Source organism: Diceros bicornis, chromosome 18, assembly GCF_020826845.1.
Source record: "Diceros bicornis minor isolate mBicDic1 chromosome 18, mDicBic1.mat.cur, whole genome shotgun sequence".
Lineage (NCBI taxonomy): Eukaryota > Metazoa > Chordata > Mammalia > Perissodactyla > Rhinocerotidae > Diceros > Diceros bicornis.
In genome coordinates, this window is record NC_080757.1 from 41,786,646 (window position 1) to 41,921,516 (window position 134,871).

The 134,871-nt window shown below is 47.9% G+C and overlaps 11 protein-coding genes across 20 annotated transcripts; 9 read left to right on the forward strand and 2 right to left on the reverse strand.

Moving 5' to 3' along the window:
• Positions 1–1,994: 1,994 nt before the first annotated feature.
• On the forward strand, positions 1,995–4,243 carry RAMP2 (receptor activity modifying protein 2). The gene is made up of 4 exons (XM_058559415.1): positions 1,995–2,564; positions 3,027–3,092; positions 3,561–3,669; positions 3,802–4,243. Exons 1-4 carry the CDS (start codon positions 2,465–2,467, stop codon positions 4,055–4,057), a joined length of 531 nt encoding a protein of 176 aa, XP_058415398.1. The 5' UTR covers positions 1,995–2,464; the 3' UTR covers positions 4,058–4,243.
• Positions 4,244–7,716: 3,473 nt separating this feature from the next.
• Positions 7,717–12,574, forward strand: VPS25 (vacuolar protein sorting 25 homolog). The gene is made up of 6 exons (XM_058561050.1): positions 7,717–7,822; positions 8,026–8,171; positions 9,187–9,240; positions 9,610–9,698; positions 10,477–10,552; positions 11,961–12,574. Exons 1-6 carry the CDS (start codon positions 7,770–7,772, stop codon positions 12,071–12,073), a joined length of 531 nt encoding a protein of 176 aa, XP_058417033.1. The 5' UTR covers positions 7,717–7,769; the 3' UTR covers positions 12,074–12,574.
• Positions 12,575–13,672: 1,098 nt separating this feature from the next.
• WNK4 (WNK lysine deficient protein kinase 4) lies at positions 13,673–28,395 on the forward strand. Of its 2 annotated transcripts, XM_058561061.1 has the most exons (19): positions 13,673–14,349; positions 15,791–15,963; positions 16,996–17,216; positions 17,531–17,688; positions 18,144–18,232; positions 18,316–18,532; positions 20,512–20,776; positions 21,012–21,133; positions 21,360–21,418; positions 21,498–21,615; positions 21,886–22,002; positions 25,226–25,363; positions 25,928–25,982; positions 26,090–26,694; positions 26,774–26,834; positions 26,934–27,342; positions 27,431–27,630; positions 27,798–27,895; positions 28,003–28,395. In XM_058561061.1, exons 1-19 carry the CDS (start codon positions 13,735–13,737, stop codon positions 28,003–28,005), a joined length of 3,723 nt encoding a protein of 1,240 aa, XP_058417044.1. In that variant the 5' UTR covers positions 13,673–13,734; the 3' UTR covers positions 28,006–28,395. The 2 variants fall into 2 exon arrangements, with proteins under 2 accessions (XP_058417044.1, XP_058417043.1); XM_058561060.1 differs by having other exon boundaries at positions 27,798–28,395.
• Positions 28,396–28,934: 539 nt separating this feature from the next.
• Positions 28,935–30,071, reverse strand: LOC131417547 (cytochrome c oxidase assembly factor 3 homolog, mitochondrial). Its single transcript, XM_058561098.1, has 2 exons — positions 29,834–30,071; positions 28,935–29,479 (listed from the first exon to the last, which is right to left on the reverse strand). Exons 1-2 carry the CDS (start codon positions 30,045–30,047, stop codon positions 29,373–29,375), a joined length of 321 nt encoding a protein of 106 aa, XP_058417081.1. The 5' UTR covers positions 30,048–30,071; the 3' UTR covers positions 28,935–29,372.
• A 358-nt stretch (positions 30,072–30,429) lies between these two features.
• Positions 30,430–37,789, forward strand: CNTD1 (cyclin N-terminal domain containing 1). Its single transcript, XM_058561088.1, has 7 exons — positions 30,430–30,589; positions 34,078–34,153; positions 34,404–34,572; positions 35,522–35,684; positions 36,172–36,316; positions 36,955–37,051; positions 37,619–37,789. Exons 1-7 carry the CDS (start codon positions 30,430–30,432, stop codon positions 37,787–37,789), a joined length of 981 nt encoding a protein of 326 aa, XP_058417071.1.
• Positions 37,790–38,401: 612 nt separating this feature from the next.
• BECN1 (beclin 1) lies at positions 38,402–57,707 on the reverse strand. 3 transcript variants are annotated; one of them, XM_058561078.1, is made up of 14 exons: positions 57,652–57,697; positions 50,324–50,407; positions 48,892–49,347; positions 48,492–48,620; positions 46,881–46,948; positions 45,692–45,750; positions 44,673–44,757; positions 44,424–44,566; positions 44,069–44,263; positions 43,072–43,218; positions 41,390–41,539; positions 40,816–40,876; positions 40,238–40,380; positions 38,402–39,203 (listed from the first exon to the last, which is right to left on the reverse strand). In XM_058561078.1, the coding sequence occupies exons 4-14, from the start codon at positions 48,616–48,618 to the stop codon at positions 39,035–39,037; spliced, it is 1,347 nt and encodes a 448-aa protein (XP_058417061.1). In that variant the 5' UTR covers positions 48,619–48,620; positions 48,892–49,347; positions 50,324–50,407; positions 57,652–57,697; the 3' UTR covers positions 38,402–39,034. The 3 variants fall into 3 exon arrangements, with proteins under 3 accessions (XP_058417061.1, XP_058417062.1, XP_058417063.1); XM_058561079.1 differs by lacking the exon at positions 43,072–43,218 and having other exon boundaries at positions 57,652–57,707; XM_058561080.1 differs by lacking the exons at positions 38,402–39,203; positions 40,238–40,380 and adding an exon at positions 40,387–40,497 and having other exon boundaries at positions 57,652–57,703.
• A 96-nt stretch (positions 57,708–57,803) lies between these two features.
• On the forward strand, positions 57,804–64,521 carry PSME3 (proteasome activator subunit 3). Of its 2 annotated transcripts, none has more exons than XM_058561090.1 (11): positions 57,804–58,036; positions 58,705–58,737; positions 58,858–58,920; positions 59,120–59,224; positions 60,139–60,187; positions 61,154–61,266; positions 61,499–61,567; positions 61,705–61,772; positions 61,872–61,926; positions 62,054–62,140; positions 62,784–64,521. In XM_058561090.1, the coding sequence occupies exons 1-11, from the start codon at positions 57,995–57,997 to the stop codon at positions 62,862–62,864; spliced, it is 765 nt and encodes a 254-aa protein (XP_058417073.1). In that variant the 5' UTR covers positions 57,804–57,994; the 3' UTR covers positions 62,865–64,521. The 2 variants fall into 2 exon arrangements, with proteins under 2 accessions (XP_058417073.1, XP_058417074.1); XM_058561091.1 differs by lacking the exon at positions 57,804–58,036 and adding an exon at positions 58,102–58,602.
• Positions 64,522–64,598: 77 nt separating this feature from the next.
• AOC2 (amine oxidase copper containing 2) lies at positions 64,599–71,639 on the forward strand. Of its 2 annotated transcripts, none has more exons than XM_058561074.1 (4): positions 64,599–67,530; positions 69,544–69,829; positions 70,067–70,196; positions 71,583–71,639. In XM_058561074.1, exons 1-4 carry the CDS (start codon positions 65,943–65,945, stop codon positions 71,592–71,594), a joined length of 2,016 nt encoding a protein of 671 aa, XP_058417057.1. In that variant the 5' UTR covers positions 64,599–65,942; the 3' UTR covers positions 71,595–71,639. The 2 variants fall into 2 exon arrangements, with proteins under 2 accessions (XP_058417057.1, XP_058417056.1); XM_058561073.1 differs by lacking the exon at positions 71,583–71,639 and adding an exon at positions 70,540–71,576.
• Positions 71,599–79,594, forward strand: AOC3 (amine oxidase copper containing 3). Of its 4 annotated transcripts, none has more exons than XM_058561070.1 (5): positions 71,599–71,643; positions 72,022–73,481; positions 75,033–75,318; positions 75,707–75,836; positions 77,859–79,594. In XM_058561070.1, exons 2-5 carry the CDS (start codon positions 72,095–72,097, stop codon positions 78,129–78,131), a joined length of 2,076 nt encoding a protein of 691 aa, XP_058417053.1. In that variant the 5' UTR covers positions 71,599–71,643; positions 72,022–72,094; the 3' UTR covers positions 78,132–79,594. The 4 variants fall into 4 exon arrangements, with proteins under 4 accessions (XP_058417053.1, XP_058417055.1, XP_058417052.1 ...); XM_058561072.1 differs by lacking the exon at positions 71,599–71,643 and having other exon boundaries at positions 71,872–73,481; positions 77,859–78,047; positions 78,341–79,594; XM_058561071.1 differs by lacking the exon at positions 71,599–71,643 and having other exon boundaries at positions 72,709–72,770; positions 72,947–73,481.
• A 7,807-nt stretch (positions 79,595–87,401) lies between these two features.
• Positions 87,402–94,007, forward strand: LOC131417535 (membrane primary amine oxidase-like). Its single transcript, XM_058561076.1, has 4 exons — positions 87,402–88,998; positions 92,328–92,613; positions 93,337–93,466; positions 93,709–94,007. The coding sequence occupies exons 1-4, from the start codon at positions 87,402–87,404 to the stop codon at positions 93,982–93,984; spliced, it is 2,289 nt and encodes a 762-aa protein (XP_058417059.1). The 3' UTR covers positions 93,985–94,007.
• Positions 94,008–107,716: 13,709 nt separating this feature from the next.
• G6PC1 (glucose-6-phosphatase catalytic subunit 1) lies at positions 107,717–115,513 on the forward strand. Of its 2 annotated transcripts, none has more exons than XM_058561086.1 (5): positions 107,717–107,946; positions 110,925–111,034; positions 112,933–113,038; positions 113,687–113,802; positions 115,002–115,513. In XM_058561086.1, exons 1-5 carry the CDS (start codon positions 107,717–107,719, stop codon positions 115,511–115,513), a joined length of 1,074 nt encoding a protein of 357 aa, XP_058417069.1. The 2 variants fall into 2 exon arrangements, with proteins under 2 accessions (XP_058417069.1, XP_058417070.1); XM_058561087.1 differs by having other exon boundaries at positions 110,925–111,040; positions 113,016–113,038; positions 115,002–115,017.
• The last annotated feature ends 19,358 nt before the right edge of the window (positions 115,514–134,871 follow it).

Genomic DNA, 134,871 nt, shown 5'->3' on the forward strand with positions numbered 1-134,871 from the left:
CAGGAGGAGAGAAAATGCCCAGATTCTCCTCCAATGAGAGAGTTTGGACTCCCAAGTTCAGGAATGACTACAACAAGCTCTCCTTTGGAGGTCTCCACATCATGATGCAAGCTTAACCACAACTCTAGGCTAAAAATAACACTTTCTATCAAGTCATCTATATTTTCCCGTTTGATTCTTTTTTTTTTTTTTTGTAAGGAAGATCAACCTTGAGCTAACACCCATGCTACTCCTCCTCTTTTTTCTGAGGAAGACCAGCTCTGAGCTAACATCCACTGCCAATCCTCCTCCTTTTTTTCCCCAAAGCCCCAGGAGATAGTTGTATGTCATAGTTGCACATCCTTCTAGATGCTGTATGTGGGACGCCACCTCAGCATGGCCGGAGAAGTGGTGCGTCGGTGCGTGCTCGGGATCCGAACCGCGCACTTAACCGCTAAGCCACGGGGCCAGCCCTTCCCTTTTGATTCTAAGGTCATTTTATACATGAAAATGTTGAGCTCCAAAGACGTGAAATGGCCTGCCCCAGGTTACACAGCAAGACAGAGGCAGAACCTGCCTTCAGAATCCTAACCAATGTTTGTTTTTACCAATGATGTCATACTGTCCTATTTAAAACCCAACATTTGCTTTTGTCACCTTTGATCTTGACCCCACCCCCAGTTCTTCTAACCCACAGTGGGCTCAGGTTCTTCTGGACCCAGCCTAGTGGAAATGGCTGGTTTTGCTTTCTGCCCCTCCTTGCTTCCTTCTCCCATCTTATCACCCAGAAATCTCCCTCTTGACCATGTTTCCTTCTTGGAAAGGGCAATCACAGGTAGGAGGGAAGGAATGAATTTTGTCCCTGGCCTGAAGTGGCTCTGAGGCTGCCTGACTCTTTTCTGCACATTGCAGAAGACAACCCTCACCAGGAGGGCTTTGGGGTTAATGCCAAGTGAGCCATCTCTCTTCTCTCTCTGGGTGCCTTGCTAAAGCAACCTCTTGCCCCTAGCTATGGAGGAGGACAACAGGTTATCAGTCACCATGATGAGAGCCTAAGACCCTGAGACAAAGATTTGAAGAGAGACCATTAAAGATAATTTGTGATGGGCAGGAATTAGTAAACTGGGACAACAGCAGCAGCTGAGTCCAAGGGTCAGTGTCTGGGAGTAATTTAGGAAAGTTTGGTGCTGACAGCTGTGCCTAGAGTTGAACGTCAAGCCAAACCATCTCCTGGGCTCCTCGGCTGCTTCAGTCTAACGAAGCTCTGGCTCAGGACACAGAGACAGCAGTGGTGTGGCAGAAGTGGGGCCCCAGCTCAGGCTTGCTGCTTCCCAGCAGTGTGACCTCAGGCAAGTCCTTAGGAAAGGAGGAAAGGAAACTAGCATCTGCCAAGTGAGTGCAGTGCCCTTTCATGTACATCATCCTCACTACAGTTTAGTGAGGAGGGTAATGTTCCTATTTTACACAGGAGGAAACTGAGAATAAGGTAACTGAAGTCATTCCAGGCTATATAGTTGTGGAGTGGGAAGGCAGAATTAGGACTCAGAGTTTCTGAACTCAAGCTCTGGGCTCTTTCCCTTGAGCTTTGACTTCTTTCTCTGGAGAATGGGCCTAATAATGTACCCACCCCATGAATTAAGTCACACATTGTAGGTTCTAACTCCCTCCTTTCTCACAACCTCTCGGTCCTGAAGAGTGTGGCCACCTTCTTCCTGGGAATGGAGTAATCTTACTTTTGTCCCTCCCTTCGATCCGGTTAGTGGGTCTGTTCCCCAGGAGGTGCCTCGAAGGGAGGGTATTTCGACTTTGATTTCTTCCCTATCCCTTCCCCAGGTCTTCCCCCGATTCTGGAGGGCCGGCTCCCTCTTCTCCGCCTCCCCGGTTTCGGCAGGCGGGGTGACATCAGTGGGTGTTCCCAGGGAAAGGGAACTCGGAGCTCAGCTCCAGGCGCCCCCTCCCCCACGGCCCAGGACAGCCCCAACCCCCAGTCTTAGATACTGCGGCGTTGAGAGGCCCTCTGAGCTCCCAGCCCCCTCCCTCTTCTCCAGGTCCCCTAGAGCAGCCTGCTACCCACTTCCCCACCTCCCACCTCGCGGCGAAAGAGAAGGGGAGACTACAGTCCAGGGAGCGGATGCTCCAAGACCCTGGCGAGTCCTGGGCGCCACGAGGCCGAGCCCAGGAAATGGATCCCGGTTCTGGGGTTACTAAGGGAGCTGTCCAGCCCCGTAGGGTGAGCTAGAAGAAAGGGTGGGCCAACGCCGACGCCGACCCGGCGGACGGAGCGGCGGGCGCCAGGACCGGGTGGGGCAGCGACTCCCCCTCCAGCTCGCCGGCCCCGGGCGTCGCCCCCGCCCCCCACGTGGCCGCAGCCGTCCCAGCCCCTGCGAGGAAACCGCGCGCTTCCTGCGGCTCCGGCCGGGGATATAGGCGCCCCCGCCCGGGCCCGGCTCCGCGCCGCCGCCCCTCCTCGCCTGCTCGCCGCGCGATGGCCTCGCTACGGGCGGAGCGCACCGCCGGCGGCCCGCGGCTGCCTGCGACCCGCGCCGGGCGACCGGCAGCGCTCCGCCTCCTCCTCCTGCTGGGCGGTGAGTGCAGCGCCCTGGGGCCCAGGCGGGAGGCGCGGGAGGCCCTGGAGGGGCGGGGGGCTGGACGGCCGAGGCCGAAATGGGCCCCGGGGTGCGAGTGCAGACGGCTCTGTCCTTCGGACGGTCGTTGGCCCCACAGCAGTGAGGGCGCAGCGCAAGCTGCTTCCCACTTGGGGAAAGCTGGGGTGCCGGGGCCCGCGGAGAGGTCTTGGGAGGTCTGGGGCTGGCGAGAAGGGAGGGGGTTTGGGGTCGGGATGAGAGTGAGAAGGAGCCTATACCAGTTCCTCTCTTCCCTGCACTGAGGCATCCCGTGGGGGCCTGGATTATTCCTCTTTCTCTATCTAGCCCTGACTTCCAAAGATCTCAGCCTCCAACCCACTGCCCCCACCCTCCCACCCCGCGTCCACGCTCCATTGTCCAGATCCCCGCCATCCCACCTCCCTCTCCCATTTCTGCCCACAGCTGTCCTGAAGCCCCAGGAGTCCATGGCTCAGCTTTGTCCCACCAGGGGCAGCTTGGAGTCGGAAGGTGAGTACCCAGCAGCTGTGGGAGGGTGGCCTAGGGCAAGAAGGAGAGCCAGGTCGGTGGGGAGGTCCCTTTCCCACAAGGCAGGCCCCAACCTCAACTGGCACCCCACTAAACCCCCCTCTGTTCTCTCTTGGGGTTCCTTGTGCTCTTTCTCCCTCTCCTCCCACAAAGCCTCCTCCCAGCTCTGGGCTGGCCCACCTCACAGGTGGGTTAGAAGACCCCAGGAAAAGTGTACATGGAAGCTCTTGTCAGGCTGGGAAGAGCTGTGCACATGGAAGGCATTAAAATTTTCCTGAGCTAGGACTCTCTCCTCAGCCATAAGTGTCTTGCTCGGGAAACTTTCTGAGGCTCTCCTCCTAGTTCCCATGTTTGAAGACAGGGACAGTGGTTCCTCAGTGGAAATACCTGGACCAGAGGGCCTGGAGGGAGGGGCGGGGTGTGGCCAATGTGCAGCATCTGTGTCCACAGGGAAAATGGTGGAGAACTATGAGACAAATGTCAAACTTTGCTGGCAGCGTTATAAGATTTATATGGACACTATCGAAAAAGATTGGTGTGACTGGGCCATGATTAGCAGGTAAGAGCAGTGCTGGAGGTGGTTTGGGCCAGCGACGGGGCCTGCTCCTTGTGGGTGTATGTTGAGTGAGTGTGGGTCACCCCTTTCTCTGGACCCAACCTCTCCCTCACTCTAGTCCTCTCCTGCCCCCAGGCCTTATAGCGCCCTGCAACATTGCTTGGAGCAGACTGCAGAAGAGTTTGGCCTGGGCTTCCCCAATCCTTGGGCAGAACAGATCATCTTTGAGACTCATCAGATCCACTTTGCCAACTGCTCCCTAGTGCAGCCCACGTTCTCAGACCCCCCAGAGGATCTGCTCCTGGCCATGATTATAGCCCCCATTTGCCTCATCCCCTTCCTTGTCACCCTTGTGGTGTGGAGAAGTAAAGACAGTGAAGCCCAGGCCTAGGGTGGCATGAACTTCTCAGCAGCCATCTTACTCCTTTCCCCTGCCACCACCAGGTCTCTCTCCTCCCCTCCCTACCTCTTTCTCTCACTCCCACCCCCACCACAGAGCCTTGGATTGGTGGAAATGGAAGCCGGGAGGGGTCATGGCACAAATTCTGTAATCTTCAAAATAAAGCACTTTTTTGTATACTGTCTCCTCCCCATCCCACTGGGGACTGTGTCCTTCCCAGAGTCTCTGCCATTCCCACAGGCCCTCAGCTCTGGGCAGCAGAGCTGGAAGAATCTGGATAGCCCCACTGTTTTGTTCACTAATCTGCACCCCCCCCCAGACTGCCCTCCCCCAAGGCCACACCCCTACACTCTTTCCTCCCAAGGAGGGGGGGCTTTCCTGCTCCTATCCAAACCTAGCTCCAGGAAACATGCAGGAAGAGACTCCCTTCCGGTCTGGACAGCAGCTAGGGAGGTGTGGGGGGAGGAGCAAGGGAGGAACCTCTTGCTGTGACTCCTGCAAGAAGGAAGGGGGCCACCCAGAAGCCCTGAATTTTCCTCTTCTTCACGGCTTAGTTTACTCTCAGGGCCTGGGAATAGGAACCCTGATCTGACCAATAGGAGTCCATCCCTGAGGACCTCAAGATTGAGGGCAAAAGGCAGTGGGGGCTTCCTCTACTAGGTTCACCACAGGACTCCCTCTCCAGGTCCCTGGCCCTCATCCTACATTGTCCTGGACCCTGGGGGTGTGGCCTACAGTCTGGCCACACACTGCCCCCTGGTGTCCACTAAAGCCAACAACCAGAAGATGGACGTTACCTGGAAGAAGCTCAAAGCTGAGGAGACTGGACCCTGGGGTCAGACACCTGTCATCTCCATAGCAACCACTAGTTCTTAGCTGGGCCCTTCTATCAGCTTCCTGAGCCATAGTGATACTGTTTTAAGATACTTTCCCACTTTCTAGTAACATACCTGGCCTCTGCAACTTGCCATTTCTATATACGGACACTCCTATATGTTCCCTGGACAGTGAGGCCCAGTTCTCACCAGGGAACCTTCACCTCCAGTTCTCCCTGGGACAAACCTGCTCGATCATCAAAAATACTAGAGAACAACTTCGTTCTCCATAAAGACACCTGTTCATTCCTTGTGGCACCTGGAGCCTCTTTAGGGACTTTCCTTACCCCCTTGTTGAAATATCTGCCTCCCTGAGTACATGCATATCCATTTCCTGGGACATGTCTATTTCAAAGATATATACCTGTATGCTTCCTGGAATGTATCCATTCATTCTCTGAGACATACTTCTCCTCTCAGGACACATCTGTCTCTCTAGAGACATACCTGTTCCCTAGGACATTTTGAGTTTTTACCTGAGATAAATCTTTTCTCTATTTTCCATGAATGCATCTGTCTTCCCCAATGCTATATCTATCTTCTTCTTGGCCCATATTTGCCTCCATGCATTTTAGTAATATACATCAAGGGCATGCTGGTATAAGACATTGTGTATGGTATATTGTATTGGAAAGATAAGTTAGATAGGGGTTGGTTTCTGCTCTCAATAGCTTTCATCTAGTAAGGGAGCTGACATGTGCACAAACAAACAAAAACAATGGAGTGTGTGATGAGTATCATACAAGGGATACAAGCCAAATATCTGAGTGCAAAGGAAGGAGGGGTCACATCTAGCTGAGGTGTGATCACAGGAGGGTGACTGTGGAGTTGGTACATGACTAGGCCTTATATGGAGTACATTTCCCCAGGGGAAAGAGTAGAAAGGGAAGTGAATTAGGAAATAATTGCAATAATCCAGGCTTCAGAAAATGAGGACGTGGGCCAAAGGAGTGGTGAATGGGGAAATGGAAGATAATTAAAAAGTAGGATAGATGATTGAAAACAGGGAGGGAGTCAGCAGGGCTTTGGAGGTGAAGGAGGTGAAGAAGAGGAGAGGTTAGAGCTGACTCAGGCTTTGAAAGTGAGTTACTAGAACAGTGATGGAAGTAATAATAGAAAACAGCCATTAGAAGGAGGAGCTGGTGTGAAAAAAAGGATGTACAATGTGAGGTAACAATGGAACAAGCTGTTATGTCCCAGAGAAAGTTAGAAATGGGAGTAGTGGTGGTGGTAGTAGAAAGAGGTTGGAGCTGGAAATATAGGTTTAGGAGTCTTCTGCACAGAACTGCTATGTGAAGCCATGAGAGGGATGAGAGTTCTAAGAGTGAAGGTGTTTTGAAAAGAAGGCTGAGGTTAGGTTCTTAGGAAACACCCACATTTAAAAAATGAAAGGGAAAGATCAGAGAGACAGTAGCAGAACAAGGATAAAGCAGTGCCACAGAAGCAAAGGAGGTGGTGCCCTTTGAGAGAACATTATCAATTGAATGGTTCTTCCATTCATTCAACAAATATTTGTTGGGCACTTCTATGGACCAAGAACTGCACAATGAAGGATGGACGTGAGTGGGGAAAAGGTTAGAGATAAGATAGGAAATTGAGAGGGTGGCAGAGTCAAGGAAATTGTGCATATTTTCAAACAGGGATGACCTGAGCATGTTTGTAGACTAGAGGAGAGGAGCCAGAGGAAAGGAAAAGAGAGAAGATGATACACAGAGAAGTCCTGGAGGAAGTTGGAAAAGAGAGGCAAGAAGACCTGCCAAAAGGTTGGCCTTGTAAAGGAAAAGTGATGCTTCTTCCTTTGAGTCCAAAAGAAAGGAGTACAAGTGGAGAGAAATTTTTAAGGGATGAATCAAGTGTGGTGACAGACAGAGAGGGAAAGATTAAGAGGTTCATATGCATGGCCTCAGTCTCATAAAAGTAGAAGGGAAGGACATTCTGCAGAGAGGGGGGAGATGGGGACAGGTGGAATGCCTTGATGAGTGGAAAAGTTTGAAGAGTTACCTTGAGGTACGTGACAGGGAACCAATGAAAGACACTGCTGGGTTGCACTGAGAGCCCAGCAGCGAGGTTAGTCAGAGAATCTGAGGCTCAGCCAGCATGTTCTGTGATTTTCTTCCAGTAATACTCCGCGGCCCAGGAGTGAAAAAGAGGATGGTGGTGGGGGCAGGGAACAACAACCCTGGTTTGGAAACTGACCAGTTGGTAGGCAGGCAAGAGGACAGAATTCAGTAGTCTAAACTGGGTAAGGAGTCACGTAAGACTAAAAGGAGTCTGGAGACTTGAGGCTAGGAAAGTGAGGAGTGAGAGAGGTAAGAGAGAGATGGCAGTGGTCAAAGATGGCAGCTCTGAACCATGGAATCTGAATCAGCCGTTTCCAGTGATAAAAACTACAAATGTGCTCCCATGGTTGGTGCAGGAGAGGGAGGAATGGTGGAGTAGGACATAGGAACTGAGAAGGGGTTTAAGTTAAATGGCAATTGACACGAATGTTAATATTAAAAGAAGCTTAGCATAGTGGAAACAAGCCTAAGCTGGGGTCTGGAGACCTGGGTTCTACTTGCAGTTCTAACAAACTGTGCTGCTTTGGGGAAGTCATTGCTCTTCTCTGGGGTCGAATCAGAAGACTCTTCAGGGCTCTTTCTGCTCTAAATGGTAAGGACTTTTAGGATAATGGCAAGGGAGTGGCTAATGAGGAAGATCCCTCCTGTGGGGCTGCCCCCTGCCCCGAGAGGCGTCCGGAACCTTTCTGCTGTGCTTTCTGCCCGGACGTGCTGAAGCGGAAACCGGAAGTCCTTTGCCGGGAGGTTCTGGGTTTCCTGGTTACTACGATGGCGATGAGTTTCGAGTGGCCGTGGCAGTATCGCTTCCCGCCCTTCTTTACGTGAGGCTCAGACCCCGAGAAGTCCCGCTGTGCCTCCCTCCCCTCCCCCGGACCCGGGCTCAACCCTGATGCTTCAAATGGGGAGGGGGAGAAAGGATCTGGTCGCCACCACCCTCAGTCCCTCACTTTGTCCCCCAAATGCGCCTCCGGCAAGTGCTGCCTCTCACCCTCTAATTCCGCGCCCCACTCCCTTCACCCGGCAGGTTACAGCCGAACGTGGACACTCGGCAGAAGCAGCTGGCCGCTTGGTGCTCGCTGGTCCTGTCCTTCTGCCGCCTGCACAAACAGTCGAGCATGACGGTGATGGAAGCTCAGGAGAGCCCGCTCTTCAACAACGTGAAGCTGCAGCGTATCCTCCCTCAGACTCTTCCACAGCCCACATACATGCGCTTCCACACTGTACCACATGCCCCGGCTTCACACACCCCCTTCACTCACGGTGGGCAGGTTCGCACCCAAACTAGACTTGGGAAAGAGCTAGTATGTGTAGCTGACATCCATTTTACCCCCAACCCAAATGCAGCACCAAACCGTCTTGTCCCAGGCACTGATGAGTACCCACATGTCCTTCAGGTCTTCGAATCTCTGCCCTGAAGCCAAGTCCCAAGCTTTTCAACCTGAGCCCTTTTGACTCTTTGAATCTCCTGTCCTCTTCTGTGTGAGGCTCAAACTCTGTACTACCTTTAGTAATTTTCTCCACCTACTCTCCTCCTCCCGGAAAGTAAAGGTCATTTGTTTTTGCTGTCTGATGCATACCTAAAATATCTGTGGAGAAAGGCTGAAGGAAGGAGAGAGGTCAGAGGGTGAGAAATAGTAGTACTTTTCATTTTCTGAAGCTCCTCTTCTTCTTCTTCTTTTTTTTTTTTTGGTGAGGAAGATCAGCCCTGAGCTAACATCCATGCTAATCTTCCTCTTTTTGCTGAGGAAGACCGGCTCTGAGCTAACATCTATTGCCAATCCTCCTCCTTTTTTTCCCCAAAGCCCCAGTAGATAGTTGTATGTCATAGTTGCACATCCGTCTAGTTGCTGTATGTGGGATGCAGCCTCAGCATGGCTGGAGCAGTGGTGTGTCAGTGCACGCCCGGGATCCAAACTCGGGCCACCAGTAGTGGAGCGTGTGCACTTAACCGCTAAGCCACAGGGCCGGCCCCTGAAGCTCTTCTTTTTGGTTGGACTGGTTCCTCTTTACCTTCCTCCCCTGAATATGCAGGAAATGCCAGCTTATATCCTGCTGGGGAATTGCACATACATGTGTGTGGGAGGAAGAGGAAGGGGGCAGGTGGTTCTCAGCATGAGACTGGCTCTGAGAATTTTTAGCCCACCCAATTCATCCCATTAACACCATGCCCTTAACCTTAAACCAGGGAAGCTTCCTGTGGAATCAATCCAGGTTGTATTAGAGGAACTGAGGAAGAAAGGTGGGTTCGGTTCCCCAGATTCCATATTTTTCCTCCTTGTGGGGTTTTCCTGAGGGCACATTAGCACTAGTCTTTTCTTTTAACAACTTTTTTCTCTCCCCTGGCTTGGAGCCCAGAGTGTTCTGTACAGTAGACAGCCCAATTCTCCAGGTCCTTTCCCCTATTGGTGTACATAATTGAAATCTCTCCATCTGTGCCCTAAGACCTGAAGAAAAGTAGGAGAATGGGTGCCTTGCAGATAGTAATAGTAACACAAATCTTGGATTTATCTTTCTGAAAGCTGAGTCTCTTCCACTCCCTTCCACCTTGGGTTTCTGCCTGTTTGTCCCTTCTTAGAGCATGATGCTTTCATAAGTATCTATTTTGCAGGAAACCTCGAGTGGTTGGATAAGAATAAGTCTAGCTTCCTGATCATGTGGCGGAGGCCAGAAGAATGGGGAAAGCTCATCTATCAGTGGGTGAGACTATTCTGCCGCAGTGACCCATGGTAAAGGAGAATTGTACCTGTGCTCAGCAGATACCTGGTGTTCCCAGATCCAGACTGAGCAAAGTGGGAGGGGACAGAAAGAGGAAGCATAGGTCTTCCAGGCAAGCCTCTTTCAGTGACTCAATTTCCTTGGCTGCATAGAACTTCCCTTTCTTTGCCTGTAGGAGGCCAGAGGCTATGTGAGGCCATGTTTGGAGAATGCAGTACTGGGAACCACTAGTACTATTGTTGGCTGGAGCCTCTGGCCACAGAAGATAAATGGGGAAAGGAAGGGAGGAAAAAAAAAAAGCAAACCTAGGGCCCCTCCCCCACTGCACCCTTATGGGGCTGTCCACAATATGAATGAGACGTTCTGAACCAGTGTGGGTGTGGGGACAGACTTTTTCCCCAAAATTTGCAGCCACCACCAGCCCTAAACATTACCAAAAGAGAGAGGAGGGGAAGAAGCATCAACAACCCAAATATAACAAACACACACCACCCATTTCTGAACAGGAAAACAACCAGAATGAGAAGTCACTCCTCACACACGTGAAGGCCTGAGGTTTAGTGGTTCTGAATGTGTGTGTACACATATAAATATAGCACCTGTAGGGTTTGTGGTTTTTAGGCCACTCCTCTGCAGAGGTGACAGTGAGCCCTGGTTTGGGAATAGGTGCCATTCCTAGGTCAGAGAGGTGGAGCTAGTGAGTTTACCTTCTCTCAGAAGATTCCTGGTCCTTATTCAGTCCCATTTTCTGTGTCCACAGGTTTCCAGGAGTGGCCAGAACAACTCCGTGTTCACCCTGTATGAACTGACCAATGGGGAAGACACAGAGGATGAGGGTAATGCTTTTCCCTTTTCCCTCAGTTTTGTCCTCTGAATCCTCCTCTCTTTAATCCCTGTTTAACTGGCATTCAGACTTCCCATTTCTCTGCCTTTGAATTCCAGATACTACACAATACAAGGCTTCTTAACCCATGTCCAAGGTTTCCCTAAACCACCTGAATTCACATGCAAAAAACCCCCAAATTTTGTTTGTGGGGGTGTGTGTACGTTTTTCTAGGGATAGAGTCCATATAGAGTTTCAAGGGCATCTGTGACCCATGAAAAGTTAAGAATTACTAGCGTAGATGCCGAATGAGGAACCAGGGCGGGAGATTAAGCCTGAAATCTCATTCCTTGCTGACTCAGGCTTTCTTTCACCCTTTATTCTTATAGAGGGCTCAAAATCTGTGGGCGTCAGCTGAAGGGATTGGGCCAACACCCCCATCCCCACCCCCAGCCCTTTTAAATACCTTGGTTTCTGGCCAGGCAAGGATTTGTATACTGTTTGATTTTTATATAGTGTAAATACTCTCTTAGCTCTTTTATCTCTGACTTCATATTTTGATCCCCAGGATCACCAGAAGTTCCAAACTTAGGTGGGGGAAAAGGGGCAACTCCCCTTTCTCCCAGGCCCTGGCTGCCCCAACAGAGTTGACAGTTCTTGGCTATTCCCCCCTGCCCTGCAGGCCTCTGCTTGCTACTCCCACCATCACCCATGACTTCAGTGCTGCAGCCTTGCCCAGCCCACCACTCAGGCTGGGCAAAGCTGGAGGCGTCCTCAGAAAGCAAGCTCCCTGACGCGAGAGCTGGGCCCCCGCAGAGGGTGAGGTGTACAAGCCTGTTAGGGCTTGCCTCCTGCCTCTCACATCTCCCTGCAGTGTCTTGCCATATCTCCAGATACTCAGCTGGCTCTGGGCTCCCAGCCTCGTTCCTTTTAACTTGGAAAGGGCAGATAATCTGTGCTGGACCTTAATAGTTTCCTGGCTTGAGGTATAGTGTACTTCTTTGTGGTAGGACAGGTCCTCCTGATGGGTACAGATGTGCAACTAGGGTCAGTGTGAGTGACAAGGGCCTAGAGCTCCCTAAGCTTGTCAGTTCCCCCTCTTTGTGGCCCACAAGCAAATGGTGTCACTGTGTGCATCAGACACTAATGGGGGGGGAGCACATGAGGGTGGATTTTGACTGAAGAACCAGGAGAGGGGAAGTAAGCATGAATGCACGTTTCATGCTGACTCAGGCTTTCTTCCATCCTTTACTCCTAAGGAGTGCCCAGGAAGGGTGGATGGCAGCTGCAGCAGTATAGACGGTACATGTATACCCTGGCCTCACAAGGTCTCAGCTCCCAGCTAGACTACTGTCCTCAGAGGCTTTGAGCCCCGAGGAGCTGAGTGTCCCTGACTGCCCATATCTCCCTGTCCTGTCCAGAGTTCCATGGGCTGGATGAGGCAACCCTACTGCGGGCTCTGCAGGCCCTACAGCAGGAGCACAAGGCCGAGATCATCACCGTCAGCGATGGCCGAGGCGTCAAGTTCTTCTAGCAGAGACCTATCTCTCTTTACTTCTTACCTCCCACCCTTCCAGGGCTTTCAAAAGGAGACAGACCCAGTGTCCCCACAGACTGGATCTGTGACTCCACCAGACTCAAAGGGCTCCAGTTCAGGCATGGGTTTCCTACTTAGTCCATGTGTCTGTCCCTGGGAAAGGGCAAGGCTGAGCTGCCAGGGAGAAAAGATGTGCTGCTTCTTGCCCCACCTCCTCTCCTGCCCTAGACTGTCCCTGAGCCAGGGTCTGTAAACCTAACACTTCTCATGTGTTCACACACATAAGTACGTACACACACACGCCTGCAGAATATTCTGTTTCTCCCCCCTCCCACCCCCTCTCCTCTCAGGCTGGTCCTGGATCCTTCCTGGGGGATGGGGGAAGCCCTGGCTGCTGGCAGCCTTCCAGGCACTATGAAGATAGGAGGCCCAAGAAGGGGCCTGGCAGTGGGAGGTGGGGCCAGACACTGATTTATGATATTAAAAAGCTCAATCCCACTGCCTGCCTCTGAAGTTACTACTGGAATGGGCATGGGGAGGGCTGTGAAGTGTTACCCCCTGAGTGAATCCCAGCCTAGGAGAGGGGAGAGAAGGCCTGTGGCCTTTGTAAATGAAAAGGTCCTCCAGTGCTGGCAGGCTCCAGGGAGCCTGTGGTTTTACATCTGCTGGGTGGGCTGTGTGGGGGAGTGCTGATGGAACACAGCTTGGGGACAGACTGCTTTCTGTCTCTGAATTGGAGAACTTAATAGCTTCCCCTTCCCTCACCATCTCCCCCATGAAAATCCTGAACTGCTCTGAAGCCCCTCCCTCCATCCATCTGGTCTGGATGGGGTAGTTGAGGCCAAGGGGAGCTGAGGGGGAGTAAACCGGATATGGACTTTGGTTTATTGGAATCTTTGGCAAACAGAAGGGGGAGGAAGGAGAGCCCGCAGAGCAAAAACAGCCACCCTGGCCAGGGCCAGGCTGCGGTGACCGGGTCCTTGGTTTTGGGGAGGGGTTTGTCCTGGAGTGCACACACCCATCACTGTGCAGCCCAGAGGGATGACGGTGGCAGCGGCTGCGGCATTGGAGAAAACCAGGCCTTTTTGTTGACCTGTGTATTGTCGGCCTGAGGCTACTCTGGACGATTAGGAGGCGGTGGCGCTATCTTATCTGGGGTGTGCAGGCGGGTGGTAGCCTCCCTCTAAGCACCCTCCTTTCTAGGGCCCGGGAGCCTGGGTCCTGTTTCCTCTCCCTGTCCCAGCATCGTGTCGTTACCCACCCCGCTACCCCCGAAACAGGTTTGCGCACTCAGTGCGCAGGACACATCGCCACCTCGCACCCGGCTCTTGCCTGGGAATGGGACTGAATACGGGTGCGCCGGGAGGCGAGGGAGAGCAGGGCAAGCGACCGGGGGCGGGGCGGCGGCTGAGGTGAGGGGCGGCGCGTGGGGATCCACAGCGCTCGCAGCTCCGAGGGGCGGCCCTGGGGGGTACGGGCGGGAGCTCGGCCGGGGGCGGGGCAGGGGGCGGGGCGGGGGCGGGGCCGCACGGCAAGCGAGCTGGGGGCTAGAGCCCCAATACCTCAGCTGGAGCACTGCGCACCCAGCCAGTCCGTCTGTCAGGCCGCCTCCTCTCCAGCTGCCCGGCTTACTGCCCTGCCGTGCCCGGCTCTTCCTCATGCTGGCACCTCCGGCCCCAGAGACCGCGGTCCCCATGTCCCAGGCGGAGGCCGACCTGGCCCTGCGGCCCCCGCCGCCTCTCGCCGCCGCGGGGCCGCCCCGCCTCGGGCCCCCTCCTCGCCGGGCGCGCCGCTTCTCCGGCAAGGCTGAGCCCCGGTCGCGCTCGTCTCGTCCCGGCCGCCGCAGCTCAGTCGACTTGGGGCTGCTGAGCTCTTGGTCCCAGCCAGCTTCACAGATTCCGGAGCCCCCTGATCCTCCGGACTCCGCTGGTCCCGGCCCCGCGAGGAGCCCAACGCCTAGCTTCGAAGAGCCCCCCGAGGGCACGTGGACTCGGGGGGCCCAGGTGAAGGCTGCAGACTCCGCCCGTCCGGAGCTCGTGGGCTCCGCAGAGGTCTCGGGGTCCCAGGAACCGCCTCGGGTCCCTGAAGCCGCGGCCCGGGAGTGCCGGCGGGAGCAGGAGGAAAAAGAGGACACGGAGACCCAGGCTGTGGCAACGTCCCCGGACGGCCGATACCTCAAGTTTGACATCGAGATTGGACGTGGCTCGTTCAAGACGGTGTATCGAGGGCTGGACACTGACACCACGGTGGAGGTGGCCTGGTGTGAGCTGCAGGTGCGGCTGGGCGCCCCCTCGGTAGCATCTCGGGATGGGAACCTCTGGAGGTCTTGGTTGGGAGACCCAGGGGACAGCAGCAACGGAGAGATATATTTTTCCTGTCAAATGTCCAGACACTCCTGCCCCCCTTGCTGTGATGATCCATGAATCTGGCTGATTCTGGGCTGCAGAAGGAGAAACAGGCAGGTGGGGTATGGTGGCTCCCCTATGGGTTTGGACATTCTTACTTTAAAAGTGAGAGGTGGAAAATAGGCTGGGAAGTTGGGTAGAGAGCCAGTTCAAATCGGAGGGGTGACTGGCCTTACCACTTTCCTGCACTGGTTACCCACTCTCTCTTCCTCTCTCTTTCCCCTAAGTCCTGAGACCCTCAGTGTGACCCTGGTCTTCCTGCTCCCTGACCCTGGATCTTTGCAGATCAGAAGGCTGAGATGATGGAGGCCAGGAGCTGGGGCAGGGTCCTCGCCACTTCCAGAAGAATTCAGGCTGTTGTGACAGGATGGGGCCCTCCCAGTCCGCTTCTGGAGCAGTCATACTTCTGGACTTCTCCACAGCTGGGGAAGAGGGAGACAGGGAGCTCCAGCCCTGGCCTGAGTCCAGTCCTGCTCCTCATCCCACTGCCTACCTGGGCCTTCCCTTCCCCAACCTAAAGGCCTTGAGCACTGTGGGGAATGTTGTGGGGGATATTTCAGGGGGATGTTCCTTCATAGGACCTTCCTCCCACAGGGGAGGGTTAGCAGCTTCAGACTGGGGGACAGAGCATGGGGAAAGGGTCTTCCCTCCAGCCCTGGCACTGGGCTTGCCCCTTGCTCCTGCCAGTGCCGCCCCCCACGCTCTAGGCCAGGCAAGGAGAGGCCGCCAAACGGGGGGGGGGGGGAGGCGGGGGGGGGGGAGGAGGAGGAGGGAGATGGAGGGGCGGGACAGCCATGGGGCAGGGGGCGGTCTCCTGGCGTCTGGTCCTGGATCCTTTCTCATCTCCCTCTGCAGCCCTCCCGCGTCCTGTCTGGATCTAGCAGTTCCCAGTTTCTGGGGCCAACTCTCTTACCAGCCTCAATTCCCTGCCCGCCGTCCGCTTGCTGCCCGCCTGCCGCCTGCCCGTTGCCAGCCCCGGGCGCCTCCTCCCGTCCCATGGCCTGCCTGGGCAGCCACAAAGGCACTATTGAGCTCGGGGCTCCCGAACCGGGCTGCATAAAGGCGCTTGTGTACTGCGGGGGGTCTGGAGGCGGCCCCAGGCCCGGGATGGGCGTGTCCTTGGAATAGCCTGAGACGGCGGTCGGGAATTCAGGGTCTATAGCCTACTGGGCGAGTGATCCCACCGACCCAGCGCCATCCGTAGGCTCCAACTCTCACCTCTTCCCGAGCCCGCGCCATGTTTCCCATCTCCCTCTCCGTGGGGGTCCTAGGCCTGACTTGACTGTGACCCCCATCCTCTACCCCACAGACTCGGAAACTGTCTCGAGCTGAGCGGCAGCGATTCTCAGAGGAGGTGGAGATGCTCAAGGGGCTGCAGCACCCCAACATAGTCCGCTTCTATGACTCGTGGAAGTCGGTGTTGAGGGGCCAAGTTTGCATCGTGCTGGTCACCGAACTCATGACGTCGGGCACGCTCAAGACGTGAGCTCCCCACCTAGTGGTGGTGGTGGGTCGGTGGGAGGTCTGGTGCTGGGAGGTCGCTACTGCTTCTGGAACTTCTCCCAGGCTTTTCAAACTCTACATCCAGGTCCAAAACCAGGCTCACTATCTCTTACCCACCCCTCCTGTGTCCCTGCCTTGGTGAATGACAAGGTCCACCCATCACTCCAGCCAAAACTTGGGTGTCTCCTCCAGACGCCTCCTCTCTCCACTCTGTTCATCCCCCTTACCCCATCAGTCTCTCTTCAAGTCGCTCTTTATATCTCCCCACTCTGGCTTCCACTGGCCCATCCACACCCCCACCTCACTGCCACCTCCCTGGTCTGAAGCCCTGTAGCAGCCCCCTAAAGGGCTTTCCCCCACTCTGTCCCATTCGTCTCCAAGCTATCCTATCTTTCTGCAGCTGGGGAAATCTCTGGCCATGCAAACCTGGCCTTATCACTCCCCTCCTTAAAACCCCTTCAAGGTTTCCCACTGCTCTCGGGATAAAGTCCGCACTCGCTGACCTGCTCACAAAGTCCTTAAGATCCAGCTTCATCTTCAGCCTAAGTTCCAGACAAACCGATTTCCCAGCACCTCCTCGCACCCTACCCTGCCAATTGCTGTCTCTGTGCCTTCAAGCACCGCGTCCCCTCTGTCTGGAAAGTCTTCATTCCTTCCCCTCTTCACCCTTGAACTCCTACTCATCCTTCAAGATGCAACACAAAAGTTATTTCCTCTGTGAAGCCTTCCCCCACGCCCCGGGCAATTAGTCATCCCTTCTGGCGCTCCCACAGCACCTTGGCTGCGGCCCTATCTGCGAATTGACCGCCCTACCCGTTTTGTAACCTCGTGTCTACCTACCACATCCCCGATTCAGTTTCTCCCTGGAGCCGGGCGCGGACTGAGGCTAGGAGAACGCTGGCAGAAGATGCGTGGGCGGCGGTGCGGGTGGCGAGGGGGAACTTCCCGGTGGAGGCCCCCTCCCGCGCCTATGTGTCCCCGCCGCGACCCTGGCTATGCGACCTCCCCCAGATATCTTAGGCGGTTCCGCGAGATGAAGCCGCGAGTCCTTCAGCGCTGGAGCCGCCAAATCCTGCGGGGGCTTCATTTCCTACACTCTCGGGTACCTCCCATCCTGCACCGGGATCTCAAGTGCGACAATGTCTTTATCACGGGCCCTACGGGCTCCGTCAAGATCGGGGACCTGGGCCTAGCCACGCTCAAGCGCGCCTCCTTTGCCAAGAGCGTCATCGGTGCGTCCCTCCAGGAGAGTCCTTGCCATTCCTACCACCCCCACATCAGAAGAGAGCCTGGGGGCCCCGTCCACCCAGGAGGATCCTTCGAGATCCACGGGGCTAGAAGACCACGGGAAGATGGGGAGACCTATGGCATCCCCTCTGCCTCGCCCTCCCCCGCCCTCCCCCCCACACGGTGGGGAAGCGTCGGTCACTTGCACTCCAGAATTCGTGGGGTTGCCCTCGGGCTGCCTAGCCCATGGTACACCCAAGGGGAGGGACGAAGCCAGAAGAGCGGCTCTGAAGCCTGATGCCTGCTATGGATCCTACAGGGACCCCGGAGTTCATGGCCCCGGAGATGTACGAGGAAAAGTACGATGAGGCCGTGGACGTGTACGCGTTTGGCATGTGCATGCTGGAGATGGCTACCTCGGAGTATCCTTACTCCGAGTGCCAGAATGCTGCGCAAATCTACCGCAAGGTCACTTCGGTGAGAGGGGGCGGGGAGGAGAGGGAATTCCAGGCCCTCTTCCATTTTCCTGCCCCAACCAGTCCGCAGTCAATGCCCTTTCCCTTATGAAAAGAGGCTAGACACAAAGACGCCCTGGTGAGCACTGAAGGATATTGGATGCACACACGACCCCCTTCAGTACAAGCTATTTAGAATAATGATGTCTGTAGCGCCCCCTAGAGTTTACAAACATCTAATCTTGCATCCGATCCTTCCAGCTGCCCCGCGGGGTGAGCAGGGCAAAAAACTGGCTCAGCGGGAGACTTGGTCAAGGTCACACTGTTGATACGTGGGGGGACTGGGATTTGAAATCAAATCTTCTAAGTAGTAGTGGCGGTGCATTTGTGACTGCACGCGCTACTGCCGCGGGCGGGGGGAGAGGTGTCAAGCAGGGTGCTGGGCCGCAGAGGACCTCATGCAACCCGCTTCCCCAGGGCACAAAGCCGAACAGCTTCTACAAGGTGAAGATGCCCGAGGTGAAGGAGATCATTGAAGGCTGCATCCGCACGGATAAGAACGAGAGGTGGGGTGGAGGGGGCAGGTTGGAGGTGGGTTCGGGGGCGGGCGGCGGCGGCGGGCCTCGGCTCACCGCGTCGCCGCCCTCAGGTTCACCATCCAGGACTTGCTGGCTCACGCCTTCTTCCGCGAGGAGCGCGGCGTGCACGTGGAGCTGGCGGAGGAGGACGACGGTGAGAAGCCGGGCCTCAAGCTCTGGCTGCGCATGGAGGACGCGCGGCGCGGGGGGCGCCCACGCGACAACCAGGCCATCGAGTTCTTGTTCCAACTGGGCCGGGACGCGGCCGAGGAGGTGGCCCAGGAGATGGTGAGGGAGGATAGACTGCCCTGCGGCTGGGCATGTGAAGGGGGTGTGGGCCTCAACCCGAGGGGCCAGTACCACGCAGGTGGGGCACTGGGGGTGGTGGGAAAGGCCAACCCACCCATACTCCTGCAAGTGCCTCCCTGCGCTTTCCGCCTTAACGCACTCGCAGGCACGCCCAGTGTTCCCAACACGTTGAAGATTTTCTTTTCCAAAACAAGCCCTGGGTCCTCCGACCTCCCTGCTTTGCTTCCTGCTGATCCGATTTTCCTGGAATGCCCTTCTCTCCAATTTATCTATTTACTTTTCTCTTTTCATTTTCCCCCCTCTCTTGTCTTTTTCTTTCTTCCTCCATGCTCAGAACCATCAGTTTCAGGAAGCCTCTCCCCTCTACAGTCAAAATGAAATGCTTCTTCCACTTCAGCAGGTCCTCCCTTACAGGACCCACCACCATGGGTCTTATTTTATACCAGACAGGAAACATTCCTGTCTTTCTCCTCTACTAGACTATAAGCTCCTTGAGGGCACAGACTGTGTTTCATTGATTTTTCTATCTCTGACAGTGCTTGGCACATATTAGGAGCTCATTTATACCCCACATCTGTACATGGCTTAGAGCACCTTCACATGCATTTGATGGTTGTTACCAATCCTGCATGGAATGATTTTCTTTCTTTTCTTTCTTTTTTTTTTTTTGTGAGGAGATCAGCCCTGTGCTAACATCTGCCAATCCTCCTCTTTTTTTTTGCTGAGGAAGACTGGCCCTGGGCTAACATCCGTGCCCATCTTCCTCCACTTTATATGGGATGCCGCCACAGCATGGCTTGCCAAGCAGTGCGTCACTGCGCGCCCAGGATCTGAACCAGCAAAGCCCTGGCCGCCGCAGCAGAGCGCACACACTTAACCACTTGCACCACCAGGCCGGCCCCAATTTTATTCCTATTTATTGATGAGAAAATGAAAGCTCATAGAGGTTGAATATCTTGTCCAAGTTCCCAAGCAAGTAAGTGGCAGAGCTAGATTTAAACTCAGGTGGTTCAGATTTTAAGTCAGATCACCCTGCCCCACCTCCTTTATATGCCCCAGCAAAGCATGTCCTTGAAATGAATAAGGAGATGATGAACAGAAGTTGGTGGACCAGGAGAAGCTTACATATGAGGTAGAAGATGTTGGGGCAGAAGCTTAGGGGCTGGTTTAGGAAGGCCTGAGGGGGAAAAAGAGAGTATGAGATTCTCCATAGAAAAATGGCAGGTGTAAGGATGGGGATCTTTTGTGGTATGTGTGGGTCAAGGTGTTTGCAATTTGGCATAAAAGCAGGTCTCCGTTGCACAGCCCAGTCCTGACCTGAGATCAAATCTTGATCCATTACTTACAAGGATTCTTGACCTTGACACTACTGACATCTTTGGGGGACTGTCCTGTGCATTGTAGGATTTTGAGAAGAATCTCTGGCATCTCCCTACATGCCAGTAGCACCTACCCTCCACTTTACTTATTTCTAAAATGGAGCTGAGGGGCCGGCCCCATGGCGTAGTGGTTAAGTTCACATGCCACTTCCGTGGCCCAGGGTTCGCAGGTTCAGATCCCGAGCGTGGACCTACACACCACTTTTCAAACCATGCTGTGACTGCATCCCATATAAAGTAGAGGAAGATGGGCATGGATGTTAGCCCAGGGCCAATCTTCCTCAGCAAAAAAAGAGGAGGATTGGCAATAGATGTTAGCTCAGGGCTAGTCTTCCTCACCAAATAAAATAAATAAAATAAAATAATAAAATAAAATAGGGCTGATAAGACCTACCTGAGAAGGTTGTTGGGAGGATTTAATGATGATAATGTAAAGAGTTGCCAGTTAATAGACACAGTGGGTAAGCGGTAAATCTTGGTTCCCTTTTCCCATATCCTGGAGGCCCCAAGAAGGTGTCCTGATGGATCTTTGGGGGAGGTCCTCACCTCAAACTGTGTTCCTCACCCTCCCAACTCTAGGTGGCCCTGGGTCTAGTCTGCGAAGCTGATTACCAGCCAGTGGCCCGTGCAGTACGTGAACGGGTTGCTGCCATCCAGCGAAAGCGCGAGAAGCTGCGCAAAGCTAGGGAGTTGGAGGCCCTCCCCCCTGCACCAGGACCCCTGCCAGCAGCTGTCCCCATGACTCCTGGTCCTCCCAGTGTCTTCCCTCCTGAGCCCGAAGAACCAGAGGCGGACCAGCACCAGCCCTTCCTCTTCCGCCATGCCAGCTACTCATCTACCACCTGTAAGTCACCCCTGACCTTGGGACCTAGATCCCAGAACCCTTGGCCTCTGCCCCCACCCAGAAGTTCAACTCAGCAGCACTGCCACTGACCCTGTCTTCCACATCTAGCCAGAAAGCTCTTTCTGGGGAGGAAATCTCCCACAGCCCCAGCCCCTTCCTTGCTCAGGCAGCCCCCATCCTCTGCCACCACTCCCTTTTATCTCCCCTTTACTGATCCCCTCCCTCCCCCCACCAGCGGATTGCGAGACTGATGGCTACCTCAGCTCCTCCGGCTTCCTGGATGCCTCAGACCCTGCCCTTCAGCCCCCTAGGGGGGTGCCATCCAGCCCCGCTGAGTCCCATCTCCACCTGCCCTCGGTGAGAGGGGGTCACATGGGGGGCTACCAGCCATTCCAAGCCTATGACTTATCTCCCTCCTTGTGAACCCAACCCTGTGACCTGGCCCCATGTCCCTGGAAATCCACCACTCTTGTTCTCATGTTCCTTAATTCCCTCTGCCTAGTACCCTAGCATCCTTGACACCATCTCCCTGGATCCCAGCAATTATCTTCCCCTGACCTCATGAACCCATATCCTATTTCAGGCTTTTGCCCTATCCATTGCACGATCTGGCCCTGGCAGTGACTTTTCCCCTGGAGACAGGTAAGTTCTGGTATAAGTTAGGGTGCTAGGGTGAGACATATGGAGCTCTGGCATCTCATATCTCCTCTCCCTTTTCCAGCTACACCTCAGATGCAGCATCAGGCCTTAGCGATGTGGGAGAAGGGATGGGACGGATGAGGAGACCACCAGGGAGAAATCTCCGGCGCAGACCCCGATCCCGGCTCCGGGTCACTAGTGTAAGGAAGGGGCACAGGAGATGGGCAACAACTTACAGGGCCAGGGGGGAGCTGTCAGGGGGATGGGGGAAGTCAGCCAGAAAAGGGGAGTAGCAGTGTTTGACTGGTACCCAAGAGGTAGCTGGTCTACTTTCTAATACCAGACTTTGGGGGAAGAGTCTGCTTCTCTCCAGTTCCAATCTGGCACTGCCATTTGGTTGGAGTGGGTGGGGACAAGTGATGAGGACAGAGAGCTTGACCTCCTCCCCTCTGCTGACTTTGAACCTGTAGGTCTCAGACCAGAATGACAGAGTGGTTGAGTGCCAGCTACAGACGCACAACAGCAAGATGGTGACCTTCCGATTTGATCTGGATGGGGACAGCCCAGAAGAGATTGCAGCTGCCATGGTGAGGGGAAGAGAGATGAGGACAGAGTCTTTGGGTCCCGGACAAGAGCTTCCCCCTGATGTCCCCTGGTGCTGAACTCCCCCGTCCCCACATCCAACAGCAAGGGTTTTTAAGGCACAGTGACACTGAAGACATCTCTGCCCTTCTTTTGGGGGAGATTTCTGTTTATCCAGTGAGGTTTGGATCATCAACTGGAGCAATTTGAGACTAATGTAGGGTATACACAAGCGCTACGGTGAAGTGCATGTTAGACACGTGATACTGTTGCCGTAAGTAAAGGATGGGCTGGGGGCAGCAGCGGGAAGAAGGAGGACTTGTGCAAGGTCTTGACAGATGGGTAAGAATGGCAGTGAAGAGTGGAAAGGGCATGTCTAGTGGAGGTAGAGCATAAGCAAAGGCATGGAAGTAGGAAGTGACTTGGAATATGGAGCTGGGTGAGCTTCCTGAGGAGACCACTGTCATTGGAATTAAGGGTCCCTATAGGAGAACTGTGGAAGTGAGGTTGGGCATGTAGAGTAGGCCCTGATTATAGACGGTCTTAAGAGTTAGACAGAGTGTAACATGATAAGAATAGGTTTTAAGGAGACCATTCTGCCATAGAAAGTGGGAGGGGGTTGGGGTAGAGAATCCAGTTGGCAGGTGGATACAAGAAGCCTGATGTGGCCTGGAGAGAATGGATTATGGGGAAAGGAGGGAAGAAAAGAGGTGAATCTAAGGGTTATTTCAGGAAAATAAATTACTCTGTAATCCAGTAATTTATTGACATAGTACAATGCACATAGTAGATGCTTAATAAATATTTGCTGAGTTGATATGATAGGAAGTTAGGGAGAGAGGATATCAAGGGTGACTTGTAGCATGGAGGAACTAATGGGAGTAGACCATCAAAGGCGAGAGGAAGTTGGAAATGCAAATAGGTTTTTTTTAGAGGTCATGATGAGCTTAAGTGACAGAGGAATAGGCAAGATACGATCCTCTATAGGAGCAGGATATGGGGCCGGCCAGGCTGGAGAGAGAGGTGGACTTAGGAGTCATCAGTATAGAATTGAGTGAAGGGAGATGGGCCTGCAAAGCCAGAGGCATAGAGGGCCTGAGAATGTGTCTCAGTGGATACCCCCCTGTTCTGGAATGGGAGCGAGGGGGATAGGTCATTGAAGGACACAGAGATGGAGCCAGAGAGGTAGGAGGAGCCCTGGAAGACGTTAGTAAAAACTGAGTGAGGACAGTTTCAAGGAGGTGGCATAGAGTGAAGCCTGAAGCAGGAGAGGGTCTCTGTGGGAGACCAGTTTCAGTGGAGTGGGGGCGGTGGATGCCAGCGTCTGGGGTGAAGGAGGGAAGAGAATGGGAGAAACATCAGGCTTCAGGAACTCTTCTTAAAGCTTCTTCTCCATCGTGTCATTCACCTTGTGTCCAGGAGAAAGACAAAATATCACTTGACGTGCAGGCTTATCTTCTGTCAAGCCACTTGACCCTTCAAGAATCTTTTCTCTAGCTGTACTGGTTTCTGAATGGTCCTCTGAAGAGGCTGGGCGCCTTTCCACTTCCACCTCCATCTGATCAGGGGTGTCTTGCCCTGAGAACCTCCTCTACTGGGCTTTCAAGCCCACTCAGATCACACACCGCCAAACTGACCCCACCCCCTGAACCCAGGATCCATTGCCCTCTTTTCTCTCCTTACTAGTCCACCCTCCATTCCTTTGCAGCAGAATTCTCCTGAGACTTAGAGCTGATTTTGTTGCTTTTTGCCCCCAAATCTGTAGTGGCTACCTGTGGTTACAGGCTAAGGTCCAAATTCTGAAGCATGGCCTTTAAAATTCACAGCACTCTCAGCTACACTCCAGTCTTCCCTATTTTGTGAATGTGCCAGGCCTTTTCATGCCTCGGAGCTGTTACTCATGCTGTTCTCTCTGCCTAGACTGCCTTTCTCTTCCTGAAGAACAAGGTGGAAGAGAGGAAAGGGGAGGCTTTCATGTTAAGACCTACTTCAAATTTTGGCTCTGTTATTTACTAATTCGGTGAACTTGGGCAAGTTTAATCTCTCTGAACCTCAGTTGCTTATCAATAAAATGCAGGTTATAATACTTATTTTGCAAAGATGTTCTGATACAATATATAATTTATGAGACGTGATATAATATGAGAAGTGAAATGATATAATATGATATAACGTATGAGAAGTGTCCACACATGGTAAGCCCTCAATAAAGGGTTACTTTTCTTACTTATCCATCAAGACTCAGCTCTGTGAAGCCACCCCAGCTTCCTCCTGTCCCCTGGAGTAGAATGACCTGCTATCTCTTTGGAACAGCATTTTTAAAAATTGTGGTAAAAACTACGTAACAAATGTTAATTTGCCATCTTAACCATCTTTAAGTGTACAGTTCAGTAATATTAAGTATATTCACTTTGTTGTGAAACAGATCTCCAGAACCTCTTCATCTTGCAAATCTGAAACTCTATCCCCATTAAACAACAACTCTCACTTTTCCCCTCCTGGAATAGCATTTTTATCTATACGTCAATCATAAATGCCTCACCTACCATGGGCTGACTTGCAGTAGATTGAGTTATGTATATATGTGTCTCTTCCACTAGATTTCGGGCTTCTTCAGGACCAGGACCTTGTTTTATGCTTCCCTGTATTCCTCACAGTACTTAGCACAATGCCTCAATAAGTGTTTGTGGAATCTAATGTTATATTTACCATTTATTGCCTTATTTTTACTTAACTCTGTGGGTGTGTGTGTACGTGAGCCTGTGCGGTGTACTTTATAAGCCCTAAGAGAGCAGGAAATTGTGTCCAAAAGCATGGGAGGCAACAGCGGAAAGAACTCAGGCTCTGGCTTTAGATAGATCTGGGTGCAAATCCTGTGATCTTGGGCAGACTGAACTTAACCTCTTTGAGCAGTGGTTATCTTAACTCTAAAATTGTGATGTTAACAGAGACCCCAGAAAGCTGTTGTTGGTGTTAAACGTGATAAGAGATGTAAAGCATCTGGTATCTACATGCATCCTATGAATGTCGGCTTCTTTCCTTTAAGCTGTATTCCTTCTTCTACCACACAGTGCCTGGCACACAGTGGATACTTAACTAAATGTTTGTTTTAGGTTGGTGGTTGGCAGAAGCAGTGGGGTGAAGGGTTGGTTTTTAAAGATCTGGCAGGGGGAGAAGGGCGAATGGGGTAACTGAGCCCTCCCTCCCCTTGCTGCTGACCCTTGCCAGGTGTATAATGAGTTCATTCTGCCCTCGGAGCGAGCTGGATTCCTGAGCCGGATTCGGGAGATTATCCAGCGAGTGGAGACCCTGTTGAAGAGAGATACTGGCCCTGTGGAGGCTGCTGAAGACCCCCTGAGCCCCCAGGTCAGACCCCTCTGGGCACCTCCAGAGAGAACAGACTCTGCTCCAGGCTTCATTACTTTCTGCCTTCACCAGTCCCCTCGGATCTAACTCCTCTTCATCTCTGGGAACCTAAAACAGTGCCTTTTACTCCATTTGAGAATCTGATGAAAGCCATGGACCCTTGTTCTAGAAAAATGTGTTCAGTGCATTTTCTTTTAACTCATTATTTTGAAATAATTTCAGACTTACAGAGAGAACTTGCAAGAATTGTATAAAGAACTACTAGATACTCTTTGCCTGGATTTGCCAATTGTGTTTGCCACATTAGCTTTAAAATCATTCTCTCTTCCTCTCTCCCCTCTCTATATGTGTGTGCACATATTTTTTCTGAACCACTTGAGAAGGTTGCAGACCTCATGCCCCTTTACTGCTAAATATTTCAGCACATACACTTTTGAATCCCTTGAAACTCATCTATGGACTCATAGAGGTTCATGAGTCCCAGCTTAAGAACTCCAGTCTGAACCTTCCATCTAAGACTCAGCTCTTCCCCACTGTGACTGTGGGCCCCTTTCTCTTCCTCAGGAGGAGCCAGCACCATTGCCTGCCCTCCCAGGCCCCCTCCCAGACCCACTGGGTGGTATGTACTGAGTTCTGTCCCTTCTCATCCCAACCCTTGGGGTTGCACCCTGGGAAGGGTGTAAGGAATGGAAGACTGGAATCTCAACACACCCTCCTCCCCAGCAGAGCTTCAGAGCGGCACCTTCCTGGAGCAGAGGAGCTGGGCAGCCTTCTCCACCTCCTTATCTTCTCCTGGAACCCCTGTGTCTCCTGGAAACCCATTTTCTCCTGGAAGCCCTGTTTTCCCAAGTCCCATCTTCCCCATCTCTTCTCCCCCATGTCATCCCAGCCCCTCCTCATTCTCCCCAGTTTCCTCCCAAGTCTCTTCAAATCTCTTTTCATACCCCACCAGCTCTCCACTTCCATTGTCCCCCAGTGCATCCCAGTTTCCCATCCCATCCTCTCAGTTTCCACGGAGTTCTCTCCTCCCCAGTTCTCCACCTACCTTCTCTCCCAGTTGTTCCCAGGTCACTCTTACTCCTTCCTCTCCTCCATGCCCCTCTTCTTCTCCCCTCCCCTCTACCACAGCAGCCCCTCTCCTCTCTCTGGCTAGTGCCTTCTCACTGGCTGTGATGACTGTGGCCCAGTCCCTGCTGTCCCCCTCACCTGGGCTCCTTTCCCAGTCTCCTCCAGCCCCTCCTGGTCCCCTACCTAGCCTGCCCCCTCCCCCTCCCTTTGCTTCTTGTGGCCAGGAGAGGCCTTCAACCCTGACAGCTGAGGTGGAGAGTGAGGTGAGTAGGAAACCAAGAGGGATGATTAGGGGGGCTCCATTCTGGATCATTTCTCTGCTCATGGACCCACACTTTGTAGGCCTTCTCAAATCCTGCTCAGCCACTCCTGGGTGAAGCTAGACTGGCGCCCATCTCTGAAGGTAAAGCCTCTGCCCACTGAACTTCCCCTGCCCATTATCCTCAATCCACTTTGTCCTGCCACTGATTTCTCTCCCTTCTTCCTCCATGTCTCTCTACAGAGGGGAAGCCTCAGCTTGTTGGGCGTTTCCAAGTGACTTCATCCAAGGAACCAGCTGAGCCTCTTCCCCTGCAAACAATATCCCCAACTCTCTCCGATTCCCTGAAGCCTCCAACCCCTCAGATGACCTCGGAGAGCTCGGACACAGAGGACAGTGCTGGAGGCGGGCCAGAGGCCAGGGAGGCTCTGGCCGAGAGTGACCGTGCAGCCCGGTGCCTGGGGGCTGGAGTTGAGCAGGAAGGGGATGATGGGAAGGAACGCCAAGTGGGGGGCAGCCCCCCACCCCTGAGCCATCCCAGCCCAGTGTGGATGAACTACTCCTACAGCAGCCTGTGTCTGAGCAGTGAGGAATCAGAGAGCAGTGGGGAGGATGAGGAATTCTGGGCTGAGCTGCAGAGCCTTCGGCAAAAGTGAGTCTGGGGAGGATAGAGGACAAGAGGTGGACTTGGGAGAGCCAAGTGTGTGGCTAGCCCTCTCATGCTCCTGGTGTGTCCTCAGGCACTTGTCAGAGGTGGAGGCACTACAGACACTACAGAAAAAGGAAATTGAGGACTTGTACAGCCGGCTGGGAAAGCAGCCCCCGCCGGGTATAGTGGCCCCCGCTGCTATGTTGTCCAGCCGCCAGCGCCGCCTCTCCAAGGGCAGTTTCCCCACCTCTAGGCGCAACAGCCTGCAGCGCTCTGAGCCCCCAGGCCTTGGTGAGACTGCAGTCACCCAGCTCCCATGTTTCCTCAGTCCCCTTCCCTAGTGATCTGGCTTTCTTCCAGGCCCTGGGGGTCTGCCTCTTGGTTTGGGGGGACTAGCCCCCTTCTCCCCCCCGGCCCCTTCCCTCACTCAGTGCTCTCCCTCCCCATCCTGCACCCAGGCATCATGCGAAGGAACTCCCTGAGTGGCAGCAGCACCGGCTCCCAGGAGCAGCGGGCAAGCAAGGGGGTGACATTCGCCGGGGATGTTGGCAGGATGGTGAGGGCGGGCCCAAGGGAGGGAGAGCCCAGGGAATGGTAACTGGCTGCAGCTTCACCCTCGTCTCACCTTGGAGGTTTCTACAGTGCTTTTTCTTTTCCCTCCAGTGAATTGGGAACAGAAGCCATGTGTCTCCCCCACACCAGGGCCCCCCATGGAGCTTGTGCTCCCGGACTCTACTGACCAACACAACTCTGCAAGGAAGACCTTAGGCCTGAGGGAGTAGAAGGCCAGTAGGGCATGAAGAGTGCTGCTTCATTATAGGGAAGAGCCAAATGTGGGAACTATTTGCTGTGTGTAGAAGGTGTCAATTCTGCAGCCTACCATCCTCATCCCTGCCACCTCTCCAGCCAAGTCAACCACTAAGCAAACCCACCCAAGCCCAGAGGCTTCTAGAGGGCACACTCCCAGCTGGGCAAGTGAAGGGAGTGTTCTCACACCAGGAATTAGCAGCAGCCAATAAATATGCTGGAAACTAGGATTCTGTGAATTTCTATCTGCCAGGCCTTAAGAACTGGGGGCAAAGCCTTGTGGGGTAAGGCGGGAGGATTTAGAAGGGACTCTCCCCTCACAATGGCAGGCACGGGTAGAAGCTGCCCAGACTTCTGGCGTCCTGCCAGCAGTTCATGAGGAAACTGCAAGGTTAATGATCCACTTGACCAAGCTAAGATCCCATCCAGACCCCACCTTTGGCCTACACAAACAGGCCTCTGTGGAAGTTAAAAAAAGCTGCTTGTCCATCACCCTTCATCTGCCTCTCTCTCTCTGTCTCGGGATGGGAAAAGGCAGTAAAGTTGGAGTAGTGTGTTGCTCTTGAGGGTAGAGGACAGAAGAGTGACCTTCCTTCCCCCAAAACATGGTTCAGTTGCAAACAGTCCAGTGACCCACCATGATGTTGCCCTTAAATCAGGTGGAAAGATCTCATGGAAAAAGTAATTCTGGTTAAACATTTACGGCTACCTGGGGCAATACCACTGCTGCAGCTACTGCTTACGGAGCTTTCCAGTATGAAGTGTCAGCCCCAACACACTCATTTGACTCCAAGAGAGATGACTCAGTTTTTATTCTCAACCTGACCCCATTCTTCCCACTTTAGGCTCCAACACTGCACAGAGCTGCCACACCTATCCCCCATTAACAGCCCACCTCTGATCCTCCATCCTCCCAGTCCCTGGTAGGTGAAAGGGATAAACCACAAAGTCAGAAAACCTGGGAAAAGCTAAGGTCAGATACCTCTCAAACAAGGAAAGGAACTACAAGAAGGGCTCAGTCGCCACACACAGTGAGTGTGAGGTGGGCAATGTTCTCTTGACGATGGCCAAATGCATAAATCCCTGGCTTCTTGGGCTCAGTCATCATCCAACGTTAGTTAGGGCAGCGATGCTATCAGAAGGCTTCCATTTCTACAGGGTCAAGGAGCAACATCCATCACATGAAGGGGCTCCAGCAGGTTGGAGATGTGCGATGTCCATCTGGATTAGGGTCCTGATGTCCTTTCCAGAGCCCGGGCTCGAGCAGCTTTGACCTCATCCTCCAGCTCATCTAGAAAACGCTCCTGGGACACCGAGTAGAAGGTGTAACCATCTGGGGAGGTGGGTTCAGGAAGCCACTTAAAATATGTATGCACATTCCCTTTTCCTAGATTTGCTCCACCGCCCTTGTTAATCTCTCATCCTCCCAAATGAGTGATTCGACCTCCTGCCCTCTGCTCTTCTGAGCCCTGACCCCGACTCTGTTATTATTAACAAATTATACTAAAAGAGCACCTTAAAATGACAAAGTAAGGCACATTAAACGCTTGGCTCTACGTTAGAAGTAGCCAAGACTTTCACAGCTCAGGTTCTCTCTGCCACCCCCACACCGCCCTCCTCCATGCTTCAGCTCCCCTTCCCCTGCCCCCATTTGCGGTCTCCCTGAGTCTACAGTGCGGACGGATACAAATAGCTAACACCAGGGCCCCGATGCCCAAGCCGGTGATGATGTTCCGGGTCCGCCGCTGTGGCAGCGTCTTCTGCCACTGGGCGAGCTGCACCTGCCGCATGAATTGCAGTTGCGCGGGAGTCAGCTTCTCCCGAGTCGGGTCGATGCGCCGAGCCGGAGGGGCCTCTCCACTCTTAGCATCGAGAGGGCCACCAGGTCCCGACGCCGCCATGTTGCCGCTCCACCCTTCCCAGTCCCAGGACGCGAGGACTGCTGGGAAGCAGTCCTTGGCTGCCGCAGGGAAAGCTGGGAGTTGTAGTTCGCCTTTCTTTTACCGACAGAGTGCGGCTCTCCGCGCTTAGGGAAAGGGCGGGGGAGACGGGTAGAGGCCGTGCTTTCTGATTGGCTGAGGGGTCCGCGGCCGTTGGGGCGGGAAAAGGCTGTTGAGGGCTCGAGGCTGTGGTGGGAATTGGGTTTTCCTCAGACTTGAGGCGAGGACAAGCACACAGACGGGGACGAGGAATCCAGCGTGTGGCAGAAGACTCTAGAGAGAAACTAAGGGGGTCAGTTTAAGATCCAGTGAGCTATCCGGGTGCCCGAAAAGGCTTCTGAAAATGGACGGACCAAGATTGGCCTCCCTCGGTGACTTTCAGTTTGGAGCCGTGACCACCGAGACGATCGAAGACGCTCTGCTCCACTTGGCCCAGCAGAATGAGCAAGCGGTGCGGGAGGCTGCCGGCTGGACGGGCAGCTTCAGGGAGACCCGGATCGTGGGTGTGGATGCAGGGCAGGGAGCCGGGGTTATGGGAGTCTGGGCATCTGTCTTTGAGGCGCCGGCCTTGACATTCAGTTTACTTTATTCATTCAAATAAGTCTTGTTAGTCCCTACTCTGTTCCAGGTGCTGGGGATATAGTGATGAACAAGACACCCCAGCACCCTGCCCTTGATTTCAGCATGCATACCTGTTATCCACACTGCCTGAGATAGAAAGATGAAATAGAGATCTAGTCCCTGCTCTCAAACCATGTATGATCTTTGGAGGATATTAGGACAAATCTGCAAGTGAATAGGTACAAGTATGGTTAGATACCTGACATACCAGATAAAACAAGCTTTTACCTGAAAAAGCTTTTATCTGGATTGAGAGGAGTGATGGAGTGAGGTGGGGGCAAGAAGAATTAAAGGAGTCCTCCAGGCCTCATGGCTTTTGAGGTAGGCTTTGAAGGAAGGATGACATTTTGGTTGGAGAAGGTGCAGAAGGGGGATAGCGTTTCTACCAGAAGGGGATAGCATGAGTAAAGCCATGGAAATAGGGAAGTACGATAGGAAGTCCAATACGGTGAGTACAATGCCGCAGGTTGGCCAGAGCATGTGGAATAGTGGAAATTAAGACTAGAGAGGTAGTTTGGAGACACTCCATGTGGAACTCTGAATGCTATACTTGGCTTAGTAGGAAAACAAGAAGGCATTGAAGGTTTTTAAATATGGGAGTGATATGACTATAACCTTTTCCTTAGAAAAAATTATTTTGGCTGTGAGGTAAAGGATGGATTGGAGTAGAGAGAGAGGGGAGGTAGGTAGACCAGTGGAGTCAGTATTAGTAGTTTAGGTGATAGGGCAGAGAGAATGACAAGGGAGGATGGATTAGAAACATTTCAGAGGTGAAGTCTAGGGTTCTGCAATGGATGAATTTAAGAAGTGAAGAAGGCAAAGATTACTATGCCAAAGGGTCGATCCTAGGAGACTGGGAGTATAGTGGTGCCATTAAGAGAAACATACACATTCTTTTTTTTTTTTTTTTTGGTGAGGGAGAGTGTCCCTGAGCTAACATCTGTGCCAATCTTCCTCCATTTTGTATATGGGATACCGCCAGAGCATGGCTTGATGAGCGGCAAGTAGGTCCGTGCCCAGGCTCCAAACCGGCAAACCCTGGGCCGCAGAAGCTGAGTGCGTGAACTTTACCGCTACGCCACCGGGCGGCCCCTACATGTACATTAAAAAAATAAAACAGGAGGAAATGTGACTTTTGTTTGAGAAAGACCATAGCTTTGGTTTTGGATCAACTCAGTTTCAGGTGCTTGTAGAACATCTAGAGGAAGGCTTCATTAACCCCCCCCCCCGCCGCTTTTTTTTTTTTTTGTGAGGAAGATCACCCCTTGAGCTAACATCTATTCCCAATCCTCCTCGTTTTTTTCCCCAAAGCCCCAGTAGATAGCTGTATGTCACAGTTGCACATCCTTCTAGTTGCCGTATGTGGGACGCGGCCTCAGCATGGCCAGAGAAGCGGTGCGTCGGTGCGTGCCCGGGATCCGAACCTGGGCCACCAGTAGCGGAGCGCGCGCACTTAACCACTAAGCCACGGGGCCGGCCCTAAAGGAAGGTTTCTTTGGGCTGTTTAACAACTGTCAGAAGAGAGGTCAGAACTAGAGATAAAGGTTTGGGAGTTATCTCCATAAGGATACTGTTGAAACTGTGGCAGAGGATGAGCTCCTAGAGAGAGAAGAGAGAAGCAGGTCAAGGACAGTTCCTTGGGAAACATTTTGTGTTCAGGGAATTGGATTAGGAAGAAGAGCCATGAAGGAAATAAAAGGAGTGGTTGGGGAGATAGGAACAGAATCAAGGGACCTTTGGAAGCCAAGAGGAGAGTTTCAAGAAGGATGATGGTCAGCAGTTTCAGACGCTTCGGCGATATGAACAACGGGAATGAGGATTGCAAAAGGGCCATGAAATTGAACAATTTGGATATATTTGCTGACCTTTGAGATAATCATTTCAGCAAGTTGGGAAAACTAGAAGTCAAATTGCAGAACATTAGGGGGTGAATGATGAAGTATAAGCAGCAGGTGTAAGCAAGGCTTTCAAGAAATTTAACAGTGATGGAAACTAGTGAGATAGAGCCCTAGCTTAAGACGATAGAAGGGGGGCCTTTCAGTTAATAGCAGATCTGAGTATGTTTATAAGTGCAGGAGGTGGAGCCAGCACTGAGGGAGACGTGTAACCCTCATCCATTCCCCCTAATTCAAGCTCAGTTTTCTTGGCAAATTAAAATGGAAAATAGAAACAACTGCCCGGATAATTCAGACAAAAACCAAAACAAAACCAAACAACTACATGCACATAAAAAAACAAGACAAAGAAATAAGGGCTAAACTCCAGCAAATAAAAGGACTGGCTGATAACACACAATTATGTGTTCTAGGGTATTTTGCTTAATTGCTTAACTAATTCTCTTCTGCACTGGACACTGCTAGCAGAGCTTTAATGTCTGTAATGATAAGGTTTTGTACATTTATCCATGTGTAACGTGTCGAGTAGATTGTTAAAGTGTCTTGTGCTAACTTGACTTTTATAATTTTCTTTTTTCGTAAGTCAAATTTTCTCTGAAGACATATGGTAATCTGACTGTGTAATTCTTTGCTTATCAGAGCTAAAAGTTCCTAGTTCTGTAGGAGCTTTCTTTGTTAAGAACTAACATTTACTCTTGTTTCCACCCTCTAATGATATTGCAAACTAAATAGAATACTATCTGGGGCTGTTCTTTCAAAGAGAAACAGGCAGCCCAAATCTTGCCAAGGTATCTTCCCAATGACCCTCCCCTCCCCAAAGTGGGCTATGTTCCCTGATTTAGCGGATGCTTCTTCAAAACAAGCCACTCCACAGTACCAAACTTGCTCCTGGGGAGAGGCTCAGCCGCCAAAGATTTACCCAACAAACGGGGGTTGGAGAGATGGTGTCCAGCTGTAAGGCGAATGGTGTTTGTAAAGCAATGGGAGTTCTCCAGAGGGTGGTTACTAAACAAACAGTGTTATAAAGAATATTGAAGCTCCAGGAGGGACCTTTCTGTTCCTGTCAACATTCCACTGAAAACAGAATATAGGGGTTAGGGTTTTTATCCATCCAAGAATCTCCCTTGAAGCTGGGGGTTCCCAGCATGGTGTAGAGGCCAACTAGACCAGCTGGTATGTTTGTGTGTAGCTGGCCAAACCTTTTATCAGCTGAGACCCACAGGAAGGCTCAAGGATCACTGAGGGGCCTTGGTAAGCCCTTGTCTTTGGCACTCTGTCAGCCTCCTTTTCATACCTCTGATCTGCCTATTGGCAGCATAGGGAACTAAGCTCAGCTTGAGTTGTTTCAGTCTCATCTTTCTCACCTCCTGACCCTCTTCCCTTGGCCCCACCATGGCTTTTACACAATGCCAAGAGTTCACAGAGTGGTTTTGGTTGCACCTTGTGAATTAGGCTATTCTTTCCTGTTTTGGCAGAGTTTGTTTTTCTCCTGTCTGAACAATGGTGTCTGGAGAAATCTGTGAGCTACCAGGCTGTAGAAATCCTAGAAAGGTAAAGCCCTGAGCACACAGCCTTTGTGGGTGGTAACTCTCAGAATGGCTAATGTACCCAAACCTTTAAAAAAAGTACTAGTCGCCCCTTCCCACGAGGCCTGGTTTTACACCTTCTATTACCTGCAAATGTAAATTTCTTAGCCAGCAATTGATATTGGAGAGGATAAGACACAGCATAGTTTGAAGCACTAACTCCCTTTAGTTTGAGTGGGTGTGCATTGTTTACTCTCCCCTTCTCTTCTTTATAGGTTTATGGTTAAGCAGGCAGAGAACATTTGCAGGCAAGCCACAATCCAGCTGAGAGATAAGACAGAGCCTCAGAATTGGAAGGCTCTGAAAGAACAGCTTTTCAACAAGTTTATCCTGCGTCTTGTGTCATGTGTTCAGCTGGCAAGCAAACTTTCCTTCCACTACAAAGTAAGGAGCTAGGGTCACTCATGGGCATCTGAGTGTTGGAAAGAAACCAGCTCATCCGAAGGTGACTGTGAGAAACCTAGGCTAGGTGATATTACTCATGTGGAAATTCCAGAGTATAATTATGCTTCTAAGCATTCCTCCTACACACACACACACACACACACACACACACACACAGTCACACAGAGGCGGCTATTAAACAGCCTGAAGTTCTGTTCCCAAAGTATAACTGCTGGACAGATGCCATTATTCATACAGGTCACCTTTCGTCCCCTTGGACTCAAGGACAGTTTACATAAGGTGTCTGAATTGCCAACATACCTATCAGTATTAAAGGCAAACTATTACATTTATAAAGGATAAAATGTTTCCACATCACTACCCAATGCTTGTATAGTAAAATATCATTCATTCAACAAATATTTATTGTCTTATATGGCCAGATGCTGCGCTAGATGCCATGGCTACAACAGTAAAAATATTGTCTGTGCTCTCAAGGAATTTATTATCTAATGGGAGAAGAGACATAGACCAATAATGTGAGAAACTGCTCGGATCAGTGTAAACACAGAGGGCTATGAATGTACCTCATCAGCCTTGGAGAGTCAAGGACATGTATTTAGAGAAAATGACTCCTTGCAAGGGTGGGTAGGTTGGAGAGTGGGTCCTAAGGGAAAAGGGCGAGGAGGTAAGGAAAGCAGAGCGGGGAGGCAGAGGACAAAGAGATCAGATACAGGAAACAGCATGTATAGCAGCCTGGAGAGCATGGTGGGTTTGGGAACTGCAGTAATTCTATATGACAAGCGTAGAGTGTAAGGGGGAATTACTGAGAGAAAAGATGAGACGAAGGGCATGGGCTGGATTGTGAAGGGCCTTATATATACTATGCCAAGATGTATGACCTTCACTCTGACACCCTTCTCTCCCTCTCTGTTTTTTCTTTGCTCAGATAATCAGCAACGTTACAGTCCTGAATTTCCTCCAGGCTCTGGGGTATCTACACACTAAAGAAGAACTGCTGGAGTCAGAGCTTGATGTTTTGAAGTCCCTGAACTTCCAAATCAATCTGCCTACTCCCCTGGCATATGTGGAGATGCTCCTGGAGGTTTTAGGTGCTTTATGAAGTGTCAGGGAATGTGGGTTGAAGTCTTCCATAGAAGGCAATAAGAATGTGCCCAGGGGTTTGGGGGCAGTAAGCAGAAACCGCCAATGAGGAACAGTAGGAAGCCTGGGATGACTGAGGAAAGTGTTCCCTCTGGTACTTATCAGGGGAGGAAACTCAGGGCTCAGCACCTGGCTTCTATCTGGACTCACTAGGCACTCTCTTACTGCAAGATCAAAGAGTTGACTTTAGAGAGCAGCATGAGATAAGAGGGGAACAAACAAATATACTTTAATTGTATAGATACTGTAGATGGAGGTTTCTCTACCTCTCCCTTTGTCCTTTAAAACTGACCTCCAGCGAAAGAGGTTTCATACAGTAGAACATAGCAACCAGGAAGCACATTAGCAGTTCAACAGCTTTATGTCACATGACACCATGATTATGATCAGAGAAGACCCACATAGTGATCTTTACCACGTCCATGCTCCGTCTAGGATACAATGGCTGTTTGGTCCCAGCCACCCAGCTGCATGCAACCTGCCTGACCCTACTCGACCTAGTCTATCTTCTACGTGAACCTGTATATGAGAGCCTGCTGAGGGCTTCAATTGAGAACTCCACACCCAGTCAGCTGCAAGGGTAAGGCAAGTCCTTAGGGTAGGCTCCTACCAGAAACAGGGAGTTGGGAACATTACAAGAACTTGGGGAATGTAATTAACCTAGCAAGGCCTCCAGTCCACAGATAACCTGCACAGGTTACCTGGTTCTAATTAACTTCCAATATGTTGCTTGAATGCAGATGACTGAGCTCAATCAGCAAACCCCTAAAGGCTTTTACTTTTAAATTTAAATGACTTCAAGTAATTAACATACTTTCTTTCCTAGTTCTTCCTTTATAGCTGTTTATAATTTGAGATTACTGGATCGCTTTTATAGTCACTTAGTAAAAAAAGCCAGTCACAGGACTGCAACTTGGACAAAAGTGTTTGATTACGATAAAGTCAGACTGGTAAAAAGCCTCACAGTTACATTTGTTAGGGAGACGGAACAACAAAAGGCCTATAAACCACTTAGACACGAGGCTCATGTTTTAATGCTATTTGAGTTGGGGGAGGTTGGGGGAGGGAGTCAATTAGCTATTACTTGCCCATTTCCTTCCATGTCTAAAAAATCCAAGATAGATCAACATAACCAACTCATAGTTGAAGTCCCATGATCCTAGGATTTAGATCAAGTTTCATTCTAGCTCCAAAATTAATATGGTTTTAATCACTCAGGGAAAAGTTTATTTCAGTGAAGGAAGACTTCATGCTGTTGGCAGTAGGAATCATTGCAGCAAGTGCTTTCATCCAAAACCATGAGTGCTGGAGCCAGGTATGCACCACTGAGCAGGACCAGCATGGTCAGAATTCATTTAATAGAAAGCATTCTCCCATTAGTTAAAGGAAAACAGAAGACAACCTATAAAAGATAAGTGCCAAGACCCAGGTGTAGGATGAATGAGCAGGATTTGGGAGAGGAAAACTACAGTAGGACTGAAGAGTGTTCTCCAGTTTTCCTCTTATGAATTTGGAAATGGAGGCCCAAGTTCAGCTTCTTTATTTCCCTTTATGATGATAATCTACTACTATGTTCAAGTCCAATGAGTATATCCTTCCAAATAGAGAAAATGTCAAGGCCCAAATATCCCTCTCATTTCACAGAACTTCCTCCAGCAGAGTGAAATCTCTAGCAGAAACTTTCCACACTAAGACTATCAGGGCAAAGGTATCCTAATGTAATTTGGCCATTGGCAAACACTGGAACCTGGATTTAATCTTCTGAATACAGAGAAACGAAAAAATTTACATTTGGCTTGAGAGAATAGCCCAAACAATGTATCTGTGCATGAAAACATGTTGAGATTATTTAGTAATAAGAAATCTGTCTCTATTTCTGAAGGTTGTGGAGCATTTGCGGAGCATCACTGGCATTGCCTTGGAGAGCATTGCTGAGTTCTCTTACGCAATCCTGACTCACAGCGTGGGAGCCAACACTCCGGGGCCACAGCAGGCTGTTCCTCCCCACCCGGTGGCCAGAGCTCTGAGAGCTGCTGCTTCTTCCAACACATGAAGCAGGCTGAATCCGCCAAATATAAACAGCCTTCTGTCACTGCACTCATCCCTCCCTTTATTTCCTTTCATACTCAGAGTACAAAAGTTCCAAGTATCTTTTGAACTGTATTTTGTATTTCAACTTCATGCTTATTTTTCTTCATCAGAGAAAGAATTAAGGTGGACAACAATGTCCTTTTTGTATCAGACTGAAATTGTCAAAGAGCTGGGAGGAGACAGAATATTAGTGAAGTTGGTTCACTTTTGTTTAACAAGATATTTATGGCTTTTCTTTAACCGTTAATTAAAGAGAGAACATCAGACATGGAGATTAGTATTAACCAGGGGCTCAAAAAACGATACCATCTGGGTGACCTTGACTGAGCACCAAGAAGGCATCCTTTATTTCCCCTTAAAGTTAGTTTAACATCTCTGTTCTGTTATTGAGACCTACACAAACAGGGCTTCCTCTACAGCTCTCTATTTTCACTAAAGTCTTTTTTAAAACAACAACAAAAACTAACCCATCTCTAAACATGTTTCCACATACCAGCACTTGGACTCAATTCTCCCAGAATACAAAGTACTCTATTTTACTTAAAGAAAAACCGAACAGTGCACCTCTGGGCAGTTATCAGATTGTAGTAAATCTTTTATTACAAATAATGAAATCTCTCCATAATGTCCCAAACAGTATCAAACACCATTTCATATCTCTAACACAGAGCAGAGTAGGCATTTAGTACTAGAACTGAGTGAGGAGAAGTGTTAAATTTCAAGCTTCTGATCACATCACATGGTGACCAAAGCTTATATGTCATTTTCTCACGTTATCCAACTGTGTGTCTCACACATCTTTTCATCTCAGTGGAGACAAAAGTTTATATTTCATATTGTAAGTTCAGGAAGTTGAGAGAGAGACAATCCAGTGAAAACATATCAATCTCAATTCAACTCAGTTAAAAAAAAACAAAAGCAAACTTAAATTAGTTTTTTTTAAGGGGAGAGAGGGAAAGGAAAGCGTGGAGTTAAGAGTCAAAACTATGACAAAGGCTGGTAGCTATACATGGCATGTTGTAGTTCTGGAAACTATCAGTCATATGATATTTTAAAATAAAGTGGCTTTTGTGGATTTTTTCTTTTTTGGTATTGTAAACATGTGCTGTTTAATAGTACCCGAATTTAATTTAAAACATTTTTTTTTTGCAAACAAAACAAAATTTAAAGCCTTTAAGGCAAACATCCCTCCAAGGAAAAAAGAAAGTCATTTGTTATAAAACTGTGAGGATACCCAAGCAAGACCCCACTTAAGATTCGTCAGCATGAACTTGAGAGCTTTTGTCCACTGTTCCTCCGAGTTAAACTGGGTTTTGATGGAATAGGAGCCGCCGCTGCCTCCTGTGTCTTCAATCTTGCCTTTCTCCACATCCATCCTGCAGATGGACACAGCAGAGCTCATTAGTAACTGAGATCTGAGTTAAGTCAGTTCAGGCAAATGGGCAGGGACTTGATCACGGGACCATTCACGTCATTTTATCTATTAAAGAACTCTTGGTGAGGAATGGTAGTGTATTTTGGATTTGCTTGAAAGCCAAAAACCAAGAAGGCTGTCACAAGAGCCTCATTGTCATTTTGGAGTACAGGGACAGGACACACACCCAACAGATGAGAAGCCTGGAGCAGAGGGTCAGTGAGGGTTACAGTACTCCTCACTGTTTTCCTAAGGCATCCCTGAACTCATGGGGAGAGAAGGGAGGCAGAAGAAAAAAAACGCTTTGTTTGCGGTGATAGAAGCAATTCAGCCTTACTCTCTCGAACTAAGGTCTCCATCCATCACTGGGCTCCTACAAAATTTGACCAAAAGAAGCATTCCTGTATATTTCCAAGGGCTTAAGGGAAAAACCTTTCTGAGCTCTGCACCAAGAACATCCCCCAAATCATCTAAGACAACATTCTTTTTCTCCAGGGACCAGGTGGTCACATTCTGTCCTGCTTGCAGTGTTAGTTCAGTCTTTTTTTTTTTTTTTTGTAAGGAAGATCAGCCCTGAGCTGAAATCCATGCCAACCCTCCTCATTTTGCTGAGGAAGACTGGCTCTGAGCTAACATCCATCGCCAATCCTCCTCTTTTTTTTTTCTCCAAAGCCCCAGCAGATAGTTGTATGTCATAGCTGCACATCCTTCTAGTTGCTGTATGTGGGACGCGGCCTCAGCATGGCCCGAGAAGCGGTGCGTCGGTGCGCACCCGGGATCCGAACCCGGGCCGCCAGTAGTGGAGCGCCGGCACTTAACCGCTAAGGCACGGGGCCGGCCTATTAGTTCAGTCTTTGTCCATCAGTGTCATGTAATTTTGCACCATTTTCTGCTTTCCCACCATTTATACTATGTTTTGCCTCCATTCTTAGTGTCCCTCCAATTCTGCTCAATCTGGTCCTACTCTAGGTTCCTTCAGCATTAGGGGATACTGACCTGTAAGGAAGACAAAAACGTGTCTCGCCTTTCTCAACCTCTTCTTTAAACTGTTGCACACAGTCCAGGAAAGCCACCATTGCATGGTCAAACTTGTTGTCCCAGAAAAACCGCAACCCACCAGAACAGTATAATGGCAGCTCCTGCCCAAGAAGAGAGAACTGACTGTGGGTGTGGCACCAGACAGGCTACCAGGATTGTTCCCAATCCTATCAATCTCTCAAGTCATGTTCGTCTGTATTCCACTGGAAACAGTAACCCTAGGCAAATAACAATGCATTAGAACTGTTTCATTATCAATGGAAATGTTTTAAACATTTACCTCACAGTGATTCCTTCCCCATCCTAGGGCACACATTCTCCTCTGACCTGCCCATATCCCTTCTCAACAGACTGTAAAAACCTAATTTTCTCTTCAGGCCTCAAAGAGCTAATCCTGAACTAGACCAGACACTAGCTTTTCATAAGATATCTCAGTCTAAGAAAGAAACTGAATAACGCCATTATCAAAAGTAAACCATTTCGTTAGGAGGTATAAGAATTCTGTATTCCAGTGAAAATGGAGCTTCCCAGAGTACCTTAGATTTGTCTGTCAGAGACTCCAGATATGAATGGTTTCCATAGGGAACAAGTCGATACCTAAAATGGAGATGTAGACAGAGATGCATATAGGACTCCTCCTAAAATAACTATTGGGATGTAATCACCCAATGATTTTCAGTCTTTATCCTACCCAAGAACCCCTTTTATTGTTATCACTCCTCTCTCTTACCTCCCCATGGGCTCCATGATTAAAAGATTTTTTTTTACCAAACTAACTACAAATAATTGTCTGGGGGCCTTTTATAGACAAATGTATGTTTTGGTTTAGATTTAGAAACAAAAAGTGAAAGTAGCTTGAGGAACACTAAGGTTCTGAAGACAATAGGTTGGGGACGACTGCTATGGTCATGTAGCTCAAGGGCTGCTCAGTCAGCGGAAAGAGCCCTGTGGTAAGGGGAAACCAGGAGCAGACAGGTCTCCACAGACAGAAAACTACTCCCAGTCTGTTGGAAGCAAGAGTTCCTGCCACAGTGGAGAGCAGTACCAGGCTGGAGATACAGATTATATCAAAGGCACCCCACACTTCCAAGATAGGGCTGCATGTCTTACCTCTGAAATTTCAGACCCATCTTATTGGCCAGCGCATGGAGCAGCAATACTGTCTGGCCCCAAGCAGCATTAATCTCATTCCATTCCACAGGAACACTGGGCAGGCGACCCAGTCTGAAGTTATTGATTGTGCCAAATTGTCCACTGTGCCTACAGAAGAAGGCAGAAGGGCAGAGAAAAATATAGAATTTTAAAATTACAGGAGAATTTTAAAACTTAGCAAATTCTGAAACTTCCTGCTCTCACCTAAAACCTAGCATAAATCTCTCTCCTTATCTCTAGATTCATATATCCAAGCTCTACTTCATACTTCAAATACATGTCTAAAATGTGAGTCATCATCTTTCTCTCTGCTGCTCAGACGCCAAAGCAGAAACCTGGGCGTCACCCTTGAATGCTCTCTCTCAGCTCCTTCCCCAAAAAAACCACCAAGCTCTGTTGATCTCCCTCCTAAGTCTCTTTTTTTTTCTTTTTTTAAACTTTATTTATTTATTTTCCCCCCAAAAGCCCCAGCAGATAGTTATATGTCATAGTTCCACATCCTTCTAGTTGCTGTATGTGGGACGCGGCCTCAGCATGGCCTGAGAAGCGGTGCGTCGGTGCGCGCCCAGGATCCGAACCCTGGCCACCAGCAGCGGAGTGCGCGCACTTCAACCGCTAAGCCATGGGGCGGGCCCTCCCTCCTAAGTCTCTTAAATCTGTTACTTCTCTTCAAACTCAGTGCCACTTTATCTTTTCCTGTTTAGATTCCTGCTGACAAGTCTCCTTACCAACAACACTGCCCTCTTCCCCTGAGTCATTTCTCACATTGCAGGTAAAGCTTTCATTCCCAAATGCAAACGTACTTAAGTCACTTCCCTGCCTACATTTCAGTGGCTCTCACTGCCTTTTAGATAAAGTCCAAATCCCTTAATGAGGCCTACAAGATTCTTTAGGAATTTGTAACTCCAGTTTCATACCCTGTCATTCTTCCCTTTACACTCAATCTCCAGGCACATTCAGCTCTTTTCAGTTCTCCGAATTTACCATTCCCACTGTCCTCCGTTTCTTTGCACATGGTGTTCTCTCTGCCAGGAACAACCTCCTTCTTCTGCAGACTTCTACTTCACACCTCAGCTTAAACATCAACCTCCTCTGGGAAAAACTTTCCATGTACCCTCCCCAAATGGGTGAAAGTGGCCTCATGTGTTCCCAGGGCACCCCAGGTTTACCATTATCACACTGTATTGTGATTGTCTACTACTTATCCATCTCTTCCACGAGATCATAAGCAACCAGAAGGCAGAATGGACATTGTTTGCTGTTGCCCTCCTAGTTCTTAGCACAGTGCCTACCACAGAGTAGATGCTCAACAGATAGTAGTTAAATGGATAAAAAGTTGAATAAATTAATACATGAATGACCTAGGGGTAAAAAATCAGCAACAGGCAAATGACCAGATTTTCATGTGGCTGGAGGGCTCAGAGCTTCCCCTTTCCTTGAAAGAGTGGCAGTCACCAAGCTCTAGAATTCCAATCACCCGATTGTGCCTATCCCATCACAAGGAATGAAAGAAACCTGGATGGGGTGAAGATGACATACAGTCCTATTTTGTGGGAGGTGGGCATCCTGGCTTAGTGGTCAACAGCTAAGGTCCAGATATGCAGTGCTTCCCAGACCTCCTCACCCCCAGCCCTCATTACCAGATGTGGAAGGTCGCATTAAAGACATTGGTTTTCTTCAGCTTGTCCAGCTGCATCTGGGCATATCGCATCTGGTTTTCTACACTCTTCAGCTCATCATCCAGTTCTAGCTGTTGTCGTTTAAATTCACTGTATTCCCTCTGATACCTGTGAGCAGCCAAGGTGGCCATTGAAGGCTGTTAGTTTGGGGGCTAATCTTTCTCTCTCACCACCCCTCTTAACGATTTAGTGATTATGGTTACATAATCTACATACGAATCTAGTGATTATGGTTACATCTAGTTATAGCATCTTTGGCATAGATCACACTCAAAGGAACAGCCCTAGTTGTATTGCCTGGGAGGGACAGAAATGTCTCAAATTCCCACTGCCCATATGCAAAATGTGGAGGAAACCAGAGCTCTCCCAAACCAGGACGAAACACCTCTTGGATTTCTGATCTTTTCCAGAAATGAGGTGAGGGGGTCCAGAGTGACTCCTTCCATGAACTGGCCATAATTAGACTTTTCTAACTTCAATTCTGTATGCTTACTGTCCTTTAAAGAGGTAGTATACACCATTTCCAATGGAACTTGTTATACTACTCTGTGAAAAACTTAACTTTTTTCTCTGTCCTTCACCTCCCTAACTTTAGTTAGTGTGGACACTGTCTCCCCTATTAGACAGAGGGTTCTCTCAGGTCAGAGCACCAATGAAATTTCTGAGCTGGGAAAGAATGAATGTAGGCCAATATGCTCATCTTTCTAGAAGAGGATGCTGAGTTCAGCAGCTGACTTACCCAAATAAGCCCACTTAATCATGCTGACCCTTCATACATAACGCTCCCAACAAATCTCTAGAAACAGGGCCTGGAAACAATATGCAGGATCCGGAGCAGACACGCTGCTGAATGACAGCCACTGCAGCTTACAAACTAACCAGACAAATTCAGCTGGAAGCCATCACCTTCCCTAGAGCCCTGAGGGCAGGAAGCCAGAAGAACAGGGTGATCACTCACTGAGCTTCCTCCTGATCCAGTCTCTCAGCCTCCGCCTGGACCTTCTCAAGATTTTCTGCCACTATCTTACGGTTCTTTTCCACATCTTCTAGCTCCTGGATCAGTCTCTCCTCCTCCAATGCCAGCTCCTTTAGCTCCAATTGTAGCTGTTCACTGTCATCCTCGTGCATTTGCTCTAAGATCTCCAAACAGCATCTGCCAAGGACACAGGCAGAGTATACTTACCAGGGGGAACCTGTTATTCTGTTTACCTGAGTGGAGCATAGCTCCTGCGTAAGGGCCAAGCAGTCTCAGAGCAGTGACAGCTCTAAAACCCATATCTCAGTTTCCAGGCCCTTGCTCTGGAGGCACTCACTTGTAGTTCTGACACTCATTTTCAGTGACGTTGAGCTGAGTATCCAGCTGGTCTAAAAGAGTATCCGTGCATTCCTCACACAGTGGGTGATCCACATCTGTCTGGCCTGACATGATGTCAAAAAGGTCTCCAGTGACCTGGAAGTGTGGGAGAGTCAGGGTAGGACCTGCCCCATGCTATCTGCCCACCCATCCCCTCTACCAGCCAGGCCCATTGCTTGATGCTGGAATGAGGCTGACTTGCCTTCAGTCTTCGACTGAGGTTCTCCATGGTGCCTCCATCGGATGCCTCCCCAATCAGAGTGAAGCTGTTGGCACTTTCTGTAGACATCATCCTGCAGACAGCCCCCCGCCCACGGGCCACATGAGGGAGCAGAGAGGCCTCCTCCACCTACTGCAGTGCCAGTGGCAGAGACTCTCAAGCACTGGCTGAGGGGCCTCAAGGTGTATACCCACTCCTAGCCTGACTGACTTCCCAAGGGTACCTCTCTCCCAAGGGAAGGCCATTTGGTCTTCCACTGGGGCACTCAGCACAAAGGCTGGCCTGGATGAACTAAGGAGGGAGAGGGAGCTTCTAAAACTGATATGTGTGTGTCTATAGTAGAAAAGGAAGGAGAATCAGGAAAGATCATTTTTTAATACTACACCCCTAGCCAGCCACCTTCACATGCATCAATAACTAAGAACCTGAACATCTAACAACATTTACTATTTTAAAACTTTTCAAAAGCCCATCTCTCTTTTTTTAATTTTTTTTTTTGGTGAGGAAGATTCTCCATGAGCTAATATCCGTTGCCAGTCTTCCTCTTTTTTTTTGCTGAGGGAGATTGGCCCTGAGCTAACATCTGTGCCCATCTTCCTCTGTCTTGTATATGGGATACCACCACAGCATGGCTTGACGAGAGGTGCATAGGTCCATGCCCAGGATCCAAACCTGCGAACCCCGGGCCGCCAAAGTGAAGTGCGCCAACTTAACCACTATGCCACCAGGCTGGCCCCCCATCTCTTTTATTAGTCAATCTCTTCCTCAACTTTTCTCACTTCTTTATCATGAGCGCTATTGTCCCTTCCCACTGTGCAAATGACTATATGAAAAACTCAATACTGGAAGGTGATGGGCCAGGTATAAAGGGATACATCTTTTCTGGAAGAACCAAAAGGCTAGGCGATGATTCATCTACATCACCTGGCTCCAGGTCTCAATTCTGGGTTCAGTTAAAATTCTACTGGCCTTTGGCAAGGAACAGGGGGCTGAGGAATAGTAGGCACCTGGCTGGGGGGATGAATCTGCGAGAGACACCATCCTGGCGAGTTTCAATAAATGGCTCCTGGGAAGGAAATAAGAGGGCATTAGAACTCGGGCATCTTAGAGGTAGAGTCTATTTCCCAAACACCCCAGAACTATGTGGCTTTATCCTTGATTGGTAACCACAAGACTTGATAAACCACAGAGACATAAGAAATGGGTATAGGGCCAGCCCCCTGGCTTATCGGTTAAGTGCGCCCACTCCGTTGCTGGCGGCCCGGGTTCGGATCCCAGGCGCGCACCGTCGCACCACTTTTCCGGCCATGCTGAGGCCGCGTCCCACATACAGCAGCTAGAAGGATGTGCAGCTATGACATACAACTATCTACTGGGGCTTTGGGGGAAAATAAATAAATAAATAAAATTATAAAAAATAAAAAAATAAAAAAAAAAAAGAAATGGGTATTATCTAGCCAATCCTTGGATAGACAGGACCCCTGGTATAGACACACCCTAAGTTCCATTTGATTTTTTGTGGGGTACAGCATTTCCTAACTGTTACACTCTATTATAGTTAAATTTGCATTTTCTCAACACTTACCAGTCAGGGGTAGAGGAGAGAATACCCTAAATCATGGCACAAGGAAAAAGCCAGATCAGACTGCAATGAAAGTCTGCCATAGCATAGAATAAGGTAGACAATTTATGTTTTCAATACTTTGACATAATTTGTATATCAAAATCTTATGACATCTATCTTTGGCAATGAAAATTATCACTGATGTTATCACAGTTTAAAGATGACGTGTTCTCTAACACTGACAATCTTTTCTGGCTAGGGTAATCACACAATTCGCTGTCCAAACCAAGATACTTTTGAGAATGGAGAGGAATGGATACTAATAATTAGCTAGGACAACAGATGTAAACCAGGAATGCCCTGGGACGACCTGGACACACAGGTCATCCCATCTTCCACCTATAACGGCTTATAATTCTACTTCAGATAAAGAAGAGTCTCCCTCCGTATTTTCGAATGGATACCTCATTCAGTAACCCTGTGACCTCAGGTGCACTTCTGTACCTCCAATGATTCATAGTGGCCTGATCATGTAGAATGTCTCTTATTAACTAGACATCCCCAAGGTCTGAGGGCTCTAGAAGCACCAAGTACCCTACAGAAATCTAGTTTGCATTCCAGTGTTTTCATACCTCTCCTGAGTTAGCCTCTTCCTCCTGGGTCTCTCCTGGTTTCACCTGGGCTGTGGCAAGTAATGGAGCTAAGGACAAGGAAAATATTGAGTCAGAAAGAGTCTTATCGAAGTAGGAACATGTATGAAAGTATGGGAAAAGAATCACAAATATCCTCCTCATTACCCCTACCGCCCCTTTTTCTTAAAGTACCATTTCCCCCTACCCCCATTAAATTAGATTAAGGAATTGTTAATTTTTTCCAGTATAATGGCATCATGATTCTGTTTTTAAAAAGACACCTTATCTTTCAAAAATACTTACTAAAATATTTGTAGTATTTATATGTTTGAGATTTGCTTCAAAACAATTCAAAGTGGGAGGGGAATGGATGGGGCTGTAGATGAAACATGACTAAATAAGCACTGATAACTTGAAGCTAGGTGATGGGTACATGGAGGTTCATTACATACTCTGAAGTTTTCCATAACAAAAGTTAACATCCCCTTTCCCCCAGAATAACTGGGAAGGAACATGAAGGAACTTTCTGGGAAGATGAAACCTTTCCACATCACAATGATCTGAGTTATATGAGTATATCCATTTGTCAAAAATGCACAGCTAAGACTCGTACATTTCAATGCATGACAATTTACCTTTAAACAAAGAGGTAAAGAACAAAATAATTGAGTGGGGATGGGAGGTGAGTGGAGGTATAGCGAAGACAAGAATGGCAGAATGTGGCTAACTGTTGAAGCTGGGTGATGGATACGAGGGAGCTCATTATGCCATTCTCTTGATTGTATGTTTTAAATTTTCCATAATAAAAAGTTATAAATATATGCAGAGTTCCCCTCAAAAAAGAGAAATCAGGCAGTAATAATAATAGCTAACATTTATTGAGTACTATTTGCCCAGCATATTCCTAAGTATTTATGTTCTTTGTCACATTTGATCCTTACAACTACTTTGAGGTCGTTTTATATTTTACAGATAAAGAAACCAAGAAACCAGGGCTTAGAGAGGTGAAGTAACTTGCAAAAAGTCATTCAGCTAGTAAACGACAGCCAGGATTTAAATCCAAGCAGGCTGAATCCAGACCCAGGAGCTTACTTAAACTGCCTAGTCGGGCTTTTCTTTTTTCTTTCTAACCTCATCTCACATCTTGGGACTTTGGGACTCTGTTCCTCCACTTACCAGCTGTTGGCCACTGGGTAAGTCACTTACCCCCTCTGGGCCTCAATTCCTCATCTGTAAAATGACAATGAATGTACTACCCCATAGGAGTTATTGCAGGGACTAAATCAAGTAATGCATGTAATGCACTTGGTATACAGGAAGTCAGCAGCAAATGTTTATTATTATATATATACATATTCCTTTAATCTGAAACAGCAGGAACAGAAAACTAAGGACCTTTCCTTGCTATAGAAAGCTCTCAGAAGCACACACTGTCAGAATTCCTTTATGTTCCTGATAAGAAAACAGGGAGCCAGACAGATGAAATGACTTTCCCAGGTTCACACAGCAAGTCTGCAACAGACTACACAGATAACCACCTTAAGACCTACATCTCCAAAGCTGCCCACTTTCCACGATCTTGACCACCCTCTCTCCAAGGGTCTCGCTGACCTGTGAGCTCCTGGATGGTGACACGGTCCAGGATCTTGAAGCTCGTGTCCAGTTTCAGGGGCTGGCTGCAGCGCTGGCACACGAAGCTCACTTGCATGGTGCTGCTGGACGTCTTAGACCCCTCCATCCCTGCAGCGGTGGAGAGGAAGCGATGTACGGGAGAATCGGCGCCCTTGAACCCCCGGCCCGCGGCTACCACCTGCCCTGCTGGTGTGGTGAAAGGGGAAAATCCCCGCCTGTGCCGTTCCCTCTAGGAGTGCTGATACCAGGTGGACCTGCTTCCGGGCCAGCCCCGGCAAAGGCAGTTTACAGCCCAGAGTCAAGGAGGGGCTGCAATGGGGGCCGTCAGGGTTCCCAGGCTCCCTTCTAAGGTCGCGGTTCAGCCCCTGACGCTCTTCACCTCGGGACCCGAAGCCCGCCACCTTGGTCCGGTCTACCGCGGGGGCACTGCGGCCTCAGGTCTGTCCCGGAGCGAAGCCTCTAGGACTGCCATCGCCCAGTCCTCAGCTGCTTCCTGGTCGGCCAGCGGAGGACTTCCGCCCGGACCGGACGTGACGGCACGACGACTGCAGCACCTCAGGGGATTTGTCCTGGTCCACTCGCTTACGGGCCCGGCTGCGGCCCCTAGAGGCTGAGCTGGGAAACGCGGCCAGCGGGCAAAGGTTATGCGGGGACCTAGAAGAACCGAGTTTGGAGAGGAGGAGGACATTCTGCCATTCTCTAATTCGGTGACTTTTCTTCAGATTTGTCACTTCTGAGCGGAGTCACTTTAATTCTTCCTGCAGTATCAGTTTTAAAAGTTTCTCTTTGAGAGAACTGGTCTTTATTTCAAACCCTGGGAGAGTGATAGACACACCTGGAGGGAAGGTGAGGAGGCAAACGTCATTGTGTTTTATTTTATATTTTAAAATTTCAATTATTAATTAGGGAAAGTCGAGCACTCTCAGACAGTGAAACATAGCATGAAGTTATAAAACTAAAACATTTCTGTCTTGGTGCAGGAATATACAGATCAATGGAACAGAATGGAGTTCAAAAATAGACCAACTATCCAGGGGGATTTAGTATGTGATAAAGCTAGTATTTCAAATCAGATGAACTACTTAGTAAGTGATGAGTGGTGCCAAAGAGCCATGTAGATAGTGGTGAGCTGAATCTTCTACTTCACTGTTTACACCAAAAGAAGTTCCAAGTTGGTCACAAATTTAAGCATCAAAAATACAGTGATTAAAGGTACTAGACGACACCATGAGTGAATATTTTTTATCATCTTGGAGTGAGAAGGTCTGTCTAAGCATAACATGAAAATCAGAAGCCAAAAAGGAAAATATTGAATTTTACTCCTTAGAAATTAAAACTTTCTGAACTATCAAAGACACTGTAGAAAAAGATTTTACAAAAGAAAAATGTGGAAAATAGTTGCAGCTCATAAGATAGAAGGTAAATTTCTTGGGCCGGCCAGGTAGTGAAGCAGTTAAGTGCGCGAACTCCGCTGTGGCAGCCCAAGGGTTCGCAGGTTCGGATCACGGGCGTGCACTGACGCACTGCTTGTCAGGCCATGCTGTGGTGGCGTCCCATATAAAATGGAGGAAGATGGGCATGGATGTTAGCGCAGGGCCAATCTTCCTCAAGCAAAAAGAGGAGGATCGGCATCAGATGTTAGCTCAGGGCTGATCTTCCTCACACAAAAAAAAAAAGAAGATAAATTTCCTTAACATACAGAACTAGATTCAATTATTAAAAATACCAGGGGCTGGCCTGGCGGCATAGATAAGTTCAAGTGTTCCACTTCAGCGGTTCACCATTTCGATCCTGCGCACGCATCTACTCACCCTTCATCAAGCCATGCTGAGGCAGCATCCCACGTAGAAGAACTAGAAGGAACTACAACTAGGATATACAACTATGTACTGGGGCTTTGGGGAGAAAAAAAAAGAAAAAAAATATTAATAGGCCAGTAATGAAATGGGCAGAGAATATGAAAAAGCAGCTTGCAGAAAAACAAATGGTTGATAAAGAAATAAAAAGATGTTTCATTTCACTTGTAATTAAGTCAATGGAAATTAACTGAGGCAGCATTTCTCATTTATGACATTGGTAAAGGCTGAACCAGTTGATAACATCCAGTGTTGATAAGCATTTGGGAAACTCTAGAATACTGTTGGCTGGGAGCGTAAATTAATATAATCTTTTTGGAGGTCAATTTGGAAATGTCTATCAAAATCTTAAACGTTCATATTCTTTGATTCATAAAATTTCTTCCTAGGAATTTTCCTAATAGATATGCAAATGACCAAATATATATGTACAAGAATATTCACTGCTAAATGTCCTTCAGTAATAGGAGATTGCTTGAATAAATTATGGTATTATTCATTCAGCAGAATACTATTAAAAAGAATACAGTACATTTGCTTTTTACTTGGTTCATTTGGCTACCTTGAAAATAGTCTGAAGGGCAAGGGTAGAAGCGACGAGACCATTTAGGAGGTTTTTGCACGAATTAAGGCAAGAGATGATTGTCAGTTGAAATAAGAAAAGTTATAGGCAGTATACATGGTGTGATTCCAACTGTACAAAAATAGCATATATGGTATATTATATGACATGTTATATGTTATGTTATATGAAGTGATACGCAGTAAGCAATGTCTTTCACTGAACAAAGGGACAGAGACTTTTTCTTTCACTTCATACAAGTTTGTATTGTTAGATTTTTTTAATCATAGGCTTATAATTAATTTACAACAAAATTAAACTTTTACAAAAAGATAATATAACAATACAGAAAGTTAGGGGAATAGTGTCATGAAATTACCCATAATCTCACCACACTATAATTTTTGTTTTCCACTAAAATGTGTTTTTCCTATGTATTTTAGCATGTTGTATTTGTAATCTACATGCAATTTTTGTATCCTGCTTTTAAAATTTAATATTACATAATAAATTTTTCCATATTGCTACAGTTTTCGTAATTGTCATTCTCACTACATTACATTACATCAAGCGCACTACCTTAATGTATTTCTTTGTTACTGGAAATTTCCATTGCTTCCAGTTTTGGTGATTACAGGAATGCTTCAATGAAGAGCTGACTGCTTCCTTCCAATAGAGCCTCACAATTGGAATTACTGAATTAAAAGAGCATGGCTATTTCATGTCTTGATTAATGTTAGCAACTGTTTTCTAAATTGGTTGCACATAATTACATTCTGCCTCCAGTAATGTATGAGAGAGCCTGCTTCATCATGCCTTTTCCATTATTAGGTATCATTTATTTAAGGAACAAGGGAACTGGGGCAAAAAATGGCACTTCCATGTTATTTTAATTGGCATCATTCATTACATATATATATTGGCTTGTTGTAGTTCCTCTTTTGTGAATTTTCTGTTTCCATCCTTTGCTCATTTATCTATTAGGTTCTTAATATTTTTCATCAATTTGCGTGAATGGTCTATTTAATTAAGGTGTTTTCCAGATGTGCAAAAGTTTTAAATTTTTATAAAGTCAAATCTGCTTTTTTTTTTCTTGGTGACTTATATTGCTTAGAAAGTTGTTCCCACTTGCAGAAATGACTTTCCTATTATTTTAAATGTATGTGATCCTCCTATAACTGGTATTAGATGTGGTGTATGGAACTAGGTTGATTTTCTCCTGGTAACGCTAACTCGAGATAGTGTTTATAACTTCTTCCTCTTAGATCTTTCAGCATGAGACCCCCTCTAGAGGAGGTGAGTGGAATCATCCCCAAAGAATTCTCTCCTAGGCCTGGTGTGGTGGGTATACATTCCTGCATTTCTTCCTGCTTGGCCGCCACTAACACTATTTCAGAAAGGCATACAGCTGTAACGGGCTTCTAGAGAGGTAGGGTGTAAAGAGATTATAACTGAGGGTTTGGAAGTCTAGACTGCCTGGGTTCAAAACCTATCTTGTCATTCACCAACCCTTGCCTTGAGCAAGTTATTCAACTACTGTGTACCTTGTTTTCTTATTTATAAAACAAGAATACTAGTATATGTCACATAGGGTACTATCATGATTAAATGAGCTGATAATGTGAAGCACAAACAGCAAAGCCTGGCACCTAGTAAACTCTCCAGGTGCTCTGCTGCTTGGAGAATATATGACAGTCAGTATGTATGGTGCTTGAGGGATTGTGAACAGTCAATAACATGCCCTAAGTCATCAATTCAACCAATATTTACTGAGGACCTACTATGTGCCAGTCACTCTCCTAGGTCTGGGAGGATATACTGCTGAGCTGCTCAAATAGTTTATATTCTAGAGGAGAAAATTTGACAACAAACATGTAAACAAATGAATAAGATGATTTCAGATAATGGTAGGTGTTGTGGGTTCAGTTGTGTCCCCCAAAAAGATGTTGAAGTCCTAACCCAAGTACCCATGAATGTGATCTTATTTGGAAACAGGGTCTTTGCAGATGATGAAGTTAATGAGGTCATTAGGGGGGGCCCTAATCCAATATGACTGGTGTCCTTATAAAAAGAGGCAATTTGGACACAAAGATGGACATGAGCAGAGGGAAGACATCTGAAGAGAAACAGGGAGAAGACAGTTGTCTCCAAGTCAAGGAACACCTGAAGCTGCCAGGAGACAGGCCTGGAACAGGTTCTTCCATAGCACCTTCTGAGGAAGCGTGGTCCTGCTGACACTTTGATTACAGACTTTTAGCCTCCAGAACTGTGAAACAATACATTTGTCTTGTTCTAAGCCACCCAGTTTGTGGTACTTTGTTATAGCAGCAAACCAATATAATACGTATGATGAGGAAAATAAAAGATGGTGATGTGATAGAGAATAAGCAGGGGCAAGGGTGGGTGGAGTTACTTCAACTGGGGGATTCAGGAGGGCCTCTGTTAGCTGGGAAACCATTGAGGGTGAGAAGCAGGGGGAAAAATAAATAAATAAAATTAAAAAAAAAAAAATTTGTTCCTAGAGTCAGGATTTCTGGGTCACAGATATATATACATACATATATATATATATACACATATAATTTATTCAGCTTTTTTTTTTATTTTATTTATTTTACTTTTTTCCCCCAAAGCCCCAGTAGATAGTTGTATGTCATAGCTGCACATCCTTCTAGTTGCTGTATATAGGACGTGGCCTCAGCATGGCCGGAGAAGCGGTGCGTCAGTGCGCGCCCGGGATCCGAACCCAGGCCGCCAGTAGCGGAGCGCGGGCACTTAACCACTAAGCCACAGGGCCGGCCCTATTTATTCGGCTTTAGTAGATACTGCCATTCTTGTGGTTGACATATTAAAAGATAATTAAATCTTGGGTGCTGAGTAGAGACTAGACTGTGGGGGGGAGGTAGGGGGTGGCAAGAGTGAAAAGGGAGAGACCAGAGAGGAGTCTATTGTAATAGTCCTAGCGAAGGATGACAGTGGCTTTGACTAGGATACCAAGAGAGGAGATGGAGAAAAGCATACTTATATGGGATTCATTATACAGGTAAAGCTGACAGGACCCGCTGATGGATTGAACGTGGGGAGATAAGGGAAAGAGAGGAATCAAGGTTGATGTGTTTGGTTTGAACAAGTCGGTGGACAGTTGCATTGGTAACTGAGATGGGGCAGAGCAGGAAAATAACAGCTGTGTAGCAGAATCAAGAATTCTGATTTGGCCACGTTATGTTTGAGAGGCCTATTAACTGTGTAAGTAGAGATATCAAATAGACAGAGCTCAGTGAAGATGTCAGGACTGGAGATATCAATTTAAGGCCATCAGCATACAGACGGTATTAAAAGCTATGAACACAGGTGATAACTCTTAGGAAGAAAGTGTAAGTGGAGAAGAATAAAGGACATAAGACTGAGCCCTGGAGCATGCCATCATTAAGAAGTGGAGCAATGGAGGAAGAGCCGGCAAAGGAAACAGAGAAGTCACCACTGAAGTTAGAGGAAAATTGGAAGAACAGGTTGCTGTGTATGTTTTAAGAACAGGGATGGTTAACGTGTTGAGTGCCACTGAGAGGTTCAAGTAAGATGAAGAGAGTTGACCGCTGGTGCTGTCAACATGGAAGTCATTGGTAACCTAACGAGAATTACCTCAGTGAGAACAGGGGGTGGGAAAGCCTGATTGGAGTGGATTGAAGTAAACAGGAGATGAGGAACAGAGTAAGAGACAATATCATTCAAGAAGTCTTGCCATGAAGAAGAGCACAAACATGGAGCGATAGCTAGAGAGGAACCTGGGTTCAAGGGTGGGTTTTCCTCAAGATGGAAAATATCTGTCATGTTTGGAAATGATCCAGTAGACAGGGATAAATGTAATATAGTAAAGAGAATAGATAATCACTGGAGCACAGACTTTTAGAAGGTGAAAGGGGATGGGATCCAATGCACAAAAGGAAGAGTTGAGTTTTGATGGGAACAGAGATGTTTCCTTCAATGAAAGAGGACGAAAGGCAGAAAGTAATTGCAAGCTAGCAGATTTGGTGGCGAGATGAAGTTCTCATTTACTTCTGTTTTCTCAATGAAGAATGAGCCAAGACCATAAACTAGAGGTGAGAGGGGAGGGATACTGGAGGTTTAGGAAGATGAGAACATATGATAGTCATTTTGAATCTGGGAGAGTAAACTTGTCAGGAACATGTAGTAGGCTCCCAGGCAGCGTTGTGCACCCATCTGAGATTTGTGGACATGCATTTAAAGTGAGACCATGGGGCCAGCCTGGTGGCATAGTAGTTAAGTTTGTGCACTCCACTTGGGTGGCCCAGGGTGCACAGGTTTGGATCCCAGGCACGGACCTACGCACTGCTCATCAAGCCGTGCTGTGGCCTCATCCCATATACAAAATAGAGGAATATTGGCACAGATGTTAGCTCAGGGCTAATTTCCTCAGCAAAAACAGGAGGATTGGCAATGGATGCTAGCTCAAGGCTGATCTTCCTCACCAAAAAAATAAACAAATAAATAAATGAGACTAGTCATCAGTGATCACATTTTGATTCATAAGCACCCTGGAATGAATAAAGTTTATTAAATATAGTGGTGCCCTCAGCAATTGTTCACTGAATAAATAAATAAACAAATGAGTGGAGTATTATATAAAATGTTTGGATGGGGAGGAGGAAGAGAAATAAAGAAGGAATGTGTATCTGTCTTCTTACAACTTACTTGAGGGAGACAAAACATGATTATTTAAGAACAAAGCCATATTTCAACAAGCGCAAACACATTAAGTTTTCAAGTTGAAGTTACTAATTCTGAAAGAAATGAAGGATAATGGCATACTTAAAATAGGATGAAGTTAATTTGGGAAAGCATTCCTGAAGTTAAGTTCCAGATCAGAGTTCAAAAGTTACTAGGGACAATGTTAACAGAAAGCAGAGGTAAAAGGGGGAAAACCGTTACACGTTAATGAGCAAGATGGGTAGTATAGGCTATGTTGTATGCAGCCTTGAATAAGTGGAAAAGTGCTTTGAGTTTGAAAGCAGGGATGATGATAATTACGTAGTTTAAGGAGTAACCTCCTCATGCTAAGCACTAACAGGTAGCTTATCCGACAATGGCTACTATTTATCTAGTGCCTTCCTTGTGTCCAGGCACTGTGCTAGTTCTTTTACATATATATGATTTCCAGTAGTCACAACAACGCTACAGAATTACATATTATTTACTAACAATGATTAAAATTCTATTTTACAGATGAGGGAATTGAGACTCAGTATTTCAGTATTTTTCCAAGATATCACAATAAGAAGCTGAGGTGGGATCTGAAGCCAGGTCTCTCTGATTCCAAAGGCCATAGTCAGTCGCACTTCATTTAACTGTGTATTCCCACCATATCCCTTGCTCTTAGCACAGAGGCCTGCCCAGGACAAGTGTTCAGCCACAAGAGTGACCCCAAAATGTAAATCAGATGACCTGCCTTTGCACTTAATCAAAGTTATTTCCTAACAACCCTCCCCACCCCATTCCCACTCCCACCCCCAGCCCTAGCTCACTAACCAGTTTTTCAACTTCTTCAACAGGACATGTTTCCTTCCCCAGGGCATCTGCCTGTGCTGCATCTTCCCAAGGCTCTTCCCCTCACTCTTCCCAAGCTAGCTCTTTTATATCCTTTAGATTTCAGCTTAACTTCATTGAGAGGACTTCCTTGGCCATTCTATCTAAAATAGATTCCTAGTACTCTCTACATCAGTCATTTGTTTCCTAACATTTATCAAATTTTGCAATTATGTTGAAGGTTTACTTTCTGGTGCCTTTCTCCAGTATTAAGACCCATGAGACCAGACAATTTGAGTCTTTTTCATCTTTGATTTCCCAGAGCTGTGCTGTTCAATACAGGAGCCACTAGCCACATGTGGCTCTAGAGTACTGCAAATGTGATGCCTCTGAATTGAGATGTGCAGTAAGTGTAAAATTCATACCAGATTTCAAAGACTTGATATGATATGAGAAAAGAACGCACAAGATCTCATTAATATTTTTTATATTGATTACACGTTGAAATGATAGTATTTGGATAAACTGGGTTATAAACATGATCAAAATAAATTTCACCTGTTTTATTTTTTAATGTGGCTACTAGATGATTTTAACTTACGTAAGTGACTCACATTATATTTCTAGACTCCGGGACGGTCCTGGCCCATTTTATTAAGCGAAATAATCAACGTTAAGAGACAGACCCAATGAATGGGTGAGTGAAGAGATAGTCTCTGCATTCCATTAGGAAAGGGATACAGCATTGTCCTCGAAGTCAGGAGATTGGGGCTCTGGTCCAGGATTTACTGGAAACACTGTGTAGCCTTAGACAAGCACTACCCAACTCTGGGCGTCAATCTGCCCATCAGGCAGTTGATCTCTGAGGTCTGGAAGTGTATGAGAATAAGTGGCGGAAAAAGGTGGGGAAGTCTGGTACAATACAACTTGTCTTCTGTTTGGCTTTATCCTAACACTAGAGTTTCGGCCAACAGGAAGCGGCTGCAGGAATCGCAGACTAGACCCCCTGAACCCAGCGCCGCGACCGCCGTCTTCCTCGGGCCGACGTCACCGGTGCGCGACGGCGTCGTCGGTACTGTCAAGGCGGCCGCGGCTCAAAAGGTTCCCTCGGTGAAGGCGAGCGCTCGAGTCTGTGAGGCTCAGTTCTCAGTAAAGCACCCTCCGCCGCCCTCCCTCTTACCTCACTCCTCCTGGGAACTAGAGCCAGGGAGACATAAGCCGGGCCCACAGCGTCCGGAGCCGAAACTCAGCGCGGCTGCGCACGGCACGTGCGCATCCTCGCCGGAGTCCCGGCGATTGGCTGTGACGTAACTTCCGGCGTGAGCGGCGAAAGCCGGGAGGGCGAGCGAGAGAGCCAGCAGGCAGCGGGCGGGCGGCACGGAGGAACGGAGTCAGCAGTGAGGAAGCCAACGAGGGCGGCCGCGTCCCGAGAGCAGCCGAGATTCCTGCCGTCCCTCTGACCGTGTCCCCGGAGCCCACAGCGCCTCCGGTCTCCAGCGGAACGGACACGGCCCGGCCCGGCCATGGCCTCGTTGCTGAAGGTGGATCAGGAAGTGAAGCTCAAGGTAGCGGCACCGGTCCGGGCCTCCTTACCCCTCGCTTCGATGCCGAGCAGTCTGACCGCCTCCCCACTCCCTGGGAAGTCTTTATCTCCCTGGGGACACCAGCTCTGAGCTTCCGCTCTGCTCAGCCCAGCCCCCCACTCCCGGAGACGCCATCGGTGGAGAGGATAAAATAGGGTGGTCTTCTGTATCCCGTTTGGTGGTGGAGAGCCCCGGGGAGACCTCTGCGAACACGTGGTGGACTCAGTGCTCTAGACTAGTGACAGCTGGAAGTCCCCGAGCCTAGCAACATCGCCGCCGCCAGACGCTGCCCCTGCCCTTGGCGTCAGGCCTGCCTGATATCGTAGGCCAGGTTTGGGTGGGGGTTGGCACGTTTGTGAGGTCACACCTCCCTTAGCTACCTGTCTTTTGTCTGCTCTCAAATTCAGACACAGGGAGAGAGGGAGGGAAGACAGGTGGGTGCTGCCTTCAAAGCCCTGCTTCCCTCTCCTGAGATGGAGAAATGGATCCTCAAAAAAATAAAGTATTTGCAGTCTGGGGGCCTTTCAGCTTCTAATTATAGTTACAAGGTGAGGGAAAGACAGCCGGATTTGGGTTTCCCACTCCAGCCCTTACTTCTGTTGCCAGGTATTGACTTGCTTTTATTGAATTGCTCTCTTTGTTAATTTTAGGTTGATTCTTTCAGGGAGCGGATCACAAGTGAGGTGAGTGAAATAAATAGAAAAATGAGTGTTGGTTAATAGTTGGGACTTTCCAAAAGAAGAGATATCAGAGAGGGACCTTCCCACAATTATTAATTTAACTGTATTTCCCCTCATCTTTAGGCAGAAGACTTGGTGGCAAACTTTTTCCCAAAGAAGTTGTTAGAACTTGATAGTTTTTTGAAGGTGAGAGACCCTTTTCTTTTCCTCAAATTCCCTAATTTTTTTGGCCCTGGTCTTTCTGTCAAATGGGACAAATGATGTGTTGGTTCTGTTTTGTTTTGTACTGTAAAGCATTCTCATTTCTTGCCCTTCAAATGAAATACTTCTTTGTTCATCTTGAAAAGACTAATGTTTGTTTTGGGGGTGGGTGTCTCTCTTTCAGGAACCAATCCTAAACATCCATGACCTAACTCAGATCCACTCAGACATGAATCTCCCAGTTCCTGACCCCATTCTTCTCACCAATAGTCACGATGGACTGGACGGTGTAAGCGTCCTATATTTATCTTTGTGTCCTGAAGCAATAGGTTCTCTGTCCTCTATTTCCTGGTCAGTTTGAGCATGTGCAGAGGGGACAGTGGGATTTGAATCTGAGAACGAGGACTTTTAGAGACATGATGACTACAGTACACCCCCTTTACACCCTGACTTTCATTTCTAGCATGAGGTGAATATGCTAATACTACTCCGTGTTAGAGTGGGTTTCAAATAGGACTAATAGCTGCAGGTTCCCTCAGGTTATCTGGTCTGTCCCCCTGGCTCTAAGTAAGACTTTTCTTACCTGTTTCAATGTCTGGAGTCTTGTTATGGGGTGAGTAGTTCTTGCTATATAACTGCAGTCTCTGTCTTTGCTGTGTATCTTCAGCACCTAATCCTTATCAGTTATATATCCACATTTTCTTATAACACTGATGACACTGTATTGTCTTTTGTCTGCATTACTGTCTCATTGATAGAACTTGTAATTGTGGAAAGCAGAAACTGTCTTAATCATCTTAGTATCCCCAGCACCTAACATTGTTGCTGGTACATAGCAGATGCTCAATACATTTGTTAACTGAATATTGTGTTTCTTTGTGGAACCAGCAGATTTGTACATATTCCCTTAATTATCCGCACCCTGCATTGAATGGTTCATTTTTCCTATTGTTTATAGTATCCACCCCCTCCGCTATATGCTTACTGTGTTATATTTCTTGAAAGCTTGGTCTTCCTACTAGAGTGTAAGTTGCTTTGTGGCAAGGACCTTTTCTTAAAGCCTTGTATGTGCTTAGTAAATTGTGCGTCAATTAATAAGACAACCTGTGGGGTTGAGGAAGGGATTAAACTTGCTAAAAGGTAACTTGTGATGGGGACGTGGATGTTGAGAGCAGGCTAATTCCTGTCTTTCTGTATCCTTAGCCCACTTACAAGAAGCGAAGGTTGGATGAATGTGAAGAGGCCTTCCAAGGTAAGAGCCAACCCCTACTCCCTAGTTTGCAGGATGGATCTGGTGTTCTGCTGGCCAGGAAGCAGGATCTTATTTTATTTCCCAGTGTTAGCATTCCCAAGTTCTCATAACATGGTCATTGTTTAGCACTCTAAACCTAATTTTCCAATAAACAAGAAGGATTTGATTTAGTGTGGACTGCCAAGGGAGAGAGATTGGAGATGGCTACACACTGCAGATCTTTCACAGAAGTTCCAATTCCATGTTATTTTTTCCTCTTCAATAATGATTGGTGTATTAAATCTTTAGAGCATATTTTAATTTCCTTATTCTTCAGACCTTTGGCATACCTTGGACACTCATTTGTTAATCCATACATTCTCTGTTTTTAATTCTGTGGTGGTGTCATGGTTTGTAGATAGGGTTGTGATAGATAAAAGGCAGAAGTCAGGGGCCGGCTTGGTGGCGCAAGCGGTTAAGTGTGCGCACTCTGCTGCAGTGGCCTGGGGTGCGCCGGTTCGGATCCCGGGCGTGCACCGACGCACTGCTTGGCAAGCCATGCTGTGGTGGCATCCCATATAAAGTGGAGGAAGATGGGCACGGATGTTAGCCCAGGGCCAGTCTTTCTCAGCAAAAAAAAAAAAAACAAGACTACTTATAACAAATCTTGGGCCGGCCCCATGGCTTAGCCGTTAAGTGCGTGCACTCCGCTGCTGGCGGCCCGGGTTCGGATCCCGGGCGCGCACCGACGCACCGCTTCTCCGGCCATGCTGAGGCCACGTCCCACGTACAGCAACTAGAAGGATGTGCATCTATGACATACAACTATCTACTGGGGCTTTGGGGGAAAAAAATAAAAATTAAAAAAAAAAAAAAAAAGGCAGAGGTCATAGCATCTCACAGGTCTGGGGAAGAAGAGAGAAGGGTGGGGGATGCTGTGTCCTGCCCTCCACCCCAATCATTTGACCTTCTCCACATCCCTGCCAGGAACCAAGGTGTTTGTGATGCCTAATGGAATGCTTAAAAGCAACCAGCAGCTGGTGGACATTATTGAGAAAGTGAAACCTGAGATCCGGCTGTTGATCGAGAAATGCAACACGGTGAGGCAGGGGCTAGTGACCTATGGGCTGACCCCCAGTAGTCTGGCTTGAACTGTGAAAAATGCTGGATGTGGGGCTGGAGGCATGGCGGTGATGTGGAAGTTGGCAGGCTAAGTGTCTTGACTCCTGTGTTCCTGGCGTCTGACCCCAGCAGCATGAATTGTATACTTCATGGCTTCAGTAGAAAAGGCCAAGGTCATCATATATATATTTTGGTCCCCTCACCCTTTAGGTCAAAATGTGGGTACAGCTCCTGATTCCTAGGATAGAAGATGGGAACAACTTTGGGGTGTCCATTCAGGTAATGTGCTTGCATTACAAACTAGAGAGGGAGGTTTGGGAGATACTCTCATCTCCCCTGCTTTGGCTGTTTCCTTTTCTCTTTGATCTGCGGTAAGGTGACTTGAAAGTGACTTTTGACTCACTTGTGTTTTTCAGGAGGAGACAGTTGCAGAACTAAGAACTGTTGAGAGTGAAGCTGCATCTTATCTGGACCAGATTTCTAGGTAGGGCTGCTTGGGCTTGGCCCAGGAAATAGGGGCTGGTGAGGTGGTAAGTACTGTCCAGGGTCTCCTGCAGCTTCCTCCTCTTCTCTCTTCTTCCAGATATTATATTACAAGAGCCAAATTGGTTTCTAAAATAGCTAAATATCCCCATGTGGTAAGTAAGGGTTTCATGGTCTGAGGGTGGAAATGATAGAATAGGGAGGAGTGACTGTCAGTGGGAAAGAGCTGTCTGTTGACAGTCAGGCCTTGGGAACTAGCCTTTTCTCTGCCCCTCCTTTCAGGAGGACTATCGCCGCACTGTGACAGAGATTGATGAGAAAGAATATATCAGCCTTCGGCTCATCATATCAGAGCTAAGGAATCAATATGTAAGTAACCTTAGTCCCTGCCCACAGTTGCCCTGGCTTCTCATAGCTCTGGTGATAATTTTCTTGCCACTCTCTGGGGATCGAGATGGGAGATGGAGGTAAAATGAGAAGAGCAAATTCTACTCATGAACTGAGTGTTGAGAACTATGAAATTGAGGGTGTCTAGCTGGATGTCTCCTTTCTTTCTACCTAGATGGGAAGGAGTGCAGTGTATAGGGGTAAAGATGTGGGTCAGACAGACTCAGGTGTAGAGCCAACTCTGCCTGTAATGGTGGTCTTGGGCAAGTTGTTTAACCCGAAAGTTCAGTTTCTTCATCTCTAAAATGGAATTTATAGTCAAGTATCTACTGCACAAAGATAGTTTTTAAAAATGAACACGATAACACATTAAAGGACCTAGTGTAGTTGTTGGTATGGTAAGTGCTCAATAAATGTTAGTTGCTATTAGACGCTTGGGGCCTTGGAAATAGCCTCTTAAACCTGGTTTGGGGTGTAAGAGAGGTAGGGCAGTCACCTTGAATTCAAGTTCAGTGAGTGAGATTGGGATTATGCAAGTGATTGCTGGGGATTTGGGGGGGATCTAGTTTTCTTTGTGAGGTAGGGGTAGAACGGATGTGTGATTCCATGATCCCTCTTCTCCCAGGTCACTCTACATGACATGATCCTGAAAAATATCGAGAAGATCAAACGGCCCCGGAGCAGCAATGCAGAGACACTGTACTGAGGCCAGGGCCAGGGCCAGGGGACTCTGTGAGTCTGGCTCAAGACCGACATTGCCTTGGTTTGTTACATGACTATCGTGATGGGGAAACTGGCTGGAAATAGTAATCACACCTCTCTCTGTTTTTAGTTCGAGTCTAATGAAACTCTCATGTAGTTCTGTGACGTGTTTACCTCTTTTTTCAGGCCTCAGGAACTCTTCTATTTCCTTGCCTAATACCCTACGCCCAACCTGTTCTAATTTCTGGAGAACTGCAGGTCTGTGTGCGCAGGATGTTAGTACAAGAATACTTGTTGTTCTCTCCCCGCCACCCTCACCCCTGTGTCTTGGGCTTTGTGTTTTCTTCCTTTTGATGATTAGTTGGTTAGAAGCTGAGGAAACTGGAAGGAAAGTGCTAGGTGTTTTTTAGGAACTGGGATCAGAGGTACCAGCTCCTCTCTTCCTGAAATAAAGTTAGTATCTCTTGCCACTGTGGGGTGTTGGATCTCCCTGCCACAGTTGCCCTGGTGATGACTTAGGATTTCCCATCTACACACATCCCACCTTGAACCCGATCATGACAAGAAACACCTTAGACCTTCAGCCAAGTCCCTAGCTTCTTTAGATGTTTTTACAACTAGGATTTTCACACACAGACACACACGCACATGCCTTCCTACTATTTTACCTGACTCCCCCCCCCCCCCCCCCGCCCGCCACGAACCCTGTCATACACATGCCGTTCAGAGGGTGATAGTTGTCTTAGTCCTCAACCACTGGGGCTCATCGTCTCCTGATGTTGTAGCCCCTTGGTGCACAGAGGCTGGTGAGTTGGAGGAGAACTGAGAGATGAGAAGCAGAGGGACTCGGGAAGGCCCCATCGTCTGTGACTCAGGTCCCTTTGGACGGTATTGCAAAGGCTGGTCCTCTGATTCCTGGTTGCCTCTTCCCAGGCCAGTTGTAAATTGGGATGGGGTGTCTGCAGCTGTGAGGGCCAGATGCTGCTGCTCCTGCTGGGCTTTCCCTTTGGGGAAAATGTTTCTCTTATTTATAGTATTGTGCTTCCAGAGAAAGCAGTCACTCGTGTATATATATGTGCATGCACGCTCATGCATGTACACATTTTGTGTATGTGGAAATCTGCTGGGCAAGTCAAACCATAGAAGAGTTGCCTCCTCTATCTCTTGAATCTTCCAGAGATGTCACTTGTTACAGCTTTTGTGTTCATCCTCATCAACCTCCACTTTTTTATTCTACCACTACTGGAGAGTCAGTATCTGCAGTCAGCCTGCCGGTGACTCTCAGTGTCTGTTTCTGACTTTTATTCTTGTCCTGTCTCTGTCTTCTAACCCCCAATCATATTTCCACCTGGATGCGTCATTTTTACTCCCAGTATTCTGTAGAGAAGGAGTGAGGATGCTGTCTTCCCGTGAATAGTACTCAGTAACAAACCAATTGCATTTTAGTTGGGCAGTGCCCCCCTACCCATCCTCCAGATCCCTTCCAGCTAAAGCCCTTCCCTCCTCCCGCCACGTGTTTCTCAGTTTCCCTTTTTGTTTGTTGGATTGTTCTGCTGACCCTTCTCCTCACCCTACTACCCTTGGATCGTAATGTAAAATTCTTTTACCATGTCAAGAAATTATTAAAAATACAGGTACTTTGACCTCTTTCTAAAGCCGCAGACCCTGGTGCGATGCTCTGGTGGTTAGGGACACTCCCATACTCATGTGCCTGCACGTTGGGACACCGCCATCACATACACCTCCAGCCACCCCATTGGGTGTCTTGTTACTGATTGAGCTGCCTCTTTTCTCTGGAATAATGGAAAGACTGAGGCTTCTGTCTACCAGGAGGCAAGAGTGGGTCTTTCATTTTTGTTCAGTCTGAGTTATGTGAAAGTTAGCTGTTCCCAGACCTAAGCTGCCTTCTGTCCCTACCCTCACAAGATCTTGGTTCCTTCCTCCCCCTGCTGCAGTGATACCCATGGACCGCCAGTAGAGGCTGCTCTAGTTCTGTGTGTGGGGAATCACCTGGTTCAAGGGACACGCTACCCTGTCATTTTCTTTACCTTATACTAATTCTTTCCTCTGAATAATGTCTTAAATTTCTTGAAGAGATGCCAGGGACTCCTGGTTTTGGTTTTCAAGTGACTTGGGGGCTGTCTAGGACCCTAGCTCTCTCTGAAATAAAGTTTCTTCAACTTCCACCTTGCAAAGTAGCCTCTGGTTTCCAATGATCCCCTCATTGTCTCTGCAAAAAGAGATTTAAGATTAAGATTGAACAATGGAGGGACATCTGCTCTATTCTATTTCAGAGGTTAGTACCAGTAGCTGACAATTTTTGAATGCCTACCTTGTGTCGGGCTCTGTTAAGCACTTTGTGTGCATGATCACATTTAATCTTCATGAATCTATAGGGTAGTTTTGTCCCTTCTTTATAGGTAAGGGCACTGAGGCTCATGATAAGTAACTGCCCTGTGGTTACACAGCTTAGGAACCTGGAATTGGTATATAAATCTGATTGCTAAGCCCAGGCCCTCACCACTCCTTCTTTCTCACTGACTGCATAGAAGAGGCCCAAGACTACAAATCAAGGGCTTGGCCTTAGGCAACTTGCAAAACAGTGCATACTGCTGAACTGGGCAGTGGATCCTGGAAATATTGGTGGTGGTGCCTGCCAGGAGGTAGGAAAATGGACAGTTACAATGCCTGCATGTAGCACACAGGCCTGCATGTAGCACACAGGACTTTATTGGGCATCTGAGATTTGCATTCTTCCTCAGACCTATTCTGGATGGAAGGTAGAGTTGAGCGTTAATCCAAATGCTCTCTAATCTGGTCTAAATGATGGAAATCAGTAGGGGAGTTGACTGTGCTGGCAGTAGGTGTTCAGTGGCAGGGGAGGCTATGCACGGGGAAGTAGTGCCTTGAGCCAAACCACAGAACAGAAAGTTGGAACAGAATTATATAAATCAAAGTCAGAAATTTCCTGTCCAACCCACAGGGTGGAGTTTTCTCCATTCCTGTCCATCCTACTGAATATAAACCCTGATTTCATGTGGAAGGAGCAGCTGGTAAGACTCATTTCAGCTCAGCATTCACCATGAATCTCAAGGTAGTCCTTGTGTTCCTGGCACTGTCCCTCATTACCATCTTTGCCCTGGCCTATGTCTTGCTGACCAGCCAAGGTGGCTCCAGCCAGCCTCCTCGCTGCCCCTCTGTATCCCACAGTGCCCAGCCTTGGACACACCCTGGCCAGAGCCAGCTGTTTGCCGACCTGAGCCGAGAGGAGCTGAAGGCTGTGATGAGCTTTCTGACCCAGCAGCTGGGGCCAGGCCTGGTGGATGCAGCCCAGGCCCGCCCCTCGGACAACTGCATCTTCTCGGTGGAGCTGCAGCTGCCCCCCAAGGCTGCAGCCCTGGCCCACCTGGACAGGGGGAGTCCCCCACCTGCCCGGGAAGCACTGGCCATCGTCTTCTTTGGTGGACAACCCCAGCCCAACGTGAGTGAGCTGGTGGTGGGACCGCTGCCGCACCCCTCCTACATGCGGGATGTGACAGTGGAACGTCATGGGGGCCCCCTGCCCTATCACCGACGCCCCATGCTGGGAACTGAGTTTGCCCAGATGGCGAAACATTTGAAAGAGGTGGAGCTACCCAAGGCACCAGTCTTCCTGGCTTCTGTCTTCAACTACAATGGCTCCACTTTGGCATTTCTGCATGCCACCCCTGGGGGCTTTCGCTCAGGGGACCGTGCTACCTGGATAGCTGTCTACCATAACATCTCAGGTGTTGGGATTTTCCTTCACCCAGTGGGGCTGGAGCTGCTGCTGGACCACAGGGCCCTGGACCCTGCCCACTGGGCTGTCCAGCAGGTCTTCTACCTTGGGCACTACTATGCGGACTTGAGCCAGTTGGAATGGGAGTTTAAGGCTGGCCGGCTGGAAGTGGTTAGAGTTCCTCTACCCCTGCCAAATGGGGCTTCATCCCTGAGGTCCCGGATCTCCCCAGGTCCTCTTCCCCCTCTTCAGTTCTCACCACAGGGCTCCCGATATAGTGTACAAGGGAACCTGGTGGTATCCTCTCTCTGGACATTTACCTTTGGCCATGGAGTGTTCAGCGGCATGAGGATTTTTGATATTCGGTTCAAGGGCGAGCGGGTGGCCTATGAAGTCAGTGTCCAGGAGTGTCTGTCTGTCTATGGTGCCGATTCACCCAAGACAATGATGACCCGATATTTGGATAGCAGCTATGGACTTGGCAGTCACAGCCGGGGCTTGGTGCGAGGAGTGGACTGCCCCTATCAGTCTACAATGGTGGACATCCACATATTAGTGGGCAAAGGGGCAGTCCAGCTGCTCCCGGGGGCTGTGTGTGTGTTTGAGGAGGCCCAAGGACTACCCCTTCGAAGGCACCACAATCACATTGAGAGTCATTTTTATGGTGGTTTGGCTGGCTCAGCCCTTGTAGTGAGGTCTGTGTCATCTGTAGGCAACTATGACTACATTTGGGACTTTGTATTGCACCCAAATGGGGCGCTTGAAGGGCGGGTCCATGCCACGGGGTATATCAACACAGCTTTCCTGAGTGGGGGAGAGGAAAGCCTCCTCTTTGGGAACCGTGTGGGGGAACGAGTGCTGGGGGCAGTGCACACACATGCCTTCCACTTCAAACTGGACCTGGATGTGGCAGGTGAGTGCTCAGGGGATGCGGATTGAGAGTTGGGGTGGGGCAGAGGGAAGGGAGACCCCCAAATCAAGCTGGAAGAGGCAGGAGAGTGGCATTCCAGCACCACAATTTATTGTGGTAACAGCAGGGACTACTGATTTGAGTGTTCAACTGCAATCAGCCTGAAATACTGGGCTCACTGGGTATCTGGCAAAAGGTAGAGAGAGCTCCCCCACCCAGCCTCGATTACCCAGCCTCTCTGACTTGGTGTGATTGTGAAACTAGTTTAAATGTAATGCCTGTGCCTGGCTGGTTGGCCTTGAGTGACTCTATGGGTGGTGAATTTGCGTTGTCTGCAGCTGGATGGGGCCGGAGTTGGGGCTCTCTCAAGTTCCTCCTAACTAATTCTGGGGTCAGTGGAGGTGGAGAAAGCAGGGGCCTGAGCAGATGTAGGAAGCGTGTGTCTAAAGAGGCTTCAGAGTAGAGGTGGTCCTGGGGCGTGAGAAGGGGGGCTATTAGCTGGGGGTTGTACCACAGGATTTCAGGCAACTGGGGATATGAGATAGTGGCCTCATGCTCCTGAGGCGGGCCATCTCATTCTTGCCAGCATGTGTCATCACAATGGGCTCTCTGGTGACACGGCAGGCGTGCAGTAGGCTTGCTCCCAGTGTCGAAAGGGATTTCTCAAGTAGGGCTCAGATCACAAAGAGGACTTGCTGCTCCTGGCAGATTTTTGTTGAGGACAGAAAATGACTAACTTACCAAATCACAGACTGTGAGACCCTGAAAGAAAATTAGAAATCCACCAGACCCACTCTCTTTTACAGTTAGGGAAACTAAGGAGGATAGGAGGAGATGGGATAGGAAGTGACTGCCCAAGTATAATGCACTGTAACTAAGCACATTTCTTATGAAACGTTTTCTTATCCTCGAGTATAAAGACATGGGTGTGTGTGTGGTGTGGGCATAGAGGGGAGGGAGAACTGAGAAAATGCATGATTGAAATGAGCATATTAACTAGATTATTCATTAACATATTTGGGATATGACTATTTTCTGACTTGAAGTTTCTCTTCAGCATTTTTGGCATTCAAGAGCCTTGTCTTGGGAAGTAAAATCGAGTAACATTTGTTAGATCCCTAGAGTGTGCAGCGCAGGCCAGTGCTGTGGGCCAGAGAGGCTGTGCCAGGCCCCTGCACACAGGACAATAACTGGCAGAGGCACTGGCCTCAGTAGAGCGCCTCCCTGTGCCAGGTGCCTTCATATAGGCCATATTTAAAGGAACTAACAGTCCAAACCTGCAGAAAGAAAGGGTATATGATCAATGCTGGGTGGGATGCTGAGTGCAGGTTATGAATGCAGTAGAGTTCCAGGGAGCTCCCAGACAGTTTAAAAGATACAAATCTCACTTCCAAAAAAGACAGAAAGTGGTCCCCACCTTGTTGAGAGAGAAAGGAGAGTCTCAGAGCTGGGAGGAATGTGCAGGGCACCGTGGAAGGGGATTGGGTTTTTCTGGCCACCTTCTCCAAAAATATCCCTTTCATGGTTACAAGAATGTTAGCAGCCACTTGCATGTGCTTTTCCATTTACAGAGCTAAGTCACAGAACAGCTTTTATTATGCCCAGTGTAGAGATTCAGAAAGAATCAGAAGCTAAGAATTGGTCCAAGGTCTGTTGGGTAGACCAGTGCTAATAGAACTGTCTGCAATGTTGGAAATTTCTGTATCTGCATTGTCCAGTCCGTTAACCATCAGCCACATGTAGCTGTTGAGCACTTGAGATGTGGCTGGTGTGACTGAGGAAGTGAATTTTTAGTTTAAATGGAAATAGCCACTTCTGACTGACAGTAACCATATTGAACAGGGCAGGTCTGAAGAAGATGGGCTAGCGCTCGAATCCAGACCTGCCTCCCAGTACAGGGTGCTCTCTGGTGAGCTCTGCTGCCCTTTGTTAGGGCAGTGCAGTGGGCATGGTGGGGAAGATGAGAGACCTTTCTCACCTGGTATGGAACTCCTCTCCCTCCCCTCACCCTGGCAGGGCTGAAAAACTGGGTGGTAGCTGAAGACGTGGTGTTTAAACCTGTGGCAGCCCCTTGGAGTCCGGAGCACCAACTGCAGCGCCCACAGCTGACTCGGCAGGTCCTGGGAAGGGAGGACCTGACAGCTTTTTCCTTGCAAAGCCCCCTTCCCCGCTATCTTTACTTGGCTAGCAACCAGACTAATGCCTGGGGTCACCAGCGCGGGTATCGAATCCAGATCCACAGCCCCCTCGGCATACACATGCCCCTGGAGAGCGACATGGAGAGGGCCCTCAGCTGGGGGAGGTGAGGAGGGCCCTGGGCACTGGGTGGTAGGGAAGGACGGGTCCCCTTCCCCTTCCCAGCTCTTGGACACCCGAACTCACTACCCTTGGCTTACCGTTCACCCCTGTACCTCCTCTCAGATCTAAGTAGATATGGGATGGGGAATGGTCTCACACAGAATCTGATTGAGAGGACTTCTGGGCTGGTAAGGGCCATTGACATTTTCTGACACCACCTTCCTACAACGTTCCTGGTCAGATACCAGCTCGTGGTGACCCGGAGGAAGGAGGAGGAGTCACAGAGCAGCAGCATCTATTACCAGAATGACATCTGGACACCCACTATGGCCTTTGCTGACTTCATCAACAATGAGACCCTCTTAGGAGAGGTTGGTAGCCCTAGGGGCAGGGGAGAGAGGCTCCTCTGAGCCTGGTGTCTCGGCTGCCCAGCCCCTGGCTGTAGGTTAGAGGGAATGGTAGGTTTCCAGTTCTCAGATTCAGGGGCCAAGGAGTTCTCTGATGACCACCGTGGGTCTTCCTTCCTGGAGTGTGATTAGCCCTGGGACATTAACCACCCTACAGCTTCTCACATGGATCACCATGCCTGTTTTGTGGGCCTGGGGCTGGGCGGAGGTGGAAGCAGGGCCAAGGCTGGAGATTTGGAATTGTGGCTGAAGGGTGGTTCTCTGGGTGTGGCCTCCCAAGTCCTCCAGCTTCTCCCTCTTCCTGCAGGACCTGGTGGCTTGGGTTACAGCCAGCTTCTTGCACATCCCCCACGCTGAGGATGTCCCCAACACAGTGACTGTGGGGAACAGAGTTGGCTTCTTGCTCCGACCCTATAACTTCTTTGATGAAGACCCCTCCATCTTCTCCCCTGGCAGCATCTACTTTGAGAAGGGCCAGGATGTTGGGCTCTGCAGTGTCAACCCTGTGGCCTGCATCCCTCACCTGGTAGCCTGTGTCCCGGACCTGCCCCCTTTCTCTTACCAGGACTTTTAGCCCTGAGGTTTTGGTGGGACATGGAGTAGGGATGCTGGGGCATATGTACCTTCCTCTCTGTTCCCACTTCCTGCTCCCCTGACTCCCAGCCTCTTAATGTTTCTTAGGAAACAGCCTTCTCCCACAATAAACCCTCATATATCCTTTCAGTTAATTCTTATTTCCAGTTCATTTTTTTTAAATGATGAATTTACACAGATGATATTATTATTAAAATATTCAAACAGCACCACAAATCCTACCAATTAGAAATAGCTAGTGTTCACATTTAATGAATGTTATACAAGACATTTCTTTATGCACATGCATTGAAATGGAAGAAGAGAATTTTGTAAAAACTGATGGTATGTGCAATTTATAATAAAAATATTACAAGATTTTTACTTGAATTTCTTCTATATGACTAGTATCTAGAACCCCCCCAGAGAATATTGAGGACTCTGGCCAAGGAAATTAGCAATAGAAGAGAGAGGGCAAGGGGGACAGACCTGGCCAAGGAATGCTGTTTGGGAAGCTCAAGGGCTGGGGGTGGGGATTTCCTTGGAAGGAGAATAACAGTTCCAAGTTACAGGAAAGGGAACATCTGGCCCTGGGAAGGTGGGGGCTGGGCAAGAAGCGGGGCTGAGGGGGATGAGGAGCCGCTCTGCACAAATCCACTCTGCACAACCCCAGCTCCTTGCTGGTGCTGCACTTCCGTGCTCAGGCTGGCCAGCTGTATTATCTTGAAACCGGCCGCCCCCCCGCCCCCTACTTCCTCTTACCCCCGCTCTCCCCAGCTCCAGCGCTGACCCAGAGAGCAGAGTCTGATTTGGAGCCTGGAGGACAAAGCCATGTAAGGTCTGTGGAAATCACTGCTGCCCTGCTTCAGACCCGCCCCCCAACTCTGGCCCGCCCTGCCCATCTCCCCAGCCTTCTCTGTCCTTCCCACCCTCAGTCTCCTATGCGTCTGAATACTGGGAACCTCAGCCAGAGTCCAGGATCCCCCAATATAGGAACCAAGAGAGACCCTCTTCTGCTGGTCTGAGAATACAAGTCTCCACTCTGGTTCATCCTCTGTCCATCTGTTCATGGGACAATGAACCAGAAGACCACCCTGGTGCTCCTCGCTCTGGCTGTCATCACCATCTTTGCCTTGGTGTGTGTCTTGCTAGCTGGCAGGGGAAGAGATGGGGGTGAACCCAGCCTGCCTCTCCCCTGCCCCTCCATATCTCCCAGTGCCCAGCCCTGGACACACCCTGGCCAGAGCGAGCTGTTTGCCGACCTGAGCCCAGAGGAGCTGACGGCCGTGATGAGCTTTCTGGCCCAGCAGCTGGGGCCAGACCTGGTGGATGCAGCCCAGGCCCGCCCCTCGGACAACTGCATCTTCTCGGTGGAGCTGCAGCTGCCCCCCAAGGCTGCAGCCCTGGCCCACCTGGACAGGGGGAGGCCCCCACCTGCCCGGGAAGCACTGGCCATCGTCTTCTTTGGTGGACAACCCCAGCCCAACGTGAGTGAGCTGGTGGTGGGACCGCTGCCGCACCCCTCCTACATGCGGGATGTGACAGTGGAGCGTCACGGGGGCCCCCTGCCCTATCACCGACGCCCCATGCTGATCCGAGAGTACCTCGACATAGACCAGATGATCTTCAACAGAGAGCTGCCCCAGGCTGCTGGTGTCCTCCACCACTGTTGCTTCTACAAACACCAAGGATGGAACCTGGTGACAATGACCACAGCCCCCAGTGGTTTGCAATCAGGAGATCGGGCCACCTGGTTTGGCCTCTACTACAACATCTCAGGGGCTGGGTTTTACCTGCACCCCGTGGGGTTGGAGCTGCTGGTAGACCACAAGGCTCTGGACCCTGTGCACTGGACCATCCAGAAGGTGTTCTTTCAAGGCCGCTACTATGAGAGTCTGGCCCAGCTGGAGGACAAGTTTGAGGCTGGCCTGGTGAATGTGGTGGTGATCCCAGACAATGGCACAGGTGGGTCCTGGTCCCTGAAGTCCCAGGTGCCCCCAGGTCCAGCTCCCCCTCTGCAAGTCCATCCCCAGGGTCCCCGATTCAGTGTCCAGGGGACCCGAGTGGCCTCCTCGTTGTGGACTTTCTCCTTTGGCCTGGGAGCTTACAGTGGCCCAAGGATCTTTGACATCCGCTTCCAGGATGAACGACTGGCTTATGAGATCAGCGTCCAAGAGGCCTTGGCCGTCTATGGTGGAAATACCCCAGGAGCAATGATGACCCGATATATTGATGGCAGCTTTGGCATGGGCAAGTACTCCACACCCCTGACGCGTGGGGTGGACTGCCCCTACCTGGCCACCTACGTGGACTGGCACTTCCTTTTGGAGTCCCAATCCCCCAAGACAATACATGATGCCTTTTGTGTGTTTGAACAGAACCTGGGCCTCCCCCTGAGGCGACACCACTCAGATTTCAACTCCTACTATTTTGGGGGCCTTGCAGAGACAGTGCTGGTCGTCAGATCTGTGTCCACCTTGCTCAACTATGATTATGTGTGGGATATGGTCTTCCACCCCAATGGGGCCATAGAAGTCAAATTCCATGCCACGGGCTATATCAGCTCAGCGTTCCTCTTTGGTGCTGGCCGAAGGTTCGGGAACCAGGTTAGGGAGCACACGCTGGGCACTGTCCACACCCACAGCGCCCACTTCAAGGTGGATCTGGATGTAGGAGGTAAGTCATCCTGGCGGGGGCAAGGATTCCAGAAGAGGAGCCTGAAGAGTTGTCTCAATTTGCTTTGGGTTTTGTGGAGGTCATCCAGGAAAGGAAGATTTGAGCATGAGTCTGCGGTTTTGGAGTTGCGTGCTTCCTCCTTTGCTGGATGGGAGAGAGTTGGCTGCTGAATTTTGTTTGGATCTTAGCTCACTGGCTGGGTGCACAGCTGCCACCCTCCCTTCACGTGACTTGTCAGAAGATCTTGGGAAATGGCAAAGCTCAGGGAGGAGGCAGGATCAGGATTGGGGCTAACAATCCCCATTGCCCTCTTCCGTCCCTTGCACTTACTTATATGGGCCCCACAGCACGGAGGCAGCCATTTGTCTTTCAGCTCGTTTCTCTGTGTCTGGCCTGTGGTGCTGGTATTTGGGAGGATCCGACTGCATTCTGCAAGTCCCTGGCACATGCAGGGCAGTCACAGAGCACCGCAGTCTGTACATTTCTTTGGGAGATGGACCCTCCTCCTTCCTGATTTTCCATCTCTCTCTGGGCACAATACACTTAAGTGCAAGGAGTAGAATGGATACCGTGGAACATTCTGGGTAGTTCCTGGAGTTGGTGGTCACAGAAAGAGCCAAGGCTACAAGATGTCTTGGAGTCTTTGTTTCTTCACTTTCCTTCCCCACATTGAGTTGAACACTGGATTTTTTCTGTTCTGCCTCTGAAATACCTCAAACCCCTCCCCAGACCCCGCCGCCATGCCCTGGTTGGTGCCACTTCTTGCTCTGCTGCTTCCACTCTGCTTACTTTTAGAACCAGGGTCCACGCTGCACCCAGAGGGACCTACCAGCCAGGCCAGCATGCTCCCTCATGTAGCTCCCATTTTCCCCATCACCTATAGGATACTGTCTGCGAAAGAGCCTACAAGGCCCTTCCCTTCAGAGCGCAGCGCCCACCCATTTTCAGATTCTTCCCTGAGGGCTGCTTTAGCCACACTCACACCCTCCCTGTCTGTGGACATGCGCACCACGTGTTACAGTCAGGCTGCTTTGCTTTTGCTCAGGTTTTGCCCCTGCCTAGAATGCCCTGCCATGTCATCTCTGCTGGTGACATCCTCTAAGGCCAGGCTGAAAAGTTGCCCCCTTTCAGGCAGGCTGAAAAGGAAGGCCCCCTTTTCCTGCCTGCACCTGTATTCCTATAACCTGGACCCTTGAATGTGCTCCTCTTACATTGCAGGCCAGTCAGGGCTTTGCCTTCTGTGTCCTCTGTGAGAGCAGGAGGGGAAGGATGCTGTTTCATTCATCTGTGTGTCCCCAGGGCCAAGCACAGTCCTGTCTGCTAATGAGTATGAAAGGAAGAATGAATGAAATCCTTGAAGAAATATTTTATGGGTCAACAGCTTTGGCTGGAAGATTGGGGGTATCTTGGGGAGAGGGGAGAGAGGCAGGGGACGCACTCAGTTCTGGGTTTCTCTTTGGCCCCCACTCTGAAGTCAAGGGGGGCAGAGCACTGCATGACCAGCCGTCCCTCCCACCCTTCCCCCTACCCACCTCCACCTCACCCCAACAGGACTGGAGAACTGGGTCTGGGCTGAGGACACGGCCTTTGTCCCCACCGCGGTACCCTGGAGCCCTGAGCACCAGATACAGAGGATGCAGGTGACCCGGAAGCTGCTGGAGACAGAGGAGCAGGCCGCCTTCCCCCTGGGAGGCACCCACCCTCGCTACCTGTACCTGGCCAGTAACCACAGCAACAAGTGGGGTCACCCGAGGGGCTACCGCATCCAGACGCTCAGCTTTGCTGGGGAGCCGTTGCCCCAGAGCAGCTCCATGGAGAGAGCCTTGAGCTGGGGGAGGTGAGTGGTGGTGTGTCAGAGGCTGCGGGAGATGAGAATGAGAAGGGAGCATTGAGAGGGCCAATTGGGAACTGTGAGGTGAGGTAAGAGTTTGGAAGGATTTCCTGGTTATCAAAAGGCACACAGTGGGCACATGGTCCGCCGGGGGAACTAAAGCCCAGGTATGAGAATTCTTTTCTCTTTTGGATGGGGGAGGGGCCATGCTATGAAATGGCAGGAAGATGAACAGGAGGACCTGGAAAGGTGTTGGGCGACCCACCTGATGACATCAGAGTCACTGTGTAAATGAGACAAGAAAACTGAGGTCCCTGAGCTCAGCTCCCTTCCATCATAATGAGGCAGTAGGATGGGGTTAGTGACCATAGAGGCCTGAGCAGTGCCTCCCTAGGTACCAACTGGCCGTGACCCGGCGGAAGGAGGAGGAACCCAGTAGCACCAGCATCTACAATCAGAATGACCCTTGGACCCCCACTGTGGATTTCACTGACTTCATCAACAATGAGACCATTGCTGGAAAGGTCAGTTGACCATGGGAGGGCCAAGGGAGGGAGGTGGGGGACACAAAGATGAGCCCCACCTTCTCTTCTTTCTTTCTTTTTTTTTTTTTTTTTCCTTGAGGAGGATTCGCCCTGAGCTAGCAGCCGTGCCAGTCCTCCTCTATTTGGTATGTGGGTCACTGCCACAGCATGGCCGCCACTGAGTGGTGTAGGTCTGTACCCAGGAACTGAGCCCAGGCCACCAAAGTGGAGCGCACCAAACTTGACTACTAGGCCATGGGGCCAGCCCCTCTTTCTTCTTCTTCTTTTTTTTTTTTTGTGAGGAAGATTGGCCCTGAGCTAACATCTGCCAATCCTCCTCTTTTTACTGAGGAAGATTGGCCCTGGGCCAACATCCTTGCCCATCTTCCTTTACTTTATATGGGACACCGCCACAGCATGGCTTGACAAGCGGTGCATCAGTGCGCGCCTGAGATCCTAACCGGCGAAACCCGGGCCGCCGCAGCGGAGCGCATGCACTTAACTGCTTGTGCCACCGGGCCGGCCCATCTTTCTTCTTTTTTAATTGAAGTATAGTTGACATACAATATTACGTTAGTTTCAGGTGTGCAAAATAGTCATTTGACATTTGATATACATTACAAAATGATCACCATAAGTCTAGTAACCATCTGTCACCATACAAAGTTATTACAATATTATTGACTGTATTCCCTTTGCTGTATATTACATCTCCATGACTTATTTATTTTATAACCAGAAGTTTGTACCTCTTAATCCCTTTCACCTATTTTGCCCATCCCCTCCCTCCCCTCTAGCAACCACCAGTTTGTTCTTTGTATCTATGAGTCTGTTTCTGTTTTGTTTCGTTTGTTTGTTTGTTTTGGTTTTTAGATTCCACATATAAGTGAAATCATACGATATTTGTCTTTCTCTGTCTGACTTATTCCACTTAGCATAATACCCTCTAGGTCCATCCATGTTGTCGGAAACGGCAAGATTCCATTCTTTTTTATGGCTGAGGAGTATGCCATTGTGTGTATATATATATCTTGTATTTTTTTTTTTAATTTTATTTATTTATTTTTCCCCCAAAGCCCCAGTAGATAGTTGTACGGCATAGTTGCACATCCTTCTAGTTGCTGTATGTGGGACGCGGCCTCAGCATGGCCGGAGAAGCGGTGCGTCAGTGCGTGCCCAGGATCCGAACCTGGGCCGCCAGCAGCAGAGCGCGCGCACTTAACCGCTAAGCCACGGGGCTGGCCCTATATATCTTCTTTATCCGTTCATCTATTGGTGGACACTTAGGTTGCTTCCATGAGCCCCACCCTTCTCTTAGGGGTCCCTGAAAACCATCTGGTCTCCTCAGGGGTGGAGCTGATTCCAGCCTCCTATACTTTTGTGGGTCTGATCATTACCTCTTGAGGGAATCATCTCAAGCTGGGAGTTCACATGCAGACTCTGGCTAAGGCCCTGGCCTATCCTCAAGACTCTACAGCCATCTAAATCTCAGCTTCATGGACTGAGTCCTTTTTGAGCCCCAGGACTCAAAGAGGGCTGGAAGTCACCAGGGAAGACCACATCACTTGTATCTAAAACTTTTCCCATTCCTGGCTTGACCACTAAAGGAGTAATATCTGAATGTTGGCCTTTTCTGCCTCCCAAATGCTGATCTTCCCTCCTCCATCCTCCTTCCTTCAGCTATAGTTTGGGAACACTCCAAGAGTTATGGGGAGAGGAGCTGAAGTAGCCTGTGGGTGTCATCATTCCTCTGAGGGTGGGTAGGTTGATAGCGATGTGATGGGAAATGTCAGAGATGGAGGACACAGGCTGGGACAGGGAGGCAGGTGTTGCTCCAAATATGAAATTGACTATTTGTGCTTTGACTTCTGGACCAGTAGGAAAAAAATGTTTAAAGACTTAAAATCCTTTTGAGGGAAGGTGGGCTGGCAAGGCAAATCCTTACACACAAGGCTACTGTGGGAGGCAGGCGTGTCCTTAGCAAAGCCAGGCCTCATGATCCTCTTTCTTCTCCCCTGCTAGGACTTGGTGGCCTGGGTGACGGCTGGTTTCTTGCACATCCCACATGCAGAGGACATTCCCAACACGGTGACTGTGGGGAACGGTGTGGGCTTCTTCCTCCGACCCTACAACTTCTTTGACCAGGACCCCTCCTTCGATTCTGCTGACTCCATCTACTTCCATAAGGGCCAGGATGCTGGGTCCTGTGAGGTCAACCCCCTAGCTTGCCTCTCCCAGACTGATTGTGCCCTCAAACTCCCTGCCTACTCCCATGGGGGCTTCTCTCACAACTAGGTGGTCCCTGGGAGGGGGAATGTGGCCATAGGCCCCAGGGCCAGGGTCTGTGGGGAGGGGAAGCAGTGGGCACTGGGTCAGGCAACCTGGTGCCCACTTCTCCTCCATCACACCCCTGAGGTCCCTGTCCTCACCTTCCCCCAAGGTCCTCTCTCTCCCATCTCCCTCCCTTGCATCCCTTTCTCTTCTGGGAACATCCTGAGCCTGAGATGCCTGACGCAGGGGGAACTCAGCTTGTTGATCCCAGACCTGCTGGATTCCCATCACAGGAAGAAGAATGACCAGACAGGAGTCTGGACTGATGGCCAAGCTTTTCCCCAAAAGACTCCCTGTTTTTTGTGTTTTGGGTTTTTTGCTTTCTGGCTTTCCCAAATCTTTTTAGGCCATCTCCAGGTCTCTCTTGGGCCTCCCCAATCCCTCTCTTGGGAGGTGAGGATGGGGGCTCCGCAATGGGGATAGTTCTCTAGAGACCCCAGGGTGGGGTTCCTTCCAGGTCTATGTATCCACCAATGGGTGAAGGGGCTTCTTGGCCCGCATTCCCTCTCATCCAAGTCCTCCTCCTTCTCTCCCTCTTCTTTCCTCTTGCCTACCACCTTCTCCTCCTGTTTCTACCTGTTCTTCTGTCCTGGGATTTCCCTCCCAGCTCTGATGGGATGTTCCTCTGCCCCATGCTCCCCTAGCCCTCATTTCTCAACTTCAGTCTCCTCTCCTTGCCATAGGCCTCTGGAAGTCTCAAAATGCAAGGGATATCTGGTTTGAGAGGACAATACCTCTCTGTCCCCTTGTGTCTGTCACATATGTGAAGTAGGAGTTGCCCCCACCCCCATGCTGGGGAGGGTGTGCACTCTTTGCCCATTTGTATAGTCTGCCTTGTGTTCTCTGGCAGGGCATGGTCACAGAGACAGCAGCAGCTCAAGTTAGCATTTTAGGTGGATTTGTGGGTGCAATGGTAATGAGGAGTGGTCATTTTGTGCCAGGGCTGTGTGTGACCAGTGACCTCTGTACTCTGCAGCAGCCAACATGGGAGGCTGGGTGGGCACCAAGAGTGAGAAACAGGAAGACCCAGGCACTCCAGTGAGTGGCCAGGGGCTGTCCAATCACTTGTGGGCATGCAAATGAGCCAGGGCCATTGGGGAGCAGGGCCTCCCACCACACTGTCCCTCCAGGGGTCTGGATTAGGGGTGAGTATACAAACAGCAAGAGTTTGAAAACAACAGAAACGTCTTTCCCTAGAGGACTGGTTAAATAAGTTCTGATACAGCCTTACAGTGCCATACTATGCAGCTATAAAAATAATTATATCTCTTTATATATTAATAGGGAATATCTTCCAATGAAAAAGGCAAGGCACAGAAGTGTGTATGGTGCACTTCCCATTTGTGTTTTAGGAGGGAGGAGAATATAAATAGATATTTGCTTATATATGCATATTCAGAAGAAACGTGTAACACTGGTTGCCTCTGGGGAGGAGAACTCGGAGGTTGGGGGTAGGGGAGGGAGGAGGGGACTTAGCACTGTATATACCCTTTTGTACATTTTGAATTTTGAAGCATATGACTGTATTACTTATTCAAAATAAATAATAAATGGGCCCAAAGAGGACCTGACTTTTGTTTTTTTAACTGACATGTCTTTTAGGAAGAGGTCGGGGTAGAGGGAGGGTAAAATGAGTTAAGGGATGGGCCCAGGGACTCAATTTTCTCAAGTTTTTAAGACCCAGAGAAATGAGTGTGGCCTCTGGTAACTCCTTTGCCTTCTCTTGCTTGTACAGTGGTCCCTTGGCATCTGCAGAGTATCGGTTCCAGGACCCCCGTGGATGCTCAAGTCCTTTGTATAAAATGGTATAGTGTTTGCATATAACCTACACACATCCTCCTGTATACTTTAAATCATCTCTAGATTATTTATAATACCTAATACAATGTAAGTGCTAAGTAAATAGTTGTTATACTGTAGTGTTTAGGGAATAATGACAAGGAAAAAAAGTCTGTACATGTTCAGTACAGATGCAACCATCGTAGGCCTTTTGAACCGCAGTTGGTTGAATGTGAGGATGCAGAACTTGTGGATATGGAGGGCTGACTGTATATCTCCAAGGAAAATGTTAAACCTCGGTCCATCTCTCTCTTGCTCACTCTCTCCCTCTGTCTCTCTTAGAAGAGGGGGCAATGAGAAGCAATGGGGAGGGGTGACATGTGCCTCCTGGAAGCCCAGGCTGGGAAGTGAAGTGCAGGAAACAGATTTTTGGATGCTTCTGACCAGAGGGAGATCATATCCAGGGAGCTCAGGCATCACGGAAGCTTCTGCAACCTTCTGTCCTGCCCCAAGCCCAAGTTCACTTCTAGGTCAATGGAAGAGTAGATGGGGACGAGTCTGTGAACTAGAGAGAAACCAGTTTCCAAAGAACAGGAAGAAAGACTTCAGTAAGAGAGGGCCAATGGTGGCTAGATTAATTTATAACATGGCCTGGGGTGGAAACAAGGATGACAGAGGACAGAAAGAGATTGAGGACAAGGAGAGATTGAAGACTGAGACAGAGGAGGAAAAGGTATGTCATGGCCAGTTGTGGCTCTGATACTTACTTTATACTTCCTCTTTCTCTGACCTGAGTAATTTAACTTCACTACATGCATATCCTTTTGTTTCTACCTCCTTATGGCTCCTTCTTATGGTCAGTTGCACAATGGTCAGTGCTGGAGGGGGAAAGGAATAAAGGAATGCTGGTATCCTCCCCTCCCTCCACCCCATTTTACTAACTTGAGGCTCATTACCTTGAAACACATCTCCAGACCAAAGAGTGTTGCCGAACCGGAAGTGGGTTCACTCACCCATCGCGCAGTAAGCCAATCTCTGACGGCAGGTGTAGTGGAAGAAAGTAGAAATTTTATTGCACAGCGCTGAGCAAGGAGAACAGGCAGCTAACGCTGTAATCCCGAACTCCCTGAAAAGCTACAAGCAAGGGTTTTTATTTTGGGTTTTAGGTAGGGGAGGGGGAGCATGTGGCCTTGGGGCTGAAGTTTTAAGGGTCCTCTGTGCAGGTGCGACTGTCTGTCATATTTCTTCATGGGTCGCATGTGCGAATTCGGGCGGGGCGGGGGTTCTATGTGTTGCCTGCGGTGGATTTTTAGTCTGTGACGTCTAATTTTTATAATTTTATTTATTTATTTATTTTTCCCCCAAAGCCCCAGTAGGTAGTTGTATGTCATAGCTGCACATCCTTCTAGTTGCTGTATGTGGGACGCGGCCTCAGCGTGGCTGGAGAAGCGGTGTGTCGGTGCGTGCCCAGGATCCGAACCCGGGCTGCCAGGAGCCTGCGCACTTAACCGCTAAGCCATGGGGCCGGCCCTAGTCTGTGATGTCTAAAGTTTAAAGTCGGTCACTTTATCTCCTCAATGCTCCTGCACGATGCTTAGTCAGGAGGGGGCTGTCAACAAGCTGCTCTCTTATCAGCGGTCTTCCTGTTGTTCTGCAAAACAAGCTCAGAGACTTTGATTATGTTGTTTCCCAGGTCAACCTTGTGGGTATAAGGCCTGGTTTGACCCTAATCCAGGGAAATTTTAACTCCTTCGTTCTCAGTTTCAAGAGTGTGAGTGTTTGTATGCGGTGAGTGTGTATGAATGCTCACAAGCTTTTATCTGAGAATGTGACTGTGGTTGGCTCTCTCTACGTCTCACCACAGGAATGACACTGCCTGCCTCAGGCCTCACTGGATATGTAGAACATGAGAATGTCAGCCCAGCTGGGGTCAGGAGGGCTGCAAGGTGGACCTCCAGCCCCGCACCCCAACCCAATCTCTTCCTAGACCACTGAGGCTGGCTAGAGTGTTGGCCTCAGACTTGTGGTCAGGTGATAGGGGTGAATAGTGACCTAGTGACTGAGGAGGTCAGGTTCTGAAAGAACTGGTACCCCCAAGGCTGAGATCTTTAGGACTTGGGCCCACTGCTCTAAGAGTTGCTGGACAAGGGGACCCCTGAGGCTTAGGTCAGAGGACATAACTGGAACTTCTCCAGGAATGTAGACACAGGAACCCCCTGTGAGGAGCACGACATGTGCTCACCTGCCTCTGCTCTCCCCTCAGCCCCTGGGGAGGGCTCCAGCTCTGAGTGCAAGAGAAGGATTTCTTCATACATTCAACAAAGATTTATGGAGTGCCCTCAAGCACCAGGCAGTTGGAGGCACTAGGATACATTAGTGAATAAGGGACACAGTTTCTGCCCTCAGGGGTGAGAGAAGCAGGCAATTATAGTCAAGGACTGTTAGAGGGGAGGTGGGAGGAGGACAATAGCAGGGGCTTCTAACCCAGATTCAGGGATTGGGAAGGCTTCCTGAGGGATGTGATGTCTAAACTGATCCTGGCAGAGGAGTAGAAGTTGGCTGGGAGAGAAGGAAGAGAGAAGAGAATGTTCCAGGCAGAGGTAACAGCGTGTTCAAAGGCCAGAAGGTGACAACGTGGCACCATTCTAGTACTCAAGTTCATTGACAGGCGTAGAGGCTATGAGGACAAGTAGGGGGCAAGTAGGGGCAAGCAGGGGACAGATGAGGCAGGTCCTTGCAAGCCATGGTTACCCTAAGAAAAATGGGGAGGCGTGGAAGGATTTTAAGGAAGGGAGTGACAGGGTCAGATTTGCCTTTGAGGACCTTCCCTCTGTTTCAGATACAAAGAATAAATTTGACGGAAGTCCTGGCCACGGGGAGGTGGGTCAGAGGTAAGAAATGATGGTGGCCTGAACACATGGTGAGGCCCAGGGGAGGACCCCGGTGGGAAATCTGGCCTGAGGAGGCCCTGTTTGCAGAGAGCCTTGATCAGAACCCGACATCTGGATGCCTCCCTCCCTCCTCCACCCTCTGCTGAGGTTGCTGGGAAAGTGAAGAAGGATCCCCAGCCGCTGATGCTAGTCTTTGTCCTCTGTGCAGCCCACAACCTTCTGAAAGAAAGAACATTATATTTAACGAACACTTAACAGATCACTTGGAAAAGTCAGTTGCTGATTAAAGTAAAATCCTACCCAACAATCAGTCCCCTTTGTAGTTAGTGCGGTCATGTGATAATTGGTCAGTTATCCTTGTAAACTTTATATAGTGCATAGTGGGTTTGGAAAAAAGCTAAACCCCTAAAAAAAAAAAAAAAAAAAAACAAGGTGTCGGGACCCTCCTGACAGTTTCTTTGATTGGGTTTGGCAGTGAGGATGGGCTCATTAATTCCATATCCTCTTTACCTGTTTAAGGGGAACCCCACCCCTTCCAGCTCCTCCCAGAAGGTTCTCTTTCAGTTATCCACTCCCCTCTCTGTATTTTCCTCTCTCTCTCGACTGGCTCTTTCCTCTCACTCTCATCTTGCTAAGCCTCTCCGGAGACCCTGCACCTCCTGGGTGGGGGTCTTCTCTCAGCTGTGCCTTCACAGACGCCTTCCTCCAAGGAGTGTTCTACTCCTCCTGGGTCGGCTTCCTGCCCTCCCCCAGTCACTCCTCAACCCACTACTCTCCCTCTGCTGACCCACAGGCCACAGACACTGTTCTGACAAAGGTCACCAGTAGCTTCTAAATGCAAAATCAACAGGCCTTTCCAGCCGCCTACTTTCTGGACCTCTCAGTGGCATTTGACAACACTGACTACGCCCTTCTTAAAACTCTCTCCTGTCTTGACTTCCTCACATTCTGACCACTCCTGTCTGTATTTGCTGTTTCTCAGTCTTCTATGCTCCTTTACCTCTGCTCCACCCACCAGCCCACTTAGCCCCAAACCTTGGCATTTTCCAGGACTCTGTCTTTGACCTTCCTCTCTTCTCTCTCCAAAAGTCCTCCCTGGGTGATCTCGGCCTCTCTTATTTGAACTGGTGATATTTGTTGTTGGCCCAAGTCTGTATTTCTAGCCTAGAGCATCTCTCCTGCACGTTAGACTCGTAGAGCCCATTGCCCTTTTCCTAGGCATCAATACTGGGGCTTCCCATGAAGGAGTCCCCCTTAAACTTACTGCTCGTTGTTTATGTCCTCCTTCTGGTGAAAGGCCCCACCACCCACCCAGTCACCCAATGGGAAACCTTTATGTCGTCTAAGACATCGTGCCCTTCCTCACCCACCCACACCCAATCAGGCACTGATTGGGTGTCAACTGTACCTTAAACATCTCTCAGACTCATCCCTTCCCCTCTCTCCTCAAGGTCACTGGCCTCATCCTGGCCCTTTGCCTCCTGCCTGGTCTCTTCACTTCTAGTCTGTCCCACAGCCAAGCCCCACTCCACACTGCAACCACAGCTGTCTCCCTAGAATGCAGGTCAGTGCAGAGCCTGACCTGGGCATATGGGGCAGTCTAGATGACTGGGGCAACTCTGCTGAGGCACCACGTTCTGGGGCCCAGTCCTCAGCCTGCAGACTGGGGATTCTGGCTCCCAGAGAAAAACTCATCCTCATCATGTTCACAGAGGCTGGGGGCAAGTTTATTCAAAGAGAGATAAAACCTCATGGGGGAAGCAGATGTGTGTCCTGTCTTATGAGTAATTCTCCAAAAGGGACACTTTTTCAACAAGTTTTTAGGGTATTTGACATGATTGTGCAGACTGGAATAAAATGATACCGGAGGAAACAATGTGACAGCAAGACACTTAGAGAAAGTGGTCAGGGGTGGCACCTTTTTATATACCAGCTCCCCCACCAGCCAAGGCAAAGGGCTCTCCCTGGATCATTACCCACCTCCCCGCATGAGAGCCTGGCGATACCCCACCGGAGTGAACATCCTTGACCTCTGCTTGGTAACACTGGTCAGGATAAGAAACATTAGCCATCTTAATGGTGTGTTCTTCTCTGGGAGCTAAGACCATAACTTACCGAAGGGCCCAGACTCAAGTTCCCAGGCTGGCACAGTTGCCTTGTGGCCAGGGCTGGGCCTTGACATTAGATTCTGCCCCCTCTTATTCTAGAGCTCACACGGCTCCTTTCCAGTGACCCCTTCCTGCCTGACTTATAGTAGTTCTATTGTTTGCCTTGACTGTAAGAAGCTCTCCAGTCCCTTGCTTCCATGTCACTGTTCAGCTGATGAAAATACTGGGTGTGAATTTTACTCCCCAGCACTCAGAGGTAGGTTTTAAATGTCACATTTCTTTATTTCTCTATGTCAGATCACTGGTTTTGTGCCCTCACTCACCTGGTTGGCTGGAAATTCAGTTAGGGGCATGCTTGTTGGGGGTGCTAACCTTTAGGATTAGGTAAGACTCTGTAGACTGGACTTTTGGAGACAGTCAGCTAGTCTTCAGTTGACAGCGGTCATTGCTATTTGTCTCACTTTCTGCTGCCCGGAAGCCAGCCTGGCCGAGGCGGTGGTGGGAGGAGGGCCTGCCACGGGGGTTGACCCACACCCACTTTCTCCTGGTGCAAAAGCCCCATTCTGTCCTTTTTTTCTGTCCCCGCAGTAGCCCTTGATGACCTATGAGACACTAGTGAAAGTGATTGTTTCTGCGGGGAGGAGCTGAGGGACGGGAGGGAAGCATATCTGTCACAGTATACTCCTTTATGTTTTCTAAATTGTTTACCAAACATTTTGTGTTTGTTCACCAAAACGTTCTCAAAACATTTTTTAAATTAAAAATATTTAAAATACTGTTTTCCACAAAGAGCTTGAAAACCAGATCAGAAAAAAAAACAGTTCCCATTTTCCTTGAGGACAGGGAGGGCTTGCCTCCTTGGAGAAAGTGATTATTATGTTTAAATTCTACCCCAGAGGAAGGGGGTGCCCTGCCTTTATCACCACCTTGGAATGAGCCCCACTACTCCTTCTAAAGCTTTAAAGAACAAGGGAGAAGGGAACCTGTCGAGTTTCCATTTCAAAATACAGCTGGTTGCATAAACATTTCCAGATAATCTGACCTTTCTGGGATTGATTTACTTGGTTTAACTCTCCCAGGTTTTGAGATGTCTCACGGTCTTCCTGAAATTACTACCTTGCTTAAAACACGCACCACACAAGGCTTCCTGCCCTTGCCTCTTCTGCCCACCCCCCTTCCCATCCCCATCTCACACCAAGTACGCTGACCTTTTGGCCGTTCCCTGCCTGTGCCGAGGCTGTCTCAAGTTTCTGTATCTTTGTACCTTCTGCTCCCTTCGGCTGGAATGTCATTCCTGTTCTCCGCCGGGTGAATGCACTCTGTCTGCAAGGTCAGTCTGCCGTCCCTTCCTGAGGAAGTCTTCCTGGGCATATCCAGGTCAGCAAGGATTCCCTCCAGGCCCACGAGGGAAGCATGTCCTCTCTCTGGAACCCTCAGTCTCTTCTGGTTCCCCTCAGGACCTAGCTGCCCAGATGATGGTGGCCTCCTGTATGTCACCTGCCAGAGAATAGAGGCAGCTTCGCTCTCTGCCTCTGCCACATTTGGGAGGAGGGTTTCCGGGAGTCGAGGGTTGTGGAGTACCAGGTTATTCCGCAGCCAGTTTTCCGGGCCCCCTGACCTCTGACCAGCCCATCAGTCCTGCTCAAGGGGGAGACAAGGGGATCTCTGTTAAACTCTGCCCCTCACCAACTTCTGACTGGCTCCGCACCCCACATGCTCCCCTCCAGTGATTTGGGGTGCTCAGGGCCTCCATGAGGTTGACCTGGCTCAGCCCTTCAGCCCCCCAGTTCCTCCTAGGTGCTTTCTGTTCTCAGCATTACCCTCAGGCCTCCCTTGGCTGCCGGTAGGGTTCTGGTTGATGGGGGGAGCAGGAGAGAGTGATGAGGAGCAGAGCCTGGAGGGTGTTGCAAACTAGAGGAAGGAAAGAGGGAATCTGGCTGGAACCATGTGGGAAGGTGAGTTTCATTTGCAGCCTTGCGGCCAGGAGAAATGTTCCGCCTAGAGGGTGGAAGAAGAGCCCAAGGACAGTCCCTTTCTGCCCCTGTCACTTCCTCTTGCCTCCCTCCTGCTGCGTTATCCCCAACACCCACCCCTCCCCCAACTAGTTCCCCAACCCTGACCCTGAGTGTTTGGTTTGGAACAGGAGGACAGAGGCTTACGTGGGCCATTTAAAGTCCAGGTTCCTACCTCAGCCCCACCTCCCTAGCCTGGCCTGACCCCTGACCCCCTCCAACTCCACCTCCACCAAACCCTCTGCCCATCCAACCCTCTGTCCTTGGCTGCCTGTCTTCAGGGTACCCATCATGCCTCTTGCCCATAGCACCACCCCAGAGACTAGGAACCTCCAGAGACGGAAAGAGGCATCCTTCACCCAAGTCCCGTCTGTCTATCTTTCTGTCTATCTCTCAATCTGCATTCTGATTCAAGAGCCTGAAGAAGGGCCAGGAGCTATAGCTATGGCTTTCTTCATTACTTTGTCCCTGTGTAGTGTTCTTGTGGTAGGCATGGGTGAAAGTGGGACTGGGAGTGAGGAAGGAGTTGAGACGGAATGTAAACCTGGCCTGCCTCCCCCTTGCCCCTCCATATCTCCCAGTGCCCAGCCCTGGACACACCCTGGCCAGAGCGAGCTGTTTGCCGACCTGAGCCCAGAGGAGCTGACGGCCGTGATGAGCTTTCTGGCCCAGCAGCTGGGGCCCGGCCTGGTGGATGCAGCCCAGGCCCGCCCCTCGGACAACTGCATCTTCTCGGTGGAGCTGCAGCTGCCCCCCAAGGCTGCAGCCCTGGCCCACCTGGACAGGGGGAGTCCCCCACCTGCCCGGGAAGCACTGGCCATCGTCTTCTTTGGTGGACAACCCCAGCCCAACGTGAGTGAGCTGGTGGTGGGACCGCTGCCGCACCCCTCCTACATGCGAGATGTGACAGTGGAGCATCACGGGGGTCCCCTGCCCTATCACCGACGCCCTGTGTTGATCCGAGAGTACCTGGACATAGACCAGATGATCTTCAACAGAGAGCTGCCCCAGGCTGCTGGTGTCCTCCACCACTGTTGCTTCTACAAACACCAAGGACGGAACCTGGTGACGATGAACACAGCCCCCCGTGGTTTGCAATCAGGAGATCGGGCCACCTGGTTTGGCCTCTACTACAACATCTCAGGGGCTGGGTTTTACCTGCACCCCGTGGGGTTGGAGCTGCTGGTAGACCACAAGGCTCTGGACCCTGTGCACTGGACCATCCAGAAGGTGTTCTTTCAAGGCCGCTACTATGAGAGTCTGGCCCAGCTGGAGGACAAGTTTGAGGCTGGCCTGGTGAATGTGGTGGTGATCCCAGACAATGGCACAGGTGGGTCCTGGTCCCTGAAGTCCCAGGTGCCCCCAGGTCCAGCTCCCCCTCTGCAAGTCCATCCCCAGGGTCCCCGATTCAGTGTCCAGGGGACCCGAGTGGCCTCCTCATTGTGGACTTTCTCCTTTGGCCTGGGAGCTTTCAGCGGCCCAAGGATCTTTGACATCCGCTTCCAAGGGAAGAGAGTAGCCTATGAACTCAGCGTCCAGGAGGCCTTGACTGTCTATGGTGGCAATTCTCCTTCTTCTCTGCGAAGCCAGTACATAGATGGTGGCTTTGGCTTGGGCCACTTCTCTTCACCTCTGACGCGTGGGGTGGACTGCCCCTACCTGGCCACCTACGTGGACTGGCACTTCCTTTTGGAGTCCCAAGCCCCCAAGACAATACATGATGCCTTTTGTGTGTTTGAACAGAACCAGGGCCTCCCCTTGAGGCGACACCACTCAGACATCCACTCTCATTATTTTGGGGGCCTTGCAGAGACAGTGCTGGTTGTCAGATCTGTGTCCACCATGCTCAACTATGATTATGTGTGGGATATGGTCTTCCACCCCAATGGGGCCATAGAAGTCAAATTCCATGCCACGGGCTATATCAGCTCAGCGTTCCTCTTTGGTGCTGCCCGAAGGTTCGGGAACCAGGTTAAGGAGCACACACTGGGCACTGTCCACACCCACAGCGCCCACTTCAAGGTGGATCTGGATGTAGGAGGTAAGTCATCCTGGCAGGGGCAAGGATTCCAGAAGAGGGGGCTGAAGTCTCCATGCCTAGCTTTATAAATTGTTGCTGAGGGGTCGGCCCCATGGCGCAAGCGGTTAAGTGCATGCACTCTGCTGCGGTGGCCCAGGGTTGGCAGGGTCGGATCCCAGGCGCGCACTGATGCACTGCTTGTAGAGCCGTGCTGTGGCGGCGTCCCATATAAAGTAGAGGAAGATGGACACAGATGTTAGCTCAGGGCCTATCTTCCTCAGCAAAAAGAGGAGGATTGGCATCAGATGTTAGCTCAGTGCTGATCTTCCTCACCAAAAAAAAAAAAAAATTGTTGCTGAAACACTAAAAATGTAAAAGTATATGAAGTAAATGTGAAAGTCGTAGGATTTCTCAGAGATTTTCACCCTGCGCAATTGGTTATTCTTCCATACTTAAAAAAAGCTCTTTTGTACTTGTAAATATTGCATCTACAATTACGGAATTTATTATATTGTATACTATGTATAAATATGATATACTGATATACATATTTAGATTTTTTAATTACCAAATTCAATTGTAACGTACATATGTTTTGCCGCTTCTGTTTTTCCACATAACAACATATCACTCATGCAAGCAACAAATATTTACGGAATGCGTATTTGTGCTAAGTGCTGCACTAATGCAATTTAACAAAAAAACAACATCCCTGCTCTCATGAGGTTTTCATTCTAACGGAGGAGCAGAGAGCACATGGAGGGCTCCTGGAAAAATGTTACAATAGAAACATTTTATGCTTATCCTCCCTGTATCTCAGTTTACTCAAGTGTAAAAATGGCCTAACAGTGCATTCCTCACAGGATTGTTGTGAGGACTAATGATGATTACTATAAACACTTTTCCTTTTGAAATAACTTTAGACTTACAGAAAAGTTGCAGACATTGTACAGAGTTCCCATACACCCTTCACCCCGCTCCCCCAATGTTAACATCTTACAAAACCAGGAAATTAACATTATTACAATATTATTAGCTAAACTACAGACCTTATTAGAATTTCATTAGTTTTTCCACTAATTTCCTTTTCCTGCTCCAGGATCTAATCCAGGATCCCACATTGCATTTAGATGTCCTATCTTCTCAGTCTCCTCCAATCTGTGACAATTCCTTTGGCTTTCCTTATCTTTCATGACCTGACAGTTTAGAAGATACTGGTCAATCATTTCATAAAATGTCTCTCAATTTGAGTTTCTCTGATATTTTCTCATGATTAGATTGAGATTTGTTTGTTTGTTTGTTTGTGGGGGTGGCAAGAAAACCACAGAAATGACATTATGTCCTTCTCAGTGCATCATATCAAGGGGTACATGATGTCGATATATCTTATTACCGGTGAAGCTGATCTCAAGAACTTGTGGTGTCTTCTGACTTTCTCCATTGCAAAAGTTAATATTTTTCCACTTGCAATTAATAAATATTTTGGGGAAATTACTTTGACGCTATGCAAATATCCTTTTTCTTTTCTTCTCAAACTCTTGCCCACTAATTTTAGCATCTATTGGTGGATTTTGCCTGCAACATTTATTACTGTGGTGTTTCCCTACTGGTCATTAAATTTTTTCCTTATTTTTTATACATTTATTAATTGGAATTCCCCATAAGGAAGAGTTATCCCTCCTTTTTCATTTATTTATACATGTGATTGTTTATTGATAACTGTGTGGGTTCATGGATATTTATCTTATTCTAAGAATTATAACCCAGTACTGTCATTTATTTTGTTCCTTAAATTGTACCAGTTTTGGCCATTGGGAGATTCTTTAGGTTGGTTCCTGTGTCCTTGACATGCCCCCATTCTTTTCTGAGCACTTCCTTACTTTCTGGCACCACAAGATGTTCCAATTTTATCTTGTATTTTCCCTGCTTCAGCTCTGGAATCAACCACATCTCCAAGGAGCTCTGGTTCCTTTTATTGGACAACAGTATTTTAGAAACCAAGATCTGGGTACCAGGTGTGCTCATTGTTACTGGGATGTCATTGCTTTTAGGCTCTCTCGTTGGACTTAGCTAGAAAATATACGTATGTATTCTAACTGACACATCTCTCTTTATCTCTGCATCTAAGTGATGGCAACTCTTAAAGCACTTGGAACGGTGCCTGACACATAGAGAGAAGTGAGCTATTGTTGTTGTTGTTTTTGTTGTTATCTGTGGAGCCCATTGTGTGGATGGACCATAAAGAACTCTTGTTAATTGTCACCTCTGGGTAGAAACTCTGGGGTGTGGACTAAGGGCAGTGAATCCACAAGAGGAAACTGAAGGTTTCCTTGGTCTCTGCTCTCTTCTGGTCCTTGGAAGGTGTGAAGGGAGCTTCTGGCGTGTTTGGGTTTATTGCTCTTTGGTCTCCTAAGTTGACTCCTAATATGGGACCTAGTTAGATGCTAATAAAATCATTCAAAACTGCAAAAGTTCAGGGAACAAACTGTGCCTTTGGCCCTGCTCTTAATTCCTTGCTAAGCTCCAAATTATAGGAAACACCTCCAAGCACCAGCAGCGTTGGGCCTGGGGCTAGTGGATAACATATTGGACAATGCAGATATGGAACATTTCCTTCCCTCTGGCCTGCATGTCTGCTGTCTATGTGTGGGGTCACTCTATGTTGGTTTCCTCTGGGTGCTGATGTGTAGACAGTGTAGAGCCAGACTAAAACCTGGGTCCCCAGCACTGCCATGATACTAACCATGTGCCCTTGGTGACAAACCAGGGCACGTTATTTAAATTCTCTAAGCCTCAGTTGTCCCATCGGTAAAACTGGGACAATTGTAGTTCCTCCCTCATAAGGTTTTTGCACAAGTAAAGCATCCATGCGTGTGAAGCTGTCAGCACGCTGCCTGTGCAGAGCTCCTTCAGGTTCATAAATGTGAGCTATGGTTGTTATTATTTTCATGATAAGGCAGTTCTGGTGATGCCACAGGGCTTCAGATATGAGGCATAGACCCTGAGGTCAGAAAGAACCTGACTCTGCACATGGCCTGCTAGGCTGCTCCAACCTCGGGTGAGCCACCCTCCCTTGCAGCCCCTCAGAGGGAGATCAGTGGAGGTCAAGTTACAAGGCCTCTGGGATTATTACCAGAGATGACATCGGGGAGAAAGAACTTCTCTAAATCTCTGGATTGGGAATAGTTTGGGGAGAAGGGAGGGAGGCAGGGGGCACTCTCAGTTCTGGGTTTCTCTTTGGCCCCCACTCTGAAGCCAGATGGGGGCAGAGTCCAGAAGGGGCAGGGCAGTTGCATGACCAGCCCTCCCTCCCGCCCTTCCCCCTACCCACCTCCACCTCACCCCAACAGGACTGGAGAACTGGGTCTGGGCTGAGGACACGGCCTTTGTCCCCACCGCGGTACCCTGGAGCCCTGAGCACCAGATACAGAGGATGCAGGTGACCCGGAAGCTGCTGGAGACAGAGGAGCAGGCCGCCTTCCCCCTGGGAGGCACCCACCCTCGCTACCTGTACCTGGCCAGTAACCACAGCAACAAGTGGGGTCACCCGAGGGGCTACCGCATCCAGACGCTCAGCTTTGCTGGGGAGCCGTTGCCCCAGAGCAGCTCCATGGAGAGAGCCTTGAGCTGGGGGAGGTGAGTGGTGGGGTGTCAGAGAGAGGCTGGGGGAGGTGGACTGTAGGAAGGGCCCCATGTTGCTGGGCACCTAAGATCCCACCATCCTATGGGTGTGCATGCACATACAAACTCACACACACACACTCATAAACACACATGTATTCCTGCAGCCACAATCTTAGGCCACTTAAAATGAAGCCTACTAGATGGATGGATGAATGGAGAGATACGTGCTGAATCAAATATAATAAAATGTTAAAGGTAGAATGTGGGTTGTGGGTATATGGGTGTTCACTATACTATTCCTTCAACATTTCTGTATGTTTAAAATGTTCACAATAAATGTTGGAGGAAAAAACAAAGAGTAAGAGAGGAACACAGATCTGAGGAGTATTCCCTAAAATTCAGGCATATGAGATACTGAAATTGACTTAAGATGGGAATCAGGCCATGTCCGTGCATATGAGGCCAGGGCCCAGGTTCTAATCTGGGTGAATGTGTGAGCAACATTCCTGCTTGAAGTCTGAACAATGAGCCAGTGTTTTTTTGAAATACAGGGTATTGAACAAGTGCGGGAAGTCTACGAGACAGAGGCAGAGAGGGAGAATGGGAAGTGGACAGAGAATGATAAAGTGGCTCGATACTCCGAGAACTTTGTGCTCGTTGTGTTCCGTCTTCAGTGCAGCTTCAGGAAGTAGGACAGGTTGATGACCTTGTGGGTCTAATCCAAACCTCCTATAGGTACCAGTTGGCCGTGACCCAGCGGAAGGAGGGGGAGCCCAGCAGCACCAGCATCTACAATTTGAATGACCCTTGGACACCCACTGTGGACTTCACTGACTTCATCAACAATGAGACGGTGGCAGGGCAGGTCAGTTGAGAGGGAGGAGGTGGGGTGAGAGGGTGGAACAGGGGGAGCAAGGATGAGCCACTTCACTCTATCCCAAACCAGAGTCCTGGGAGGTCTTTAGAATTCAGCAAGAAAGAAAGCTTTATGCTTTCACCTTTTTCCTGGGCTAGTGACCTGAATCCTTACACACAAGGCTACTGTGGGAGGCAGGCGTGTCCTTAGCAAAGCCAGGCCTCATGATCCTCTTTCTTCTCCCCTGCTAGGACTTGGTGGCCTGGGTGACAGCTGGTTTCCTGCACATCCCACATGCAGAGGACATTCCCAACACGGTGACTGTGGGGAACGGTGTGGGCTTCTTCCTCCGACCCTACAACTTCTTTGACCAAGACCCCTCCTTCGATTCTGCTGACTCCATCTACTTCCACGAGGACCAGGATGCTGGGTCCTGTGAGGTCAACCCCCTAGCTTGCCTCTCCCAGATTGCTGCCTGTGCCCCCGACCTCCCTGCCTTCTCCCATGGAGGCTTCTCTCACAACTAGGTGGTCCCTGGGATGGGGAATGTGGCCAGGGACCCCAGGGCCAGGGTGTGTGGGGAGGGGGAGCAGTGGGCACTGGGTCGGGCAACCTGGTACCCTCTTCTCCTTCACACACTTGGGGTCTCCGCCCCCACTCCCCCAAGGTCCTCTCTCTTCCGTTGCCCTTCCTTACATCTACCTCCCTGGGTGAAAGATCCTGAGCTGTGATACCTGACATGGGGGGACTCAGCTTTGTTGACCCCAGACCTGCTGGGTTCCTATCCCAGGAGGAGAGGAATGGACAGCCAGAAGTCTGGAGTGATGGCCAAGCTTTTCTCGGAAGACTCCTGTTTTTTCTAAGTTTTTTAATCTTATTTTTTTTAATGAGACATAATTCACATACCATTACATTGACCCTTTTAATATGTACAATTTAGTGGTTTTTAGTACATTCACAAAGTTGTGCAACCATTACCACTATCTAATTCCAGAACATTTCATCACCCCAGAAAGAAATCCCATACATTTTAGCATCACTCCTTATTTCCCTCCAACCGCTTCCCAGCTCTAGGCAACCACTAATCTTTCTGTCGCTATAGATTTGCTTAAACTCTGGACATTTCATGTAAATAGATTCATGCAATACGTGGTCTTTTGTGACTGGCTTCTTTCATTCGGCATAACATTTCTAAGGCACATCCACGTCGCAGTACGAATCAGCACTTCGTTCCTTTATGGACGAACAGTATTCCGTTGTGTGGGTAGACCACATTTTGTTTATCCATTCATCAGTTGATGGACATTTGGATTGTTTCCACTTTTTCGTTATTAAGAATAATGCTGGGGGCCGGCCCCATGGCTTAGCGGTTAAGCGCGCGCGCTCCGCAACTGGTGGCCCGGGGTTCGGATCCCGGGCTTGCACCGACGCACCGCTTCTCCGGCCATGCTGAGGCCTCGTCCCACATGCAGCAACTAGAGGGATGTGCAACTGCGACATACAACTATCTCCTGGGGCTTTGGGGAAAAAAAAAAGAGGAGGAGGATTGGCAATAGATGTTAGCTCAGAGCCGGTCCTCCTCAGCAAAAAGAGGAGGATTAGCATGGATGTTAGCTCAGGGCTGATCTTCCTCACACAAAAAAAAGAATAATGCTGCTATGAACATGAGTGTACAAGTTTTTATGTGGACGTGGGCTTTCATTTCTTCTGGGAGTATACCTGTGAATGGAATTGCTGGGTTGTATGGTAACTCTATGTTTAATTTTTTTTATTTTTTATTATTATTATTTTTTTATTTTATGTTTTTATTTATTTATTTTTTTTTTGGTGAGGAAGATTAACCCCGAGCTAACATCTGTTGCCAATCCTCCTCTTTTTGCTAAGGAAGATTGGCCCTGGGCTAACATCCGTGCCCATCTTCCTCTACTTTATATGTGGGATGCCTGCCACAGCATGGTTTGGTAAGTGGTGCGTAGGCCTGCGCCCGGGATCTGAACCAGCATACTCTGGGCCACCAAAGCGGAGAGCACGAACTTAACCACTGTGCTACCGGGCCGGTCCCTATATGTTTAACCTTTAGAGAAACCGCCAGGCTGTTTTCCAAAGTGACTGCACCATTTCTTTTCTTTTCTTTTTTTATTGTGATAAAACGTACATAACATAAAATTTATTATTTGACCATTTGTAAGTGTACAGTTCAGTGGTATTAAGTACATTTAGAAGCTTTCTTGGGCCTCCCCAGCTCCTCCTCTGCCCCGAGTCGTGAATATAAAGGTAAGGCCTGTAGAGACCCACTGTTCTCTCAGACCCCACGGCAGGTCTCCACTAGGCCGGTGTCCCAGATCTTGGGAAGGTGCTTCTCTGTCTTCATTTCCTCGTATCCCAGCACATTCCTTCTCCTTTCTTTCTTCTTCTTCCTCCTCCTCCTTCCCCTCCTCCTGCTACTTCAGCTTCTACTCCCTGGTATTTCCCTCCGAGGTACTTGGGGGATGTCCCTGCTTCCTCAGTTCCTGTAATCCCCTCCATCCCTCATTTCTGGTGTCCTCCTCTGTCCCTGGGCTGGGGAAGCCTTGGACATGCAGGGGGCTGTCTTGTTGAAGAGAGGGACAATCCCTGGTTGTCTCCCTGTGGGAGACATGTGTCTCTGGACAGATTTCTTCATCTTGTCTCCACCTTTCACTATCAGAACAAAAAACTTCCTGCTGTCATCTTGTCATCTGTCTACACTGCCAAATAATCTTCTTCTGAGTTCTTGCCATTTACACAGACCACGTGGAGTATGCTTTTGAGAAGGGGTAGGATGGACAAGTGACAACAGCAGTTCAGGGGATTTGTGGGTGAAACGTTGAAGGATCATCTATTCTCAGGGCCATGGGTGACAGTGGCCTCCATTACTCCACAGCAGCCAGCATGGGTGATCAGAATGTCACCAAGCGTAGGGACCAAAAAGCCTCAGGCGCTCAAGCAAGCAGGCCAGGAGCTGCCCAATCAGGGGTGGGCATGCGTATGAGCCAAGAGCATCCCAGTGGGGATTGGTCTGGCCTGGTCAGGCAACAGCCTCCAGGCCCTCAGATCCTTGCTGTCCCTCCTGGGGTGTGGACTTTGGATGGGCGCAAATAAGAACTGGGATATTTTCCAGAAAGAAGTGTGGGGGCAGGAATAAGGTGGCGAGGAGGTAGGGCTCAGAGACCAAGCTTCCTCAGGAGCCTCCAAGCCAGAGAAATCCCTGTGGTATGCGGGGTCCACACCTCTGCTTCTGTAGCCTGCCCACTTCTATCAGTGTCTTTTCTAGAAGAGAGGGCTCTGAAGTCAGAAAGAGAGGGGCTTCGTCCTCAGCAGGAAGCCCAGGCTGCCGACACAGCCCTAGGGGAGGGTACTGACTGGGCAGGCCCTGGCAAGAGGGGAGATCGGGGCACAGAGTTTTGGGTCCTGCTCAGCTTGTGACCAGAGAGAAACGGCAGACCGGGATCTCAGATACCATGGAAGTCCTGTGGTTCTCTCAAGAACTGCCTGGACCCCCAGGCTCAACCAGGTGAGCTGTAAAGGAGCTAAGTTCTGGCAAATGGACCTTCATACTAAGACTAAAAACTGTGGGAGCCACATTCTAGATTCCAGAATATCAGCAGGATATGGTGGAAAGTGCTCAGATGGGGAAGGGGTTAAGGCAGAGCTGGTTTGCTGTTGTGATTCTTCTGTCCATTTTGTTTTTAGGCTCAGTGAATTAGTGTCCCTTTACCCTCTCAGCCCAGATAAATCTCATGTTTTGATTTCCTTGTGTTTTCTCGTTTAAAGAAATTTGAACCACAATGGGTGTAAATGCTTTCATCTTGACCCTAAAATAAACACTGTGGGAGCCAATGATGCTTCTGTGGGCTGTTCCACCTCTGCTTCTCCACATGCAGGGAGGGGGAGGGGACCTGTCTCCCAGGCTGAAGTCTGGGGGGGCGGGGGTGCTCTGCTGCTGTGGCTCACCAATGACCAATGAGTGTGCAATGGGGCTCCCCACTGGGGTCAGAGGGCACAGCTTGAGCCACCCCAAGGGAATGTGTGCACAGGGAACTCTCAGGAAAAGATTCAAGGCAGCTCCGATGGAAGGCTTTCCTGGGAATAGATCCTTCCAGCCACAAGAAAGAAGCAACTAGACCCTGAGGACTGCAGCCTAGAGAGATCCAAAGGGTCAGAGTAGCAAAGTTCTGGAAGGAACCTGGTGAGTGGGAGGGAACTTTGGGAATGTGGGCCCTAGGCGACCCTTAGACCTACAGATCCCACTGAAAGGACCTCAGACACCACACACACACACACACACATACACAGTATCATTGTGAGCTCCCTGGCCTGGCCTCTTAGTGGTGCCTGTCTGGTGTCCCCAGTCTGACACTTGGCCTGTGGCCGATGGTTGACCATGGTTGTTCCACGCAGGCTCCAGGCGGGTGTCTGCAGCTTCTGTAGCTTTCCTCCTGCCCACATCTGGATCCTGTGAAGGGAAAGAGATTGTAGCATTCTCAGTGGGGCTTGGGTCTCAGACATCTTCCCACTGCATATTTCTTGTACTTATGGACCTCATGTCTGTGGACCAGACGCATGGGGGACTCCTCCTTTCTTGAGGACCCTCAAGGAACGTGATGTCTCAGTCTCTCCCACTTCTCCCATTGAAATGGAGCCAGTATGGTGGAGACTACTCTGGCTAGCTGATTTCCTTCTATTGCCTCATATATTCCTCACAACAACCTTTAGAAGCAGATATTATTATTCCCATTTTACAAAGGAGGAAACTAAGATTCAGAGGGATTAGGTAACTTATCCCAAGTCACCTGGCTGGTAAGCAGTGGGGCTGGGATTGAACCCAGGTCTTAGTGGGTTTGTGGGTTCTTCTACCTGACTGCCTTCCCCTGTATCACTGCTCTTCACTGCCCGACAGGCCTGGTTAAAGAATTAAACAAGGTAATGCTTGAGAAGCATTTGGCACCTGATCCACGGTAAGTGACCCTCTAAGAGCAAAATCAACACTCAATGGACCAGAGCAGAAATATGCACAGTTGCCTCAAAGCAAAGGCCCTCAACCTTGACTGTACATTGAAATCACTTGTAAAACTCCACATACCCAGGCTGCACCTCAGACCAATAACATCAGAATCTCTGGGGTTGAGGCTCAGACATAGCAGCTTCTAAATTTCCCCCTGGTGATTCTAATGTGTAGCCAGGATTGAGAAATCCCTGGAACAGCAGTTCGGTTCCAAGCTTGCCAGAGGAGCCTGACCAGCGAGTGTAAGATATATAAAGAATGTGTCTGTGAGAAGGAGCATTGCAGAACCTGCCCTTCCAGTGACAATCCGACCATGTCTGGAGCAGAGGCCCCAGCCCAAGGCCAGGACACGTCAGCCCTGGAAGCACATTAGCCACGCGGAAGGAGGCACCAGGCCCAGCAAACCTATCTCATGACCAACTGCTGATTCTGATTCACGGCTCGATGGGCCAGGTTCCCACCACGTCTTGGTCATGGGAGGAAAATGGGCAAGTCAGATATATCTCTTGTGTAAATGAACTAATTGGTATTCTGATAATAATTGCTTTTGTTTTGACAGTTACTGTAAACGAAGATTAGCCTGGAGGCGTTACTTTGGTAAATTTAGATCTTCCCTGAAAGATGAGCCCCCTTGGTGAGCTGATGAATTCTGATTTAGGCCCCTCCCTTGGACTGTGGTGAATTCACCAAAAGACCATCATGAGGTGTCCTGGGAGGCGTCAGCCAGACTCCTGACACGACGCACACAGCCTTGCCTCAAACTTCATGTCTAATTTAATGAGCAGAGACTCACTGTACGTGAATGCCCGCCTTCCTTCCCCCTTCCTCCTATAGTTTTTCCTTGGCCAACTTCGCCTTATAAATCTTCAAAGCTTCCCACTCTGCAGGGCGTATTAGGTCATTCACAACTGGTTTCAGCACCCCTGCCACCCTGATGTCCTGCACTCCGAACACCCTGACCATGTGCCCTTCCCCATAGAGGCTGTTCCCACCCACTCATGCCTCTGCCCATGCGCTCCCCTCCTTGCTCCCTCTGGTTCTTTCCTCGCTTCTTCATCTGGTGAGACCTTATTCACACTCTAAAACCCAACTCAGATATCCACCCCCTGAACAAAACTAGTTTCTTTGTTCTCCCTGCTCCCTTAGCACTTCGGGCAGAACTCCACAATGGAGATTCATGTGCTGAACTCAGTTCATTATCTACACGTGTCCTCCCCTCACTCCTCATCAGAGAACCTGAGCTTCCCGGGGCAAGAACCATGTCTTGTTGCCCTTGGTGGCCTGGTGCCCAGCATGGTGTCATGACCATTTTGGCTGCTTAAATACATTTTCACTGAAATCTGAACACACAATAGTACTTGTTATGTTCAAGTAATTCTTTGTCTTGTAAAAAGCCATTTCATACCCAGTTTTTCCTTTGACTACCTCAAAAAGGAAGATCTAAGGAAGCCCAAAGATCCTGAGTGAAAAATCACCCTGGCTGCACAGGTTAAGCCAGGACGTGGGGTCCGAGGGCAAAAGTGATTTTGCTCAGACACTGAGCCTGAGCATTTGCTGTCCAGGTGAGACCTGCACGGCTGGAAACAGCCCCCCAGCAAAGGTTGCAGGAAGGAGGAGGGGGACAGAAAGGTTTCCGAGGAGGTGGACACTGGCAGGTCTGTAAATCAGTTCCCCACGCTGGGCTTTCCCTGAAGCAGGCAGGAGGGCCCAGACCATGGGGTAGACCTTGGGGGCATGGTGTGGGAGGGTTACAAGCCTAGGCTGGGCATTGGACCCCAAAATGCTATACAATTTGGCATGTATGTGGGGAAGGGTGTTTTTGAGGCAGCAAATCAACGTTTTCATCATTCTGCAACGTGGTAGAGTGGTTTATAGTGTGGCTCCTGGAGCCAGGTTGCTGGGGTTTGGATCTGGCAAGTATGACCTTGGGCAAGTTATTTAACTTCTCTGTCCCTCACTTTCCTCACCTGTAAAATGGGGACAGTAATAAAATCTACCTCAGGACTTTTATGAGGATTAAATGAGTTAATCCGTGTAATTTTCCCAAACTAGTTCTTGGTGTATCGTAAATGCTCAGTGAATGCTAGCTATTATTTAATATTTTATTAACCAGCATCTACTGGGTGTTTCAGTTACTGCATAACAAACCACCTTGTAGCTTAGTGGCTTAAAACAACAAACCATTTTATTTACTCATTATTCTGTAGATCAGCCATCTGGGCTGGACTCAGCTGGGCAGTTCTTCAGCTGGAGTCACCTGGATCGCTCACATGGCTGCCGGTATCTGGCAGATGGACTGGGGCTGGGTGGTCTAAGATGGCCTCACTCACATGTCCAGTGGCTGGGGCTGGCTGTCAGGCCACATGTTACAGCAACATGTCTCCAGCAGGCCAGCCTGGACTTCTCCCCTTTGTGGTCCAGGGTTCCAAACGTAGCCTAAAGAGGACGAGCCCTAGTGAGCAAAATGCTTTTCAAGCCTCTTCTTGCATCACATTTGCTAATGTCCCATTGGCCAAGGCACAAGATCAAGCCCAGATTCAAAGGATGGAGACATAAGCTTCACATCTTGATGGGAGAGAGGCAAAGTCACAATGCAAAGGGGTGTGTGTCAGGGATGGGAGGGACCATCACGGCTATATAAACAATCTACTACACCGAGCATCAGCCGTGCAAGCAGAGCTCAGGGATGGGAGGGACCATCACGGCTATATAAACAATCTACTACACCAAGCATCAGCCGTGCAAGCAGAGCTCAGTTCTGGAGGCTAGAAGGGATGTTTTCTCGGCCCTCAGGGCTCAGGATAGCAGGAAAAAGGTTAAGACATACATGCAAAACAACTGTAATGCAAGGTTTGAACATGCTAAGTGCCCCAAGATAGGAACAGTTAAGTGCTGGAAGAGTTCAGGTTAGAGTGATCCTCTACAGTTGACGAGGGGTGGGTGTCAGTGGGTTGGGAAGGCTTTATTAGCTTGGCCTCGCATATTGTTAGAATCTGGACATGTGGAGATGGAGAAAATGATATTCCAAGTGGAGAGAAGGGCAAATTTAGAAAAAACAAGGCATGTCTGGGAAATCCAAGCCCATCTAGTATATCTGGAGCAAGGGGTCCATGAAGGGGAGCTGCAAGACATAAGTCTGGAAAGATAACCTGGGGTCCAATTGTGGGTAAGCTTGAATTTGAACTTCATTCTGTAGGCAATGGGGAGCCACTGGGTATTTTTAAGGTGACAAGTGAAAAGAACTGTGTTGTAAGAAGGCTTCTTTGCCAGTAGTCTGTAGGCTGGTTTGGGCAGGGGAGCGAGAAGGGAGGAGGAGGTCAGTAGGTAATGAAGGGACTAGCAGGCCTAGGCAGAGAGACTGATGAGGGGCAGGAAGAGTAGAAAATATATGCTCAGAACCTGAGGAGTGATTGCAAATGGGGCATGACGAGGTGTCAAGGATGACTCGAAGGTTGCCAGGCTCAGTGTCTCTAGGATAGCAGAGGGCGAGGAGATGTGTTTACAAAGCAGGGAAATATGGAGGAAGAACAGGTCTGCAAGGAATTTGAGGAACATATGGGATGTCCAGGTGGTGTTCAAGTGGAGTCCACTGTCACGCTGACTATAGGAGGAGGAAGAGGAGAAAGGAGAGTACAGCTTGCAACATTGAACACAGCGAGGGTGAGCATTTCAAGGCAGTTATCTGTCAAAAGTGTCAGATGTGGCCAAAAGATTAAGGAAGAAGAAGCACAAGAAAAGGTCAACCAGCAGATTGACAGTGAGAAGATCACCATGATGTCCCGGTAAAGCAGAGGAGGCTGAAGTTACAAGAGATTGAAGAGGGAGCAACAGGCATCCTGCTCTCTGGAATTCAAGGTTGGAGAGATCTCCTGGACTTACATGACCCTGGCACCACAATCCTTCCACTTCAAACCTACTAAAGGGAAGAAAATCTTTAATATCTTAAAAATAAAACAAACACTGCCTTTCTTTTCCATCCTAAAGGAGGGAGGCATGCTAGACTCTCCTTGCCCTTCTCCCTCTCTCTCCTGCCCACTGGCTGGTGATCAGGCACTGTCAGAACCTATGCCCAGGGAGACAGGCGTTGGCGAGACAGATGGTTGTTTACTTCCTAGCAGAGGTCTGTTGTGTTTTCATAGCTCAGAATAGTTCCTTTCCCTCTCCAGGCCAGCAGGGCAGGGGAACCTCATTGTTTGTTTTCATAATTCCAGGCCTCACTTCGTCCTCTTCTCTACATCATGGTCCTCCTTTGAGAATTCTCAGAGGGGGTGGGGCGTGGGTGAAGAGGGTCCAAGACTACTAATTTCCTAATTATGCCCCCTAGCTGGGCTCCGGAAGAGGGAAGGACTAATAACTGACTGTACAACATGGGTGTTTTGCTTGGGATGAGAACTCTACAGCTATTAAAGAAAGAGTTGATTAAAGGACTGCAGGGCAGCACTGAGGGAGAAAAAAATGAGGATGGAAGGGATGCCCTCTCTCCCAAGCTGGATCTCGCCTGGATACCAGGCTCTACATAGGGAACTGACTTCCGCTAGAGAATTGTGAGGGGCCTCTTGGACTCCTGGTGCACCTCAGGTCTCGCTGGGTCCTGGCGGCATCAGTGTTTGGAAGGTGCCCTGAGATGGGAGGAATAACTGGCTTCGCGGAATACTCTTTGAAAATCTTTGAATTTTTTTTAACTTGTGAATGTATTACTTTTGAAAATATTTTAATTAAAAAAATGTGAACACATTTATCTTTTCCTTCTGGCAATAATGAATCATTTACTGTTCCTCTGTCAGGGTGTTAAAAGTCAGGCCCCACCTCCTTGGAGCTACTTTCAAAGGAGCACCAAAGACTCAGAGAAAGTTAAACCTGAAGGGAGGGTGAGGACCACCAAGTCTCGTTTTACAATGGACAAAAGTAAAACCCAGAGCACTCCCGTGACTTGGCCAAGGTCACACAGCTCTTTAATCTTCCTATTTAATCTTTAATTTTTTTTCCTTTTGAATCCTAGCGATGGCAGTGGGGGAGGGGAAGTCTCCTGGTCTGCCTGATAAAGGCTTGAGGGTGTTTCTGAGAGTCTTCTAAGGAAAACCAAGAGGCTCCTTCTGTCCCACACCCACCTCCTACCCTCCAGCCCCCACCTCACTCCACCCCCATCAGGCTGAGCTGTGGTTGAGCAATTATGACAGTTTCCCTCCCCTCCTTCTTTCGTTGGTCCCAATTCTTCAAAGTGTCCATGAGTTGAAGCAAGAAGGGATGGCAGTTGGGGCTGAATCCTTAGCTCAAGTCACACTTTCCATCTCTCCTCAGACAACCCCTCTTTGCCTCTGGAGTACAGCCCAAGACGAAGGGGAAAATGAGCTTTTTCCCAAAAGTCCTCATCACTGTTTTGGAGACTTACTTCCTTTGCCTCTGCCTCTGCTGTGCACCATTAACAAAGTTTAACTCCTGGCAGGATGGATCAAATCTGACAGCAAGAATGTTTCCCAGCTGCTAGGGTCGTTTGGCCCTGCCAAAGGGTTGATTAAGAGTGAGAGAAATGTCTACCATCTGGACAAAAGAGAACTGGTTAACCATTTGTGGAAACAGGATATTCTCTGGAGGGAATAACAGCTTCTTGGGGGAGGGGTGTTAAGGAAGAAAGAGGAGAGGAAGAGGATGGTCAGTCTGTGCTTCCCATAAAGGCTCCAGCAATTCATTTGATTCATTTGATTTCAGTAGAAGGCAGACCCTAGCATAGCAGGAGGAAGGTGGTGAGCTGGAAGGTCTTAACTGTTTACAATGAAGCAAATGCCCCCTGGTATTTTTCTGTGGACAGAATGTCCAGCCCATCCTGAGACGTGCAGCATGCTCCCTCGACCTGGTCAATAGATGCACAGTTCAAGGTCCTGAGGCTGAACTTTCTCACCATGCTGGAGATAAGTCAGCCATTTTCACTGGCTATCAATGATTAATCCACCTCTCCCTCCACCTGTTTGTCTCAACATGTTTTTGTAAAAAATGAACTGTGTCACTCACTTAAAAGGTGACAGCAGTTGATCCAGCCACTTTCTACTGTCTAGCCCTAAACCCCTCCCCCACTGGTCACTTGGTAGAAAAAAAAGCACCCAAAAAGAAATTAAAAAACACAAAAAACTGTACATCTTGCCGTTTGGGCTGTAATCCTTCGGAGAAATCTACCCTGCTGCTCAGACGAAGCCTTGGATTGAAGCAGGGTTTTGCATCCAAACTACGATGTGCAGACAAGACCCATTCTAGTGATAATGGCTGAGCAAAGTAAAGGCAGCTCCTCTCTCAACAGGACCCAGAGCCCCAGTCAGAATAGAGGACTTGGCTGCAAGGAAACTCAGAATTTCTTTTTGGTAATAAATGCAATTTTTGGATGAGGTGTGTGGTAAATTGTGGCTCCTTCCCCTTTGCTTTCCTGCTGACGAATAAATTTGTTTGAGTGAATGAGTCAATCTTGCTCTGGAAGGAGAAGGTGCTAGGACACTGGAACCAGCTTCCCTTATTTAACAGCAGACCAGACTGTACTTTCTGGCACCTTTCCTTCATGTTTTTCCCAAAGCAAGATCCTCAAAGCTCTTCTGTTTGTGGAGAAAGTGCCTGAGGAGTGCTTGGCTAGTGTACCTTTCAAAGAGGGGCTCACATAATTTTCCATCTTCATCCTTTCCCGGACTCAGCTGATCGTTTCCCCAGAGGGTATTAATAAGTCTTGAGTCAGCTCTACTGAGGACAAAATAACAGGGAGCTCTCTTATATTTGTACAAATGGATTCAATTTTGATCTAAGGATCCCCCCGTTGACATAGTTAGTTGGTAAATATCTGGCCTCCCTGTCCCACTAGAGTGTCAAGGTTCAGGAGGACAGCCGGGATTTAACTCGGAATTCCTCAGAGAGCCAGGCATGGCACTTTGCTCAGGAAATGTTTGTTGAATTAAACTGGAGAACTTCTTGAAAGGGAAGATGACAGGAGTTGGCGAGAGATGATGGAATCCCCTCTCTGGAGATAGTTCTTTAAATGAGTGAAATCTCTCCGAAACCTCCAGCAACTCAAATGCTTCATCCACAATATTCACCTCAAATATCCACAAGTCCTTTGAGGATCTGAGAACTCTACAATTTCTGTCTTCAGCCAGCTTTCTAGCAGGCTCAGGTCCTTTGGGGCCTCACCTCTTTCTGCACATAATAAAAATTTGCTGGAGGCAGCAGGAAAGGGCTGGAAGGTGGAAAGGTGGAGACTAACAAGTAGTCTCCTGACGAACACAATTGCTCTGACCAAGAGGATCCCCCTGCCTGGTGGGCAGCCTGCCAGAGGGACTCTCCCACTGCCCTGTGCGCCCAGGATTGGCTATCAGCTCCATCATGACTCCTTATCAACACGAGCCTTCTCCCTGAGAAGATAGGGCTCTCCATATGCTGAGCGCATGATGGAACCCCACCCGACTCAGAGACTCTGGCTCCTAGCAGCCCTGTGGAGACCCAGACGGTGGCCTTTGAATACTTTGTCAGAGGATCTGCTCTATTTGCCCTCAACTCACCTCAGACCATAGCAATTCCAGTCCCCAGAGTACACTACAACGGTTACTCAATACTTTCGAGGAACGCTTCTCTAGGTAGAGGGAAAAGGCCATCTCTTCTGGTGGGATCCACGATTGTGGCCTGGCAGTCCCGGTAACGCAGAATACCCTGCCCCACAACACTGCCAAGTGCATGCTTCATTTGTAGCCCGCCCACGGCGGCCACCACGGCAACCTGCTCTTCCTGGACCAGCAGGGACAGTGTGGTCAAGGGCAGTTGGAGTCGGCTTGAGAGCCTGGGGGCACGGGGGTGAGACTCCAGATCACACCTCCTGGATGATGTTTTAATCATTTCCAGCATGGAATGTTGTCAACCTTTGCTACAGACTCATTAGCTCTGAATTTCTTTTCCCTGTCCCCAATCTACCTCTCACAAGACAATATGGACTCACTGATGGGAAATTCAAGAGGGCTTTGAAAAGCTTTATTCCCACTAGCTCCTATCTTTGAAAATGTATCAGTTCATTGCCTGATTCAGCTCCCTGCTCCTTTCAGAGTTCCAGGTGATCCAAGTGTGTGAGGTTTTGGTCTCTGCACTGCTGCAGGATGATTTCTGCTCATGCAGGTGAGCAGGTGGCATCGTTTCTCATAACTTGGTGTTTGTTGCTTTTATTTATTCCTTGTCTACATCCATGGCTATAATAAAATTATATTGACTTTCTGGTGATTATTTGTGTCTGTGTACGTATACATATATATATGTATACGTAATAATACATATGTTTTATATATATTTATACTATATATTATATAGTATATATTATAAAATTATAGATACACATGTATGTATGTATATGTAATATATACGTATAATATGTAATATATATATATAATATATAAATCCAAGTACAAATGAAAGAAAACTCAAAATACATAAGCCCTTTCCAGAGTCCCTAGTCACCAGTTGCTGGTGTTTTTATTTAGAATCATATATTCATCATATTGTTTTTGCATGAACATACATTCATTCTATCACTTAAACTTATGTGTTAAAACCCCAAAGGTCCTAACTTTGAGGGCATTAAGTGAATTAATCAGTGCATTCAGAGATGATTATTTTCTGGCCCCAAGAGATATGGAGCCAATACTGGGAAGAGGGTTTGATCTCCCAAACCAGAGGCATTTCCTAGCAGTTAAGAGAGGCCCAGCAAGGTGTCAGTGCCCAGTATAATAGAGCTTACCATATTTTAAAACTTAAAACTTGAATAGCTAGAGCACTTATTTGTACTCAAATAAGTGCAGTGCAGACTTAGGAAATCAGACATCTTTGCAAGAACCCTGGTGCATTTAGACTCTGTCCTGGGTCTCTGGCCCAGTTTCAGAGCCAGGAGGGCAGCCCCTTGCCCTGCCAAGCTGCATGCCAAGGTTAATAATTGGCCCTGCCGAGTACATGGCCGATCAGGCTGTTTTCGTGTGCCTGTTTTTCTATTTTACGTAAATCACCCTGAACATGTTTGCATCAACCTACTGGTGATGCACCTTTGATCAATAAATTTTAGACAAAAGTGGTTTTTGAGTCCAAAGATCAGGGCTGGGTTGACCTACAGACTGGATCCTGGGTGTATAAAACAGGGGCAAGGCGCAGGCTGATAGCAGAGCAATCACCACCAAGTCTGATATAACTACAAGAGCTCAGCTGAAGCCTTCCTGAAGGGCCAGGGAGTGAGGATGGAGGAAGGAATGAACGTTCTCCATGACTTTGGGATCCAGTCAACACGCTACCTCCAGGTGAATTACCAGGACTCCCAGGATTGGTTCGTCTTGGTGTCCGTGATCGCTGACCTCAGGAATGCCTTCTATGTCCTCTTCCCCATCTGGTTCCATCTTCGAGAAGCTGTGGGCATCAAACTCCTCTGGGTAGCTGTGATTGGAGACTGGCTCAACCTTGTCTTTAAGTGGTGAGTAAGAGCCAGACAGAGGAGGTCGGCAAGGGAAGAGGCTGGCATTCTCTCTGGAAATGTCTGTCCATCAGAAGTTGCCTTCTCTGTACTATTCAGGAAGCCACAGGTTACTCTCCTCCTGACTTTGGATCATCAACGTAAAGAGGGAAGACAGAGAAAACGCTGTCAGTGAGTTGAAAATACAGGAAAAGCTATTTCATATGGATGGAAGGCAAGTGGACAGTGAAAAGTCTGAATTACAGACTATACGCAAAGAAACATAGTTTTATGACTTTTTTGTGTGTGTGTGAGGAAGATCAGCCCTGAGCTAACATCCATGCTAATCCTCCGCTTTTTTTGCTGAGGGAGACCGGCTCTGAGCTAACCTCTATTGCCAATCCTCCTCCTTTTTTTTTTTTTTTCCCTCAAAGCCCCAGTAGATAGTTGTATGTCATAGTTGCACATCCTTCTAGTTGCTGTATGTGGGACGCCGCCTCAGCATGGCTGGAGAAGCGGTGTGTCGGTGCGACCGGGATCCGAACCCGGGCCACCAGTAGCGGAGCGCGCACACTTAACCATTAAGACATGGGGCTGGCCCAGTTTTACGACTTTGAAGCAGAATAGGTAACATGAAGGTAGATGTATAAAAGAAAGATGATGTATGAAAAAAGGAAACACAATGATAATTTAAAAACCAGTTGTGTGGAATAATGAGAAATAATCCAGAGAAGTGGGCTCCAGCCTTATTCAGCCACAGCTGTTATGTCCTGAGCAAGTCACAGGAACTCTCTGAGTTTCTGTTTTATAATCTGTGAACTTAGCTTATCTCTGGGACCTTAATAATAATCGTAGTTAACATTTATTGAAGATTTAGTATATGTCAGGCCATGTGCTAAGTGCTTTTCTGTGGGGTAGGTACCACTATATTACAGGTGAAGAGACTGAGGCCCTGAGTTAAGCGCTAGACCAACATAGGTAGTAAATGTCAAAGGCAGGATTTAAGCTCAGGCAGGCTGGCTTCAGAGGCAAGGCTGTTAAGAGCTCTGTTATATCCAGTGCTGATAAACTGACTCTCAGGGGGGAAAAAAGCCCTGGTTTTAGTGTTTGCCAGTTTCTACCATGTACGTATTCCCATTATGGCCACTTTTAAGCTACCGATGAGTCCAGCTTGCAAAAATCCTGAATATTTTACAATTATTAGCCAGTACCAACTCACTCTAGCACATTACTGGTTCGGCCTCTATTTCCTCGACTAGAAAGTGAAGAGGTTGGACCAGCTGCCCCTCTAAGAACTTTACCATCCATAAAACCATCTATGTCTACTGTCAGGCAATTCTTTTTTTTTCCAGTTTTATTGAGAAATAATTGACATACATCACTGTATATGTTTAAGGCGTACAGCATGATATATACTGTGAATTATTACTACGAAAGGTTCAACTAACACCCATCTTCTCATATAGAAGCGATTCTTTTTTGTGTGTGTGTGAGGAAGATCAGCCCTGAGCTAACATCCATGCCAATCCTCCTCTTTTTGCTGAGGAAGACTGGCCCTGGGCTAACATCCGTGCCCATCTTCATCCACTTTATGTGGGACACTGCCACAGCATGGCCTGACAAGCGGTGCGTCTGTGCACGCCCAGGATCTGAACCCGGGCCGCCAGCAGCGGAGCACGTGCACTTAACTGCTAAGCCACAGGGCCGGCCCCATAGAAGCGATTCTTAAGATCTTTTTCAGCTCTGATATTCTTTGGCCATAAACAATAAAATTTCTTTAGGGTAGAAAAAAATTGCTATTGGGCTCAGAAGCCCAAAGCATATTGATGAGATTCTGAAACTTCGGTTGAAAAATCTAAGTTTTGTCTGTAATGCCCCCTATTCAACAGCATGACTCTAAAAAAATTAAAAATAAAGGGTTATTCCAAAGAGCTGATCTCAATTAATGAACCATGGATTTTCTCTGAGTTGGTAGAGGTCAGAGTTAGTGGCTGTCCCTGATGTTGGTGAGATATCACTATTCCACCACCACAGGGATAAGGAGGCATCTCAACCTCAACACCTGTTTCCACAATGAAAAACATGTCTAGGGGGCCGGCCTGGTGGCATAGTGGTTAAGCTCACGTGCTCCGCTTCTGGCGGCCCCGGGTTCACAGGTTCACAGGCCTCGGGTTCCGGGTGTGGACCTACTCACCACTCATCAAGACATGCTGTGGCAGGCGTCCTGCATAAAGTGGCGGAAGATGGGCACGGATGTTAGCTCAGGGCCAATCTTACTCAGCAAAAAAGAGGAGGATTGGCAACAGGTGTTAGCTCAGGGCTGATCTTCCTCACAAAAAACAACAACAACAACAACAACAACAACATATCTAGTACTTTTAAAGAGAAAGCGGTTTGTCTGAGCTATCCTGTTTCAAAGCAGAGAGGATACAAGCACCTGAAGATATGTGTGTCCTTACAGAGAGCGATTCTGATGGCAACGCGGTGGCCATGTCTTCGAGGCGGGGGGGCTTGTCCTTGGGGCTGGGACGCATTCTCTGGTGTCAGAGGAAATGCAAGATTCCCTGGAGCCGGAAGAAAGAGAAGAGGCACCTGGTAGGATGTGCGAGTCCAAGTTGCAAGCTGTAGTTCCGTATGCATCCTTCCAGGACAAATTCTTCTTGGGGTCTACAAAAGAGTCACATAGCTGCCATTAATATGGACTTTAGGGTCTTGGGTTTACTTATTTATGCTTGAATAAATAAGAAATTCAAATAGTTCAAAATTCAGAAATTTTATAAAGGTCTCCTTTATAAGGAGACATAAAAAGACGTAAAAAGTCCTTCCCCCGCCTCTCCCCAGCCACCCAGTTCCCCTTCTTGGAGGAAGCCAGTGCTACCAGTTTTCTGTTTAGGATCACATGGATCTTCTCCTCAAGCTACTCTCTCCTCTTGAAGGTGAGGGCTTCAAGCAAAAGTGTTCCTTCAGTAACTCCAGACACGGGTTCTGCTTTTCTACAGGATTCTCTTTGGACAGCGCCCGTACTGGTGGGTCCTGGACACCGACTACTACAGCAACACCTCCGCGCCACTGATCAAGCAGTTTCCGGTCACCTGTGAGACCGGACCAGGTGAGAGTCCCAGCCCCTGCAGAGACAGAAGCGGGGGGGGGGGCTTGCTCATCGTGGACACCTATTAAAATTCGTTGTGGATGAAGCTGTCTTTGAGCGACACAAGGAGAGCCACTCTGAGCTTTTGTCCTGGTCTTCAATTTGGTACAACTCCATTTTAATTCACTTCAAGAAGGCCTTCCTGAATAGCATATTACCGCTACTTTGGAAATCTGCCTACTGTTTCCAGAACCTAAATTGCTAGTCCAGAGAGGCAAGAGCACCCTCACGGGCAAAGGGCTCCTGAGAGTAACTGTGCTATGGCCCCTCGTCCATAGAAGGGAAAGCAGTAGGGGCCTGAGCCCCTTCCCAGAGGCCTGGCCTAGTAGATGTGCCCTCCTGAGCTGACCGTCTGATCCCACACCCTGCCTGTATTTTACTAGTTACAGCCAGATAGGTATTATTCAGTCAAATGATAGATTTCATTTTCAGTAGATAATAGGATTATCCAACCCCTTCGTTCACCCTTAGGTGTCGGTGCTCGCATTTCTTCCTCCGGGACCCTATCCTGACTCCCAAACCGGGCATAGCCCTTAGTTATTTGTTCTCACAAACCCTTTGTTCACTTCAGAGCACAGTCATTCATTTGGATGTTATTTATTGAGCACCTACTCTGTGCCAGACACTGTTCCAAGTACTTGGAATACCTCCGTGAATAAAACAAACAAAGATCCCTGTCCTCGTAGAGCTGAAATTTGAATAGGGGAGGTGCGTGTGTCCAAAATATAGAAATCATGATACAAAAGTAAAATATATAGGATATTAGAAGATGATAATTCAGAAGAACAAGGAGGAGGGGGAGAAAATAAGAGAAGAGAAAAGGAAAGGCTTTACTTATGGCATTCCCTGGAAAGCAGACTCGGATGGAGATTAGCATGCAACTTACTCGGGAGCAACAGTTATGGAGGGAAGGGACAGAAGCTGACTGGGCAGAAGGAGAAGCCCAGTTGTGATTCAGTCTCAGTGGACCCCACAGGGAGCTCTGAAGCTGGGGATAGCCCTTCAGAGTTGCCCTGAGTTGGGTCAAGGGGACCAAGCCCTTATATCCCAATATAGACCAGTAACTGGGTGCAGGCCATCCCCGGGGAGAAGGTAACCCTGATCAAGGTGGCTCTCTTCAGCTCAGCACGATGCCTGGAGAAAGCTGAGAGCTGAGGACCGTCTGTGACCACACTCTCAACAGCTAGGAAAATCAGTCCCTCAGTCCAGAAGGGGATCTGGATGGTGCATCTTAGGACCCTCTATCTCCCAGAGTAGAGGGATCAGGAAGGGGAACTGGTGCAGTATTAAATCAAGTGGTCAGCGTAGGGCTCACTGAGCAGGTGAGATTTGAGCAAAAACTTGAAGGAGGCAAGAGAATTAGCCAGTAAATTTCTGTAGGAAGAATTTTCTGGCCAGAAAGATTAACAATGCAAAGACCCTGAGATCTCCTGCATGTTTAAAGGAGAGCAATGAGGCCAGCGTGGCTGAGCAGAGTGAGCAAGGTGAGTGTGGAAGAGAGAGAATGGAGAACAGATCGGTTTGCAATTATACAACCAGCATGCTGATTGTTTGTGTAATCTCTAGACCATCTATAACCACAAGAATCACACTTCTCTGATTTTGCTCACCACTGTACTCCCAGGGCCCAGCACAGTGCTGGGCATGTAGTAGGAGCTCTATAGATATTTGTTAAATAAATGACTAAATGGATAAATGGATGGGTGGATGGGTGGCAGGATGGATGGAGGGATGGGTGGATGGATGGGTGGGTGGATGGGTGGATAGACGAATGGATGGATAAATGACAGCCCTAGCTGTCTCCCACTTGGAGACTTTTCACCTTTAGTCCGTTCATTCATCTCTTTTCTGCCTTTTAGGGAGTCCCTCCGGCCATGCCATGGGTACAGCAGGTGTATACTATGTGATGGTCACATCCACTCTCTCTATCTTTCGGGGAAAGAAAAAGCCGACCTACAGATTTCGGTAAGAACTCAGCACTTGGGTGTGGGTGGTGGAGGGCAGGAGGTGGCTCTCTCTGTAGCTGACCCACCACCTGCTCTTCCTCACATTCCCCTAGCCCATCCCCCACCTTGGGTTAGTACTGATCAGAGTTGTGGCATTTCTGCTGAGGGTGAACATTAGAGTCACAGAATGTTAGGGCTGGAAGGGACCCATGAGCGCAACCCCTAATTTTACAGATAAGGAAACAAGGCCTACCACAGTAAAGGGGCTTCAGGTAGTGAAGGTCACTACCTGAGATCAGGTAGTGAGGTCACAGCAGGCTTTAAATAAAAACCCATTTCTCTACCAATTATAGAGTCACCCCGTCCTAGTTAAAATAAACAGAGAAACATAAGACATTCCTACTACAGGAAATTCTGGGTATGCAGCCACTGTGTAAATCCTTAATTACCAAACATAAAATAGGGAGGTTAAAATTCACATATGCAAGGGTTTACCATGTGCCACAGGCATCTTTGAGCTTTTGAGCTTTGAGCTTTTGGATTTCAATTTACGGATATTCCACTGACAGCATCTGAGTTTGCCAGTCTCCAGTATTCCTGCGGGGGCTGTTCTGTTTGCTGAAGGATCTGTGTCTGGATTCTGTTATGGCTGCTACTTCTGTTGCAGGTGCTTGAACGTCATTTTGTGGTTGGGATTCTGGGCCGTGCAGCTGAACGTCTGTCTGTCAAGAATCTACCTTGCTGCTCATTTTCCCCATCAGGTTGTTGCTGGAGTTTTGTCAGGTATCAGCTGCTCTGGCTCCCTCCGTCCCTCCCTCCCCCTCCCTATCCCATTTCTCCCTTATCAGGACAAAACCCCAGTATTCAAGCCATGTTCTGAGCATAATCGATGGTGTTACCATTTCAGTGGGTTGAAAGTCAAGGTTGGGTGATTTGAAATGATTAATTTCTATAGGAGTGCCCAGGTCTACACAATTGTGTTCCAGAAAATTTGCGAAATTAACTTACGCAGTTGAATTAGCTTGAAATCTCCGAGCTTTTCGTAATCTTTGTTTCTTACTGATCTTCAATTGGAAGTGGCCCCTAGTTTGGGTGTAAGGGAATCTACCAGGTGTAACAAATTAACACAGCATCCTAGGAAAATTCTTTATTTAAATTTATCTGCAAACCTAATAGATACCACAGTTGGTCTTTTTCATAGGTTCAGAGTTTCGAATACTTGTGTTTTGTTAGATCCAGTTAATAAGGTGCAGAAAACACTTAGGTTAAGTGTAAGAAAGAATTTCTTGACTTTGTGAGAGGCACTGAAATATAAGACCTTAGAGAAATCATAGAATTTTTTCCCCTGGAGCTCTGTAAGAGCAGAAGACGCATGGTAAAATTCCAAGAAGAGTGTTGAGAACAAGGGAGATAATGCTTTCATGGTAAGCACAAACTAACACAGCATTTAGGACTGGATCCCACGTTTGGGGAAAAGCCTGGAAGCTATGATACGTGAAAGACCTGGGAACGTTTAGGTTAGAGAAGAGGATAACTATTTTCAAATGTATTAAAGAGGCTCTCGATTTACAGCTTAACTCCTATGGAAAGAACTGAGACCAGTAGATGACATTAGAGGGGGAGAGATTTCGGCTCAGCACAGGAATAATCAAATCCATTCAAAAATGAAATGGGCTGCCCGAGTGGGAGTGAGCTCCCCACCCTTGAGGGTATTCAAGTAGAGACATGAGGACCTCCTGACAGGAGACATGTATGTGGTGGGAGGAGGTATGTGACATGACTCTTCCATCTGAAAGTATCTGTGGCTGAGGACAGGCTGGAGTCACATATGGGAATAAACAAGGTGACCCTCTAATCTAGAGTCTGTGACTTAATTCCACAGTGGCAGGACAGATGACATGTGACCCATCGCACCAAACCCACCTCTAGCTGAAGCTCCAGAGTCTTCCTTATTTCTTACAGTCCTTCTTTCTTCTGCTTAGGCATTGCTGTTGCTGAAACTTTCCGCCACATTCAGAGCATCTACAATGCCAGTCTCAAGAAATACTTTCTCATTACCTTCTTCCTGTTCAGTTTTGCCATTGGATTTTACCTGCTGCTAAAGGGGCTGGGTGTAGACCTCCTGTGGACTCTAGAGAAAGCCAAGAGACGGTGTGAGCAGCCAGAATGGGTTCACATTGACACCACGCCTTTCGCCAGTCTCTTCAAGAACATGGGGACCCTCTTTGGCCTGGGACTGGCTCTCAACTCCAGTATGTACAGAGAGAGCTGCAAGTGCAAGTTTAGCAAGTGGTTTCCATTCCGCCTCAGCTGCATCGTGGCCTCCCTCGTCCTCCTGCACCTCTTTGACTCTTTGAAACCCCCATCCAAAATCGAGTTGATCTTCTATGTCCTGTCCTTCTGCAAGAGTGCGGCAGTGCCCCTGGCATCTGTCAGTCTCATCCCCTACTGCCTCGCCCGGGTGATGGGCCAGCCGCACAAGAAGTCTTTGTAAGGGATGTGGAGTCTTCAGTATTTACAGTCAATGACTGTGCCAAGGACTGAGGGCAGCTAAGGTCTTCCGCCAGCCCATTTTGAGGCCAGAGGTGCTTGAGTCAGCTCATCTGATCTCCTTCCTCCTTTGCAAATCTAATTGCATTGAGTGATGCTTCTTGAAAAGCTAATAAGGCTATTTGAGGAAGCCTTGTCTGTTAGAAGTTGGGTTGTTCTGGATTTTTCCCTGAAGACTTACTTGTTGTTCTGTCAGATATACAAAAGCAAGACTTCCAAATAGGGCCAGCTCCAATCCCAGGCTGGGGATCCCAACTAAGAATTTTCTACCAGTGCTCATCCTTACCCAGAAAAGGAGAAAGGAGCAGTGGATTTGATAGGGAAAGAACGATGGATTAAGGAGGATTTTTTTTAGCATCTTGCATATCAAGCAAATGATGTCAAACAATATCTAAATTGCTTTGATTATATTTGAATCTTTAGCTAAGGGACTCTCAATAGTGGTGGACCAACTTAAAGTATAATTAATAGGTTTTTAGTGGGGTAATTCTACCTCTTGTACTTTTCCATTATATATCCATGATCATTGTGTTTACTAGGCTTTCTTAATGGCTGCAGTGGCCTAGATTTGTACTAGGTCACTACCTTCGGGCATAGTCAGCTTCCCCTTATCACATTAGATCTTCCTCCTTATTAGCCCAGCTCTGCTTTCCCCAGAATTTTCCACTGACTCCACACCTGCCCTGCTGGAACCTCAGATGCCTAAAGTTGACTCTGGTGGTGCTTTTGTTTGTTTCAGTTAAGCTCTGAAATCTTGGGCAAAAAGACAAGGAGAGGGTAAGGAGAGGCAAGGATTCCTCTCTCCAGAAGGTCACTCCAATGTTACTTTTGATTCCTGGAGGGTAAATATGACTCCTTTCTCTATCTCAAGGCAACCAAGAGCACATTCTTGGAGGAAAAGCCAACTCCTCCTCGCCTGTCTCAGTCTCAGCTGATTTGCAGAATATGTCCTAAAAAAAAAAAAGTTGAAGCCTATTTATTTGAGAGTCCTTTTTTTTTGCTACTAATTATATAGTTCACCATATATTGTTATTCACACCAACCATCCTGGTCATAACATCTTTGAAAAGAAAAATATATATGTGCATTATTTTATTAAAACAACATTTTATTTAAGAATGAAGTCTTGTTGATTACTATATTTTAGAAGCAATGTGATCTGAAGGTTCTAATTCTGGCTCAGCTAAATTTCTAGCTCCTTCCCTATTTCCCTAAACAAATAATTTAGTTTCTGTGTACCTACGTTTTCCCTTTGGAGAAGGAAAGTGCTTTATTTTGGGTTGGCCAGGAGTCCCAGTAGGGGTGGGGAAACTTTATAAAGTGTCCACAGGGACACAGGTAGAGTTGAGCACGTCAACATAAGCACAATATCTGCACAGAACCAGAAGGATCCCGAGTTGGCCAAGACTGAGCATTTAAGTTACTGCACCACTGGTCAGCATGAGTTGGTCTATGGGATCAAACTGCAACTTGAGGACAGACAGGCAGGGTCATTACCAAACTAAGCAATCAGGGAATGTACATCGTAGCAGCAGAACAAGACTGGGCAGACTCTGGAATCCAGTAACCCAGTGTCAGCAAGGTTTTGGGTTATAGTTAAAGAAAGTCTGAACAGCACAAGTCATAGCACCACAGAATGCTCAAGGGAGCTATTGCAGGTTTCTCCACTGAATGATTTATTCCACCCTGGGTGCAGGGTCCCACCTCCACAGGCCTTGACTCAACAGCGTAACCCTGGATCTGCTGAGTGTGAGATCCACTCACTCAGAACATTGGAATGCGTATATTTAGGGGAAGTGGATTTCTTCAGGGGGACACCAGGCCCTTCAGAGACTCTAATGGTCTCACCAAGGGAGTAGGGAAATGGTCTTGTTCTGTCTGACTTATACCCCACTGCTTAGGCATGGCCCCCACCCTTGATGATTTATGTGCCCTCAGGGACCAAGTCCAGGTTCCTTGAAATAAGATTCCGGCAGAAAGTAAATAGTGACCCTACCCCCGGCATTTGGTGAGGTTGATAAGGACAGATAAAATTTACTGAGTGCCTACTATATGTTAGGCTGTGTTCTTTGTATTTCATTTATTTATACAATTAACTCAATTCTCCCAACATCTCTGTGAGGTGGGCATTATAATTTGTTCTCACATTACGCATGAATAGGCACAGCGGGGTTAGGTATCTTGGCTAGAATGGTGAAGCCAGTTTAAGAACCAGGCAATCTGACTCCAGAGTCCATGCTCCACCCTGTACCCCCCTCACACCTGTACCCCACGGGTGTACCAGTAAGACTGGCAGCTGCTTCAAACCATCCTTCGGATACCAGATGTGACTCTTAATTCAGACCAGGGGGAATTTGATTTCTTGTGGCCAAAGGACATTACAAAACTTAGAGTGATCCTCTCAGTAAGCTAGTACTAGTTTCTAAGTATGAAGATACCATATTTCAAAGGTAATTTCATAAAATAACTATTAGAATAGGCATAACCACGTTAGTTTAACAGCAGTGTCTAAAACAACATTAGCTCTTTCTTTTCCTTCTTTCTAGAAAGAGTTTAAAAGTCGTGCTCCGACTATATGGGTCAGACAGTAATTAACTTACTATTTCTACAGTCGAGATAGAGAGAGAAGGTAGAATTACCACAAGGAACTTTTGGTATAGATCTATGTACAGAGGTAGAAAATAAAGAGACACTGTGGAAGATTGTTTAGATCAGAGACTCCGCAAATACAGGATTGCTACCCTTCATTGGGACGGCAAAGTCTAGAAATGGACAGCCCTGAAGGCTTAGAATTTGTGATGGGTAAAGCTGAGCGTACAAGGTGTCAGCCCATGATCAATTCATAATATAGCCAATGTATTAGCACATTTTGATCACTAATCTGCTCCCAAGTTACAGGGGGATGTTTGCTTTACAAATGACTTGTGAATCCTCAGGATGAAAGTAAGTTTAAGTGACCAATGACAGTTTTAAACGAAGGTCCATGTCATGTTACAGCATAATTTGATAGATTGTTCTAGCAGTCTGTGAGTTTTGAGGAGGTAGGCTTGGGGATGATACACGCACACACACACACCATACAATTGTATTATTGTCCTAGGAAAACAGACCTGTTAAGAAAGTGCAACTTCTGCTGCCTGGGCCAATGCTGCTACACCACAGATAGACTAAAGGCTTAGGGTTTTTGTTTTTTAACAAAATTTATAACAACTTTATTGAGATATAATTCATTTACCATACAATTCACCTATTTAAAGTACACAATTCAATAGTTTTTAGCATATTCAGAGAATTGTACAACCATCACTATAAATCCATTTTAGAACATTTTTGTCACTCCATAAAGAAACTGCATACCCAGTAGAAGTCACCTCCATTTCACGCCAACCCACCCAGCCCTAGGCAAACACTTATCTACTTTCTGTGTCATATATTCGCCTATTCTGGACATTTCATATGAATGGAATCACACAATACGTGACCTTTTGTGTCTGGCTTCTTTCACTTACCATGATGTTTTGAGGTTCACCCGTGTTGTAACATGTATTAGTACTTCATTTCCTTTTATGGCCAAATAATATTCCATTGTATGGATATACTAAATTTCGTTTACCCCTTCATTAGTTGATGGATACTTGGGTTGTTTCCACTTTTTGGCTCTTACGAATATCACTGCTATGAACGTTTGTGTACAAGTTTTTATGTGGAACGTATGATTTCATTTCTCTTGGGTAGATACCTAGGGGTGGAATTCCTAGGTCATATGGTAAATCTATGTTTAACCTTTAAGGAACTGCCAGACTGTTTGCCCAAAGTCTTAGTAAGGAAAAGTTTTATAGTGTTTTTGGTTTTGCCACATTGTTTGATTTCCTGGGGTTACACCCTACTTCAAAACTTTGTCTAATTCTTTGCTTTGGAAGAGTTTAAAGCCAGATTGATCAAATGATCAGATTTTACGTGATGAAATGGCAGGGGGCTCCTCCTCCTTTCGTTGGCAATGGCTTATTGTTCCAGCATACCCTCTGAGAGCATTTCATGTGAAGACATGTCTAGATATTTGAAGTTCCAGCCCTAATCAATTGATTGGTTGCAACCTGTCAAAATTTGCTGACTTGTTTTCTGAAAACCATTACTTTATCTGCTGAATTATTAATATTTATTGATTTCACTCTGTAGTAATTGCTGAACTAGGAAGATGCCGTTAAGGCCTGTATGTGTAAACAAAATAGGACAATATCATTTGTATCCAAGAGTTTTTCAAGAGCCTCTTGAGATAGCCTTCTGACGATGTTGTTAAGGAAAGAAATGACTAGAAATGGTATGAAGAAGCAGGTCAACAAAAGTCACCTCGATCAGAGAACCAAGAACCTAATTAATGTGGAAGAGAAACTAGCGATTGTCTGGTCTGGCGACGGGCAACCCAAAGCCCAAAGTTAATCTCAGAGTGAAAGATTGAAAAGCAGCCTCTGGGTTGCTGATTCTTAATAAAAAGAAAAAAGTCTATAAATACTTTAATTTTTCCTGAATTGGCCCTTATTTTTTTTTAAAAAGTTGCTATTAATTCTATTCAAAAATTTTTCATTTCATGGATACAGAAATTAAGGCGAGAGGTAAAACAGCTCTTCCAAGTCACATAAATGAACTGCCCCAGCTCTCCTGGTTCTTAGCAGAGAGCAGTCTCTCCTTTGCCTGTCTCCTGCATTCACCCTGGACGGCTGTATCAACATGCAGCTGTTGCAACAGAAATTAAAGACATAAGTAAATGGCAGAGCCAGCTTATTTGAACCAGAACCAGGGTTTGTTAACTAAATTAAAGCCACAGCTAGAATAACTGTGCTCAAGGCAGCCTGTTCTTAATTATGTCATGGTCTCCTCTCCTTTTTTGCTTTCATAAATCTTTCCAGGGCAGAAGTGTAAGTACAACAAGAAACAACTTGGTGTTTATGTGGGGGTTTTTGTTTTTTAACATGAGGGTAGTTTTCCAGGCAGCAAATTTTCAATACTTCCCTTTACGCTGTCTTCTCGCTTTCCACTTCTGCTCTGCGCATTCCACTGTATTCGCCTTCAGTTCAACTCAACTCCAACATCTGAAGACTGGTAGGCCTCCTCTCATTCCACTCCATCACAGAATTGGGGATTCCAAGTCTTTATTAGCTGCATTCTTTTCTCTGCAGAGGCAAAGAGAATGAAAATCGAATTCCTTCTCCTCCATTGGGAAGTGTTTTGGACTCCTTGGCTGAGGCATGCTATCAGAACTTCATCTTTTCACCTCCGTCTTTCATTCTCATCTTCTCCTTCAATCCCAGCCCATTGGCAATGCTGCCACTGATCCTACTTGATCCACCCTAGGAATGACCTCAAGTGAGCTTTTTGCGAGATGTAATTTGGCTTAATTGATTTCATAGCCCAAGGGGCATAAACCAATTTTCTTTATTTTGGTCAGGTCTTTAGACTCCCAACGCCCTCCTTACCAGTCCATTTTTCCCCCATACAATGACTTCGGCATCATCTTTCCCTACAGACTGCAGTGAAAGGACCATGGACACTCTGCGCCAAAGCCTCCTCCTTTGCTTTGGGATCCTTGGGTGAGGGCCTTGCTCCTGACAGGTATCAGAGTTGATTCAGGAAAAGTTGATGCAGCAGCCCCAATCTTTGGTCTGGCTCTCCAAGCTTTGTCAGCAGGCTCACTAGTTCCAGTGGCTGCCAAACTGTTATCTCCAGAACTACGCTCTCTCTCATTTTCTACCTACAATGCTCTGCACAACTACATGATAGGCTTTAAGAATTTCCAAAGGGCAAATGACCTCAAACATAATGACTGTCAGACTGGTGAGTTCATTCCTCAAGTTGGGGGGGTGACTGAACTCAACCTATTTCAAGAAAAGTAAAAGACCTGGGGATGATTCTGCCCACTTTGGGCTCTTTCACCTGAAAGAGTTCAAGATTTCCAATCACTTACAGGTTTTGTTTTGGCATGCCTACAGTACTCAATCCTTGAGGAAGATTAATTGAGGGAAATGAATTTGAGGAAGAATACGAAAGTGTTAGAGTAGAGCTTGGTGGGGGTTGGGAAGAGTTGGGAATGGAAACAGTTTCTTCTTCAAATTTGATTTTGGGCTCAGCCTGCTGGGAAGTCGAGAGGAGAGAAGATGAAGTTGAGAAGTTCCATTCTCTGCATAGATAGGGAGGAATCTCACACTATTGCCCAAATACCATTATTTCCACACAAATTATCTAATAAACCAATGGTTCCCAACCGGGGACAATTTTGCCTCCCAGGTGACACTTGGCGATGTCTGGAGACATTTTTAGTTGTCGTAACTGTAGGGGATGCTACTGGTACCTAGTGGGTAGAGGCCAGGCAGGCTGCTAACCATCCTACAATGCACAGCCCCCACAGCAAAGAATTCTCCTACCCAAAATGTTAACAGTGTCAGGATTGAGAAGCCCTGTAATAAACTAAAGAGAAGAAGAGACTCAATCACAGTTTACCTGAACGAACTTTCCTCCAGTAAATGTTTTCAATTCAGCATCAGAGGACTGCTGTGCAAGTGGGTCATTCAGGTATGCCAGCCGTCCCTCTTCAGTTCTGTCTAAAGTGGGAGATTTATGCTCTAAATTCTACAATTTTTCCCTCCAATGAGGTCAACTTGTTAAAGTAACTGGAGTCATTGCATCTGGGTTCATGTAGTAAAACCACTCTTGGCTCCAAGCCTTTTGTGGGGACCCTGAGGCTGAACGTGTTACTAGGTATCCGCAGATGTGGACATCATTAAACACAGGATAAAATGTGTGGACAGATTGCGAGTTTTAGCCAAAGAGTTAGGGTAAGAGGGGCGGGGTCTGGCAGGGAGCCACCTATTATAAGAGCTTGGTCGACAAACTGCCCTCCCCAACAAAGGCTCTGGCTGTGCTTAACATTGTTGTTAAATCACCAGGGAGAGGAATGAGTAAAACAAAACACATTCTTAGATGAACAAACAAAGAACGTAGTTAAGACACACTACATAGCTCTGGTGCTTCATCCCACTGTGTTTGGACTTGACTTCTTCCAAGAAGGCAGAAGAGATGAGATACTTCTTTGATGTCTCATTGCTACAAAACTCAGTGTCCAATACTGTTGGTACAAACTCCTGTTTTAATTTCTGTTAGTTGCTGATGAAAAAATATCCAAATTTGATGGTGTCTTACTGCCCAAGTTAAGGCTGAGAAAGGAAAAAAAACAATCCCAGGCCAAATAGCCTTCTGATGATGATGTTAAGGTCAGAATTCACTAGAAAGACTGATTTTAAATGATGTGTAAACTTTAACAATAGTTAATTCCAGTGAACATGTTTCCTTACTTTCTAGTTGTTAAATATTAATTTATAGCCAAGAAATATTATTTAAGAAATACTCTATATACCCCTGAACTTGCCACAAATATCTATCCATGTCTTTCCTGTTTTTTATAGTTCCTTGACCTAATGTCCTCTTAAATTTCTTAATCTGACTGTCCAGTTTCCTATTCTGAACTCTTGTGTTCCTAGTCTTTAAAAAAAGAAATGCAAGTCTGCTGTAGGCCTGATTCTGTTACAGTAATTAAAGAGTCGGTGTAACTTTTTTGTAAATGTTTCTTTGGCATCTTTGATTTATTCTGGCTTCTGAAATCTAATTTCCTCCTCTTTCCCCATTTAGAAAATAGGTCCCTGGCCCTCAGCTGGTTATTGGTTCCCAAGGTCTGAGGACTGATCTGCCAGGAGACAGTGAACTGATTCCAAACAGGTTATAATACCCAGCTTGTCTTTTCTGCAGCTGTCGGGTCCTTCCTTGGTGCCTCTAGACTCTAGAGCAAAGAATTTTGATGCTGGAGATCACATTTTCCCATGCCTTGGCACATAACTATGGAGACTTGTTACTGCAAAAACCCAGTGGTTGATTTATATTATAACTGTCTACTTTACATGCTCAAATAGCTGTTTTAGGCTCAAAATGGTCAGACCCTGGAATGAACTGCAATAGATATTGTAATTCACAAGGAACTTTACAGAACAGGTATCAAACTCAACTCTAAACTACATTTTCCTTTCCCCAAAATTCACTTCCAAACTTTTTTGTGCAACACACATTTTACATAGTTGTAAACTTTCCAATTGGTGTTTTTTGTCACTTAAAATAATTTAATCTACACATTCCCTAGAGCCAGCAGAGGCTACTTGCCTCTCCTTTAAAATCGTTCACTGGTGTTTCCTTACGTCACTATACCATGATTTGCTGAGCCGTTCCCTTATTTGGCGCTTGGATTATTTCCAATTCTTCACTTTTATAAATAGCCACACATAAACATCTTTGCACAAATTACATTTTTCCCTTTTGGGTTATTTCCTTGGGGTATTTTCCCAAAATTGGTATTACTGGGTCAAAGGTTTGAAAAGTTTAAATGTTTAACTGAGTTTCCCACGATATACAATAAGATTAACTTTCATCTTCTCTTATTCTTCCATAATCTTCAGCGGGGAAGGGAGTACAAAATTTCAAAACAAAAATAAAGACAGAAGCACTTTTTCTGTAGCCAGAGACGAGCTCTCTTAGGCTACCTTAATAAAATGCTGCCCACAAGTGCTGTGTGACATATCTGTATCCCAGGCAGAATAGAAATGACACCCAAGGTTCTGTGAAATAATGTCAGCTGACGATATGTGAGGCTACATGGTTTCAGGGAGAATTTAAAGGTGGCAAGTGACAAGTGATCGGGAAGACTCGGTAAGAAGGGTGGGAAGAGAGGTGGAAAATAAAAAGAAAGGACGTGCTCTTTTATCATCGCTGCCTTTGGGGTGATGGCACCAGCAGAGAGAGAAATAAACTGGTCCTGTGCCTTTGAGATTCAGATCATCCACCATCTGTAGATGACTTCTAAGAATTGTGAATGCTTGAGGACCTTGGTCTCCTTGGCTTAAGAATCAAAACCAAAACCAAACAAAACAAAAATAACCCACTGAGTCATCCTCACCATCTGGTTCCTTGATCTAATAATAGTGATGATGATGATGATGGTGATGGTCAACATGCACTAAGTACTTACTGTGTGCCTGTCACTTTTCTAGGGGTTTTGTACGTATAACTCATTTCCTCCCCCCAACAACCATTATCATTGCCACTTTACAGAAGAGGAAGCAGAATCAGAAAACTAAGAAACTTCCCCAAGGTCACAGAGCTAGTAAATGTCTGAGTCAGATTCAAACCCAAGTAATTAACCACCATGCCTGTGCTCTGACCACTGCACCATACCGCCTCAGGTGCTGCAATAGAAAAATGGTTTGTACGTGGCTAAATGATACACTAGAATACCCAATTTTAGGTTCTTTTAAAAACTTCTGCATGTTTAAAATTATTTCTGTTTCCTGACTGCTCATCTGAATTGAAGCAATATTATTCAAACATGCCTTATTTAAACTTAAATTGTATGTGTAATTGTGCATATATATAATAATACCAAATATGGTTTTAAAATGCCTATGAAAGACTGAAAGGAAATATACCCAATGTCAGCAATGACTATCTTTAGGTGGTGGTATCATAAGTATTTTTTTCTTCTTTCCGTGTTTCTATTTTTTCTTGATTGTTCTGTAATAAGCATGTGTTACCTTTTTTTTTCCTACTCTTTATTTTGAAAAAAAATTTCAAATAAAAAATAAAGTGCAATGAACTTCTAAATACCCTTCATCTAAATCACCAACTATTCACATTTTGCCATATATGCTTTATCACTCTCTCTCACTATACATATATACATATTCTTAAAGGGTAATTTACAAACATTATAACTCCTTTACTTCTAAATACTTCATATATCTCCTAAGAACAAGGACATTCTCTTACCTAACCATGGCAATATGCATTCCTTTTTTTAATCCAAAAGAACCTCAGTTTAAGAAAAACAAATAAATATTTTTTGTTTTAATACCTTGCACTCCGGCTTAAATGATCTTTCCTTGCTCACTGGAGATCCCCTGCCCTGCCTAATCCCGTCCACATGCCTAGCTGTGCCCAATCCCTGCTGAGGAAACTTCCAGAAGACCTTTGACTCCTGACACAGCTGAGCCTGTTTCCTCTCAGTGCCCTGAGTGTCTTGGTACCAATCTACGCAATTCTTTCCTTCTCTGAAAACCAACAAGTTGATTATTCAATTAACATAAGACGTAGATTACTATTAAAGTTAATATCTTTATTTTATTACCATAATGGAAATTTTAAAACCCTAAAAGTTTTTAATTATTTGTTCATAAAATCTCGTATAATTACGACTTAGGTAAGCAAAGTCCATCTTTTAATTTAATAATTTTTCAACTAGAATAATTTATTCATTTAACAAGTATTTATTGAGCATCTACTATATCCCAGGTATTTGCAGAATTAAAATAGCTCGCACTTTTGAGCAACTACTATGTCCCAGGTACTTCACCTGGGATGCCTGAGTCAGCCCTCACAAGTACCATTCCCATTTTCCAGATGGGTAAACTGAGAAGTTAAGTAATTTACCCCAAGGTCCAGCAGCTAGCCAGAATTCAGACCCAGGCAGTCTGCTTCTGTCCAGACCCAGCGTTCAGAGGCATCAGGTAACACCATGGGGGGTTTCTTACAGGAGGACCCTTTGTGGGTCCCATGAGGGCGCTAGCACTTGTGAGAGAGCGGGGATTCTTGCCTTAGATGGGGTCGGTTGTGGTCAAGGGAGGGACCCAAAAGGCAGTTCCATTTTCCCTGCTTCTGGTTCCAGAAGACAAAATAGATAAAAGCAAGAAAATTATGCCTCTGTGTGTGAGTAATTATTTCTGTAGAAACTGACAATGGAGTCTTGGCCTTAACTTGGCTTCTAGGATATTCTCGGTGTTTCTACTCCTTCTAGCCACTCCTCCTCTGCCTCCTTTGCCAGCTTGCTCATCCTCCTTCACCTCAGCTTTCAATGTCTCGAGGCCTCAAGGCTCTGTCTCAGGCCTCTTTCTTCCTCCCATCCTATCCAAGGTTACATGACGGTCTGAGCCGTACATCTTGTTTGCCCCTTGAGACACTCCCTCAACACTTCTGCTCCCTGCTCTGTGCTCTGGAGGCAGCCCTGGACAGACTGCATCAGGCTCCCTTTCCCAGGGCTTCCATTTGGGCTTTGCAGATGGGAGGCATAAGCAAGAGACCAGCTGGAGAGAGTGAGGCCACGGTATCTATTCCTGAGGGGTCACTGAACTTTCCCAGTGTCCTTTGCCGAAGTCCACAGCTAGTGTCAGGCCACCCTCTCCACACAGATCTCTCTCCCTTTCTCTCTCTCTCTGGCTTCCAGGAAGTCTTCAGGCCAGAGAGGTAATGACTCCTCGTTTGCTGGCCCCAAGATGCTGTGCTCTTTTTTATTGATTTCCTTCAACTTTACCCCCACTTTTATAAACAAACCTTTCTTAAACTCTCCTCAAGTTATCCAACTGGAGCATGTCATCTGTTTCCTGCAGGGGCCTCTGCCTTTCTCCCAATGACTATCAAATTAACATCCCCCATCCAGACCAATCTCCGCTGTTTTCTAGAGCTGTACATTCAACTATTTAACCTCTCTACTTGGATTTCTCACAGGTGCCTCAAACTCAAAACACATCAACCTGAATGCCATAATAAGAAAGATATATGATCTTTGTCCCCAGTTTCTGGCACAGAGCTTCTAAGACCCTTGGAATTTCTAAGTGATAAGAGTGATAAAGATGTGTTGATATTCCTAACAAATCCCTTTGAAACACACCTGACTTTATGTTAATGAGGTGACTTTTGGAAAGCACCTAAGGTTGGGGGCTGGTTGCCAGGGGAACCAACTGTGTGATTAGAGAGGTGGAACTTTCAGTCCCATCCCCCTGACCGGAGGTTGAATCAGTAGCTAATGGCCAGTGATTTAATCAGTCATGCCTAAGTAATGAAGCCTCCACAAAGACCCAAAAGGACGGAATTCAGAGTTCGGAGAGCTTCCTGGTTGGTGAACACGTGGACATTTGGGGAGAGTGGCATGCCTGGAGAGGGCATGGAAGCCTGCACCCCTTCCCCAAACCTTGCCCTGCGCATCTCTCCGTCTGGCTGTTCCTAAGTTATATCCTTTTATAATAAACCAGTAATCTAGTAAGCAAAATGTTTCCTGAGTTCTGTGAGCTGCTCTAGCAAATTAATTGAACCCAAGGAAGGGGTCATTGGAACCTCCAATCTATGGATCTATAGCCAGTCCATCAGAAGCACAGGTGACATTCTGGGCTTGTGACTGGCATCTAAAGTCAGGAGGGAGTCTTGTAGGACTAAACTCTTTTTTTTTTTTTTAATTTTATTTATTCATTTATTTTCCCCCAAAGCCCCAGTAGATAGTTGTATGTCATAGTTGCACATCCTTCCAGTCGCTGTATGCGGGACGTGGCCTCAGCATGGCTGGAGAAGCGGTGCGTCAGTGCGCACCCGGGATCTGAACCTGGGCCGCCAGCAGCGGAGCTCGCGCACTTAACCGCTAAGCCATGGGGCCGGCCCTTTATTTATTTATTTTTTTTAATTTAGGACTAAACTCTTAATCTGTGGAATCTAATGCTATCTCCAGGTAGATGGTGTCAGAATTGAGTTGAACTGTAGGACACCCAGCTTGTGTCCTGAAAATTGCTTGTTGGATGTATGGGGAAACACTCCCACACATACACATTTAAATCTGATCCAGAACCCAAATAGGGAGAATTGGCGATAACTGCTAAAAGGTATAGGGTTTCTGTTGGGGGTGACGAAAACGTTCTAAAATTGATTGTAGTGATTATTTAATCTGTTGATATACTAACAACAAATGAATTGTACACTTTAAATGGATGAATTTATGGGATGTGAATTATATCTAAACAAAGTTCTTATTGAAAAAGAAAAAACATTCTTTATATGACCCCAAGAGCCAACTTGATCTGGGCTTCCTCTACCTTGCCACCTACACCTCGTTCCATGTACTACAGCCTAGTTCCTCCAATGTGCCACACTCCAGCCTCCTCTGGGCCTTTGCGTAGTCCTCTTCTCAGAATACTCTTCCCCCTCTTCACATAGTAAATTCCTCTCCATTCGATATCACTTCCTTCCTCAAGGAAACCTCCTTGGCCACCTACCCCCAGCCTAGATCAAGAGCCTTTGCTAAGCCTATGCATAGCTCCCCCTTTGCTCTTCCTCTCCAGCAAGTGTCAGTTTGTAATTCTTTGAGTCATGTCTGTCTTCCCCACTAGATTCCAAGCCCCATGAGGGCAGCTCCATGCCTGCTTCGATCAACGTTGTACACGACTTCAGGGCCTAACACAGAGGGAGGCCTCAGTAAGTCTTTGTTGAATAAGAAATGAAAAATACACAACTATTTGCTGCGGAGTTGGAAAGCCAACTAACAAATCATAGATTCAAATAGCTTAGACTTCCACAAATGCCTCGACAAAAAGGCATTCTTAGGCACTCCCAACTCAAAATTAGAGAGAGGTTGAAAACCCAAAAGACAGGGCAGGCTTCTATAGAAACATTGACCGCTTCTCAGAAGAGGTTACTCCTCAGTAGGCGGGGAGCAAACTCTCTCAGCAGCTGATCACTAGGAAGTCATGACTAAGACTTATTGCTGTTTTTCAAGATAGACATTGACCGTCAAAGGTTCTAGGGTAAGAGAGAGAGTGTGAACCGAATCCTGCTTCAACCCCATGGGTTTTCAGTGTGGGACTTTTGCTTTTTATTGGCAGTCACAGATCTACTGGTGGCTTAAACAACAATGACCAACCACATTGCCTCAGGCCCTGAGACTCTCCAGTACCCTGTCACCTTATGATGACCTTCGACCATCATAACAGCAGAGAAAACATACACAAAACACCACAGTGATAACAGAACTCATTATTATACAGTTATATTTAAGTGGTTATGTAAGTACTAACACTGTGGTTGTCAATTTTCATCTTCATCATCACTATACATATTTTTCTTACTTTCCTGGCTTCCCTTTCCAGGGTTATTTGACACTCTCCTAGGTTCACAGCAATGTTTGTTCCTATATCTTCGCAGGATTACAGTAATCTTCAGAACAAAGAGAAAAAAGAATAATATCTCTGACCAGCCGAGGTTCGGACTCTGCATTGTAAACCACTGGATTTTGGACCAGGATATGGACCTGGTCCTACTTTCCAACTCAAGCTCCCATTTTCTATTTAAACTTGACTTGATACATCAATACCATTTTTAAAATTCATCCCTTAGAACCTGATGACTCTCACCAAAATAGTACATTCTACAATTTTGCTTAGCCATATCTCACTGTCTTATTCACATAAGCAGTATTGACCGGGTCCGTTACAATTATTAAAAATGTACGTATGCCTTATCATATCTCATTATGATTAACAGTGAGCTCTGGAGGTTTCATCTCTCCTCTTTAGACTATTTGGGTACTTCTTCATCTTGGAAAACTTTGGGATTGGTCAACTGTAAGACCCCGTCACACACACATACTTTCTGTTTATTATGTGTGGCCATCAGTCTTGATCAGTCTTTCCTGTTCTTGGTACAATTTCTACCTTTTTCCAGAACTATTTGTCTCATATTAATTTCTTTTTTTTTGTGTGAGGAAGATCAGCCCTGAGCTAACATCTGTGCTAATCCTCCTCTTTTTGCTGAGGAAGACCGGCTCTGAGCTAACATCTATTGCCAATCCTCCTCCTTTTTTTACCCCAAAACCCCAGTAGATACTTGTATGTCATAGCTGCACATCCTTCTAGTTGCTGTATGTGGGACGTGGCCTCAGCACGGCCAGAGAAGTGGTGCGTCCGTGTCTGCCGGGGATCCGAACCTGGGCGGCCAGTAGCGGAGCGTGTGCACTTAACCGCTAAGCCACAGGGCCAGCCCTCATATTAATTTCTCATATTCACACTTTCCTGATTACATAGTAAAAAAGTATAAATCTATTTATTTAATTTTTTTAAATTTATTTATTTATTTTTCCCCCAAAGCCCCAGTAGATAGTTGTAGGTCATAGCTGCACATCCTTCTAGTTGCTGTATGTGGGACTCGGCCTCAGCATGGCCGGAGAAGCGGCGCGGCGGTGCGTGCCCGGGATCCCAACCGGGGCCGCCAGCAGCGGAGCGCACGCACTTAACCGCTAAGCCACAGGGCCGGCCCTATTTATTTAATTTTTAAAAATCCATATTTATCGACGCTCCTCTGTTAATTAAAATGGACATATTCTGGTATATATGCCCTTTTAATAAATCATATATCAACTTTTTTTTGTTTTGAGGTCTTTCACACACATCTTATCTCAGTTCATCGTAGTTATTTTTTCCTTTTTAATGTTAAAATTGTTGCAATTTGGTCCGTAGCTTCCTTATCTTTTTACCACCACCTGCCTGAAATCTTTATTTTCTAGGTCCATTCTAAATTTTCTTTGCCCCAAGATACAGAATCATCCTCCAAGAAGTTTCAGTTTCCTTTAGTAAGAGGGTATTGGCAGAAGCGCTGCCGTTAATGGGCTGCAGTCCGGGGTCAGAACCAGAAAAACATATTTCAGTTAAAGGTCATGAGTTCACAATAATTTTTCTCATTGAACTTTACATTTTTATTTTTTCCAATATAAGTCTTTTAATTTACCTTATCTACAATACCGTATTTTTGCTTAAAGTTTTAATCTCTCATCTGCAATGTAATTGTATTTCCCTCTTTTGTATTCCGCATATGCCTTGCCAACCACCGTTATGGCGTCCCTTTGTTGACAGTGGTATCTGTTGGGTTGGTCTCCTTACTCCAGGTCACCAACCTGTCCTTCCATAAACAGCAGGAAACACAACCCTCCAGAACACACGCACACGCACATACACACACACTGACCAGAGCCAGCATTCTTTCCACGTGCATTGTTCAAGGCAGCCTCCTGACAGCCAGACATCCTTCTAAGACAATGACTTCTACTGGAATAAAATCATAACTGAGAGCGTTTCAAGGAACATTCTGTTTTTGTCATTATTTTGCTGAGTTGACATCTGGGAGGCTGACATTTGTTCTTGAAGGATATTTTAAGTTAATTTGGAAAAATTATAGTTCTTGCTTTCTCTGGTTAGAAAAGTATCACACAAAGGAATTACAGAGAAGATCATTTCCCTAAGAAGTGTTGGAAACTCCTGAAAAGTGTAAAGGTGAAAATAAAAATCACTCCAATCTCATTACCCAGAAATAACTCCTGCTAACATTTTGAAATAAGAATTGGATGTACCAAAAATAAGTCAACAGGAAACTGAAAGAGCTACTGAACTTCAGAAAAATACTTCACAGACAGCAGAGATTTCTCTAAAGGTTAAAAAAAAAGTGAGAAATATTAAGAGTTGGTTGGGGCACTGTGCTTTTTTTTTTTTGCTGATGAAGATTAGCCCTGAGCTAGCATCTGTTGCCAATCTTCCTCTTTTTGTATGTGAGCCACTGCCACAGCATGGCCACTGACAGCCAAGTGGTGTAGGTCCGTGCCCGGGAACCAAACCCAGGCCACAGAAGCAGAGAGCACTGAACTTAACCACTAGGTCACCAGGGCTGACCCTGCTTTTTTTTTTAATCCCCAATTTGTAGAGTTGTAATGAAAAGTCATCAATGTTGGTATAATTCTGATTTAAAAGTATGTATTTATGAGAAAATGTCTCCTGAGTTAAAACATCCTTACAATCAAAATGGCAAAATAAAAACTGTGGGATCCCAAGGTCTCAGGCTTTCCCTAATTTTGTTTTCTTTTTCATGTACTATACTTCTTTTTTTTTTATTAACTAATGTTTCTTAATGAGAAACATTTGTTTCCAGGTAGTTAAACTTAGTCAACTATCTCATAAAAATCAGAAGATCTTGGGGCTGGCCTGGTGGCGCAAGTGGTTAGGTGTGTGCGCTCCTGCTGCAGCGGCCCGGGGTTCACCGGTTCGGATCCTGGGCACGCATGGATGCACCGCCTGTCTAAGCCATGCTGTGGCGGCGTCCCATATAAAGTGGAGGAAGATGGGCACGGATGTTAGCCCAGGGCCAGTCTTCCTCAGCAAAAAGAGGAGGATTGGCAGATGTTAGCTCAGGGCCGATCTTCCTCACAAAAAAAAAAAAATCAGAAGATCTCTCTGATGCTAACTGGATAATCAAAAGTCTATTTTTTTTAATTAAAAAAAAAGTTTAGGGGCCGGCCCTGTGGCGTAGCGGTTAAGTGCGCACGCTCTGCTGCTGGCGGCCAGGGTTCAGATCCCGGGCGCGCACCGAGGCAACGCTTGTCAGGCCATGCTGTGGCGGCATCCCATATAAAGTGGATGAAGATGGGCATGGATGTTAGCCCAGGGCCAGTCTTCCTCAGCAAAAAGAGGAGGATTGGCATCAGATGTTAGCTCAGGGCTGATCTTCCTCACAAAAAAAAATTTTTTTTAAAGTTTAAGATCAAAGCCTACTTTTAGGTTCATTCTCCAAGAAAAACTGAGCCATAAGTACAATATCCAGCCTGCACTGGAAGAGACACGCAGCCTTCGCAGAGCTCCCTAAGTGCCCCGGCTGTCCTGGCGCCTCCCCCAGGATCCTCCCAACACCGCCACAGCAATGAAGGGCCTAGCAAGGGGCTCCCAGGGCCAGCGCCTCCGCCCCAGCCCCTCCCTGACTGACGCCACCCTTGAAGCCCAGGGGTGGTCCTTCACTCCTCCCTCTCCCTCACTCCCGTATCCAATCAGTGAGGAAGTCCCTATGGCTATACCTTCAAGTATATCCAGACTCACCACTTCTCACCTGGATTCAAGACATCAGCTTCTCTCACCTGGATTACAGCATTAGACTCAACAGAGCAGTCGTAGTGATTATTTTAAAATGAAAGTCAGACTCTGGCCCATGTGCTTAAAATGCTTCAGTGAGTGGGTTGTCACTCAGAGTAAGAGCTGTACTCTTCCCAGGGGTCCACGAGGCCCCTTACCTCTCTAAGCCACTATCTCACTCCAGCCATTCTGGCTCCTGGCCTTCCGAGCAGGCCAGGTGCACTGCAGCCTTAGGGCTTGGCACCAGCTGCTCCCTCTGCCCCCGTGCTCTGCGCATCCCTGCTTGCCTGATGCCCTCACCTCCAACAAGTCTTGCTCAATTCTCTTCTCCTCAGTAAGGCCTTCCATGATCACCCTATTTAAAATTTCAACCTACCCTACCTCATTCCTCTCCCCTCCTACCCTCTGCGTTCCCAATCCTCCTTCCCTTCCCATCTACCTTTTTTCTTTTGTGTTCACTTATTGATTTTATTTATTGTTTATTCTGTGCCTGAATCACCGAAATATAAACTCTACTAGGGCAGGAATTGTTGTTTTGTTCACAGATGTATTCCAAGCACCTAAAATAGTGCCTGGCATATGGTAGGCAGTCAGTAAATGTTTGTTGAAAATGATCAGTGCTCAGGCTGTAGCAATTGGTAAATAATTTGAATACGTCTAAAAATACCCTATAAAACTCTCCTGTAAAAGGCAGTCAAAGGAAAAAGAAACAACAAAGCACATCACGGGGAAACCATTGTGGTTAGCAACTTCTGTAAATCCAAAATGACTGTACAGGAAATCAGAGCATCCGCCAGTCCCACTGTTCCCCCACCCCCACCCCAAATTACCTGACTAAAAGAGGCTTGTCCTCCGTGGTACAGAAAATACTGCTCCTTCTGCTTCGTCAGTTCTCAAATTCATTTCAAAATTACGGCTTGCTTTGTTTTCAGACCATGACCTTCTTGAACAGTGCATCTTTTTGGTTTGTTTTAGAAGTTTCTAATTGTCTTTCCCTTTTCTCCTTGGAAGATACGACACATGCCTTCAGCTCATCAGGGACTTCAGTGTTCGTTCTCACATGACACAGCTGTAACATTGCAATATCTTTACCTATGGTCCTTACTCAGTTTTGCTGTTTCTTACATCCTGTGTTGTCCTCTTTCTTGAATTCTTCTCTCGTTTTGCTGGCGTTCACCCAAAACATCAAATCAAATTAAATAGTGTGTGTTTGTTTGTTCCAGAAAAGCAGCACAGGCCGTAACCTGAGTTCTCGTCTGCCTACCAGGATCCCTATTTTGCTCATGTCTAGAAACGTGTCAAGGTTTATACTCCGGGTGACTGCTGATGCCATCAGAGGCCAGTCTTTGCAGCCACAGTTTTCCTCATATGTTGCACAAGCTCCCTCTGCCTCCTCGTATCCCTCTCTCTTACAGTGGCTGTGAAACCACGTAGAAATAGTTGAAGCCAGCTCTCCAAGATAGAGCCACTCTATGCTTGTAAGAAGTAGTGAACAAATTCAACGTGTGTCCATCAG

Coding starts and splice junctions, on each gene's coding strand:
- AOC2 (XM_058561073.1), top strand. CDS start 65,943: ATGAATCTCAAGGTAGTCCTTGTGTTCCTGGCACTGTCCCTCATTACC. Junction 67,531..69,543: donor ACTGGACCTGGATGTGGCAG/GTGAGTGCTCAG, acceptor TCACCCTGGCAG/GGCTGAAAAACTGGGTGGTA. Junction 70,197..70,539: donor ATGAGACCCTCTTAGGAGAG/GTTGGTAGCCCT, acceptor CTCTTCCTGCAG/GACCTGGTGGCTTGGGTTAC.
- G6PC1 (XM_058561086.1), top strand. CDS start 107,717: ATGGAGGAAGGAATGAACGTTCTCCATGACTTTGGGATCCAGTCAACA. Junction 107,947..110,924: donor CTCAACCTTGTCTTTAAGTG/GTGAGTAAGAGC, acceptor GCTTTTCTACAG/GATTCTCTTTGGACAGCGCC. Junction 111,035..112,932: donor CACCTGTGAGACCGGACCAG/GTGAGAGTCCCA, acceptor TCTGCCTTTTAG/GGAGTCCCTCCGGCCATGCC.
- PSME3 (XM_058561091.1), top strand. CDS start 58,528: ATGGAGAAATGGATCCTCAAAAAAATAAAGTATTTGCAGTCTGGGGGC. Junction 60,188..61,153: donor ATGTGAAGAGGCCTTCCAAG/GTAAGAGCCAAC, acceptor CATCCCTGCCAG/GAACCAAGGTGTTTGTGATG. Junction 61,568..61,704: donor ACTTTGGGGTGTCCATTCAG/GTAATGTGCTTG, acceptor TGTGTTTTTCAG/GAGGAGACAGTTGCAGAACT.
- WNK4 (XM_058561060.1), top strand. CDS start 13,735: ATGCTGGCACCTCCGGCCCCAGAGACCGCGGTCCCCATGTCCCAGGCG. Junction 17,217..17,530: donor CTTTGCCAAGAGCGTCATCG/GTGCGTCCCTCC, acceptor TGGATCCTACAG/GGACCCCGGAGTTCATGGCC. Junction 22,003..25,225: donor AAGAGATTGCAGCTGCCATG/GTGAGGGGAAGA, acceptor GACCCTTGCCAG/GTGTATAATGAGTTCATTCT.
- LOC131417547 (XM_058561098.1), bottom strand. CDS start 30,047: ATGGCGGCGTCGGGACCTGGTGGCCCTCTCGATGCTAAGAGTGGAGAG. Junction 29,480..29,833: donor GGCCCTGGTGTTAGCTATTT/GTATCCGTCCGC, acceptor CCACCTCCCCAG/ATGGTTACACCTTCTACTCG.
- AOC3 (XM_058561069.1), top strand. CDS start 71,882: ATGAACCAGAAGACCACCCTGGTGCTCCTCGCTCTGGCTGTCATCACC. Junction 73,482..75,032: donor GGTGGATCTGGATGTAGGAG/GTAAGTCATCCT, acceptor TCACCCCAACAG/GACTGGAGAACTGGGTCTGG. Junction 75,837..77,858: donor ATGAGACCATTGCTGGAAAG/GTCAGTTGACCA, acceptor CTCCCCTGCTAG/GACTTGGTGGCCTGGGTGAC.
- CNTD1 (XM_058561088.1), top strand. CDS start 30,430: ATGGACGGACCAAGATTGGCCTCCCTCGGTGACTTTCAGTTTGGAGCC. Junction 35,685..36,171: donor GATGCTCCTGGAGGTTTTAG/GTGCTTTATGAA, acceptor TGCTCCGTCTAG/GATACAATGGCTGTTTGGTC. Junction 36,317..36,954: donor ACACCCAGTCAGCTGCAAGG/GTAAGGCAAGTC, acceptor TTAATCACTCAG/GGAAAAGTTTATTTCAGTGA.
- VPS25 (XM_058561050.1), top strand. CDS start 7,770: ATGGCGATGAGTTTCGAGTGGCCGTGGCAGTATCGCTTCCCGCCCTTC. Junction 7,823..8,025: donor CGCTTCCCGCCCTTCTTTAC/GTGAGGCTCAGA, acceptor TTCACCCGGCAG/GTTACAGCCGAACGTGGACA. Junction 10,553..11,960: donor GGAAGACACAGAGGATGAGG/GTAATGCTTTTC, acceptor TGTCCTGTCCAG/AGTTCCATGGGCTGGATGAG.
- BECN1 (XM_058561078.1), bottom strand. CDS start 48,618: ATGGAGGGGTCTAAGACGTCCAGCAGCACCATGCAAGTGAGCTTCGTG. Junction 46,949..48,491: donor CACCATCCAGGAGCTCACAG/GTCAGCGAGACC, acceptor CCTTGTCCTTAG/CTCCATTACTTGCCACAGCC. Junction 41,540..43,071: donor AATGCGACCTTCCACATCTG/GTAATGAGGGCT, acceptor CTTCTTCTGTAG/GCACAGTGGACAATTTGGCA.
- LOC131417535 (XM_058561076.1), top strand. CDS start 87,402: ATGGCTTTCTTCATTACTTTGTCCCTGTGTAGTGTTCTTGTGGTAGGC. Junction 92,614..93,336: donor AGAGCCTTGAGCTGGGGGAG/GTGAGTGGTGGG, acceptor AACCTCCTATAG/GTACCAGTTGGCCGTGACCC. Junction 93,467..93,708: donor ATGAGACGGTGGCAGGGCAG/GTCAGTTGAGAG, acceptor CTCCCCTGCTAG/GACTTGGTGGCCTGGGTGAC.
- RAMP2 (XM_058559415.1), top strand. CDS start 2,465: ATGGCCTCGCTACGGGCGGAGCGCACCGCCGGCGGCCCGCGGCTGCCT. Junction 2,565..3,026: donor CCTCCTCCTCCTGCTGGGCG/GTGAGTGCAGCG, acceptor TTCTGCCCACAG/CTGTCCTGAAGCCCCAGGAG. Junction 3,670..3,801: donor GACTGGGCCATGATTAGCAG/GTAAGAGCAGTG, acceptor TCCTGCCCCCAG/GCCTTATAGCGCCCTGCAAC.